The sequence below is a fragment of the Cajanus cajan genome, chromosome 5, assembly GCF_000230855.2.
Source record: "Cajanus cajan strain Asha chromosome 5, NIPB_CcT2T_4, whole genome shotgun sequence".
NCBI classification, from domain to species: domain Eukaryota; kingdom Viridiplantae; phylum Streptophyta; class Magnoliopsida; order Fabales; family Fabaceae; genus Cajanus; species Cajanus cajan.
The window spans coordinates 11,328,275-11,454,077 of NC_138521.1; the positions used below are offsets into that span (position 1 = coordinate 11,328,275).

Below are 125,803 nucleotides of genomic sequence, written 5' to 3' on the forward strand. Positions count from 1 at the left end.
GGCCGAATTTCACTAGGAAGAAATGCACCCTAAATGAAATGCCAAATGCAACCCTAGATGCTACTTGGTGGTCAAGTTTGGCATCTTTAAGGGTTTAGGTTGGCTACAACAAGGTGCATGATAAGTCCATGCATCCTTGGCCCTCCAATTGGGCCTAAGCCTACCTAACACCAAAAAAAATGACCAAACAACACCACTAAGTGTGCGTCACCTCCTTAATGGATGCACCCTAGCCCAATTAAAATCCTAAGCATCTAAATTACCCCAAAATACAAGGGCAAAATGGGAAATACAAAGAAATAAACCCTAGGACTAAAATACCCCAAAATACAAGGGTAAAAATGGAATAAAGCAATAAATTCTATACTACTCAAATTAGCCATAGTCATGAACCATGTGATGGGTCTCACATGAAGTGAAGTACCAAGGATGGTCCTCCATCAGGATGCCCTTTGGTGCAGAAGGTGACTTTGGCTGCCTTCATGCTTTCGGGAGAGGCTAGGGTCTGGTGGCAAGGTGCTTTGCAAAGAATGATGGCTGCAGGTACCCAAGTGAACTGGGAGAATTTCAAGCGGCTATTCTTGGAGAAATACTTTCCACGAGATGTGAGACATAGGAAATAGGTGGAATTCCTTGAGTTGAAGTAAGGAGAGGATGCTGTGGTTGAGTATGTGACTAAGTTTGAAGACCTGATTAGATTCTTCTCATGTATGATGGTGTGGGTAATGAAAAGGACAAGTGTGTGAAGTTTGTGAGTGGTCTTCGCCCTTAGATCAAACAAGTTTTCAATTACCAAGGGATCACTCAATATCATAAATTGGTAAACAAGTGTCGAGTCTATGATGAAGACAACCGTGCTAGAGTAAATCATTATAAGAGTGGAGGACCCATGAAGAATCATAATAAGTTTGGTTCATCTAGTAAGGGTAAACCTTATGCCAAGTCTATCGGGGATTCGAGTTCTAAAGTGAATAACCAAGGTTCTGTGCAACAAAAGAGTCAAGCTCCAATGACTAGCCAAACTTCTAGAGGGGGAGTGTGGGTTCCGTTCTACGCAACAACTACTTCAACTGTGGGAAGCCAGGTCATAGGGCAATTGAGTGTTGGATTCCAAGAGTAATAACATGTTTCAATTGTCAAGAGAAGCGACACAAAGCTAATGAATGTCCCAAGAACAAGAAAGGAACAACAGAGGTTGGAGGGAGCGCTAACAAACCTAGGGCGACAGGAAGGATGTTTGCCTTGAATGGTGCTGAAGCTACTCAATCCGAAGACTCAATCCAGGGTATGTGTTTCATCAATGGAACTCCTCTAATTATTTTTTATGACTCCAGTGCGACTCACTCTTTCATATCACATGCGTGCGTGTCCAAGTTAAAATTACCTGTTTCTTCCTTGTCTTTTGAATTAATAGTAGAGACACCAACTAGTTGTTCAGTTTCTACTTCTGATGTATGTTTAAAGTGTCCTTTGAGTATTGATGGTAGAAATTTCATGGTTAACTTAATTTTTTTTCCTCTAAGTCAGCTAGATGTTATTTTGGGAATGGACTGTTTAAAGTGTCCTTTTAAATTGTGCTATTAAATCTATTATTTTTGGCGAGCCTGTTGAAAAGGTGAGTAAGGACTATTTGACTGCCAACCAAGTTTAGGTATCTTTGCAAGAGGATGCCCAAGTGTACATGTTGTTAGCTTCTTTGAATTCTAAGAGTAATATTTTGGTGAATGAACTGCCTGTTGTGTGTGACTTTTCAGATGTCTTCTCTAATGATATGTCTAGCTTACCACTTACAAGAGAAGTAGAGTTTTCCATAAGGTTAGTACTAGGAACATGACCTATTTATATTGCACCTTATAGGATGTCACCCGTAGAGTTAGTGGAGCTTAAGAAACAAATAAAGGACTTGTTGGAGAAGGGGTTTGTGAGGCCTAGTGTATCACCTTAGGGAGCACCCGTACTCTTAGTTAAGAAGAAGGATGGTAGCATGAGATTGTGTGTAGATTATCGCCAATTGAATAAGGTAACCATTAAGAATAAGTATCCATTGCCTAGGATAGATGATCTTATGGATCAGTTGGTGGGTGCTTGTGTATTTAGTAAAATTGACCTTAGATTCGGGTACCATCAAATTAGAGTTAAGGGTTAGAATGTACCCAAGACAACATTTAGGACTCGATATGGACATTATGAGTATCTAGTAATGCCTTTTGGTGTGATGAAGGCTCCCACAATTTTTATGGATTACATGAACCAAATTTTTCATCCGTACTTGGATAAATTTATAGTTGTCTTCATAGATGACATACTAGTTTATTCCAAGACTAAAGAGGAACATAAGGAACACTTAAAGGTAGTACTTCAAACTCTTAGGGAGAGACAACTTTATGCCAAGTTGTCTAAGTGTGATTTTTGGCTAGATGAGTGAGTTTCTTAGGACATGTGATTTCCAGTGGGGGTATAGCAGTAGATCCATCTAAAGTTGAGGCGGTGCTTAAGTGGGAGGCACCCAAGTCAGTTAGTGAGGTTAGGAGCTTCCTTGGATTGGCTGGGTACTATAGAAGATTCATAGAGGGATTTTCTAAGCTAGCATTACCCTTGACAAATTTAACTAGGAAGGGAGTTGTGTTTGTGTGGGATAGTAAATGTGAGAATAGTTTCCAAGCCCTTAAGGAGAAGTTGACTAGTGCACCTGTTTTAGTGTTGCCTAACCTTAGTAAGACTTTTGTGGTTTATTGTGACACATCTAAGATGGGTTTGGGTGGAGTGTTAATGTAAGAAGGAAAGGTTGTATCTTATGCATCTAGACAATTGAAAATACATGAGAAGAATTACCCCACCCATGATCTTGAATTAGTAGTTGTGGTATTCACACTTAAGATTTGGAGACATTATTTGTATGGTTCAAAATTTGAGGTGTTTAGTGATCATACGAGTCTTAGGTATTTATTTGACCAAAAAGAATTAAATATGAGGCAGAAGAGATGGTTAGTGTTCCTTAAGGACTATGATATTGATCTTAGTTATCATCCAAGCAAAGTCAATGTGGTGGCTGATGCTTTAAGTAGGAAATCTTTGCATTTTTCTTCTCTTATGATTAGGGAGATGGACCTTTTGGCTCAATTTAGAGACTTGAGTTTGACTTGTGAGGTGACCCCTAGTAGTGTGAGATTAGGTATGACTCGAGTGACTAGTGATTTGTTAAGAGAAATTGGAAAAGCACAGTTAGTGACTAGTCATTTTTTGTGGAAAAGCATAGGTAGTGGTCTAGTTTCCTTGAATATGCCAGAATGCACCTACGATTTGAATCTCGGACTAAACCGCCACAAGAACTTGTTCTTGCACATGACACAGCAACATAACATAAACTTTGGGCACAAGAAATACACATTAAAAACTGTTGTTTTTTTTTTTAATTTCTTCACAAGTAATTATATCTACTTTTTTTTTTCTTTCAATATTTCTTGATTTTACTTCCTTTTATTTTATTTTAGCTAGTTATAAAATTAGTTTAGACATTTTATGGGACAACATTCTAATTTGTATGCATGTCACTAGTGAATTTGTTATATAAGATAACTTAGTCATTGTAATTTTATAGTTTATAATAAATAAATAAAAATTAAAAGGAATATTTATAAACAAAAACCAATATAAAAGTGTATATTATGATTGTGAGACCCTCGTTACAAAATTGTATGACAACACCTCATGTTTATCATGTTGTAAATCAGGAAATTAGCATTTCACCATATCAGCATTTTCCTATGTGTTTTAGAACTTATGTGACCCGTCCATAAAGTGATGGCATCCTTGCTTCCATTGAAGAAGAGATGATGAACAATGGCAAGGGATGCTTTGAACTCCTTGGATCAAGTCCTTCAAGGGCGTCATTGATGGAGGAAGGGGCGGAAATGGAAGTTGCGGGTGAGGTGTTTAATGAAATGATTGAGAGGTGCACTCTAGGTTTGACTCACTCCAAGGTAGTTGAAGGTCATTTCTAGGGTTTTTCTCTCAAGGTGGAGATAGGTAAGAAGGTTGCCGAAAATAGCCAAGGAGTCTAAGGAAAATATAAAGGCTCAAAGGCTCTCTCTATATTCAATTTCTAAAGTATTTACAAGGTTGCTAGCCTAGAGTATTTATAGATGGGAGGATGCATTTAGGGTTATATTTGAGAGTGTTTGGCTGAAAAATGCAAGCCAAATACACTTCAAATGAAACATAAATTAACCCTAGATGTTACTTGGTGACTAAGTATGGAATCTTTGAGTTTGGTTAAGCTACATCTAGGTACATGATAAGACCCTAAACTCTAACCAACTTATTATGTCTATTTTATATTCTTAAAAATGTTAGAGCAAAATACAATATGCAAGTGAATCTTGTAGATGAATAAGAGAAAATCTTGGATGCTTAGAAGGGGTTAATGCATCATCATCATGATAGTTTACAAGATTCGATGTTGAAAAATTATATTACTATTAACTAATTTTTTTAATTATACATTTGTCAAAAATAGTAACTAATTTTTTAGTTCGGAAATTTCATACAACTTAACAAAATTCGTTAACATTTATATAGTAATATTAACCATATAAATATATAATTACTTATAAATAATTGTTTAACATTTAATTTTTTATCATTTATTTAATACTTTCCTTGGGAAAAAAAATTAAGTAAGAATAATATAAAATAAAAAAAAATTATGTGATCCAAATGGCATTAGAATGGTAAAAATTGGATTAGGTTAGAATGTTATGTAAAATTCAAAGCGAATGAGTTAAGATTATATAGAAAGCAATTGTAGGTTATTTTTACCTATATTTTTCGAACAGAGAGAGATCTGAGAATCGAGAAGGTAAGGATGTCGCGAAGTCGATTATTATGGTTCACGTTCGGATTCGCATCCACATATGCCGTATTCTCCCAATCTCTTGTGAAGGACCTGTTGGTGGAGCGTATCGCTCTAACCTCTCACATCGATCACCACTTTCGCAATCTCGAAGCCAGACTCTCCCGCATCGAATCCTCTTCTTCTGATCCCTCTCCGGATAAAGGTACCACGCCTTGCCCTGGTCTCACGATTCTTGTTTTCTTTTCGCATTTTAGGGTTTCCAATTCCGATAATCGTATTTCGTGCTCCAAGCATTTTGCATCTTTAGCAGATTTTGCTTACTTAATCCTATAGCGTTTAGGCTCTGCATTTTCTTTAATTTGTTTTGCTTCCGGTGAAAAACTAGCGTATCTTTGTTTCACAGAATGCATCTAAGGTGTTAGTGGATACACTTGTCTAAAAGTATGTTTGGATATAATTTAAATAGGTCGTTGAGAGAATAAAAAGTATTTTTTGATCGAGAAGCTCTTATAACAGCTTAGAAAGATTTTTAAGAGCTTTTGGACTAGAAAATATTAATTATTTTTTAGAAACTCTCAAAAGTTTTTATGGGTCGTATCCAAACAGACTTAGAGAGCATGTATTAGAGAAGAAATAACAAGTTAAAATGAATTCAGTTTATTTCATAAATTAAACTCAACTTATGCACTCCAGCTTTTAGAAAAGTTAAATGAGATAACTTCTATTGAAGTTAAGGTTACAAGTTGATTTTAACTTGGAAGAAAAGTTCAATTCTCATGCCTTTTTATCTTCTTGTCTTATATGTATTTATGAAGAAATTTATTCAAACAGGTCTAGTACATGAACTTTGGGTACATTCTTTTAAATCCCACCAATCCTTTGTTTTTTGAACATTGAAGTGAACACTTGAACTTCTAACACTGCTAATCTAGAATCTAAATATTCAACACTTGAAAGATGTTAAAACTAGATTCTGTGCTTCAGAAAGGTGCATTTCTCTTTGGATAGATTTTTAGGTAAAACATTTGTAGGCGGAGAAAATAAGAAGATGAATTACATTTTATAAGCATTTGCGCCATAACTTTTGGAAAAGTTAAATGTAAAGATTTCTATGAAAGTTAAGGGCACAAGTTGGTTTTAGCTTATTGTTTTGTTCTCTTATAAATACTTATAGAGAAGTTTATCCAAATAAGACCTTGGTTGATTTTTGTTCTTTCCATCTACACTTGCCATATATTCTGCTAGTAATGTGAGTAGAGAGTGAGAATTTCCAGTTGCAATTATTTTTAATTCTTATTATGATTTTCATGATTGCTCTGATTTAATTTTGTGCATTGAAAAAACTTTTATTCCCTTTGGCAGGTTGAAGGCTAGATAACTTGTTCAGCTCCAGTGAAATGAGTTTTACTAGTTTCTAAGGGATTGATGCTTGATTCAAAATGTTAGTAGTGACAGTGACCATAATAACACAAATGCTGAGGCAACCATAAAATTCTTGCCTACTTTTATTGTTCCACTGGGAGATTAGCCATTTGTGAGGAAAAAATGAAAAGAATGGAGTAAAGTCATGTTATTAAATATTATACTTTAGTTATACAGCCTAGGAGTTTGAACTTTAAACTCTATTATTATTAGCAAATTTTGATGAAATTTGATCTGCCTACACTGAAAAATGAAAGGACCAAGATCCTCAAAAACTGCAGGATGGTGCATCTTTCATGAGATGGCTTATCTTTGTTACTTTAAACTTATAATTTTAATTATATTACAAAATAGAACATTTTTTGTGATTGAAATTTCTTGCAGTTCGTTTTAAACGGCAGAGATCCTAGATCCGATCGTGGACTTGGCTATTTTTAAATAAGGTTGAACAAACAGAATTGCAATGTGATGGATCAGCTAACACATGTTCTATATCTATGTGGCTATATGTGAATAAAGAACATATATTTTAAATGAGGGAAGAGACACTAGAATCAACATCACCGAAATTCACCAATGGGAGTTGTATTTGATGAAAGGAATTAGTCTCATAGATGTGAATAAAGGTTGGATCCCTAGAGGAAGAAGTGTCTACATTTAACACTCAATAAGGCTTAAATATAATTTTCATAATTTTTTATTTTTTATTTTTGGTCTTTATAATATTTTTTGTTGATGTTTCATCCATAATCTTTTATAATGTTTCTTTACTTAAAAAAAATATTAATTATATTTTACTTTACTATTGTTATGAAGGTAAATTAATTTTAATTTATTTAGGCAAAATTACAAAATGTATTTCCCCATAGTCAAACCTTAATTTGTGTTGTGTTCCTGTTTTCTATTCAAATTTGACACTACAAACTTTAAACCCCTTTATCCAAACTCCAATCCTTTAGATGAGGGATAATTTTTCATAATCTATGATCTTGTTAATGATATCAAGTTTGTCATCAATGACTATCATTTCTACGAGGTTGTCATCTTACTATAAAAGAGTTTGACCTCATATTTGGTTATTCTTCCATCGTGTAGGAACTCATGTGTCGTAAGAACATCTATTATTCTATTAGTGTCATTGTTAATGTCACTTCCTCCAAGGTTAAGAGTATATAAAGTTGTAAAAGTAAAATGCATTTTGAAATTATCTCAAAAAAATTAAAGTCAATTTACTTACGTGACATTTTTTAATAGGTCAGTTTTTAAATAGAAGTTTATGACTTGACCTATTTAAAGATTGATTTGATATGACATATTTAATACAAAAGTTAGGCTTAAATTCTTTTAAAAAAGTATTTACTTAAAAATGTTGAGTTTAAACTTATAAAAAAGTTTATTGTATCTAATAGGTTAATTTATATATCTATATAATATAAAAAAATAATAGGAGAGATCACTTACTTTAAGAGTAAATCTACTTAAACTTACTTAATTCAATAATTCATGTTCTACATCAAATTATAACAATCTAATTGTTGAATTAAATGTTTTGAATTTATAGATCAAGTTTGCAAATTTTAAAAAAATTAAAAATTATTTGATATTCTGTTTTATTAATTCAAATTAACGAATAATTATAAAAATATTTTATACATTGATTTGAATTAATGAATTTTAAAATTTTTAGAATTTGAGTTAATTTGATTTTAGATGAGGGATAATTTTTCATAATCTATAATCTTGTTAATGACATCAAGTTTGTCATCAATGACTATCATTTTTACGAGGTTGTCATCTTACTATAAAAGAGTTTGACCTTATGTTTGGTTATTCTTCCATCGTGTTGGAACTCATGTGTTGTATGAACATCCATTACTCTATTAGTGTCATTGTTAATGTCACTTCTTCCAAGGTTAAGAGTATATAAAGTTGTAAAAGTAAAATGCATTTTGAAATTATCTTAAAAAAATTAAAGTCAATTTACTTAGTAACATTTTCTAATAAGTCTGTTCTTAAATAGAAGTTTATGACTTGATCTATTTAAAGATTGATTTGATATGACATATTTAATACAAAAGTTAGGCTTAAATTTTTTTAAAAAAATATTTACTTAAAAATGTTGAGTTTAAACTTATAAAAAAGTTTATTGTATCTAATAGGTCAATTTGTATATCTATATAATTAAAAAAAATAATAGGAGAGATCACTTACTTCAAGAGTAAATTTACTTAAACTTATTTAATTCAATAACTCATGTTCTACATCAAATTATAACCATCTAATTGTTGAATTAAATGTTTTGAATGTATAGATCAAGTTTGCAAATTTTAAAAAAATTGAAAATTATTTGATATTCTGTTTTATTAATTCAAATTAACGAATAATTATAAAAATATTTTATACGTTGATTTGAATTAATGAAATTTGGTATCAAATAGCTTTCAAACTTTTTAAAAATATGTAAATTTGATCTATGTATTAAGAACTTTTAATTCAACGGTTAAATTGTTAAAATTTGATATAGATAATGAGTTATTGAATGAAGTAAGTATAGATAGACTTATTTTTAAATAAATAGATCATTCCTCTCCTCCCCCCCCCCCCCCCCCTCCCCCCTCCCCTTCTCTCTCTATCTTTCTCTCTCTATATATATATATTTTTTTTTACGAGGGATCTATTTACTTTAAAAGTATGTCTATTTAAATTTATTTTACTCAATAATTCATATTTTACATTAAATTTTAACAATCCAATCATTGAATTAAAAGTTCTTAATATATAGATTAAATCAGCAAATTTTAAAAAAATTAAAAATTATTTGATACTTCATTTTTATCAACACTTAATATTATATTTAATTTTTAAATAATTGTAATAAATAAAAATCGAATTAGATATGAAGTTAAAAGAATCCCGAAAAATCTTCTCCTCACAGAAAAGTCCCTAAAGTCACTCTTGGTAAGAAAATTATTTGTACTTTATATATAAGAGTTGATTTATCGATAATTTGTTTTAAAAATATAAATTTTTTATAAATAATTATGATAAATAAAAACTAAATTAAATAATAAATTAAAAAAATCTTAAAAATCATATTGTCATCACTAAAAACGTTCTTATGCGAGAGACGTTTGTGTTTAATTTAGAGGGATTGATTGTTGGCTTATTTAAACTTAAATTTATTAGCCTATTTGATATTGTTAATGCAAAATAGGCTTTTAATAAGATAATATGTTGGACCAAATTTTTAAAAATGTCAAGTTAGACCTATAAAAGAAGTTTAGGATAAATCATTGATCAGATTTAAACTTTAATTTTATAAAACAGATTTAATTTATATATGAGAAAGGTTCAAATGACACTAGTATAATTTTTATTAATTATTATACCATTTAATAACTATATTAAATGTAAATTCTTTTTACTTAATGGTTAAATTATAACTTCGTATATGTTGATAAATTTGGAGAAGCATTAAAAAAAACTTATCACAAATTTGATAAACTAAAAACTTAAATTTTTTTATATTATTGATCTGACTGCGCATTGATGAACTAAATTTTCTATTACATTGACACAATGATCAACACAATTACTATGTATATCATAGTCATTAATGAAAGGAACGCAGAGAATATTGAATTGTATTGTACATCATTAGCAACCAAAGTATAATTTCATTTTTTAAGAGATTAATCTTTCCATACTGGAATGATCCCCTGTGCTGCCAAACGTTTTTCAACCCAGAAGATTATGTGTTTTGCTGTAATCTTCTTTTCATCAATAAGAAATGGCTCGACAGTGCTTGCTCCTGCGTTATACGATGACAAAGAAAACCCCTTTGGACCTGTTCAAGGGAAACACACAAATGATGCTTACTTTTGTTTACAATTGCATATAACTCAATGTTAGTGTGGTATAGTTTCTCAAGAAAACGAAAAATGTACATACCAGTGACATTTCCTGTGGGAAAGAATGCCCAAAATGTATAGGGGTTGCCTTTCTTCAAAAATGAACCTTCCAACTGTGAGTCATTTCCAAATCAAATGTTATGAATTGTCCTATAATGCTTTATAAGATGAATAATTCAAAAAGGGTCATGCTAGTGGAGACTATGTTTTCTCCATGTATAAGGATCCAATTCCATCTTCACAAGAGTCAAATTAAGTTTTCTAAGCCTCACAAAAGTGGCTGAAATTTGAAGGACAGTAAAGGATGGAGAATATTGGAATCATTACAAAGACAATAGTATGAATGTGGCATATATGATATATCTACATTACTACTTACTAACCTTATTGTCCTTGAAAATGAGCTCAATATTGGAGAAATCTTCTTGGGCTTCAAATATTTCTTTGAGTGCAGGGATCACATCCTCTTCCATCATCTGGGGCAGAGGCTTAACTGGAGCTTTAGCAGGAGGTTTCTTTGCTGGTGCAGCTTTTGGAGCTTCTGTAGCTTCCTTTACCTCCTCCTTTGTTTCAGTAGTAGTAGCTAATCATGTTTCAATTAGACTAATCACAATTAGCCATATGCAAAATTGTTTTAAATAATCCAAACTCTTGGCAATTAAAACATTCTGTTATGCTAATGCAGAAACACACCTGCTGTGCTAGGAGATGATTCTTGAACAGCAGAGCAGGTGATTCTGTTTCTGCTGGCTGTTTTAAATTTACTTGCAATCTGCAACACAAGAAAAACAATTATTCAAAACAAACTTCACATCATTTGGTTACCTCAACCAAAAAAAACAAGAATTATTGCTGTAAATGAAATATCCCAGTGTTCAGTTTACATTAGAAGGATCTAATCCAACACTTACTAACAAGTGAACTTTGAAAGTGTTACTACATTTTTTTTCTTAGTAGGAATTACACCATCAACAACAAAGTTTAACCTAAGAACTTATGTATACTAAATCTTTTCATTACTAAACTGATCCTAATAATTCATGTAACTACTGGTTGGCTATTGAGTGAAAAGAGAAATACATAACATCGCAATAAAAAATTCTTAATGAATTGCTTAACATCGATAAATTATTTTAGTTGGAGCTGAATAATCAAAGGATAGATAAACATACCAAAGGTAGTATTGGTGATGATGATGAGGTGGGTATGGCAACATTCTGGGAGACATGCAAAGAAGAAGTTGATGGTAATGAACACAAACGAAAGGTAGAATCTCCAAGTGCTCCTCCCCTTAACAAAATTGCCATTTGCATTCTTCCACTCTTAGTGCTTTGATTGTGTTCTCTTATTTTTTTTTTTTTTCTATTTAGTCACCAACCATTTTTTTTTCTGTCACTGGTTTGTTAATGGTTTTAGTGAAAAATATGCGTGGGAGGAACAAAATGAAAGAACCCTCTGATCCACATGGTGCTTGAGATAATATGTACCACTGGTTTTGATGCCTTTTCTTCTATCTATCTATTTAAGAATAAATAAATAAATATACAATCTAGGAACACTAGAGTACAAAACAAGGAGTGACAGAAATAGTCACCACTAGTTCCGATGAATCTGTGAACGAGTTTCAACCGTACATAATAAAATTGCTAAGGACAAATCAAAGAGTTCAGCTGCTAGTTTTCTTAGTATTTATTTTCTCGTACACGCTTCTCCGATAAATTTCTCACCCCTTTCTGATGTTTTTTCGCTAAAAAAGGGTAAAATATAACGAGGAAAATCCTATAATGTATTTTCTTGGGTACACATGTTAACCTTACTTTCAACTTAGTTTAGGTCCTTTAGGATACTATTGTGGAGGAGAATCCTTCACGTAAATTTTAACCAGATTACAAAAATTAAATTAAAAAAAAAGTACAATTTAATGTTGAATATAACTTTGATAATAAAAATGAGGATATTAAAATGCTTCCTTCTTTGAGTTCAAGTTACATTTTTTTAATAAATTAAATATAACAATTTAGGTTATAATTATTTGTGAAATGCTTAGAATTAAATCATTTTTATTTAATAAATTTATAAATGAAAAATAATGAGGCAAAAAACGAAGGAAAGAGAAAATAAAAACTGCTTTTTTTTATTTATAGTGGGTCAAATTATTTTGATTATCATTCTTGTAAATGATTGTTACCAAAAGAGGCTGACATATCAAGTCGAGTCTTTTGCTCACAACGACTATAATTTAAGTTCGATTCTCAAATTTTCTTTTTGAAAGGTAATAAATTTACGCAGAAAGATACCAGTATAGATAGGATATTCAAGACGGGAAATATCTCTTGTAAACTGTATGAGCTAATATACACCTGAAAAGAGAAAAAAAAATAAAACATAGAACTAATAGATGTAATAGGTGTATGATGTGATAAATGTAAGAAATTGAGATAAATGCAGAACATTTAAGTATTTAAAATATTTGAGTATCAGAATATTATTACTCTCTCGGATTGCTATACTTTCCATATCAAAAGGAAAAAACCTTAAACAATTAACAATGCAGTCTACTAAGAATAAAATGCAACTATTGCACCGTTTTTCCATTTAATTACAGAAAGTAGTAAGCATAATGTAGCAAATCTGATTCACTAGGCTAGTTTCTCTTCGTCGTTCTAGTTCTCTTTTTGGTTGGAAAGTGGTTAAAAGGAAGACTTTTCTGCTTAAAGTTTTCAACCATGTTGTACACCTGCAGCAGTAAGATAACAAATTATGGTTTCAAAATAAAAAAGAAACTTCGAATTTTATCCTTAAATCCATAGAATCTAAAACTTTGGCATAATGAATTATCTTATAAACAGCATAAAATAAACAGAATGATTAAATGCTTTCTAACTTATAATGTTAAGACACTTAGTGCAAAATGCAATTTTAACGGATTCAATTTCAAATCAGAGGTCAGTCAATGTGGACACACAACAGTAGTCATTCATGTCAATTGTGTTTCACATGGCTATTTCAAAGCTTTTCAAGAGGGTAGAAATTTTGTTTGTTGTGAGGGTATGCTGCATGCCAGCCAAGTTGAACTCCTATAAAAGTCATCACACACTTGTCACGTATTTATAAATGTTTCAAGTGAGAAAAGGATTAACAGATTAAGTGAGGTTGCTAAGTGCAGAATACAACCTTTCTTACACTGCTCGTCAGTCCCATACTAGAAAGCGCATTACTGTAAACACACTTCCAAGTTGTAGTTTTATTGTCCGGGCTTTTGATCAAATCATCTACTCCTCCTTCTACAAGAAAAAATTAACATTAGTACAAAAAGGAGTAGCCTTAGTGTGTACAATGTGATCATTGTATTCATTTTCATGCACATTAATTAATCCACAGGCCATGCAGAACACTTTTTAAGTCTTCTTCAAACCACAGAATCTCACATACTAGACGAATTCATGATATTAAACTACAAAAATAGTTGCCGACTGAATAAAATTTCAGAAGCAGTAACTGTGTCACATTGACAATGAGCTGTATTATTTATGACTAACATAAATTATCACTAGGAAGAGTTAGAGAGAATCAATAAATAATAGCAGCATACTAGCATGTCCATTGTCATTCATTAAGATGCAAGGAACTTTTGGCTATACCCTGGTTGGTCATGGCCTTTTTAGCTAATTGTAGTTCAATAATGATAATATATTACAAATGCCCATAATAACCTACGTAAGTATATGTGATCTGAAGAAACCAAACAGACATAGAAAAAAAGGATTGCACCTTTCAATTGTAACACCAGCAATTCAACATACAACTTGAGGCGAATGTGGCTGAAAATATGAACAAAATCCCCAATATCTTCCCTCAAAACTATATTGCAAGTCTTTCTGATGTCAATTTTGAGATTCTTTTTCAAGAAGCAATCCATTGCTTCTCTTCTAGCTGTTGGAACTGTTTCTCCATCAAGTGAGACAGATGGAAACTCCCAGAGACCAGCAAGCAATCCTTCTTCAGGTCTTTTGACAAGAATAAATTTGCTGCTAGACTGGATTTTATCCAACAATCTTTCAGTTCCAATTAATTCAACCACACATACAGCGGAAAAATCACTTCTTTGTTTAACCTTCACACCCTTAACAGGATAATCTGTAACTGCTACAGTACTATCATTTTTAGCCATTGATAGTGCTTGACAAAATTCTGACGCTGGACAAGAGGAACAGCTCGGGTTCAAAGGGGTGCATACAGTTGCCCCAAGTTCCATGAGAGCCTGATTGAAGTCCCCAGGACGAACAGGATCAACCAACTGAGCAGCTAATTTCCTTAATCTCCATTCCAACCCACAACAGTAAAAAAAGTAAATGACAAGAAATACAAGCTTGATTATAAAATGAATAAATTGTGCCAACAAGAAATCAGTAAAATTATGTTTTACTAACAGCCTATATATGTACCTTAGGAGCAACCAATTTAAAAATACACCTCATATAGAGAGACACATCATGTCAGAGAAGAAACTAAAAGCTCCCACTCTTTTCAATTATTCATGTCATGCATGTGCCTCCCCATTACTTGTGCATAAGGCAAGAAAAAATTAGAAAGGCTTTTCTAATCAACATGATAGGCTCAAAGTGGTCTCTACTGCTATTTTCTTCAGTAGATGTGCTAATTTGACACTTAAAAAAACTACTTTTTTTCTTCCATTGTTTCTTATTCAGGTAACACATTTGATGAGAACTGAGATATCAAAATCATTATAATAATAATAATAATAATAAGGAAAAAAATGTTTTTCCAATTAATGATGAATAATTTGTTCTTGATGACATGAACTCACCAAAACCTCTTAACGGTTACCGAGTCTTTTGGATTTGCAGAAACAGCCCTCAGTCTAGCAATCACCCTTACAACATTTCCATCAACAACAGGTACAACCTGATAATTTAATGCATGAGCAATAGCCAATAGTTACAATTCTGGAACCAAAATTGCAGAAACTGCCCACCTCTTTGAATGCAATAGAAGCAATTGCTCCAGATGTGTAGTCTCCAATTCCAGGAATCTTTCGTAGCATAGAAGCCACATTAGGAATTTTGCCTCCTTCTGCAGCTATTTTCTTTGCCCCCTGACAATGGAAAGAACCTGGTCAAACTCAAACCTTCAGCATGTACTGGTAAAGCTTAATTATCTCTTACTGATCTGTCTTCGCTACTTTCTTTTTAAGTAGGACTTACATTCTCATTATATAACACAAGATTGAGGATTTTTTAACATTGATCAAACACAGAAACAAAGTTGATCAATAAGACATCGAAGATCTTGACATGAAGAAGAAGCTTCTAATACTCTATGTTTGGCAATATCCATTATATGAATTATTATGAGAATTTGATGCATGTATTATTTTCTCCGTGTTTTGCTCCTTTTACTAAGGAGGATGAAAAAAATAAAGTGAAGAAGGTTTAACACCATTATAACAATTTTAAAAACAATTTCCAACTAGTCATCAGGGAGACTTATAGAGGGTAGTAAAAGATAAACAACAGAAGATGAAAATAATGTTGTCACGATAGAACACCTCTAGAAGAAAACGAGCTCTTCGGTAGTAGCCCAAACCTGCCCACATCTCATTTACTTCCTGCACAAAATGGCAACAATCACATGGTGAGATACAATTAGTCTACAAATTACAACCACTGCTTTTAAACACATGCACACATAGAAAGCAAAGGAATCAAAAGAAATAATCTGCTATTGCTATCTATACTAGTCCAAGAACCTGTTTGGATACAAGCTTAGAAAAACTTTTGAGAATTTCTCTACTTTAAATAAAGAGTTTTTTCTAATAGAGAAACTCTTAGAAGTACTTCTAACTTATATCTAAACAAGCTCCAAAGCACACAGGGTTACAGAGATATTCCTATATGTCCTGGAAACTTCCGCGTGCTCAAACCCTAGTTTAGCCCATTCTACCTTCAAAGACCATCAACAACCTTGATTGCAAAACTGTAATCCAAAAATTCCCTTTCCTTCTTATGAAAACCCTGGCTCGGAGCAACGATAATTGAAACAAAGATCCATCATCTTGAAGCATTAATAACTTGTCATATTTTGTTTAAAAAACATTAATCAAACTTCACAAACTATCAACTAGGAAGTGAAACCATGGCATCAAATCATCAGCCCTAAAGTTCATGACTTGTTAACATCAAAGTATAAACAATATTTTTTAATTTTCATGACTCCCACAAAATAGCAACTTGACAGCAGATTCACAGAACAGTTGCAATGATGTCCACGGGTTTCTTAACTACCCATAAATTATACATTGAAAAAAAAAACATCTTTTACAAGAAACGTGAAAATGGGGAGTGGAAAAGGCAAAGGAAACCTCAAGAGAAGCTTGTGCAAGATGGTGAATGGTGGGCCATTTTTGCATCCAACGGTTGTAATAGGCAATAACAGTCTGAACCCTTGTTTGCTGAAGCATAACCTCGGAAACCCACACCCCATAAGCTCTTCTTTCAACTTCTTCTTCCTTTTCTTGTTCAAGGTGTTGTGTTCTCCAAGGTAGTTCCCTGCGGTTGAGATCGTACCAATCCAAAAGAGACACTCTCAGTTTGCGAGTCTCGTCTTTGGAGAAGGATAGTGCGTCTTCGATGTCTTCCACTGCTTCCGCCAATGGATGTGCCCTTTTGGCTTTGCTCACGCTCCTTTCCGTGTTCTCCTTTTGCTTTGACATGTTGGAAAACAGTGGTGATGGTGACGGTAAACTCAAAAACATGCGATGGTGTTGCAACTTAGCTCCATACAAGGTTGTTGTTGTCGTTCGTTAAGGAATGCGAATGCAGAGACCTCAAAATTTGAAGTAATGCCTTAGTCACAAACCCCCGCTGAATTTTATGTTCAAAGTGGGAAAACGAAATTTGTAATACGATTGATTAGGGTAGATGAAGGGTCTTTGCCTTAAGATAAACATGATATATGATTTTATTAATTTTTTTTATCCATCATAATTACAATTACATCACCAAAATTTTAACATAAGATTATTTGCGGTCTATTCCTTTGCGGATTTTTATTTTAAGAGAATAAATGTAATTTAGCCTACAATTTTATAATAAGAAGTAATTTGTTTCATAATGATGTCTTTATTTTGGTTTCTAGTTGTGTGAATTTATTATGATATTTTTCTTTAAATCGCAGTTTAAAATTTATGGTGTTAATTTTACAAAATAATAAGAAGTTATGGAATTTTTTTAAAATTCTTTTACAAAAATAGACTCCCTCAATACATTTCTCACAATAAACTTGTTTATTGTTGTGGGATTTTCCCTGCCAAAATTCGGTCACCCGGAATTTGATTTCTGTGCGAGATTTAACTTTTTTTGTTTTGTTTCATATTTTCTATTTTTAATATATAAATATATAAAAATTAAATATTAAAATGTGTAAAAATGTATTATAAAAAAATAGTTATGTATTTTCTTTATATTATTTGTATAAGTTAAATATTAGAAGATGAAAAATAATATTTTAATAAGATAAATATAAATGAAAAATAATATTATTGTGTTTATAAAACTTATATTTTTATGTAAATTTTTATAAGTTAGAAGATGAAAAATAATATTGTTATAAATTAAATAAAAATGAAAATAACTTTATGTTTATATAATTTATTTTGTAATAGAATTGATAAAATTTAATAAGTTAGTTAATATTAAATATATTTGTTTATATTAAATTTTAAAATTATTTTTAATTTAAAATGTGTACTAAATGAAAATAATTAAGGAATAGTAAAAATTTGTGAAGTTCCAATGACATTTATAAAATTAAACAATGACATTTATCAAACTTAAAACTCACTACAACAATCAATGGTGATGGGAACTAAATGCATGACTAATATTTAGACATGTCTTCCTAATGTGACCAAGGGTGTGATAATATGAACAATTTTTTATACAATTATGTTGTTCTTTAATGTCCATATCTTTTTTAATCATGTTGGACTTGGGCCGACCTTTAGAAGTTCTCTTCAATTTCATATTTGACCACAAAGTTTGGCCAGTGTAAGTTGGCCAATAATCGTTGTGTCTGAGCTCTCCGAACTGTTCTTTGTATACCTTTAAAATTTGTTGTAAGATATAAATGAGAGATATGTAACTTTCGAAGTTGTGACGTGCATGTAAGCATGAAGCAAGTACATCTGTACATGCGAGTAAGGAATCTGAACTTTCTGAAACTTGTCACAATCACACCACATCTCATCTAGTCTTACTGTAAATCTCCCAACGATTCGAACTTCTCTCAGATATTGCGTTTCTTCCACTAAAAATCTAGTGCTTGTTTTGTCAAAGGTGATGACTCTATGAGTGTTTGCCTTTGATTGTTCATTTTGAATAGTTTTAGTTGCAATCTCTGAGTAAACATGTCCAACATTAATTATTGCATCCACATCCCTGTCTTTCTCAATGAAGAACTTGTTGCAACGGGTATATGTCGCCATTACTATGGAACAAATTGGCAAGTTTCTTATTTTCTTCAAGACTGAATTAATAGACTCTGCTAGATTTGTTGTCATGTGTCCTCAACGTCATCCATTGTCCCATGTAGGCACCCGCCCCTGCCCCCGCAAATTTAAACCGCCCCCGATACCTGCTAGGGATAAAATCTAGGTCCCAATCCCCGCCCCCAGCGGGGTTTGGGTTTTCCCGCCCCGCCCTCGTCCCCGCTCCTATTTTTTTCTTCTTTTTTCTTTTAAATAAATATGAACAATTTAAAAAAATAAATAAAAGAAAAGTAAAATAATATAAATTTTTACATATAAATATTTATAATTTTGGTTTATATATTTATAAAAATAATTTTTTAATTATATTATTAAGCGGGGCGCACCCCGCCCCCGCCCCTGCCCCCAATTTTATGAATCGGGAAAAACTCGAACCCGAACCCAAACCCGATAAACACGGGTTTTCCCCATCCAAATCGGGGCAAGTTCGGGCGAGTACCCACGGGGTGGGTTAGATTGCCATGCCTAGTCCCATGCCATCGTCCATTTTTTTTCTTGGGATGTTGTCCAACCATTGTGTTGTTTCAACATTTTTATCTTTTACTATGTTGTAATAGTAAAAGAATTTAGGTTCAGTCATCCCATATGTTGCAAAAAATATTATAAATTAAATTATGAAAATTAAGTAAAATAGTTTTAAAAAATATTAATGATAATATAGACTACAGGAAAAAAAATTACCTATGTTGACAACATCCTTCTTGAGTGTCGCAGTTTTAATCGTCACATGAAGTTTTATGCAATGTGTCTAATGCAATAGACATGGACAGAAAACATTTATTTTTAACCACTTTCATTTCTGGTGTATACACTTCTAATAGCCTTGTGACAATCTGAAATGAGACACAATCCTTCTTGCGGTGCTACATACTTCTTTAAGTTTTTTAGGAAAAAGAATCATGCATCGCTTGTTTCACGTTCAACAATAGCAAACACAATGGGAATTATGTTGTTGCGTCCGTCTTGTGCAACTGCCACCAATAATGTCCCTTTGTATTTGTCGTATAAAATGTTCCATCCACTTGAATGATTGGTTTGCAGAAGGCAAAACCATCAATGCATGGCTTGAAGGTCCAAAATAACCTCTTGAAGAAAACACTCCCCTCGTCCAATAAGCCACCTTGGTATGCCAGTTGTGTATTTAATTTCCAGATGAAGCCCGAAACATAATTTGCATTGCTTGCAACATAGTTGGTAACTTGTGGTTTGACTCCTCCTAGTTTCCAAAGATGTTTTCAGTGGCATGTTGCTTTCCCAGCCATCCTTTTATGTAGTTGATTGTGTAACCCATCGTGGACTTGATGTGGGCTATGATGGTTGAGATAGATGTGGATGGATCAGCCTCAATAGTTTCACAAATGGTTTGAGAAATCATTCGTGATCCCAATTTATTATAATCTTGTGATATGAGTGGGGAAACACATGTGTGGAGGCCTTCAAACTTCATGATTTTCCAGTGTTGCTCTTTGGTGCGCAATATAGCACGACATCTCCAGTTATAGTCATGATGAACGCATTTTATGACAAGCCTAGTTGTACTTGACATCTTAACCTTGTAAGTGCAGTGATTCACAATGTGAAATCTATTTTATGGTGTCTTGCACTTGTTCTTTTGTTTGGAAGCATTGCCCAACAAAGAGTGTTCCAGGCGGATACACAACCATTTCATGATCAAGGACATGGCTAAATTCAAGATCATGTTCTTGGATTTGATTGGGGATGTCTAGAAAATGTGTAGGTGGGTTGTATATGGCTAATGGTTCTAGTGGTGGAATATTTGGAAGTGGGAGGGAGTCTTCTTCATCATCATCATGTTGGGAGAGGATTTAGTCTTCATCCTCGCTAAAAGGATCAAAGACATTTTTTGTTGGGAGACCAACAACAACATGTTCTTCAATGGTGTTTTGTACATCTGGCTGAGAGGGTATAATTTGTTCAAATGGTTGGGATGGTATTTCATTGAGGTCCATGAATGGACTAGTTAAAAGTTGTGTGTAGGACTGAATGTCGTATTCAGAGGGAATATCATACGAAGGACCAGAAGGGTTTGTGTTTTGGTAAGTTTGGTAAATTTGGTAAGGTGAAAGTTGTGGTGAATGCGATTCATTTGTAGCAAAGGTAGCATATAATTCAATACCTGATTGAAGTTTATTAGAATCATGAACATCGAAAAGTACCTCGACATCTTCGTCATCATTCAACACAAGTGTAGTTACTAACCCATGGGCCAAAGTCTAATAGAGTAGCAGAAATGTATGGTAGCCACCCTTTCATTATTGTGTCGATTTAGTTTTGTGTGGATGATTTTCTAGAGCCTTTTTAGAGTTATTCCTCTCTTTATACGAACTAATTTTGCTAATGGGGAGGTGAAGGTGACTCCTTCATTAGGACATTGGTTAATAGAACCATCTAAGTGAACAATGATATATAGATTGAAGAAGACATTTTTTGATTCAAGAAAGGGAATGAAGAACATGATTGAGGGGATGAGGTTAGAAGGGGATGAACGAAGGAACAAGCTTAGAAGGTGAATGAAGAAAATGAAGGGATGAGGAGCTATTTATAAATGGTAACATTGTATTCCCTTAACGACAAGTTGTGAACGGTCATGAACGGTTACATTGATAATGTTCATATTGCTAACGGAACCTTAATGGCTATAGTCACAATTGAATCTTAATGGCTTAGATGAGGGGCAAGACAATCATTACACAAGGTGTCATGAATGTTGTGTCTCAAACGTGTCAGGAATCACTGCTTTACACAGTGTTGTCATGAATGTTGTGTTTTAAACGTGTCAGGAACCACTGCTTTACGTAGTGGTGTCATGAATGTTATGTCTCAGACGTGTCAGGAATCACTTCTTTATACAATGGTGTCATGAATGTTGTGTCTCAGATGTGTCAAGAATCACTGCTTTACATAGTGGTGTCATCAATGCTTTACTAAGAGGGGTTAAGAATCCAATGCTAACCCTACATGTAACCCTAGCTAACCCTAACCCTAACCATGACCCTAACACTAACCATGCCCTAACCCTAACCCTAAACATGCCCTTGCACTAACACTAGCTCTTACCATAGCCATACCCTAACACCAAGTCATAACATCATTGGAAAAACTTAGTCTAAAAACTTAGTGAAAAAAATTAAAAAACCTATAAACTCTAACCAACGTAACACTTTGGGGATGATTTTATATAAGTTTTTAAATTTTATACTAAAACCAATTAATTCAATAGTATTCATATCAATGAATCCAATGGTACAAGTTCACAAGTCAAAAATATATATGTAACTCATAGAAAAACTAGTGAAAAAATTAAAATACCTATAAACCCTAACCGACGTAGCACTTTAGGGATGATATTTTATGTAAAATTTTTATTTTTTTTACTGAAATCAGCTTATTTTAATAATTTTCATTTCAATGAATCCAATGGTAAAAGTTTCACAAGTCAAAAATACATGTAAGTCATAGAAAAACTTAGTGAAAAAATTTAAAAACCTATAAACCCTAACCAACATAGCACTTTGGGGATGATATTTTATGTAAAAAAAATTAGTTTTTTACTGAAACCAACTTATTTCAATAGTTTTCATATTAATGAATCAAATGGTATCAGTTTCACAAGTCAAAAATATATGTAAGTCATAGAAAAATTTAGTGAAACATTAAAAAACATATAAACCCTAACTAACATAGCACTTTGGAGACGATATTTTTTTTAAAAAAGTAATTTTTTACTGAAACCAACTTATTTTAGTAGTATTCATATCAATGAATCCAATGTACAAGTTTCACAAGTCAAAAATATATGTAAGTCATAGAAAAACTTGGTGAAAAATAAAAAAAATTGACCCGTAAACCTTAACCAACGCAGCACTTTGACCCACCTCTTAGGTGCACGTTACGTGAGTAGGGCATTGATTCCTTGTGGGGCCCACCTCTATCAACAATAGTGACATCTCGGTCACACCTTCTTTGTAATTTTTTTCATCCAATGCTACCATAACTCATATCAACCAAATATCCTTCATTCTTCTTCGTTTCTCTCAAACTTTCAAAGTTCATTAAACTTCCAAACTTTCACGAAAAATGTTGTTGACAAAACAAAACGATCACAAGTCTACCTTCATTGGTAGAACGGTATGTTTTATACATAATATTTATTTACTTAAAATGTGAATCAATATCTACGTATATTTTTACTAAGTAATTTGTTCATAACTGCAGGAAATTGAGAACATCATTTCATCATTCTATCATTCAATGATAAAACCCAACCCAATAATTGTTCATATTCTTGAACAACTTGGTTTTGCTGGGGTGGCCAAACTAAGGCATATTAAGGTTGATCATGCACTGGTAAACACTTTAGTTAAGAGGTGGAGACTTAAAACTCACACCTTTCATTTTCCAACAGGGGAGTGCACCATAACCCTAGAGGATGTTGCACTTCAAACTGACCTAAGAATTGATGGACTCCTTGTCATTGCTCCAACAATGTTTGGTTTGGAGGACATGTGTGATACTTATCTCAACATTGTTCTAATGAAGGGAGAGTCACTTGTTGGCTCTATGGTGAAACTGAAGTCGCTTAGAGACAACATGTTGCCATTACCATAACAACCATCAAAGGAACAAGTTCACCCCCATGTTAGGGCATATGTATTAGGTTTGATTGGAGGTGTTTTGATGCCTGACAAAACAAGAAACACAATTCATCTTATGTATTTATCTTTACCAACTAACCTTATAAGAACTAGAAGATATAGTTAAGGGAGTGCTTGTTTAGCTATGTTGTACAGGAAAATGTGCAGGGTCACAAAAGTTGGGAGCAAAACAAAGGGTGGTTGCACATCACTTTTAATGTCTTGGGCATGGTATCTCATGCTATATATTGCGCCAATTTCTAGTAATCCACCAACATACCCTTTAGTGTGCAGATGGAGCGGGGGTAGAGTCCTAAACTTCCGGAATAAACCTCATAATGATGTTATGGGGTACAAAACCATGTTTGACCACATTCAAGCTAATCAGGTAAATGTTCATAACACAATTTTAAATTATTTATTGTTTTCTTTTGTTTTACATATTATCTTAATTAACAAAGTTATATGTATTTGTAGTTTTTATGGGCGCCATATCAAGACTTGCAACCCTCAATACCCATGTAAGCTTATAGAGATGTACAACTATGAACTTCATGTACCGTCATCCTTTGCTTTGCAATTGTTGAATGGCATCAAACAGATACAGTCAAATTATAGTTTAGACTCTTTCAAGAAGTCCCTTCTCCACCCAACAATTTGGATGATCTCCACGCAATTGACATGAGAGAAAAACAGGATGAAAACAGGATCACAAGACATGCACAATGGATAGATGCGTGGAACAACAAAGGTGAGCTGACATTAACGGATCATACAATGCAAGGCTCATTGTGTCACACACGAGAATACATGAAATGGTACATTGCCAATTCCATCCATTTCCTATCTATGCCACCACTACTACAAGATCCAAGGAGAAGCCATCAACAATTATGGACTACCACATCATTTGATATCGGTATGTCTTCTACACGATCATATCACGAGACTACATCATTTCCTCCACCAAACATCACGCCTAAAGCAAACATAATTGATAGAAGGCATTCGTTTGCAACTACTTCGAAGGACTTTTTTACAAACTTATTTGGAGTTGATTTTACAAGTCCATCTTCAACACAAAGTTACATGCAATCTTTTATTATCAACTGGATTTTGCAAATGAACCTAGTAGTTCCTCAAATGCTTTCCAACAAATGGCCCTTCAAAATGACCCAAATCCTCCACAACTTGATCTTGGATTCCAAGAGCAAGAACCACAACGAAAAAATCCATCACGTAATAGATATCGCCCTTGTTGTGAAGATGGCCACCATTACGGAGATAGTTAATTAATATATGTAAAACATTATGAAGCTTCCTTGCAAGTTATAATTATTCAATTCAAATTTTTCAAATAGCAAGTATCCATCTCATTCAAAAAAGTTCATTTCTGGAACATGTCTATATATACCTTAACATAGTTCATTAAGACATCAACTTAGACTTAATTAAATAAATATCTTCTCCTAAAAAAAATCTAAACATAATATTACCACATATTTAAATAAATCATAACTTATTAAAATTATAACTTATTATAAATTATAACTAATTATAACTTATTAAATTTATGCATTATTCAAATTATAACTTATTTTAAATATAAAATTTTCAAATTATAACATTTAAATTTTAACTTATTCAAATTTTAACTTATTAAATTTTTAAATTATTGAAATTATAACTTATTAAAATTATTATATTTACAAATTATTAAATTTATTAAAAATATAAATTATTAAAATATAATAGACATATATTTTTTATAATATATTTTTACACATTTTTAATATTTTATATATATATATATATTAAAAACAAAAAATATGGAGAAAAAAAAAAAGTAAAGTTCTGCACGGAATTCAAAACCTGAAAACCGAATTCCGACAGGGAAAATTCCACAACAATAAACGAGTCTATTGCGGAAAATATATTGGGTTCTATTTTTGTAAAAAAAAATTAAAATTTTTTTCATAACAGTAAAAATGTTGGAACTTAGCTCCATATAATGTTATTGTTGTCGTTCGTTAAGAAATGGGAATGCAGAGACCTAAAAATTTGAAATAATGCCTTTGTCACAAACCCCCAAACCCCCACTGAATTCTATGTTCAAAGTAGGAAAATGAAATTTGTAATACGATCTATTTCTATGAAAAGTGAGTGGACGTTTGATTAGGGTAAATTAAGAAAGGGTCTTTGACTTGAGATAAACATGAAATATGATTTTATTAATTTTTTTTATCCATCATAATTATAATTACACCACCAAAATTTTAACATAAGATTATTTGCAGTATATTCCATTGCGAATTTCTATTTTAAGAGAAAAAATATAATTTAGCCTACAATTTTATAATAAGAAGTAATTTGTTTCATAATGATGTCTTTATTTTGGTTTCTAGTTGTGTGAATTTATTATGATATTTTTCTTTAAATTACAGTTTAAAATTTATGGTGTTAATTTTACAAAATAGTAAGAAATACTAAAATCGTAAATTTTACAAAATTCATGAATTAAAATTATAAAATTAAAAATTAAAAGATCAAAGTTACGAATTAAATATTATAGGAGATAAAAAGTACAAGTTAATCTAGCTTTTTATATAAATAGTTAAATGACAATTTTGATTTGAAAAAAATTACTCAATTTTCCATTTATATTTGTTTATTATAATTATTTTGAAATTGTGTCAGCAAAATTATATCAGTTTCTAAAATTAAATATAATTATAAAAAGTTAAATTATCAAAAAAAAAATTGTTTGAATAGATTTTTTTTTTGCATTTCTTCTTGTTTTATATAAAAATAAAATATTTATTTATCTATATATTAAACACGAACATTTATCTTGTATGAAAGTATTTTTAGAAAATTTTCTTTTATGAAAGGGTTTTTATGAATTTTTTTAATTTCTTATTTAATTTAATTTTTATTTATTATAATTATTTATAAAATAAATTATCAATAAATAAAATTAATATTATACTATAATATAAATTATTTATCATAAATCTAAAATATAATTTATATATTTAAAAATATCTATTTATATAAATTTTAAATATAATTTATATATTAAAACATAATATTTATTTATATATATAATCTTTTATAAATTTTAGTTACTATTGGAAAAAACCTAAGTCTCACAATTAGAAATTAGACAATTAAATAGTATATAAGTAGAAAGCAACTCTCACCTTACAAACCAATTTTGTAGGATTGAATTAGGCTTAATTCATTACTCTAAGAGTTACATATAATAAATATTTAACGTTAACATTGCAAATGTTAAAATATAATTTATTACAATTGTTTAGAAATTATCTCATTTTCGCATAGAAGATGTAAAATATATATCGACGTTTTAGAAATAGAAATTTTTTTTGCACGGATTTCATTAAGATACGATTCCTATCATATATTTTTTTCTTTTACAAAAAGAAAGGTGAAAAAAGAACAATTATATCATCAGGATATTAGACTAAATTTTTAAGTAAGATTTCAAACTCAAATCTTATCTATAAAAACATATGATTAAAAAAAATAACAAATTAAATTTTTTAACAGAATTGAAGTCAATAAATACTTTATATGCTACATAGATAAGAAAAAATTAAGAAAAAAGACTAACAATACTTACGCTGATCATGATTTGTTATCTGCCTTACAAGTTACTACTGACTTCTCAAGAAGTCAAGATAACATTGCTTTTCACCCTTTAGGCTTTAGCTGCTTATACCTCAGATTAAGGAATAACTCAAATCAAATCGAGAGCTTGAAGTCTCGTGTTTCGACTATGGACAAAAGTGGGTGTTGGAATCAACCCAAATCTAATTGAATCATCACTTGTCTGCTGATTGAAAGGACAATTATTTTCATTTCATTTATCCCTAACCCTAACCCCTATGCGACTAACAATGGTCATAACTCCTTCAAAATAAGTATAGACCCTAGACTGTTGATGGACTTTGCTTCATCAACCTTATGAAGCACAACCCTAATAACGGGTAAACTAGGTGACCAACATTGGTAATCCATTCATAATTAACCCTTTTGAAAACTCTAAACTCCCGATCGATATGGCTTCATCGAGTCTAATGAAACACAACCCACTTCAAAAACAATACAAACAATGAAGATCGATGGTAGACCTTAAACGAGTTTTATGAAGCACAACAACAACAATATATAGGGAGTAGTTTCCAATCATACATTTGAAAGTGTTAGGGTCAACCAACCAAATTACATGAAAACAATAAGGTAATTTGAGTCAAAATCATCTCAACTGAGTTCAATTTAAATTACAGATGGTTATATCATTTATTCGCTTCAAGTGAACCACTAAAATATATACTTTGTTTTGCTTCTAAACCAGTGTAAGGTGCTTCATGTAATTAGAGTCTTCGCAGGACTTTAGAGAGTGTTATGCTATCAAAACTTTAGTAACGAAACCATTACTTGTTATAAGGAGTCATGCACATAATTATTACGAAGACTGAATACAGTATTATTATGACAAAAACTTTGACAACATGATAACAAGACAGCTGTAACAAAAAGCCAAATATGAAAGGGACATAATAAATAAAGACGACATCACTTATCCACTATAGTGAAAAAAATTTATACCGGTAACTAATCATATTTTCTAATAGTATTATGTTATTTGTTTATTTAATTAAATAAAAATAATATAAAATAATTTAAAAGATATAATTAGTTATCGATATAAAAAAGTTTACGATAACAAGTGCATTGATGGTTAACTCTATCATTCGAATCTAGCTTATGCCACAACCTTGACCTTGAGTTACTCAGTCTTCTTGAACGTTACCCCATACATAGCACCAAAGCCAATTAACCATCTTCTTCCACAGGGATACGTGGGAGCTTTCACCTTCACCTTCTCTTATCTCACGTCTGCTACATGCAGAAGTAGAACAACAACAACTCTCCTTTCAATTAAATTTCATCTATCGAACAAACATTGTCAGATTATAACTTCCATCAACACACACAAAAGTAATATATATAATGAAATTAGAAAAGAATTGATAATTTATTTTGGACGAAAAATGTTGCACTACGGTTGCATATATGTGTGCCCGTACCTCATACTGATTGTGGTCATCCTCGTTGAGGTAAGGAGGGGGAAGCTTATTGAGGTCCGGCAGAAAAGGTTGGTTGAGATCGGGCAGAGAGTTTCGTGGATTCCTCGGAACCCAACATCTGTTTGCATTTGCAGACTCAGAATCATTAGCAATTCCCATGTATGATATTTGTATATGGCAATTCAATAAGGAAAATCTTTTTGGATTCTGCATGCATTATCCAACTAATCATCTTATTTATAGCAAATTAACATTATTCAATATGACAAAGGATTGTATCAACTGTTTAGTGGAAGAAAAAGGATTGTATCAACTGTTTAGTGGAAGAAAAAGGGTTAGGGCATCATTACGACTTAGTTTACGCTTGGGTCCCACCCTCGAGTAGAAGAGAGTTCAGAAAAAGAAAAAGGGTTAGGGCCTTAATTTTCATCATTTAGGTTAAATTATATTCTTCTCTTTTTATTTTATTTTTTAGATATATTTTAATCATTTATTTTTTAAAATATTTATTTTAGTTCTTTGTCTCTTAAATTTAGGTCAGTTTAGTCATTTTAAATTTTTTTTAACTAATTCAAGACTAGAAATTTATCACATTCACTTATATGAAAGATATTAAATGCAATTAAATTTTAAATAAAAAATGTTAATATATGGTAAAAATTAAATTTTTCAAAAAATCTAATTTCATATTATTATTGTTTATGATATATATTTTTCATACAACTTTCATTATGTTTATAGTCTTTTTGGATTTTTAGATTTGAACATCAATTTCATTTCATAATTTTTATGAGGGAATCTAATATTATAAATTTCATGTCTTGAATTGGTCAAATTTGATTTAAAATCGTATTACAAAGTTGAAAGTGATCATTGTTTTAAAAAGATTAAATTGATCTAAATATAAAATATAAATGATCAAAATGAACATCATAATAGATAGATTTAAAATCGTATTACAAAGTTGAAAGTGATCATTGTTTTAAAAAGATTAAATTGATCTAAATATAAAATATAAATGATCAAAATGAACATCATAATAGATAAAGGACTAAAATGAATGTAAAAATAAAATAAATGATCAAAAGTATAATTTAGTTTATAGTATCATTTTTAATAGTTATTATCATACTATGTTTTTAACAAATTACGTGTCTCTGTCAAGAATAAAAACTAATTATGTGTTTATTTTTGTAACTGTATGTCATACCATATTATATTTTGAAAATTTGTATATATTTTTAAAATGAATATTATTTAAAGTTTAAAATAATAACCTTAGATTTTAAAAATATAAAAAAAAACAAAACAAAAGCATTTTATAAAAAGCAAAACTACAAATTACTACTTTTTAATATTTTTTTTACAAATTTTATAAAAATTAAAAAAAAAGTTTAATAAAAAAAATAGACGTGTGACACGTGGTCATTGCTGGTTCCAATTTTGTATATCCCTTTTGGGCTGTCCATGGCTAGACAAGTCGACGACAATAGAAACGCGTGTGTCCAATGAAGGGTGAATTTCCTAATTAAGATTACAATTGTTTCCGGACTAAGAATGGTTACCACAATAGCACCTCCCATACTATGTGAAAACTTCAATAACAAACATCGTTGGATTCTTCATGCATTCCAATTAACCATCTTATTCAATAGAAGCCACTTTCTCAAGTGAGTTTAAGGTTTATAGTTTAGTATTTAATTATGTGTGCTTAGAGTTTATCATCACATCATATGGATTTAAGATTTATTGTTTTCCATGGGAACAGATAGTGTAGGTGGGACACGAAATCAGAGAAAGTTTTGCACCTTTTATGTGTAATTTCTTAAGGGCAAATTGGTGCTGATTTGCCTTCAGACTTGTGGGTTTGAATAATGAGTACGAAACCCATACCCGACACATGAGACAAAATAGCCGAAAATTTTGACACTCGTCATGAGTACGTAATTTTCGTTTATATTCACCAAAATAAAAATGATATGGGCAACGTTGGTGGTACGTAAAAGTAACATAAATATGACGATTGAAAATTAGAATTCATGTCTCTCTTTTTTAATGTTATCATATCAAACATTAAATTTTTATATTTTTTAGTTATAATATATATGCAGTTATTGTATATAAAAATACTATGAGTTTTTTTTATTATAAATATTTAACATTATATTTCATTTATTTTGGTAGATATATTAAATTAATTTAGTTTAAAATTAATAATAATAACTTTATTTAATAAAATAAAGTTTTAAATATTTTTTAGTTATTCAAATATGATGTAAAAAAAAATATCTCTTAAATTTAAAATAATTTTTTAGTTCTTTAATTTGAAAAAAAAAATATTTTAGTTTATTTACTTAAATGCCAAATAAAACTCACATACTTCACCTGTCATACTAAATCTACCTATTATAGTGACCTTGTTAATTAAAACATCACATTAAATATAATTTATATAACATCCCAATTTTCATATATAAAATAAGTGATTTTAATAAAAATTATATTATAGACTTATTAATTAATTTAATTAATTGGATTATTAAATAAAATAAAATAAAAAAAAGATATGGATGGAGAGAAGATATTTGGGTTGGATTCTTGAGTCCAACCTCAAAGGTTTATTAAAAAAAAAAGGTTAAATTTTTCTCTCTTCATTCTAAATCCTACAAATGACATTATTGTTGTAAATACTATAATCATATCTACCATTATTTTAATGTCATTGTTATTATCATTGTTGTCATTGCCACGTTATGACATATTTTCATCAGATATGTTTTCTCACACACATACAAATAGATGAGTCAAAATTTATTGACACCTTTAATAAAATTTTATAGAATGCAAACTTAACCGATCTAATTGTTATGTTCAATTATATTACTAATTAGATTAAAGATACAAAGTTTCATATAATTCTAAAGTTATTTGACACTTCATCATATCATTTTATTTTAATATATAAAATAATATTTAAAATATAGATAAATATCAATTATCAAATAACATATATAAAATAATATAAATTATTTAATATTTAATATACATGATCATGAATGTAATATTATCAAATGCAATGATTAAATCATGCAATGATTAAATCGATTAAATTTATATTTTATAAAAAATTATTAAAATTAATATTTTATTAATTTAACATTATAATATTAATTATTCGTGACTATATATATTATTTTTCAATTAATGAAAATTTGATGATGAAAAATTGTGAATTATAAATAAATAATATATTTTATTTTTAATAGGTATAAATATATTTTTAATTTTTATAAAATGAGTACATTTTAATTTTTTTTTAAAAATTCATCATAGCTATAGGCAGGAATCCCCGTATAGTGGGAAGGACAGAATATATAATAAATAAATGGTGGAAAGTGACGTTTTCGAGTTCACCAATCAGAATCCCCCTGTCAGTTTTGAGTCTTTTGACCCAAAACCAAAATAAAATATAGTGACAAATGACAATGTAACAACAAATAATTATAATTATCACAAAAAATAACAAGTACAACAATAACACATCAACCAATCAAATATTAACATATATATCAAGAATATTGTTAAATAATAAAAATAATTTCTATTAAGATATCACTAATATATATTTTCATTATTGCATTTTTTATTACTTTATTTGTATAAATCATACGTTAGCATTTTTTTTTTAGCGTGTATCGATAACAATAATATTTTTTTTATACCATAAGTTGGGATAGTGAAAAGACACTCTCGAGACTATACAATATGTTGGACCTGTCAGTAAAAATTTAAATTAAAAAAGAGTTTAAATATGTTTTTAATTTTTAAAATTTAAGATAAATTTATTTTTTATTTCTCAAATTTAAATTTATTATTTTTAATTTTTGTAATTTTAAAAAATCTTATTTTAATCATTATATTCAAATTTTATTAAGAAATTTATTAAGCATTATTGCATAAAATCTATCTATTGGTGTCTCTATTAGTGAAAATATCACATTAAATTCGATTAATATTACATAATTGTCTTAATTAGTTACTTTCAAATATATTATTAGTGACCTAATGGACTAAAATAATATTTTTAAAAATTATAGGGATTAAAAATAACAATTTTAAATTTGAGGGACTAAAAATAAATTTATCTTAAATTTAAGGGACTAAAAATATATTTAAGCCTTAAATAAATTATTATACAAACTTTAACTACATGTAGATTCATTCCGTTATTTCACCCTTTGAGATGTCTCCAACGTATCGAGAAGATTAGTCACTGTTATCGGCAATGAATACTCCAGTGACGAACAAAAAAATATCATTCCATTATATTTACTCAATTAACTCTTTTGACATCATGGATTTTTCTTGGAAAAGATTACCACCAAATAAGCAAAGTGACATCATCGTAACAATAATATTTAAACTTAAAATTTAAAATATATTATCAAATCTCTGTTATTAAGTCACTTCTAAAGATTTTATCAATTTAATATATATATATATATATATATATATATATATATATATATATATATATATTTATTCTGAGTATAAGTCTATCTATACTTATTTCATTCAATAACTTATATTTTATATCAAATTTTAATCATCTAACCGTTAAATTTAAAGTTCTTAATATATAAATCAAGTTTACAAATTTTTTAAAAATTTAAAATTTATTTGATATTTTGTTTCATTAACTCAAATTAATATATAAAATATTTTGATGATTATCCATCAATTTAAATTAATGAAACAAACTGATTTTCAACTTTTTAAAAATTGAACAAACTTGATCTATACATTAAAAATTTTAAATTCAACGATTGAATCGTTAAATTTTAATGTAAAATATGAGTTATTGAATGAAATAAGTATAAATAGACTTACTTATAGAATAAACAAATCCCTCTTTATATATATATATATATATATATATATATATATATATATATATATATATATCAAAGTATATAATAGTTTATACAACAAAAACAGAAGAAAAAAAATATAATGCATAATGTAATTGAAAAAAATAATAAAATATTATTCATAATAAATCATCTATGTACATTTATCAAAGTTGTACAAGATAACACTAGTTTCAGCCCTCCCAACATTGTTTTTATTTTTAGATTGTTATTATTGACATTGATTTTTTTGTTTGAGAGAATTATAGACATTAATTAATTTATAAAATTTAATCAAAATATGTTAATAATATATTTTTATGTTTTTTTGTTGATTATAAATTATCATGTTTTTTTTAAATAGAAAAGATTACAAAGATGATTACAATAAAGATTGAACATAGGTTCCCATACTTTTCACTATCCAATTCCTCCCCACTCAACCACTAAACTAACCCTAGTGGTTATAAACTATCATGTTTGATAAAATATTAAACATTTGTAATAATAAATTAAAAATATAACAAATTTTAATTAGTTGATAACAAATTTTTAATACTAGTTATTTACTCTCAAAATTCATAGGATTTATAAATTAAATGTTTTTAATTATTTATAAAAAAAAATGTTTAACTATATTTCTAGTCTTTTAAATTTAAGATATTTATTTTTTTTCTTCTCAAATTTAAAATTCATGTTTTTAGTTCATGTAATTTTAAAAAACAAAATATTTTAGTGCCTGTTTATATTTTTTTTATTTCTCAAATATGAAACATGTGTTTTTAATTTTCAAAATATAAAATTAGTATTTTGATTTTTTAAATTTAAAGTTTATTATTTTAATCTTTGTATTTTAAAAATATTATTTTAATTTCTCATGATTACTAATCATATAATTGATGATGACATATTATAAGGTAGTTATATATTATTAATTGATTTAATATAAAATTTCATTGACAACAACATTAATAATAATATAATTGATAGTTTTGTAAATTAAGACAAGCTTTATAGTATAAATAATAACACAATTAATAATGACATATTAAAATAATTTTGTATTATTATTTGGACTAATATAATATTTTTATTGATAATGACTTTAAAAATAATTTTTATGCAATAAATTAATTAATAACATTTGTATAGAAATTAAAATGTTTTTTTTATATATTAGGACTAAAATTATATATTTTAAATTTGAAAGATTAAAAGGATAAATTTTAAATTTAAAAAATCAAAATAATTACTTATATATATATTTTAGAGAAAAAAACAAATTTTAAATTCTAAAGAAAAAAGAATATATACCTCAAAAATTTTGAAAGTCTTACAACATAATTAATCATATTAAAAAAAACTAGCATGTCATGATTTTTGTCATGTTCTTACCCAAACAGTAGTAAAAAAATATGTTATTTTTCTATTAATAGTGAGGCTGATATTTGTGTTGTGGTAAAGGAAGAGGCTTTTCTTGTGGAGTTGTGAGGAAGAGAGTGTGAGAGATCAGAAGAGAGAGATGGAGGTTGGATTCTTGGGTTTGGGTATAATGGGCAAGGCCATGTCAATCAATCTTCTACGCCATGGTTTCAAAGTCACTGTGTGGAACAGAACCCTCTCCAAGGTATATATATGCAACTCATTTTGTACTTCTTGTTTAACGGATGGAGCCACCCTCTTCTGCTATTTGGTGTCTGTTCTTCCATAATACTGGTTGCTTGTTGTGGTTAATATAATTTTGTGCATTTTTGTGTTATTTTAATTTGGGGCTCTATAGCATAGTTTCTTTTTCATGTGCCATTATCGTACATCAAGGAATGAATCCAGAAAGTTGTGTGCTGTGTCATTTTTGTTCCAGGTTTTTACCGGAAATTTATTTGTTTAGATTATATCAGGTAAGTGTAATAACAAAATTGTTCTACTGAACACTTTATGAGATGGATTGGCTCTCTAAAGTAATTAAGGGTAAAGTAAGTATTTTTAATCCATCATGAGAAAATTAACTGTTGATGTTATACATACACACACAAAGTCAACTGTTGATTTTCTTGTTAAGGACTGAGATTGCTTAATTTACTCACTCTAGAGGATTCAGATCCTCATCAGATATACCTTTTTTTAATTTTTTATTTTTTATTTTTAAGTTTAATGAGGAGATATATCTCCTTCCTACCGGGTTGGCTCTTACAGGTGTAAAGTAGTACTGGTACCTCCGTATTTGACTCTAAGTCCGAGCTCCTTGGTTAAGGAGCACAATTGCGAATCACTTGTATGAATGGTTTTTAGTTCTCGTAAGATATACCTTGTAGTCAGCATATTATAATTTTGTATTATTTCTATACTATAAAGCTCTCAAAATAAGCCTTATCTCACCAATTTTTAATTTGAATGCTCTTCCACTGGTCTAATGCACTGAACTGAACTTAAGAGAGTCCTAACTCATGTTTGTTGCAATCTCTAATTGTAGTGTAATGAACTCGTGGAACATGGTGCTTCAGTTGGAGAAACCCCAGCAGCTGTAGTCAAGAAATGCAAGTATACAATTGCAATGTTATCTGATCCTTCTGCTGCATTATCGGTCAGTGGCTGTGTATATTATTTTTGACATACAACCTCTTTTTTTGCCCTTATTTGAATACCATTTGTGGTGATTATCTAGGTTGTATTTGATAAAGATGGTGTTCTTGATCATATTAATGGGAAATGCTATATTGACATGTCCACAGTTGATGCTGATACATCTTCCAAGATATCCGAGGTTGGTATACCCAGCTTGGTGTTAAAAATGTATTTTTACTTCATTTAAAATTCATAACATTTTCTTGTCTGTTCGAGAATTATTTTACTTGTGATTTATGTAAAATCTTGTCAAGTCTGAAGGCCGAACTTTTCAAAAAATATTCTGTTATTGATCTCTGTTGTATATGAAAGAGAGGCTAGAATTGTTAATGTTGCATGACATTGTTTTCATATTACTTGGGGTATTTTCTGTGAAAATTTAAGCCATTTCTATTCTGTATTTTGTCTCATCCTCGAGCCCTCTTATCTTTAATTCATTTCATAGCTAAGACATGGTTCCCAAATCCTCCTCCTGTCTTTTCCCTAAATTTAAATAAGATTAATGTAAATGTTGTTTGAAATTTACATTGTGGGGACATCCTTTTTAATACCATGCATCACAAATTTTTATCTAATTATTAGTTTGTGATTATAGTCACTATTTGGAATTCAATCATTAAAAAAATTTATTTTATGGAAGTTAGGCGGGAAGTCTACAGAACTGGGGATTTCTTTTTGGGTGAGGAATACTTGATATGAAGTTAAACTTTCCTAATTGTGTAAATGTGAATGGGAATTCAATAAATTATACTATTTGAAGATTCTTGCTGTAGTGTGTTTGAATATTTGCAATTTTATACCCATATATATATGAGGAGAGATCAAATTATTCTATGAGTAATTCTTGGTAAAAATACTCCATTCAATAACTCATAGTGTATGTTGAATTTCAATGATCCAACATTAAATTAAAAGTTCTTAATGTATAAATAAAGTTTACAAATTTTTAACAAGTTTGAAAATCATATGGTATTTTGTTATATAGATTTAAATCAACGTATAAAATATTTTTATGATTCTCTGTCAATTTGAATTAATGAAATGAAATATCAAATAGTTTTCAATTTTTTTTAAAATTTTGTAGATTTGATCTATGTATTTAGAACTTTTAATTTAACAGTTAGATCGTTGAAATTTAACATATATCATGAATTATTGTATATGGTAATTTTACCAAGAGTTACTCTCGGAGTAATTTGATCCATTCTCTCTCTCTCTATATATTTATGTGTGTGTGCGCGCGCGTGCGCGCGTGTATGCTAGTTCTCTTTATCCATGTGAAGTTCACTGTAGCGTACTATCTTTGCTTGTTCATGCTATATGCATAACTGCATAAGCCAGAGCTTGGCATTGTACCTAATCAACCTTTCAAATGGAAATGAAAATGGATTATGGAAAGAAGTCCCTAGATAAGTTATCATTGACAGACTTAATATCTACAGGCAATCAAAGCAAAAGGTGGTTATTTCCTTGAAGCTCCTGTTTCGGGTAGCAAGAAGCCTGCAGAAGATGGCCAACTAATAATACTCGTTGCTGGGGACAAGGTATTTCGAAATGTTACTCAACAAATGTGGATAAAATTTTAGTCATCTTTCTTGCATGTTTTGTCTTTAATAATTTGAAGGACTTGAATTTTTCATTCACCTTTTCTCTCCTTTGTATAACATGCTTTCATGGCTGGAAATTTTCAGGGTATAGCATGCATAAGATACATTAGCATCCATTTTATGCCCTTTAGACCTTTCAATGCAAATAGTTGAGTTCCCAGAACAAAATACATTGATGTTCATTAAAGATATTTAAGCAGTATTTAGTGTTGTAAAATGCAATCTGATGACAAAAAATGTGAATGTAATATTTTTTGAATTATGGAAACATCAATTGCTTATTTTTATACAGACTAGCTACTGACAGCATCAAGAACTCTCAATTAGAAAGTTTGAAAATACTGTGTTGGTCCTGCCAGTCAATTTTAAAACACAAGCAAAAGTAATAATCATAAACTAACAATCCCAAAAGCTAAGTTGCAAAGGAAATTGTCATGAACCAGTTTTAAAATGCATTATTGCATAGGCTTTGATGCCGTGTCAAGAAACAATTCTCCCCAAAGCACAAATTTTTAAGTGAAGACATATGAATGGTTTATATTATGTCTCTCAACAGCAATGATAATCACATTATTTTAAACAAAAACATTCATTTAATATTTGTGCTTAATATTAGTATAACTGATGATTTGATACACTTGAATAAGCATCTATGATTCTATGTAGTTATGAAGAATGCATTACTATTGTGGTTGTGGTTGTTGGTTGAAGTTGGGTGTTTAGTTATGAGTTCAGGTTTGGTTGATATGATGTGTCACATGTGTAAAATATGAATATGAATTATGTACACTATTTCATTTTGTACGGATTTAATTAGATTTATTCCTTTATTCGGATTGATTGGTCACGCTGTATAAATAGTAATCCTTGTTCTACTTTTTAATTATTTAAAAACAATAATCACTTTTCTAGTTTTCATTCCAAGTAATGTGTATAAGTGCTCTCATTCAAATTCCTTATCATGAAATACTCCATCTTGAGGAGAATATAAAACTATAAATATGCTCTTTGTATCTTTCTGTATATTAAATTTATGATTGATTCTTTTATTATGTAGGCATTGTATGATGAAGTACTCCCAGCATTTGATGTACTGGGGAAGAAGTCTTTCTTTCTGGGTGAGGTTGGAAATGGTGCAAAAATGAAGCTTGTTGTTAACATGATAATGGGAAGGTAATCTTTTCCTCCCCCCTTTTCTTGGCTCTATCACTTTTTTATTTGGGAGTGGATAGGTTGATAGTCCGCAGCTTTAGTTCAGAGCATTTTATGAATCAGAAAGCAAAAAGAATTCGTCCAGATTGCAGTATTAGTAGTGATCCTTCTTTGGTTGCAAGCCAAATAGATTCCATGTCCATATTTTCTGTTTAGTTCTGTAAATTAGTTATTCTGTTACAGTATGATGAATGCTTTCTCCGAGGGACTCACACTAGCTGAAAGAAGTGGTTTGAGCCCTGGAACTCTTCTTGATGTGCTGGTAAGTGATTTTGACCACTAAGATTCTTATTGCTACGTTTTATTATTATTCTAAAGCCTAATTTGGGAAATTTTGTTTGCACTTTACAGGATCTCGGTGCCATGAGTAATGGCATGTTTAAATTGAAAGGACCTACAATGCTCAAAAACAGTTATCCCCCAGCTTTTCCACTGAAACACCAGCAGAAGGACATGAGATTAGCACTTGCCCTTGGAGATGAAAATGCTGTATCAATGCCCGTAGCAGCTGCAGCAAACGAGGTAAAGCTATTTTTCTCATATTTTCTTTCTGTGGTAAAAAAATTAGACCATCAGAAACTGCGTCTTTAGTTTACATGACTGCAATCCCAGTGAATAATAATAAAATTACTATAGTGGCTGCATCTAAATAAGTAACCCCACTTAAATGTCTTTTCCATGCTATCAAACTTACCTGCAGCTACATCGCAGTTTGTGAAGTAAGGTTGTGATAGTAATATTCTGATTGCCATGGAAGAACAAACCCCATGTAGTTTAAGGATCAAAACACTGCTCTTTCAAATTTGTTTCAAGTTTGGTTTTACTATCATGCATTCTTGTCAGTTGGCTTAGATCCTAACATTCCCATTTTAATAAACAAATCATAACATGCATCCTTTTGAGTTTGAAGTATATGTTCTAGACACAATTTGACTTCCGTACCTATGATAGCACTCACACATATAACAAGTAGAACCCTGGGGTGGGAGTAACCTATCCACCAAGTGAGCCTTTGATTGATTCACTAGAACATCAGAGTTGGCTTCCATTGTAAAAAATTCCAGACTTGTCAGACGCAGAAGCATTTTTCACCAGCTTAAATGGTTTTTATTTTACAAATAATAAAGAGTTAAAATTAATGGAAGATTAATTTTGTGTATACTTGAGCTGCCCTTGCTATATGGCAATTTGATATTCTGATAAACTATTCACATTGTTCTGATTGTGGTGTAATGATTCAGGTCATAAAAAGTACATCCGGAAATATATCAACTCTTTTTCTCTCTTTATTGATTGCATGTTACTTCAATGCTTCACATGCCTATGAAGTTTTACCAATGCTGATAAAAAAGTGATGGAACCCTTTTTGTCTCCTATTGCTTTTATGTTTAATGACTGTCATAGAGGTTTCATAAGGGAACTAAAGTTTGAACTATGTTTGTATTGTAGGCTTTCAAGAAAGCCAGAAGCATGGGGTTGGGAGACCTTGATTTTTCAGCAGTTCACGAGACTTTGAAAGCTCCTGATCATTCATCTTGACAGGATAACATTCCGTATTGATTAAATTACTCTCTGAGCAACAGCATGATGTGAACCATCTATTTATGAAGTAGTGTTTTGAGCATAGGTCATTTCTGTAGAATCATATTGAATTGAATGAACCTTTTAATTTTTGCCACCTTCATCCAAAAATGAAGTTATTATGTTAGAACACGGGTTTAGTGACATTAATGTTTTAGTTTATGCGAGTGGTTTGAATTAGGTTGCATGTGTATATTATGAAGCTTTTCCTGATTTTCATCTTTATTTCTGTTCTGGGGTGTCAGCCAATACTGGTGGGTATTAAACGTTCGCTTTGATTAGGCTTTCTTTATGTGCATTTGTACTAATAATTTGCTATAGTAGTATAGTACTCAACCCATAACTTATTTCACAACAAATTATTAATCAACATTCTCTCAAGCTGAGGCATATTATAATCATGCCTAATTTGTTACAAATATAATCTACTCTTTCTTGTACAGAAAGCCTGGTTAAAAATATTTACTATGACTGCTTTCCAGTCCATACCTGACTAGTAAAATTAGGTGGTTATTGAAGTTTCTACTCAACAATGTGACAATCATGTTCATTAATCTTTGTTCATTGATGAGAGAATAAGGTTAGATGCCATCTGAATAGTGGTTTGATTCTTTTAATAATATCACATTTGTGAATTTGAATTAGTGAAATGGAATATTAAATAGTTTTTTTTTAAGAATTTACAAACTTGATCTATGTATTACGAATTTTTAATTTAACAGTTTGATCGTTAAATTTTGATGTAGAATATAAGTTATTAAGTAGAGTAAGTCTAAGTAATATTACTCTTAGGGTAAGTGAATATATTCTCTTTATTTAAATATAAAAGTAAACTTAAAATACATTTTTAATTAATGTAAAATGAACAAGTTCTAATTTTAGTTCTTAAAAAAAATTCTGTTTTTCATCCTCTAAAACTTGGAATTATTAACTTGGTAGTCCTTATAAAATGAACAAATTTTAATTTTAGTCTCTATAAAATATTTTTCTTTAATTTTTAATATAAGATCTAAAATTATTATTTTTAGTCTTAATGATTATTTTAAGATAGATAAATAATATTTGTTTTAAAATTTTATAAACTTTTCTTTTAAGAATTTCACATGTTGACATGATTGATATATATATATATAGAGAAGAGTTCAAACGACACTGGTATAACTTTTACTAAGTATTACACCGCTCAATAACTTTATATTAAATGAATTTTATAAATCAAACCGTTAGATTGAAAGTACATATCACTTTATATGTTTCTATCAAATTTTGTAAGAATTGAACAACTTGAAGGTAATCAAAGTGTTCATATTTTAATATATTTTGAAATAAATATATTACGTCAATTTTGTTTTATAAGAATGAAGTATAAAATCATCTTGAAATAATATAAAATTTTGTATCTATGATCTAAGAGTAAAATTTTCAATCTAACAGTTAGATTTACAAAATTTACATTTAATATAATAATATTAAGCGGTGTAATACTTAATAAAAATTATGCCGGTATCGCTTGAACCCTCCTTTTATATATATATATATAGAGAGAGGAATCATATCAAGTGAGAAGGAATTTATTATGAGAGATGAGAGGGTTAAAATATAACCTTTAGATTAATTTTCTCTCACTTGATTAAACCTCAAATTTTCTCTCACTTGAGAGGGTTAAAATATAGTGTGTTTGGATGAGGAATTTTACAAATTCAAGGAATTTTAAATTCTTGGTATTTGAATTACTTTGATTTCAATTTCTCTTATTCTTAAAATATTTTGTTTGGATGAATCAATTCAAATTTCTTAAATTTTAAATTGTTAGGTTGAATATGATAATTTTATTTCATCACAGTAAAATTGATTTTAAAAATATATTTATATGTTGAGATTTTTAAATTAAATTTTATAAAAATAAATACTAATCCATTTTTAAATATTTATTAATTTTAAAAATTAATATTAGATAATATTTAATAATTTTAACAATTAATATTAAATAATGTTTAACAATTTTAAAAATATTTTTGAATATCTAACAATTAAAAAAATGAAGAGATAAGATAAAATATATAGGTAAAATAAGAAAAACAAATATGAGGAATTTCAAATTCTCCCATTTTTGGGAGAATTTGAAATTCTACTATTTTAAGGAATTTCACAAATGATTGGATTTCAAATTCTTTGTAAATTCCTCATCCAAACAAAGCATTTCACCTCAAAGAATTTGAAATTCTTCAAATAAATGAATTACCCCATATAAATTCCTCATCCAAACATACCATAAGGGTTATATTTTAATCCTCTCATCTCTCATAATAAATTCCCTCTCACTTGATATGCTCCCATATATATATATATATATATATAATACTTAGTAAAAGTTATTTCTCTTCGACTTTTCTTCTTTCAAATAACTTCAATTTTTACTCTATTTCTCATTCCACTTATCTTATTTTTCCTATTTCTTTTCTCTTTACCAAAGATAAGCATCATAATTCCTACATAAAAAACTTATCTTACCAATTAACTTGAAAATAATGAAGTGTAATTGACGGACATACCAATACACAAAAATGTAGAAATTTTCAGGTAAAGATAGATGAAAGCAATGTTGAATAAAAGAATTAATTACTCGTGATCTAACCGCAAAAAATTAAACAAATGTCAACTAAAATATTATTTTACAAATATGAAGTTAAGCAAATGAAGTTGTACCCTAGACGAATAATGGAGCTAGCCAGTAGAATTTAAAACAAACATAAGGACACGAGACAAAGATTTAATTCATTTGACTGACATTGGCATGTTAGTTTGAGATATCCTTGTCAATATTCATACATCAAAATACGGGTATTTTAAATAGACATTTCTTAAACTCATTTGCCGTTTAAATATCACTGGCTCTGTGACTTCACACTCTAATTTAACTTTTATTTTTTGGGCTACAAAAATTAATTATTCGTTCTTTCTAGTTTAAAAAATAACGATTGTACCTGTATCCGCTAGAAAGGCATAAAATTTCCAGGCGGATAGAGGAAATGGGTGCATATTACCTACCAAACAATCACAACCTGGGACCACATGTTAACAATGGCTGGTTTTATGTAAACGAGCATTTCTTGTGAAAATAAGCTAAAACATCGATCCAGGCTAACACGAAATTGACCAAAAAAAGGTTTACTCAACTCCAAAAAGTATCCAAAATTTTCGACCTAAAAATAAATAGCACAGGCCAATAAAATTTCAAGAAAATGGTTCTCTAAACGCAAAATAAGACAGCTTCTACTTGTGCCGTAATGGCAAGGCATCTGAAATGAAGCTTTACTCATCATCTTCATCTTCATCAGCGGCAGAGTTGAGAGCCTGAAGGCGTGCAATCAACTTGGTCTTCCTCTCCTCATAAGTAAGTTTCTTCAAGTTGTACCTGCATAAAGAAGCAGATACTATCAGGAACGTGTTCAAATGATCCAATCCCTAAAAACTAAGGTTAAGCCACCAAACAGAAAGTTTAAAAATATATTATATGGTCACACAAGATTGAAAGAAAAAAAAAGCAAATGAAACCAAGCCAGCTACAGGTTCAAACCAATTTGATGGAAATCAAATGACAAATTAGATACATGATTTACTCTATTCTAGAATCTAGCACTCAAGCTAAATTCAAAAACCAATTTTACCTTTTGTGTTCCTTCGGGGGCTGCTTCTCAGATTTCTTGATAGTGGGATCAGCTCGGATGGCAGCATGAACCTTCTTGTACAGTGCCTCAAGACCATCAGCTTCTAGTCCACGCTTGATATATTCACTGAAGTGTGACTGGTATTTCTCTGGTTCATCTTCCATCAACGTCTGCAGAAAACAAAGAACAGGTTGTCAGACAAATGACCGACAACTCCAAATATTGCATTAAACAATTCAACAGACAGGTACTAAATAAAATCTTCACTCATGCCTTCATATAGGAAGCAACATGTCCTCCAAAGAGATATTTGCGATGAACCTCAGGATCGAGCTCCTTCTTATCCTTATCAAAGCCAGCAAACCTCTTGTCACTGTGAGGAATATCCAAACCCCCATCCAGAGCTCCCTGAAAACCATCACAATTATTCAATCTCACCATTATTATAACAAAATCACACCAATTAGCATCGCAGTTTCATAATTTACCTTAAGGGCACCGAAGACACGATTGCCAGTTGTAGTCTTGATAAGACCAACATCAAGGAGAGCACGGAATGGCCTCCTGGTCTCAGCAGGTTCCACTGAAAAATCCTCTCCAGTAGCCTAATAAAAGGGAAACATCCAATTAACTTCAAAATACGACACAATGACACAGAATTGCACACAGCACAACAAAAAAGCATAGATACCTCAACATTTCCTTCATATTCCTCGTCCATTTCAAGCATTTTTAGGACTCTTCGGGCCAACAGGAGCCCAGTGCAGTAAGCTGGAGGCATTATAAGATATTCAAACAGGAGTGAAAAGATAAGCACACAAAATTTATTGAGAGATAGGTAGGAGAGGAAGGATTTCCTCATAAACAAAGCACCTGCAGCATAATTTGTAAGGCCTACTTCAAGACCATAATGTGGCAACTCATGTGCATATGCCGCAGCAAGAACGATATCACCGGCAATGCTAGCAGATACTATTTGGGCAATGATATCCTTGTTGGTCTAGTAACCAGGTTAAGATCACTCACAGATAAATTTCATAAAAATAACTTCAATCCTTGATTCAATGTGAACACATTTTAAGCACATAAATCCATCACTTGATGGAATAATTAACAGATCGATAACGAAAGGATACAAATCGAACAACAAAGCGGTATTTTGGAGTGTTGTATTTGTTCTTGTCCTGATTAATCAACCGAATTCTGGCTCGGTAATCGGTCTTTCCCTCTGCGTACAACAAAATCACCATTATAAACAAAGTAAGCAACATTAAACACCAGGACACGACGAATCAAAGTAAACAAATACAATTAATTACCTCTTCTTCTCTTGAACTTGACTTGATATCTCTTGAAGTAGGCTTTTGATTTCTGAGCCTTAACATACACCTTCAATACGCACCCAATAAAACGTTGATACAAATTACGTCAAAAAAAAAAAACTAAAAAGCATAGGAACAGCCACATAAAATGCAGAGATTTGATTAAAACAGATCCATTACGAGCTACCAAACACATAAAAACTCAACACATGGAAGTTAAAACAAGAAACAAAACCCCACCATAACTCAAAACCTTGACTTCCACTAAAATTACCCAGAAACCTTAACATTCACAAACACCATTCTTTGAAACCAGACAGAGCCTGAAAAACTATAAATGCAAAACATTGGAACGTAGACGAAACGGAACATAAAAAACCGAAATTCACACTCTACATATCAGGTAAACATGCTACGGAGGAGATAGAAGAAGGATCGGATACGCACCATTGCGGTGAAGCTCGATCTCTTCCCCCGAACGTGACGGAAAAAAGTGTGAGAATGAATTAGGGTTAGCAAGTGTTTTTTGCTTATAAGGTATTGTTTTGGGGGGGTCGGGTCAGAATGGGTTTAGGGTTTTACAGGCCCAATGGGTCTAGGGTTTGAGCCTATTAGCTTGGTTTTACTATTGGTTTATGATGGCTCATGATATATATACTTCCTTTTTTTTAAGTACACCTCCTTTATATATTTTTTTAATTATAAAATATTATAGTTCTTTTTTTAAAATCTTATATTTTTACATTTTTAATTTTTAATTTGTTACGTTCTTTTTCTTTTTCACATACATTTTTTTTTCTTTTTCAGTTTTCATATGCTACCAAAATAGGTAAGGTGAAAGAAAGATAAGGGAGTGCGTATAAAATTGAAAAAAGAGGTAAGATGTGTGAAAAAAAAAATATTAAATTAAATGTTATAGATATAAAATTAAAAAATTAAGAATATTTTAAAATTTAATTTTTTTTTAAAAGGAGGTGTACTTATAAAAAAAAGGAGGTGTATATATTATCAACCGTTCATGATATATACATCTCCTTTTTTCTATAAGTACACCTCTTTTTTAAAAAAATAATTAAATTTTTAAAAAAAAATTAATTTTTTTAATTTTTTAATTTTACACCCACAATATTTTATTTAGTACTTTTTTTTACACATCTTCCCTATTTTTTTTTTCTTCAATTTTTACATGTACTCCCTTACCTTTCCTTCACCCTACCTATTTTAGTAGCATATGAAAATTGAAAGAGAAAAAAAAGTATGTGAAAAAAAAAGAAAGTAGCAAATTAAAAGTTGAAGGTGCAAAATTAAAAAAATAAAATAAAAATGATAATATTTTATAATTTTTAAAAAGATAAAGGAGGTACACTTATAAAAAGGCTAATGATATATACACCTCCTTTATTTTTTAAATACACCTTCTTTATTTTTTTTTAAAATTATAAATATTGTAGTTTTTTTAAATTTTCTAATTTTATACCTTCAATTTTTAATTTGCTACTTTCTTCTTTTTTTTCACACACTTTTTTTTTCTCTTTTAGTTTTCACATGCTACCAAAATAGGTAGGGTGAAAAAAAGGTAAAGGAGGTGCATGTAAAAATTGAAGAAAAAAAAGGAAGATATGTGAAAAAAAGAATACTAAATTAAATATTGTAGATGTAAAATTAAAAAATTAAAAATTAAAAATATTTTAAAATTTTAATTATTTAAAAAAAAAAAGTGTACTTATAAAAAAAAATAAAAAAAGAGGTGTATAAATCATCAACCTTTACTATATTAAACCCCAGAACTAGCTGGTTTTAGCTATTCTCAATTTGGATGGCCAAATTTTCTATATTGGTTGTTATGCGTGATTTATTTATTTTTAATTATTAGTTGCATTAGTTTTTTACTAATGATACAATTATTTTAGAATTTAATTTGAAAAAAATATATAAATTAATAATGTAAAGACTTTTTATATTATAAACTAATAAAAAAAATTGATATGATAATTTATAGACTTTTTTAATAACTAACTCAAATAATATTAAGAATGATTTAATGATTAATTATATAAGATATTTTGCATACCATACATATTTATTAAATTCTATTTTATATAAGCTTAAATATCTTTTTATCTCTATAATTTTATAAATTTTATCTTTTAGTCTCTAAAATTAAAATTATATTTTATTTATTATATATCATTTTTGTTTCATTTATCTCTTATCATTTATTATTGTAAGAACTAAGAGGTAAAATTTATGAAATTATAAGAATTATATGAAAACAAAAACAGAATGTATAAAAACTAAAATAAAATATTTTTAATTACAAACATAAAATTCATGAAACTTTTGAGAATTAAAAAGATATTTAAATATTTATATACATTATCAATATGATTTTTATCACACGGACTTACAGTAGAAATTCACTCTTGTCACATCTTAATATGATACGGCTTAGTATACATTCTTATAGGATAACTGCAAAAAAAAAAAAAAAAAAAAAAAAAAAATACATTGAGAATGTATGTAAATTAAATTAAATTTTTAAATAAATTTGTTTGAGAATCTAATTTATCTAAAGACGCATCTTGATCTTAGTATAAAACACTGATATAATAAAACATTAATTTTCACTATAAATTGTCCGCACTTTATTAATTAAATAGAACACAAAATATAAAAGAAATCTGGATGTAGGCATCGTTTAGTAATTTTTTTTAAAGCTAAAAAATAATTATGTCAAAAGTTGTTTTGTGTTACATAAAATAAGACATTTTCCATTGTCTGAAACATTTTTACCAAGCCTCAATTTGAAAAGATAATCTTCACTGTTTAAAATTTTTTGCTTCATACATGAGTTGACCTCAACATAATTTCGATAGTTAAAAAAATATGTATATACAGTTGGTTTTTATTTTTTAGTTTAAATACATTAAAAAAAAAAACTAAACTCATAAAACCCTATTCGTATGGATAGTTGTAACCGAAGATACAAGATAACTTGGCAATGGCAAGAGGTGATCATTTGAAAACTGTTACTAATCTTTTCTTTATAATATAACTTTTTTCTGTAATTAAAAAACTTGAAGGGAATGTAAAGTGCATCATTCAAGGGTGGTGAATCATGCTACTGCCATGGTGGATGGAATCATGCCTATGCAAATAAATAAAAATCCAGTACGAGATGTAAATGCATAATGAATATATATGTGACATAACTACATCCTTAGCATCCAAATAATGTATAGCAAGAAAACCAGAGGTTCTAAAGTACTTTTATACAACTAAATATCTATGCAAACAACCGATTAAAGTTTAGTTGTATGCAGATTGTTCTCTTGAAAGAGAATATATGTAATGTTTGATAAATAAATTTCTATCAACTGAATTCCCAGTAAGGCTTTATACAAAGTATCTCTATTTCCTTTATGCAAACACTAGTTCTGTGAAACTTGAACAACTCTATGGCAACAGAAGTAAAGTGACCACAGCCATTCAGGTACAGAATGGAGAGATTTTTACACCCTTCCCTCAAAGCTTGCAAGCCATCATCACAGAGATTGCAGCATCGATTAACGTGCAGCAGTGTCTTCAAATTCTGACAGTATGACCCCACAGCTCTCCATCCAGGTAGCCTCACCTCATGACATAAGGCCAAGTTCCATTCTTCAAGTAGTGGACATCCCTTGGCAATTGCCACAACAGAAGTATCAGAAACAGTTCTACACAGCCTCATGTCAAGTATTTTGAGGCATGAGGCAAAGCCTATTCCAAATAAAGGATCTTTCAAAAGAGACAAACTCAAACAAGAAACATCTAGATACTCTATTCCTCCACCACTAACAATTCCCAATACCCCTTCTGGCTTTAGCTTACAAGACTCAGCCTCAACACAAGCTAGAGTTTTTGAACACCCTTCAAATCCAACACCACTTACGCCCTCACAGTTGGATATGTTAATTGCCTGAAGCTGCCGACACCAGTGTGTAAGAGCTTTCAACCCTTTGTCAGATATTTGTGAGCAGTTGGAGAAGTTGACATATTTCACAATTTTTATGAGGGAATCTAATATTATTGTTCCGGCCACGGGGTGTACTAGGGTTTTTTCCTAGGTCAAGCCTCACAGCCAGAGCATTCAAAAGTGTAATCTGCCCTCTCAACTCTAGGGTTTTGGGGTTTTATAGTACGTCGTTTATGGGCCTCTTGGGCCCCGAGGATCGAGGGATTTCCCTAACCGTTCTCATCACGATGACGCGGGATTAGCGGGAACAAGCGTAATCGGAATCCGACCAACTGGACCCATACTAGGGGACCAGCAGGATAAGTACTGAGTAGCTCCCTTGTAGGCAAAGGGAAACCGAGTCTAACGGGTCAACTCGGACTATTACCGACTAGGTCTGTACTGGATCCCCGGTCAGGTTAGATGCCGAGAAGGTGGTTTCACTTGCTTTATTTCCGAATGAGAAACTAGGTCGGAAGCCGACCTGGACAGTACACTAATCAGGTCCGTGCCGAAGGCCTATCAAGGTAAATACCGAGTAATCCCTTTCGCAGGCGGGTAGGTCTATTCCGAGCCTTCAATCGGGACAAGGCCGAGAAGGGGATCTTACTCGTCTTGTTGCCGAATGGACATCACACTTGCCTTCCAGCCCTGAGCCTGCGAGGCGAGAGGGCTTAGGGCCTGGCAATCTAGTCGGATAGTAGCCGAGTAATGGGTTATTGATCGTCCCATTACCCCGAAGGATTACTGAGTCGGAATCCGACCAGGACATCACACTTGCCTTCCAGCCTTGAGCCTGCGAGGCGAGAGGGCTTAGGGCCTGGCAATCTAGTCGGATAATAGCCGAATAATGGGTTGTTGATCGTCCCATTACCGCGAAGGATCACTGAGTCGGAACCCTACCTGGTCATTACACTACGAAAGGGGGTGTCTTCTCACCTGACTCGAGGAGGGACAGGCATTTATTACAAAGCGGCGTTGCAGGGGCGCGAATAATGACTCTGCCACGTGGCCAAACGTGCTGCTAAAGCTAATGGTGTGGGTCCCCCCTTTTGTCCCTTGGGTTTAAGGGTTGCCACATTCCACGCGCGTTGCATCCCTTCGGTTCCCCCCCCCCCCACGCGCGACCTTTGGCCTCTTATAAATAGGGGTGGTCTTTGTCATTCGTAACTCCTTTGCCATTCTCTCCATCTGTATTCTCTTTTCTCCGGCGAAGCTCTCTGCTCCGTTTTGCATTACGGTGGTTTGCGGTGGTGTTCTACGTTCCGGTGGCATTTGTTGTGTGAGAAAGAGTCATTTTTGTGTCTTTAGGTACGCCTATCTAAACCCCTTTGGCCTTTCTTGATTATAAAGGACCTTTAGTTCCCCCTTTAAGTTCAAGTTTGTTTATACCATGGAGGCCGTAAGTTATGGAGATATGTATAAGTGGGTTAAAGATGACGTGCTTCGTCGCACTTCTCTGATGAATTCATGGGCTGTGATGGATAGTTTTTGTAGGGAACACATGGTGTGTATCGAGGGTGATAATGCGCTTATTTGCGAGCCTTGTGTGGATAGGGAACCTGTGTGTGTTAGGGGTGGTAATGTTGGGGATTTTACATTTTGCTATGCGACTCTGATTTCGAAACTTAAAGTTAGGTGGCCACTTTCCGATTTCCAAAAGGGGGTCTTGAGCGCTTTGAATGTGGCTCCTACTCAATTACATCCTAATAGCTGGGCATTTATTCGAGCTTTTGAAATTTTGTGTGGGGGTATCGGTATAATCCCGACCGTAAGGAAATTTTTTTATTTTTTCGAAAGCCGTATCAATAAACGCAGTAGTTGGGTGTCCATCCATGGGGTATCAGGTCGGGGAATGTTGACCTTTTTCCAGTCGTCCTATAAGGACTTCAAGAAATCCTATTTCCGAGTGCGTTGTAGTCCAGGCCACGAGGACTTACTCAAAGGGTATCCCTTGTATTGGAACGAGAAAACGAACCCCTGTGGTGGGTTAAGTCCCGAGGAGGTTCCCGAGGAGGATCAAGTGGACGTGAGGAAACTCGAGGAATTAAAAACAGTTTTCAACACCGCTAAACTCTTAGATTTAGAAAATAGGCCCTACGAATTGAAAGTATATATAGGTAATTGGTTCCTAACCGATCACCCTCTGTGCCTTATCAATTTATTCATGATGCTTTATTTGTGGTTCTAATATAATGTTTACTCGAATGTCGCGCAGATAGGATGGCGAGCATGAGTAATCGGGAATTGGCCAAGCTCTGGAAGCAGCAGAAAGCATCTCAGACTGCTGTGATAGGCGAATCGGTGACCGAGAAGGGTGTCGAGACCGACAATCTTGTTGCTGTAGCGAGGGGAGTTGGTGAATCCTCCCACAAGCGTCGGCGCGAGGGTGAGAAAGCCATCTCCATGGTGAACTTGGAAACGGTTTTAGTCAACGAGGTTGAGAAGGGGGATACCGAGGTCCAATCCGTTGAACGGACCGTTAGTGCTTGCCTGGGCGAAAATTGGGATCCAGTGGACCATGGCCCCGATCCAATCGGCGCTGCTTCGTTTTGGGATGAGAAGTTCAATCAATCTACCCACATTCGCGCGACCGACTTGCTCGACGGCGATAAAAGGGACTTGGAGAAGATGAGCTCTTTCTCCATTGCTAAGGGGATTGAGTCATTGACTAATCGCCTCTCTGCTCTTGCGCTCGTCAACGACGACAAGATTCGCGGGTTGGTGCGGGAAACCAAACTTCAAGGGAAAAAGATTTCGTCTCTTGAGGAGAGCTTAGCCAAGAGCAAGGCCGATTTGAAGTGGCTAGCTAATGAGCGAGATAACTTGCTCGAAAGGCGACGTGGCTTTGATGAGGAGAGGAAGATTTGGGCTTCCGAGAAGGCTGCCCTTGAGAAAGAGTTGGTGGAGGCCCGACTTTCTCGTGACAAGAGCGCCGATGCAGCCCAAATCTTCGAGGATCAACTGTCCTTGGTGAAGCTGGAGGTGGAGCAGTTGCAAAGTGATATTCATGCCGCGAAAATGGACTCACTGAAAAAGTTTACTGAAGGTTTCGATGCTGCCACCACCCAAGTGAGGTTTCTTCATGCCGATGTCGACCTTGGGGGGCTTGGGTATTTCAAGGAGATTATCAATGGAGAGCTCGTCGACCCCCCAGAGGATGATTAACGTCTATCTTGTCTTCTTGCTTTTGTTTTTTGCATTACCTTTTGGACATGTTTAGCTTTGTTGTTTGTTCTCAATCTTCCGGCTTTGCAAGAATATATTGACTCGTTGACTCCGCTGTCTTAAAAAGTTAGCGTTTTTGTTTCTAAGCTTGGCTTGCGTGTTGTCGTGCAAATACCGAATATCAAAATAACAAACAATCTAATCATTTGAGTACTAAAAAATTTTTCTAGTTAAAATTGGACATCCCTGAATCTACTCGTCCAAATACCGAGAAAAACAAATAATTTTTCCTAGTAAAAATGGGATATCAATCCATCTACTCGTCCAAATACCGAGTAAAAAGTATTAATAAGTTTTCCAAGTTGAAAGCGAACATCAATGAATCTACTCGTCCAAATACCGAGTGGAAAGCACCAATAAGTTTTCCAAGTTGAAAACGAACATCAATGAATCTACTCGTCCAAATACCGAGTGAAAAGCATTAATAATTTTTCTAAGTTAAAATTGAACATCCCTGAATCTACTCGTCCAAATACCGAGAAAAACAAATAATTTTTCCTAGTTAAAATGGGATATCAATCCATCTACTCATCCAAATACTGAGTGAAAAGCATTAATAAGTTTTCCAAGTTGAAAACGAACATCAATGAATCTACTCGTCCAAATACCGAGTGGAAAGCACCAATAAGTTTTCCAAGTTGAAAACGAACATCAATGAATCTACTCGTCCAAATATCGAGTGAAAAGCATTAATAATTTTTCTAAGTTAAAATTGAACATCAATGAATCTACTCGTCCAAATACCGAGTGGAAAGCACCAATAAGTTTTCCAAGTTGAAAACGAACATCAATGAATCTACTCGTCCAAATACCGAGTGAAAAGCATTAATAATTTTTCTAAGTTAAAATTGAACAATGAATCTACTCGTCCAAATACCGAGTAGAAAGCACCAATAATTTTTCCAAGTTGAAATTGGATATCAATTCATCTACTCGTCCAAATGCCGACCAGGAGATGGTAAAATGTGAAAGCTGACCACGAAGTCAGTCAAAATCCGGTTTACTGCGTGGATGATAAATTTTTCTAAGTTAAAACGCGACTTGAACACAAAGTCGGTCAAAAACCGATTTAAGCAATGAACAAGAAAAAAGGAATTTTTCTAAGTTAATCAGGAATTTTGAAACCTCAAGTCGTCCAAATTCGGACTAGGAAAATGATGAAGAGTGCTTAAAAAGTTGATCTCCCATATAATCGTCTGAGTGTCGACTCGGTAAAATACCGAAAATGTTGCTAAATTCGAAGTGAACATCACATCATCTAGTCGTCCCAGTGCCGTCTAGTCGCCCCAGTGTCGGCCTCCAGTACTGGCTAGGGAAATATATATTTTTTTTTAAATAAGTCATCCAGTCGTGCAAGTACCGACTATGTAAATGCCGAAAATTTTTGCTAAATTTGAGATAATGCGGACCTTGTTTACAGGCCTCTTGGAGCTGAAGTTATGGTAATTTGAACCTACAATTAAGCATTGATTCGTTGTTGTCACTGATTCATTGAACTACTCGTCCCGTGTCAGATTCCGTCTCGGTAGAAATCCGACCTGAGGACTTAATCGGTCCAAAACCTGTTTATAGATACACGGTCGGCTAAAACCCGACTTGAGACTATCAACTGTCCAGTCAGCCAAATTTATCTTTGAGTTATATATACTCGCCCCGTCGGACTGTTGCCGACAATCACGAGTTTCATCATCAATCGAGTTATTTATACTCGCCCAGTCGGACTGTTGCCGACAATCACGAGTTTCATCATCAATCGAGTTATTTATACTCGCCCAGTCGGACTGTTGCCGACAATCACGAGTTTCATCATCAATCGAGTTATTTATACTCGCCCAGTCGGACTGTTGCCGACAATCACGAGTTTCATCATCAATCGAGTTATTTATACTCGCCCAGTCGGACTGTTGCCGACAATCACGAGTTTCATCATCAATCGAGTTATTTATACTCGCCCAGTCGGACTGTTGCCGACAATCACGAGTTTCATCATCAATCGAGTTATTTATACTCGCCCAGTCGGACTGTTGCCGACAATCACGAGTTTCATCAATGTAGAGAGAAAAATGTTATGGTAGAAAAACAATCAGACGACATCTATTAGAATTGAAAGGGGTGGTGCCTCGTTAAAAACCTTCTCAGCAAAAACTCCTCATATTTTTACGGGGAAAAATAATGAGTTAGGAAAAGAGTGCACCTAATACAAAAGGGGAAAAGAGTCTAACTATAATAGAAGCGCAGGTTTGTAGCATTCCACGTTCTCGGTATCATGCCTCCATCCAATGTTCTAAGTCGGTAAGCCCCTTTGCCGATTACATCATCAATCTTGTAAGGGCCAACCCATTTAGGCGATAGTTTGTTCTTCATCTGTGTAAGTTGAGCACGCCTCAAAACTAGGTCTCCTACAATAAAATCTCTTGGGTTTACCTTTGTATTGTATTTGAAGGCTGCTCTTCTCTGGGCTGCTACTTGATTTATTCTCGCTCTCTCTCTTGCTTCCGCGATCAAGTGTAAATCAACTCGTCTTCCTTGGTCGGATTCCTCTTCAGAAAAAGCTATAGCGCGTACTGAAGGCTCTGTAATTTCAATCGGGATCATGGCGTCGGTTCCATATACCAGATTGAAAGGGGTATCTTGAGTCGTCGAATGAACAGTCGTGTGGTACGACCATAGCACTCGGGGAAGCTCCTCCACCCATGAAGCACCCGATTCTTGCACACGCTTCTTCAAGCCCGAGAGAATTACCTTGTTGGCCGACTCGGCCTGGCCGTTAGACTGTGGGTGTTCAACAGAGGTGAATGCCATTCGGATTCCGACCTCTTTACAAAAATCACGAACTCTCGCACTTGCAAATTGTGTCCCGTTATCAGAAACGAGCATTTGTGGGACTCCATACCTACACACCACGTTTTTCCAAAGGAAAGCTCTAACCTTTTCTGCTGAGATAGTTGCAACTGGTTCCGCTTCGATCCATTTGCTGAAGTAGTCGACTGCCACTATCAAGAATTTCAGCTGCCTTACGGCGGTCGGAAATGGACCGAGAATATCAATTCCCCACTTGTGGAAGGGGCAGGGGGACAATATCGAATGTAGTCGTTCTGCTGGAGAATGGAGCAAGACTGCGTGTCTCTGACATCCGTCACACCTTTGGACCCAATTGACGCAGTCGTTCCTCAAGGATGGCCAAAAGTACCCTGCTCGGGCAACTTTGTACACCAAAGCTCGACCTCCGATATGACTTCCACACATTCCACCATGTATTTCATCCATCACTTTCCGCGCCTGCGGTATGGTCAAACACCTCAGGAGAGGGGAACTAAAGCCCCTTCGGTACAGCCTCTCGTTGATGACAACGAACCTGGCCGACTCTCTTTGCACTAGCGATGCCTCCTTTTTGTCTTCCGGTAGCTCCCCCCGTGTCAGATATGCAATGTATGGTTCCATCCACGAATTGAGTTCTTCCTGAGTGAACAGGACATTTCCTTGCGCCTCATTTATACTCGGCTGTGCCAGCGTTTCTTGGATGACTGACCGAGTAGATCCGGGTTTCTTTGTGCTTGCAAGCTTGGAGAGCAAGTCAGCCCGGGAATTTTGTTCTCGTGGTACGTGGTTAAGTGTGAACTCTCGGAAACCTTCCGATAAGAGCTTAACCTTCTCTAGGTACTTAGCCAGTTGAGGGTCCTTTGCTTGAAAAGTGTCGGCTACCTGTCCCGTGATCAATTGGGAGTCACTTCGTGCTGCTAAACTTGTCGCCCCCATTTCCTTCGCCAAGGCCATACCGGCTAATAACGCTTCATACTCGGCCTGATTATTGCTTGCCCGAAACTCAAATCGCAATGATTGTTCTAACAAGATTCCTCCCGGTCCTTCCAAGACAATTCCCGCCCCGCTTCCTCCTAGGTTTGAGGCTCCATCTACCGACAATATCCACTGTGTGTCTTCATCTCGGTCCTCCCCCGCCGGTGAAGTTAGTTCCATCACAAAATCAGCTAGCGTTTGAGCTTTTATCGCTCCTTTCGGTTCATACTTGATAGAATGCTCTGACAGCTCCACAAACCACTTCATCATTCTCCTTGCCAGGTCGAGCTTTTGCAGTACTTGCCTGATAGGGTGATCTGTTCGGACTACCACTTCGTAACTCTGGAAGTAATGCCTCAGCTTCCTTGCCGTGGTCAGTATTGCCAGGGCTAATTTCTCAATCTTTTGGTAACGAACCTCCGCGCCTTGCAGTACCCTACTAACAAAATAAACAGGAAATTGAGAGCTGCCTCTTTCTTGCACTAGGACCGCGCTGATGGCGTTATCGGATGCCGACAAATACATCAGTAAAGGTAGATCAGTTTGCGGCTTGGAGAGTATTGGTGGCGAGGTGAGAGACTACTTGAGTTCTCCGAACGCTTTTTCACATTCATCTGTCCATGCAAAACGATCGTTCTTCCTCAAACACTGGAACAAAGGAAGCGACTTTTCTGCCACCTTGGAAAGGAAACGAGAGAGGGAAGCCATCCTTCCTGTCAACTGCTGGACTTCTTTCACCGTCCTCGGACTTCTCATATTGATAATCGCGACGCACTTCTCGGGATTTGCCTCAATACCACGATGGGTCAGCAGGAAACCGAGGAATTTTCCCGCTTGGACGCCGAAGGAACTTCGCGGGATTCAACTTGAGTTGATAATGCGCCAAAGTGTCGAAGCACTCTTGTAAGTCGGCGGAATGCCGAGAGAAGCTGCCCGACTTTACCACCATATCGTCTACGTATGCCTCGATGTTCCTTCCAAGCTACTTAGCCAGTTCTTTGTCCATAAGCCGCTGGTACGTCGCTCCCGCGTTCTCCAAACCAAATGGCATGACCCTGTAACAACATATAGCCTAATCGGCTATGAAAGCCGTTTTGTCCTCATTAGCAGGATGCATTCTGATTTGGTTGTAACCTGAATAAGCGTCCATGAAGCTTAACAACTCGTACCCCGAGGCGTTGTCGACCAAGCAATCTATGTTGGGAAGTGAATACGAGTCTTTCGGGCAAGCTTTGTTTAGGTCGGTGAAGTCTGTACACATCCTCCAACTTCCATTACTCTTCTGTACCATTACCACATTTGCGAGCCACGTCGGGTATTGGATTTCCCGAATGTGACCAGCTGCCATCAACTTCTTCGTCTCCTCAACTATAGCCTTCCTTTTGTCTTCGCCAAACTTTCGCCTTTTCTGGATCACAGGCTTCGCCTTGGGGTCGACCATGAGATGATGACATAGGAAGTCAGGGTCAATGCCTGGCATGTCCCCGACACTCCATGCGAAAGCTGATATGTTGTTCTTCAGCACCGTCACTAGACCTTCCTCGTCTTCCTTGCTCAGAGATACACCAATCTTGACGGTTTTCCCCTCGGCCAAGGTAACTTCTTTTACGTCCTCAGCTGGGGCTGGTCGGGTATCAAAGTGACTTATTCTCGGATCTAACTCGATAGACTGAACACCCCGATCAACCTGTGTCACATATAGGTGTCGCCTCGCCCTCAGACTGTCTTCGTAACATTTCCTCGCCACGTCTTGATCGACACAGATGACGCCCACCTTTCCACTGGGTAAAGGGTACTTCAGCTTTAAGTGAGGTGTGGAGACGACCGCTCCCAACTTATTTAGTGTCAGTCGGCCCACTAGTATGCTATAGGATGATTGGGCGTTCACCACTAGGTATCGGACAGTGATAGTCTTCAAGTTCTCTCCATGGCCAAAAGTTGTCTCCAAGTCGGCATATCCTCTAGTTGTTACCTGATCACCTGCAAAACCAACTAATGTACCTGCGTACGGCATAAGGCGATCAGTCGGAATTTTCATACCAACAAAAGCTTCCCAAAAAAGTATGTCTGTCGAGCTACCCTGGTCCACCAGTACACGTTTCACATTGTAACCCATGACAACCGCCGAGACGACTATCGGGTCATCCTCGTGTGGGGACACGCCCTCGAAGTCGGCATCCGAGAACGTGATATCAGACCGGGTAGGTCTCGTCCACTCCGCAACCGAGAACACTGACCGAGAGTATCTCTTCCGGGACGCCAAAGTCGGCCCCCCTCCTGCAAATCCCCCTGCTATAGTGTTGAAATCTCCATGGATAGCCTGCTGGTGCGCCTCCACAGATTTTTGCGGGGGGTCTCTCGGTGGAGACCTCCCTTCGCGCCTTCTTCTCCCGGTGTCTTCTCCTTCCTGCCTACGTCGCCTGTCGGACGAGCTCTCATCCTGCTTTCCTGCAATAAACTCTTTCAATCGACCCTCCTTGATAAGGCGCTCGATCTGCCTCCCGAGAACGAAACAATTCTCCGTCTTGTGCCCATGAGTCCGATGGAACTCACACCAATTGGTTTTGTGAGGTCCCAACTGGCGGTCTGTTGCCTCTGGGAACTCGAATAATGACGCACTGTTAACGTCATGTAGAATGTGTCGCCTGGAAAAATTAAGTGGTGTATACTTCTCCTCCTCCTTGCTACGCGGCCACTCACCCCTTGACCGACCAGCACGATCAGCCTGTCGGTAGTTACTCTCCTTCGGGTTGTATTGGTCGCGTCGCTTACTCCAATCCGACCGCGGCCGGAGATATTTGTTGCCCTCCTTATTGCTACCCGATGCTTCTCGGTTCTCCGCTGCCCTTTTAATAATCTGGTTCTCCTCCGTCTTGATATGACTCAATGCGAAAGCCCGGACTTCCGACATCGTCTGACAATTTGCTTTTTCAAGCGCGATATCGAAAGCCCCGGACCTTAAACCCTTCTGGAACGCGATCACCGCCATCCGTTCATCCAAAGACGCTATCCTCAAGGCGACCTCATTAAACCTTTGCATAAAGTCTTTTAGGGACTCCTCGCGTTGTTGCTTGAGGTCGAACAAGTCTGATGTGATCGGCGGCTTCCTCTTGTTAGCGGCGAATTGCGCCATGAAAAGCCGACTGAAGACATCGAAGTCGGTGATCGATCGATCAGGAAGACCGCTAAACCAATCAAGCGCCGCCTTTTTGAGCGTGCCCATGAACAATTTGCAACGGACCTCCATGCTCCCACCACAGATCAACATTTGGGCTCGAAAATCCGTCAAGTGTTGGCCGGGGTCCTGTGTTCCGTCAAAAGGTTCGACTTGTGGGATTCGATGATCCCTAGGGATGATCTCAGCTTCTATGGCTTCCGAGAATGGCCGAAAGTCTCTCGGGACCTCCAGCATGACATCCTCCTCCACAATCCTAGTATTAGCCGCTATTCTGGCTTGCATCTCATCCGCCCTCCTCCTAATCTCCTCATTCTCGCGTTGAATGACTTCTTCTCTCTCCCGGGAGCGCGCATTCTCCTCTCTTAGGCCATTGATCATGGCCATCATCTCTTCCATGGTAGGAGGTTGTGAATTGTTGTTATTGCCGCCTCTCGCCATGATAGGGTGTGGGTTTTTGTATTTCTCGGGGCGTAAGGAAAAGTTTCACCGTAGCCCCACGGTGGGCGCCAAAATGTTCCGGCCACGGGGTGCACTAGGGTTTTTTCCTAGGTCAAGCCTCACAGCCAGAGCATTCAAAAGTGTAATCTGCTCTCTCAACTCTAGGGTTTTTGGGTTTTATAGTACGTCGTTTATGGGCCTCTTGGGCCCCGAGGATCGAGGGATTTCCCTAACCGTTCTCATCACGATGACGCGGGATTAGCGGGAACAAGCGTAATCAGAATCCGACCAACTGGACCCATACTAGGGGACCAGCAGGATAAGTGCTGAGTAGCTCCCTTGTAGGCAAAGGGAAACCGAGTCTAACGGGTCAACTCGGACTATTACCGACTAGGTCTGTACTGGATCCCCGGTCAGGTTAGATGCCGAGAAGGTGGTTTCACTTGCTTTATTTTCGAATGAGAAACTAAGTCGGAAGCCGACCTGGACAGTACACTAATCAGGTCCGTGCCGAAGGCCTATCAAGGTAAATATCGAGTAATCCCTTTTGCAGGCGGGTAGGTCTATTCCGAGCCTTCAATCGGGACAAGGCCGAGAAGGGGATCTTACTTGTCTTGTTGCCGAATGGACATCACAATTATAAATTTTATGTTTTGAATCAGTTAAATTTGATTTAAAATGATATTAAAAAAATTAAAAATGATTATTATTTTAAAAATATCATATCCAAATACAAAATATAAATTATCAATGGCATCATCTATATTATGTTGCTATTGCATTGTCTATTATGTTGCCTTTCCGAAGAGTGTGTGTGGGGGTAACGAATCGGTGGAACTGATTGGAGTTTATGGGAAAATAACGTGTTGGGTCCATTATGCAACTTTCTAAAATTTTACTATCAGTGATCTAATCTAACAAGTCAATGTGATCTTTCTCACGATCGAAAAGCAAAAGCATATGTGATATTTAATAAATGTGATCATTAACTAAAGATGAAAACTAAAGTCAACTTCATCCTTTTATTACACATCATCTTTTTAATTAAATAATAGACTAAGCAAACTCACTTAAAAAATGGATGGAAGGATCCAATTTCAACATTCAATAAAATTTAGGGAGTATAATTGCTGAATCAGAAATACAGGAACTAAAATTGCACAAATATAAAACTAAGGGGACTAAAATACATTTAAATCTATTTTAAATAAACAAATATTATGTTAAAATGCATGATACAAGAAGAGAACTAAAATACATTTTAAGTCTATTTTAAATAAGCAAACATTATGTAGGAATACATGATGCAAGAAGAGAAAAAAGATAAAAATAAAATAAGTTAAAATTTAATATATTGAGAATATGAATGTTATACAAAAGGATTACATCATACTTTACTTTAATATAGGTAACAAAACTAATAACTCTGTTACTTAATTCCTATACAATTTCATCTCAAATACATTATGTTACTAGTGTAAAAACTTTTGAACTACATAATAAGTAAAATTAACTTATTTTTTTTAATCCATACCTTCTTTAATTTTAGTTATTTCTTTTGTATATTGACTCAAAACAAAACTAGTATAAACATATTTAAGATGCATAATGTGTAGTATTTTTAATTTAATTTAATAATTTATTATAGATTAGGTTGGTTCGAGTTTATTAAATATCAAATCCCTTAATTTGCTATGCAATCTAATTATAATTGGTTAATGAAAAATTACTCGACCCAATGACCTATACCAACCCACAAAAATGTAATTAGGTTGGTTTGGGTAGGACAAATTTGCATGTGAATTATTATCCGCTTACACCCCTAACTTTTAGAAAAACTTTCTTATAAAGAAAGATTTTTTACAAATGTTATCACTTACATATATTTGATTATCTAAATTTCTTATCTTTTTGATTTTTTTTTATTTTTTTTTTGTTTTCAAATTAAATTTTAATTATTTTTATAAGAAATTATAGAATGATTAAAAATAACTATTGTATTACAATATAAATTATTTATTCTAAACTTGAAATAAAATTTATATACTCAAAAAAATTATTTATTATGAGCATTTTAGTAATAATAATAAATTTTATATATTTAATCATTTTAATTATAAACTAGTATTTTAGTGTGTGTAATGCACATTTTAAATATCTATTTTATATAATTAAAATTTAAAATAAATGATGTATATAAACAAATATTATGTTTGAATATAAAAATTATATTTAAATTTAAATAAAATATTTTAAAAATATAAATTATATTTTAAATTTATGATAACTAATTTATATTGTAATATAATTATTTTTATTTATTGATAATTTATTTTAAAATATTTAAATTTAATTCATAAATAATTATGATAAATAAAAGTCTAATTGGATATGAAGTTAAATGAATACTTCCTTTTTTTTTATTAAAAAAAAGGGTAAATGTGTGGTAACATCACTATGTGAGAGGGGATCCTAATTAGTAATATCTCGCCTCACAACAATCATATGTTACATATCATAAGAATTATTATTAAAAAAAGCAAAATACAAGAATAAGTGGGGACCAAACCAAAACCCACAACAAAGAAACAACACAAAAAAGAAAAGGAAAAACAATCACATATACGAACTACAATAAATATAGCTAACACATATTACAAACTAAGTAATTCAGCCATCAGAATGCTCTACGCTTGCACAACAACCTCAATCACCACAAGTCACGAAAATTTGGAAGATGCAGCTGCCCTTGATCTTGTTCTAGACATGGACAATGATAATTTTTTTGACTTTTGAATCATAATCTTTTGTAAATCCTTATTTGTTTTCTTCCAATCATATCCACTAACAGCTAGCACTTCAAAATCTTGCTGAATGGAAGGAGGAAAACTGGATAGCTCCTGTTGAATTTGATAATAGTCAACAAACTCTTTCAGAATTTGATCTGAGGCAGTATCTCTGCCTGAAAAAATCGAACTTGCACCCAAAGATTGTCTAACCAAAGGTGGATCAATGTTATTTTATTCCTCCTCCAAGTCTAAATTAGCTTTAGCAATAGCAACAAAGTCCCAACGTGTATGAAGTAAAATGAAACCTAAATACACACTCAGATAAAATAGACATTCATATTTTATATAGAAGTTGATTTTAATCATATAAAACAAACATTTATTTTGTACATTACACAAGTTATATTACTAATATATATTAAATCATTAATACATTTATTATCAAAATCACCGATTCATTTATCTCCATGAATTTTAATCTACTCTTAAATGAGAGAATTTATGTGATGTGAAAGTTATTTTAAATTACAAAACTAGCCTTCATCACCAATTAAAAGTGTTTGTAAAATATAAAGGATAATCATGTAATTTAATTTATAATATGAACTAAACTATTTTATTTAATCATATATAAGCCAATTAAAACTTTTATCTCCCCTTTATTTCTCTTCGAATTTTCTTCTTTCAAATAACTTCAATTTTTACTCTATTTCTCATTCCACTTATCTTATTTTTCCTATTTCTTTTCTCTTTACCAAAGATAAGCATCAAAATTCCTACATAAAAAACTTATCTTGATTACTAAGCTTATACCTATTTTTTGTCTCGACCAGAAAACAAAAGCCGTAAACAAATATACACCAATTAACTTGAAAATAATGGAGTGTAATTGACGGACATACCAATACACAAAAGTGTAGATATTTTCAACTAAAATATTATTTTACAAATATGAAGTTAAGCAAATGAAGTTGTACACTAGACGAATAATGGAGCTAGCCAGTAGAATTTCAAACTAACATAAAAATATTCATACATAAAAATACGTATTTTAAATAGACATTTATTAAACTCATTTACCGTTTAATTATCACTGACGCTGTGACTTCAGACACTAGTTTAACTTTTATTTTTTGGGCTACAAAAATTAATTATTCGTTCTTTCTAGTTTAAAAATAACGATTGTACCTGTATCCGCTAGAAAGGCATAAAATTTCCATGCCGATAGAGGCAATGGGTGCATATTACCTACCAAACAATCACAACCTGGAGCCACATGTTAACAATGGCTGGTTTTATGTAAACGAGCATTTCTTGTGAACCATATAAATAAGCTAAAACATCGATCCAGGCTAACACGAAATTGACCAAAAAAAAGGTTTACTCAACTCCAAAAAGTATCCAAAATTTTCGACCTAGAAATAAATAGCACAGGCAAATAAATTTTCAAGAAAATGGTTCTCTAAACGCAAAATAAGACAGTTTCTACTTGTGCCGTAATGGCACGGCATCTGAAATGAAGTTTTACTCATCATCTTCATCTTCATCAGCGGCAGAGTTGAGCATCTGAAATGAAGTTTTACTCATCATCTTCATCTTCATCAGCGGCAGAGTTGAGAGCCTGAAGGCGTGCAATCAACTTGGTCTTCCTCTCCTCATAAGTAAGTTTCTTCAAGTTGTACCTGCAGAAAGAAGCAGATACTATCAGGAACATGTTCAGATGATCCAATCCCTAAAAACTAAGGTTAAGCCACCAAACAGAAAGTTTAAAAAATATATTATATGGTCACATACAAGATAAAAAAAAAAAAAAAAAGCGAATGAAACAAACCCAGCTACAGGTTCAAACCAATTTGATGGAAATCAAATGACAAATTAGATACATGATTTACTCTATTCTAGAATCTAGCACTCAAGCTAAATTCAAAAACCAATTTTACCTTTTGTGTTCCTTCGGGGGCTGCTTCTCAGATTTCTTGATAGTGGGATCAGCTCGGATGGCAGCATGAACCTTCTTGTACAGTGCCTCAAGACCATCAGCTTCTAGTCCACGCTTGATATATTCACTGAAGTGTGACTGGTATTTCTCTGGTTCATCTTCCATCAACGTCTGCAGAAAACAAAGAACAGGTTGTCAGACAAATGACTGAAAACTCCAAATATTGCATTAAACAATTCAACAGATTGGTACTAAATAAAATCTTCACTCATGCCTTCATATAGGAAGCAACATGTCCTCCAAAGATATATTTGCGATGAACCTCAGGATCGAGCTCCTTCTTATCCTTATCAAAGCCAGCAAACCTCTTGTCACTGTGAGGAATATCCAAACCCCCATCCAGAGCTCCCTGAAAACCATCACAATTATTCAATCTCACCATTATTATAACAAAATCACACCAATTAGCATCGCAGTTTAATAAATTACCTTAAGGGCACCGAAGACACGATTGCCAGTTGTAGTCTTGATAAGACCAACATCAAGGAGAGCACGGAATGGCCTCCTGGTCTCAGCAGGTTCCACTGAAAAATCCTCTCCAGTAGCCTAATAAAAGGGAAACATCCAATTAACTTCAAAATACGACACAATGACACAGAATCGCACACAGCACAACAAAAAAGCATAGATACCTCAACATTTCCTTCATACTCCTCGTCCATTTCAAGCATTTTTAGGACTCTTCGGGCCAACAGGAGCCCAGTGCAGTAAGCTGGACGCATTATAAGATGTTCAAACAGGAGTGAAAAGATAAGCACACAAAATTTATTGAGAGATAGGTAGGAGAGGAAGGATTTCCTCATAAACAAAGTACCTGCAGCATAATTTGTAAGGCCTACTTCAAGACCATAATGTGGCAACTCATGTGCATATGCCGCAGCAAGAACGATATCACCAGCAATGCTAGCAGATACTATTTGGGCAATGATATCCTTGTTGGTCTAGTAACCAGGTTAAGATCAACACTCACAGATAAATTTCATAAAAATAACTTCAATCCTTGATTCAATGTGAGCACATTCTAAGCACATAAATCCATCACTTCATGGAATAATTAACAGATCGATAAGGAAAGGATACAAATCGAACAACAAAGCGGTATTTTGGAGTGTTGTATTTGTTCTTGTCCTGATTAATCAACCGAATTCTGGCTCGGTAATCGGTCTTTCCCTCTGCGTACAACAAAATCACCATTATAAACAAAGTAAGCAACATTAAACACCAGGACACGACGAATCAAAGTAAACAAATACAATTAATTACCTCTTCTTCTCTTGAACTTGACTTGATATCTCTTGAAGTAGGCTTTTGATTTCTGAGCCTTAACATACACCTTCAATACGCACCCAATAAAACGTTGATACAAATTACGTCAAAAAAAAAAAAACTAAAAAGCATAGGAACAGCCACATAAAATGCAGAGATTTGATTAAAACAGATCCATTACGAGCTACCAAACACATAAAAACTCAACACATGGAAGTTAAAACAAGAAACAAAACCCCACCATAACTCAAAACCTTGACTTCCACTAAAATTACCCAGAAACCTTAACACTCACAAACACCATTCTTTGAAACTAGACAGAGCCGGAAAAACTATAAATGCTAAACATTGGAACCTAGATGAAACGAAATATAAAAAACCGAAATTCACACTCTGCATATCAGGTAAACATGCTACGGAGAAGATAGAAGAAGAATCGGATACGCACCATTGCTGTGATGCTCGATCTCTTCCCCCCGAACGTGACGGAAAAGAGTGAGAACGAATTAGGGTTAGCAAGTGTTTTTTGCTTACAAGGTATTGTTTTGGGTGGGTCGGGTCAGAATGGGTTTAGGGTTTTACAGGCCAATGGGTTTAGGGTTTCGGCCTATTAGCTTGGTTTTACTATTAAACCTCCAGAAATAGCAGGTTTTAGCTATTCTTAATTTCGATGGCCAAATTTTCCATATTGGTTGTTAATGTTATGCGTGATTTATTTATTTTTAATTATTAGTTGCATTTTTTTTATTGATGTCACAATTATTTTAAAATTTAATTTGAAAAAAAAAATATAAATTAATAATGTAAAGACTGTTTATACTATAAATTAATAAAAAAAATTGTTATGATAATTTATAGACTTTTTTAATAACTAACTTAAATAATATTAAGAATGATTTAATAATTAATTATATATGATATTTTGTATGCCATACATATTTATTAAATTCTATTTAATATAAGCTTAAATATCTTTTTATCTCTATAATTTTATAAATTTTATCTTTTAGTCTCTAAAATTAAAATTATATTTTAGTCTATTATATATCATTTTTGTTTCATTTGTCTCTTATCATTTATTATTGTAAGAACTAAGAGGTAAAATTTATGAAATTATAAGAACTATAAGAAAACAAAAACAAAATGTATAAAAACTAAAATAAAATATTTTTAATTACAAACATAAAATTCATGAAACTTTTGAGGATTAAAAAGGTATTTAAATATTTATATACATTATCAATATGATTTTTATCTCACGGATGTAGGCATCGTTTAGTAATTTTTTTTAAATTTAAAAAATAATTATGTCAAAAGTTGTTTTGTGTTACATAAAATAAGACATTTTCCATTGTCTGAAACATTTTTACCAAGCCTCAATTTGAAAAGATAATCTTCACTCTTTAAAATTTTTTTGCTTCATAAATGTGTTGACCTCAACGTAATTTCGATAGTTAAAAAAATATGTATATACAGTTGGTTTTTATTTTTTAGTTTAAATACATTAAAAAAATAAAAAACTAAATTCATAAAACCCTATTCGTATGGATAGTTGTAACCGAAGTTACAAGATAACTTGGCAATGGCAAGAGGTGATCATTTGAGGATCAAAATCTTCTGTCTCCAACTTCTGTTCCCAAATCCTGTCCCTCCAATCACAAAATGCCATCACATCATTATTTTTAATTTTGATTTTGATTTTTAAAAAGTGTAACTGTTACAGTTTTTTTTCTTCTTCTTTAATTCCCGCACTGTTCTTCGTCTTATTCCCTCCTCTTTTATGGTCAACAATTTTTTATGCAGCCACTGAAAAGTAATCATGGCGCAGCGAGTTAACATGTAAAATCTAGGATTCCCTTGTAGCGGTGGAAACCTTACCAAATGTGTGAAGAAGGCGAGGCGAGTAAAAAACAATCAACAAGTGTGAAAAACCGTAACAGTTACACTTTTTAAAAATCAAAATCAAAATTAAAAATAATAATGTGATGGCGTTTTGTGATTGGAGGGACAGGGTTTAGGGACAGGAGTTGGAGAGAGAAGATTTTGATCCATCATTTGAAAACTGTGTTACTTATCTTTTCTTTATAATATGACTTTTTCCTGTAATTAAAAAACTTGAAGGGAATGTAAAGTGCATCATTCAAGGGTGAATACTGCCATGGTGGATGTAATCATGCCGATGCAAATAAATAAAAATCCAGTACGAGATGTAAATGCATAATGAATATATATGTGACATAATTACATCCTTAGCATCCAAATAATGTATAACAAGAAAACCAGAGGTTCTAAAGTACTTTTATACAACTAAATATCTATGCAAACAACCGATTAAAGTTTAGTTGTATGCAGATTGTTCTCTTGAAAGAGAATATATGTAATGTTTGATAAATAAATTTCTATCAACTGAATTCCCAGTAAGGCTTTATACAAAGAATCTTTATTTCCTTTATGCAAACACTAGTTCTGTGAAACTTGAACAACTCTATGGCAACAGAAGTCAAGCGACCACAGCCATTCAGGTACAGAATGGAGAGATTTTTACACCCTTCCCTCAAAGCTTGCAAGCCATCATCACAGAGATTGCGGCATCGATTAACGTGCAGTGTCTTCAAATTCTGACAGTATGACCCCACAGCTCTCCATCCAGGTAGCCTCACCTCATGACATAAGGCCAAGTTCCATTCTTCAAGTAGTGGACATCCCTTGGCAATTGCCACAACAGAAGTATCAGAAACAGTTCTACACAGCCTCATGTCAAGGATTTTGAGGCATGAGGCAAAGCCTATTCCAAATAAAGGATCTTTCAAAAGAGACAAACTCAAACAAGAAACATCTAGATACTGTATTCCTCCACCACTAACAATTCCCAATACCCCTTCTGGCTTTAGCTTACAAGACTCAGCCTCAACATAAGCTAGAGTTTTTGAACACCCTTCAAATCCAACACCACTTATGCCCTCACAGTTTGATATCTTAATTGCCTGAAGCTGCCGACACCAGTGTGTAAGAGCTTTCAACCCTTTGTCAGATATTTGTGAGCAGTTGGAGAGGTTGACATATTTCATAGATAAGCAAGCACTGGCTAAAGTTTCTAATCCTTTATCAGTAATACCGAGGCACCGATGGAGACTAATTGACATCAAGGAGGGACAACCAGAAGCAACCAGCGAAAGGCCATAATCAGTGACATTAGAACAACAGTCCATATTAAGTTTTTGCAGATATGAACCATAGATTAGCAAACGCGTCAATCCTGAATCATGCAAGTCTGTGCAATTAGATAGGGATAAAGATTCTAAATGTTGAAATCGCCGCAGCAACCTATGGAGTTGGAATGTGTGAATGTCAAAACCCTTGCTTGATAAGGATGAAGGGTGTAATATAAAACTTGAACACTCAAATTGCAGGGACCGACGATTGAAATCTTGAACATGGAGCCATCGCCGGCAGGTCAAGCCAAATGAATTGCGATCTATGCGACTATCTAAACCATGGAAAATAACAGCAAGGCAATCATCTGGGAGGTGCATGATGGAGGTACCTTCATTTTTAGAAAGATCTCCCATATCAACCTTATCAAGACTCTTCTGAAGAAGGCTGTAATGAGTGAATCTTTATTGCGTATTTCCTCTGAGAGCTAGATGAAGTAGGATACTCAAATCCACAAAGAGCATGTGATTCTCCACCATAACCATAACCAATATGAACCCCACATTTACGGCAAAGCAGTTTAGTCTTTGATCGATTAAACAATGAGACAGGAAAACAACCTATTTCGTCAATCCGCGTAAATCGGCTGAGATCAATTGAAGCAAAAATGATTGATCCTTTCTTAACTGACTTTTGATATTTAGATGCAGAGTCAGAAGTGATTCTATTTGATGATGTCAAGTTTAGAGGGTATCCACAAGAGCCACAACTGCAGTCAATGCCAAAATTTCAAAACACAGATAATACATATTATAGCATAAAATATCCAAAAATTGTCAGGCATTTTACAAAAATAATCATGAAAGAACACTGCTCATGTGAGGAAACTTCAGCATGCTGAGTTATTCTCTATACAAAATAGATTGTAATCAATACATTTTCGTTCAATTCATTCTATAAAATTTCAGTCTTGCAGAACCAATCAACCAAATGTATATTATTCCATCAAAAGAAAACGTGGGCAAAACATTATCATACAATACTAAGTGGAAGGTCATCTTGTCTTCAAAACCAACACATTATATCATCTCCAACTAGCTGTTGGTGATGAGGTTGTCTATTTCTAGCATCAAACTAATTACATAATTTCCTATGACCCTCCTACAATAAAGAACATATCTATCTAATGCTTTATGAATAACCAAAATGATTCCTTCCCATGAAATTGAACAGTGTAAGGTGTCTCTTGTTATTCTTTTCAAGCTTTCCATTCTATATACAAAACATTTTTTTTTGCATCTCCAATTAAGACATGCTGTGTATAAAGCATTAAAGTTGAAAGATCAAACCATCAGTATTTTTTAGAAAAATCATTCAGTTATTGACGTCATACATTCTAACGAGGTACCAGTTTGCTAATGTGACATGCACTAGTCCCAATTACTGAAAACAAGTAAAAAGGAACCAATGCAGAATGTCTACAGTACACCTATAATACACTTTCCAATTCATTATAAGTTTCTGTTAAGATCCAATTGCAAGGTATGGGACTCGAGTCCCACATCGTAAGTATGAGATTTTACGATGGGGTTTATAAAGCCTTGGGCTTTCCAAATACAATTGCTAGCTTTTGTAGTGAGGTTCTCCCAATGTTCTTATCAATTAGTATCAAAGTCTTCCACCATATCTCCCAACTGCAAACGAGCAGTGTGGGTGGTAACGTTAGCATTACAGTGCTTGCCCAGGACTAGCCAAAGGGCACGGGGCTAGCAAACAGCCAACTGGCATGGACCCCAGAGTTACAAAGTTTGGTGGGATGGATATTAGGATTCAATTGTAAGGAGTATTGAGTCCTATATCATAAGCATGAGATTCTAATGTGTGGTTTATAAGGCTTTGGCTTTGGTCTATCCAACTACAATAACTCTTTTGTGGTGTGGTTCTGGGTTCTTATCGGTTTTCCTTTATAATTATCATATCTTTGTCATTGTTCATAATTTTCTATTTCTTCATTGTGCATGGCACAATTTTTTTTCTACCAAAACTAAAGTCATTAACCCTTAAAACTATTTCCCCCCTTACATCAATAAAATTGATACTCTCTATTTATACAAATTTGTCCACTCTTTGCATTCTGAAACTCAGTCTTTTTCATACCAAGAATAAATTCTTCAAACCGTAAGTTACAAGATTTTGATTGTCAAAACTCCAGATTCATAACATGAAATAGGGATTAGAAAAGCAAACATACACACAAGAATCATAAACACCAAAGAAAAGATAAACAAATAAACTTCATATCCCCAACTACGCATAGACAGACAAGACTAAAGCAGTAATCATTCACCAGACAGTTAGAAATACACAGCAACCGTGTTGTAGAAAACATAACCTAAACCAAACCTCACTATTATCACGTGCCAAATCACAAAGCCATGATAATAAAAACATGTCCCCATATGAACCACTTGACAAGCCAACAACTCGAAATTCAGATAAAACATTCGCGTTTGTCGACAACAGATCACAAAATCTAACACAGGAATTACAAAATTACACTGATCAAGTAAATTTTTTACAAAATTTAACGTCAACCAACACACAGTGAGCATATGCACAAACATGACATTCACATATACAAAAAATTACACAATCAGGCAACAGGAAACAACGAAATAGCTGACAATAATCAAAACCTGAAAAAAAAAATAACAAATTTCGGACACCACCATACACAACACAACACTAGCAGAGAAGAATAAATGATCAAGTGGGCATGAATTGGCCGTGGAAAATAAAGAAGTAAAAAGAGAATTACCAATAAGAGACGTCAGCTTGTGACATCGTGATGATCAACAACAAGAATTGTCATGACAGAGATCCTTCATTCTCTGATTTGCAGAATGGAAAAGTATTTGCACACGTTTCCTTGAATTCAACTACCTTCACTCGTGAAAGTTTTATCTGTACCCTCTTTTGCTCTCTCTCAAGTTTGAATACATCTGCATTGCTTGTTTAGTAAGTCCACCTTTTGTGTCCAAAATAAATAAAGGTTGTTGTAGCATTTAAAACATAAAAAAATAAAATAAAAATGGGCGGTGATTCTACGGGATTGACTTGAACCTCCATAAACAAACAAATCCACCTCTTTATTTCAAGAATAAGGCGACACGTTAACTGTGATTACGAATGAATAAGGTAGTTATATATTTTTATTTCTATCTATAAATTTAAAAATTAATTCTTAATTTTTAAACACGAATTAATCATTATTTATCAATTTTACTACATTACATAGATTATATTTATAGAAATTTTTTTTAAACAATATAGAAAAATATATTTAGCGACTTCTCTTTAATAAAAGAGTTTTTAGTGATTATTTTATCTTTTATCTATTTTATAATTTATTTATCATATTATTTATAAATTATATTTTTTTATAAGCAAAAAATTAAATTAAGAAAAGTACAAGGGGTATTCCAACTCGTTACAAAATATAAAGTTACCTAAACAAAATCTAATATAGCACATATAAAAAATAATCACTAAATTATAATGTCTATCATCATTACAAAGTGAGGATAAAAAATTGTCATCTAATAATCGAAAAATATCATCAATCCCAAATTGTAGGTAAAAAAAAACTAGATATAAAATTAACACCATGGTGTGTACAGAATCAGAAAGTATCATAATTTCAAAAGTTAAGACAAATACTAGGAGGAGAAAACCAGACTGAGAATGGGTAAGAAAATGACTTATCTTTTGCTTTAATCCAATTCTAGTTACGTAGCTTGATTAATTCCACTAAATCGGTAATTGTCACCACCTTATCTTTAAAAATGACATCGTTTCTAATGAGCCACAAAGATTAAATTATGATAATAAATCTGATTTCCATTGAAATAGACTCCTATGCTAAGACCAAACACACTCAAAACCTCCATCCCTCCAAAGCACCATGTTTGTGACCGATACATCTTTGTTAGAAGTTATAGAGAATAATCTACTATATCGATTAAAAAGAGGTTCATGGTCACTCCAACCATCCTTCCAAAAAAAAGGTATTTTAACCATCCCCCACCACCTTGGTACACCTAGAAGATAACCAATTAAATGATGCATATGGAGTAGAATCAATGGTCCACACATCAACTCACCACTTTAAACTTTGTACTTTATCACCAACTTCCTGAAAACAACCATCCCTATAAATAGAAATGACAACCCTATGCCAAAACCTACTCTTTTCAACTAATAGTCGCCATCTCCACTTTCCTAGGAGAGTAAGGTTAAATGCTCTAAGGTCTAGAATTCCCAAACCACCATGTTCCTTTCCCCTACACATCTCCTGCCAAGCCACCCAAGCAGTTTTCCTATGATTTTCATCCCCTCCCCAAAGAAAGAGTTTAAATAAAGATTCAAGTTTGGAAATGGTTCCTTGAAGAGCCTTGAAGAAGGAAAGATAGTATATTGGAATGAATTTAAGGACTGATTTCAAGAGAACACTATGCCCACCAAAGGACAAAGTTGAAGACTTCCATCTTGAGTTTGAAGAGGTTTGACTGTAAAAGAATACTTAGTTATTGAATCTTGGGGAAACTTTGTATTCAAAGAATATTTTGGTATTTGTTTGAAAAGACAAGTCAAAGAACACTTAGGTTAAGTCATAAGTGACTTGTGAAAGAATACTTGTATCTTCACAAAAGATACTAGAACTTAATTGGGTTGATAAGAACTGGACGTAGTCTCAAAGGTTGAGACAAACCAATACAAAAATATTATGTGTTATTCTTACTTTAACTTTTTGTTTGCACTCATAAGGTCTTGATACTGCTTCACTATTTCAAAAAGTGTTAAGTTTTTTATTGACACCATTCAACATTCTTTCTAGTATTTTTCTTTACTCCATAGATATTAATGGTAATGATGGTGATTTGGAGATTCACAGTGATTATCTCTTAGTTTGAAAGAGAAGAAAAGGTAATTGCAAAAGTAGTTATTGCTTTTGATTTGGTGGGGCCTAAATCAAGTCAACAAAACAAGAAAAGTGGCATCATTGCTAAGGAATAAAAGTTCGTTAACATGAAGATTATTAGGTCGTGAAATCTAGTAAAGCTTGATTTGGCTATTAATGGTAACAATGCTGATTTGGAGATTCACGGCGATTGTCTTATAGTTCAAAAGACAAAAAAAAAATAATTGGATGACAATTATTGCGACTAATATGGTGGGGCCTAAATCAAGTCAACAAAAAGAAATGACATTATTGTTAAGGAATAAAAGTTTGTTAACATGAAAAATGTTAGCTTGTGAAATCCGGTAAAGCTTAATTTGGATATTAATGATAATAGTGGTGATTTAGAGATTGATGGTTATTGTCTTATAGTCCAAAAGACAAAAAAAAAAGAACAAAAGATAATCGAATGACAATTATTGCATTTAATATGGTGGGGCATCAAGTCTACAAAAAAAAATGACATTATTGTTAAGGAATCAAATGTTATTAATGTTAATCATGATGGTCAATATCAAACACACGACAACAAATGAATTCACATGGTAAACCCTAACATGCACCATGCAAGTCCCCATGTTAATCTATCCTTGGCCCCACCTTCTCATGCTAAATGTAGTATTGTTATTGGTAAGCCTCGACAAAAGAATTCACAAAAGGAAATTGATGTTTCTTTACTCGTAAAAATTGAAAATGTAGGGCAAGTTAGAGTTAAATCAGTGTCTCACAAGGATGAAAGAATCACGCTCTTGAAGAATTAAGGCCTACCCAAAGAGGTTATAGACAATAATGTGAATACAATAGGATCCTCTTAGGAGGTTGACCTTGGTCCTCGATAAAGGTTACCATTATTTTTTTTATGGCACTTATGGATGACACAAATTTTAGCATGTTATCTTCGAATATTAAAGGCATTATGAATGCTCATGGTTGAAGATATCCAAATAACATTATTAGGAAACATCAATGAATGGTTGTTTATTTGTATGAACCTCATTACAAGTTTACTTGAGCTTAGAAATTCTAGAATAAACTTGAACGTGAGAATTCACTAGTGCAAAAATTGGATTTAAAATCAGAGTTTTAAGATCGATTACAAGGTAACTGATCTTAAAAGTGACGCGGTGACAATTTTGTAAAATAATATGAACACTTTTAAGATCGGTTATTTTATGACCGATTTTAAAAGTGCTTGTAGTATACAAAATCGGTTCTTAAATAACCGATTTTAAAAGTATCGTCAGAAACCTTTTATATTTCCCTACATTCTCATTCTCTTTAATCTTTTCCTTCATTCCTTTTTTTACTCTCTCACGCTCTCATTTTCTAAAGTCTCCAATAACGTAAATTTCGTTTTTGTTTTTGTCTTCTCATGCTCTTCTTGTGTCTCTTTTCATTTTCTCATGCTCTTCTCTTGTCTCTATTTTCGTTGTAGGTTCATTTTGTGCAAATTTTGAATCTGGAACGGCCCGTTCTGCAAGGAGAACAACCCGTTCTCTAGGGAGAACAGCCCGTACTGAAAGGAGAACGGGCCGTTCTAATGTCGTTCTTCAAGCAGTCTTTTTAACAACCTGGAACGGCTCGTTCTAGTTTTGGAACGACCCAATTTTTTTTCAGTACCATGACTTTTAAGATCGGTTGTAACCGATCTTAAAAGTTAACTTTTAAAATTGGTTATTTAACCGATTTTAAAAGTCCAACTTTTAAAATCGGTTACGAAACCGATTTTAAAAGTTGAAAATAATCGATTTTAAAAGCCTTTTTTCCACTAGTGATTGTTTTATCTAATAGGCAGATGAACACACAAAAGTATTTGGATTCTTGGTCCAATTAACTAAGATTTTCAATTTTGTCTTGGTAACCTAAAGTATTTATGCTTGTCTGAATCATACTCAAAACCCTATTTAGGTCTATTTGAAATTACTTTGTACAAGCATTTCTACTCCCCAAATGATGTGCGATGATTTCAATGAGATTACTCTCTTTTCTAAGGTAAGAGATGCAAATTTCTATGCATCTAAAGCTAATGTCTTAATGGTTGTCAATGTCATTGATGTTTTCAAAATGTTTGAATTTGAATGGAAGGAATACTTTGTTCCACATAATAAGTGGATGTATTAACATTGCTAAGAAACTATATAGAACTTTGGTATATTTTTATTAGAGAAGAATTTTTCTAAGAACTTATGCTATAAATAATTTTATACTATATTTGGTAAAAAGGAAAGAAATTATTGTCCACTAGAGTTCACACATATAGGTGGATGGACACACAAGGTATTTGGATTCTTACTCCAATTAAGTAAGATTTTAAACTTTATCTTGATAAGCTAAAGTATCTATGCTTGTCTAAATCACACTTAATACATGTTTCCACATTAGTTAAATATTGTCTACTTTGGGCCTAAACTTCCATGATTTTGCTTTTGATCATCCAACGACCTCTTACCAATGGAGGCTTTATATATATATATATATATATATATATATATATATATATATATATAAACCCATGCTCATCTTCTTATTCAAACAATATGGGACTTTGATTGTATCCCAACAATGATCTCCTTAAATAAAAGACCGTGTTTTAACCCCCTTGTAGGGAAAGCTAGTTCACGAGTCTAATGGTGGTCCATAAAGCTTAATCAAGATTTAAGTACTTGCACCACTACTCCATCATTAATTCACGATAGCGAGACACACTTCCTAATCCTCCATGTTACTAGGAAGACTCTCCTTCATATGTCTCCACATTAGTAATATATTGTCCACTTTGAGCCTAAACCCTCATAGTTTCACTTTTAATCATCAGTTAAAGGCTTCTTTTCAATAAAGACCTTGTGTGTATATAAATTCATGTTCATCTTTTTGTTCAAACAATGTGAGTACCCCAACAATCCTCCCCATAAACAATAGACCATAGTTTAACTCCCCTTGCAGCGGAAGCCATTAGTTCACAAGTATATTCGATGGTGGTCTATAGAGCTCAATCATGCTCTATGTACTTGTACCGTCGTCCCATCATTAACTCACAATAGTGGGACAAGCTTTCTAACCTTCTCCATGTTACGAAGAAGACTCCTCAACACATGGATCTATTGTTAAAAAGATTTTCAATACAAGGAATTCAAATCTATTACCCTGATCCACATGTTAACTCTATCATACTCGTTGAGTTAGTCATCTAATTGAAACTATTGATTCTGATATCACTTGTTGTACTTCAAGGGCCCCACACACATGTTTTCACATTAGTAGATATTGTCCACTTTGAACTTAAACTTTCATGATTTTATTTTTGATCATCATCTAAAAGTCCTCTTATCAGAGTCATTGTGTATATATAAACACATGTTCGTTCTCTTATTCAATTAATGTAGGACTTTAATTTTATCCCAACAAAAATGAGGGGAGAAGAAAAGAAGAGAAGTGTAAGAAAATAAATAAGTAAAAGAAAAATATAGTGAAATTTTTTTTATAGATAATTTTTTAAATTAATAAATAATTTTTTATTGTTTTAAAATATTTGTTTACTATTGTTATGGTGATACTCATCTTTATTTCAAAGATGTTCGTGTTAATAGCTCGCGAGAATTTGCTATACAATTGTGACTTTCAAATACTTTTCATTTGCTGTTTTTAAATGTTGGGAGCTATTATAGTCATGTTGTGTGTGACACTTGGACATGGTTCACTTTCAAAATTTGTGACCATTTAGCTTCATTATCTTGTATGTAGCTAGCAAATAACTCTCCTTGGTCCTTGCGATCTTTTTGTACTAGACTTTCGTTGGGTTTGGATGTTTCACATACTTGAAAAAATAAAGCTGCTCATTTGACTTATTTTACATTATTATTTCCTCATTTTCCTGGAATGAGTTATGTGTAAGAAGGAATTTAGCAAATCATTGCAAGACTTATTCTTTCCAAATGGAACATGTTCTTCATTGCCTTTGTCAGTGCTTCATAACTTGAAATCGTCTCGTTCTCTTAGTTGTGTTTTTTATTTTTATGTTTAGATGTTTTGGATTAGTTGAAACATAACTTGAAATCACATTAGAGTTTCCTATTTTTAGATACTATTTGGTGGTTTGGTATTGGGGCAATAACCATATCATTGATAATGAAATTTGATCTATTAATATAGTTATTTGTTCAAATATTTGAGATTGTGTTTGCTATCTTAATTTTCTAGAAATTATATGTATACTCCCTATTCTTTTATTCCTACACAAACTCTCTTAATTATTTAAAAAAATATTACACTGTGTCCTTATAGTGTATAATCTCATGAAACATTATGTATTAGTGTAATTTATTCATAATTAATAATTAAAAATTTATTAAAAGAGTTACGGTCTCTGATAATTTTTACGCACTGGGGTGAATATTCAAATTCCAATTGAGGACCTGAAATCACAACTTTAGGAGCCCACTGGACAGGCTAAGAGGATGGTTTCAACATTTGGGCCCAGTCAGGCCCAAAACCGTACTCGTCATTCACGTCCCTCAACAATGGCTGACGATAGAGAAAGACTCTGCAAAACCCTAAATCGAGTTCAGTTCCTCACTCTTCGTCTCTGATGGCAACATCCATGCTGAAAGCTCCACTCAATGTGTTCCACAGACACCACAGTCACCTCGCTTTCTTCTCCAATGGCGCCAGTGCGAAGAACACTGTCCCTATCTCGCAGAAGAGGAGATCGCGTTTGTTTCCCGTAGTATCAATGGCAGCCACACTGGTTCAAAATTTTCTCCAGAAATCCACGCCTTCGAACCATCACACTGGTGTTCCAATAATGGTGATTTACCATGACGCTTCTTTTTTTATCGATGAGTCGAAATTATTAGTATTTGTGACATGTTGATTTGTTGCCCTGAACGCTAGTTGTGGAACGCAATGCAATTAGCTTACATGCGTTTAGCTTTAATTTGTTTAGGTTAATGCGTGTACTGGGAAAATGGGAAAGGCTGTGATTAATGCGGCGGAAGCTGCTGGAGTGCATGTTGTTCCTGTGTCATTTGGGTGTGAAGAGGAGTCTGGAAAGACTCTTCAGATCGGTGAAAAGGAGTTTCTTGTGCATGGTCCTTCTGACAGGGAGAGTGTTCTTGCATCTGTCCTTGATAAATATCCAAATTTGATTGTTGTGGACTACACAGTACCTTCTGCAGTCAATGGTGTGTATTTTGAAGCATGTTTTCGTAGGGTAAATAGTATATGGATTAATGGTGTAAAGAGTTTTTTACACTGTTATGTAATAACAAACTGTCTTATATAGTAAGTTTGGCTTCTATAATAATTATCTTAAAAGTTGTATCGCAATGATTTCTGATGGGTTGAAAGTGTAAAGTTTTTTGCATTGAATGTGCACTAAATTAAACTCGTTTTACTATCATTAGAGTGAAGCTAAAACCTAAGCTCCATCTTTTTCATTATGTATATTATGAAATCTCACTAGTGGCAAAGGAAAGGAAAAATCTTCATGTTTCAAACTCGTATATCTTTTATGGTTTCGCAGTTTCACTGTGATTTATCTTAAAATGAAGCTCTTTATATTATTTTGGTTAACAACTCTTTACATCTTTTTTAGGTGTACAATGGTGGCAATGAGGACAAACTTAAGTCATCATGTATCTACCCCAATTCCCCCACCTTTAGGACGACTCTAGTGATTTACAACTCTTTACATTTCAAAGATAGGAATTGAGGATGTTGTATATAAATGCATAGAATATGTAGGCTGTACATGTCTTTCTCATTGACTAGTGTACATTATGAATCTGCAATTCCAGACACAATTGAGGACAAACTTATCCGGACTTTTGTGATAGATACAATTGGACTTTTGGGTTTATGACTTCTCATCTAGGATTAGGAGTGTTTTATGAGGACTGTAATAGGATTGGATCTATTTATGAATTCATGTCAATGTGCAGGCAATGCAGAGTTATACAGTAAGGTTGGGGTGCCCTTCGTGATGGGGACCACAGGAGGAGATAGGGACTTGTTGCATAAAACTGTTGAAGACTCGAAGATTTATGCTGTGATATCACCACAAATGGGAAAGCAGGTATGTCATAATATATAAGAGAACCTTGATCAAAATTTCATGCCTTTTACAGTCTTGTATTTTGTCACCCTTATATTTTGCTATGTTTTACTTTCCTTTTAGGTTGTTGCTTTTCTTGCAGCTATGGAAATCATGGCAGAACAATTTCCTGGAGCCTTCTCTGGTTATTCTTTACAGGTATATCCTAGTACATCCCTTTAATTGTCTCTGCTTAGCCTAATGTCAAAATAAAAATACTACTATTATTTTGTGTGGGGAGGGGGACTGGCCGACAGAGTCACCCTTTTTCCTCATGCATCTCTTTCTATTCTGTTCCTACTGAAACTAAAACTAAAATCACTGAAAGAGGTTCAAATAGTCAGGTTCAGGTTGTACAAATAAAATGTCAATAGCTTTAAATTGTGTGAAACTTGAACTGATTGTGTGCAAGTAAATCAGTTGCTTAAATCGCTAATTTAGTTGGATTGGCAATGCTTGTTCGATAAAATACTCTCCTGCTGTTTGCAATTGGAAAGAGAGTCACAGCAATGCTGATGTTAATATCATACTTGTTGCAAAGCCAAAAGTATTACAGCAGATTTTTCTCTTAACACAAGATAGTATATCATATCCTATGTTGCTACTAGTTTGGAGATATTCTTAAGGGATCTTGTTTTGGGATATTCTTAAGGGATCCTTTTTTGGTATATATTCTTTAGTGATCTTGTTTTGAAGAGCAAGCTATATAAATGTTCAATAAAAAATGTTAGCTTACATGTATGATGTATCTAATCCTAAAGTAATGCAGTTTTGTTTCTTAAACTCTTAATGTTAATGCTTCTTTTCTTTTAATTAAGCTTTTTTTGATGTTATATTAAAATCTGATGTATTTGTTCAAGATTGTAGGTATTGGAGTCCCATCAAGCAAGCAAAGTTGATGCATCTGGAACTGCAAAGGCTGTAATTTCTTGCTTCAACAAACTGGGAGTGTCTTTCGATATGGATCAGGTATGTTAGATCACATCTCAGGGTTCATTATGGTTGAGCACAGTATGCTCTTGACTGTTGCTAAACTCCTTGGTTGCTGAACCCCGTGCATCTGTGTGGTCTCTGAATTTTATTAGATGAACATATTAGTATCACTATCAACTGTGTTTTTCATATTCGGTGATCTCACAATTTTACTGAGATGATTTATTGGTTCATAAGTTTTGTTCATATTAAGGTCTAACACACATAACTTAATGTGACCGCCAAGTTGCCATTCTGTTCTTTGCACATATTACACTATTGTGCCTTCTTACCAGAAGTATGGATTCTTACTGGGTTTTTTTCCCCTTCTTTTCAATGAATTTCTTTAGATAAAATTGATCAGGGATCCCAGGCAACAACTTGAAATGGTTGGAGTCCCAGAGGAGCATTTGTCTGGTCATGCATTTCATATGTATCATTTGACATCCCCAGATGACACGTAAGAATTATCATTTTCTTTTATGTTTGGACATGTTTCTCCTTGTCACTAACTATTTATCTTTCTTAAATTCTGTTCTTTAAATTTTTTTTTTTTGCAGAGTTACATTTGAATTTCAACATAATGTTTGTGGTAGATCAATATATGCGGAGGGCACTGTTGATGCTGTATTATTTCTTGCTAAGAAGGTGCTTATACTTCCTTTTAATTTGCCTGTCATATCATCTGATTATCCATCTTAATTGATGATTACGGGTGGCCTTCTTTTTTAAAATATATAATTATAACTACAAGGGATTTGTTCAACACCCTGAATTGGATGTTTCATTGTTCAATCTCGGTATAAATTTGTTTCAACAAGTAATGCATTACTGAGATCATACGATAGCTCTTAGCCCACGGAATTTTTTTTAACCACATCACTAGTGCTTTGCTTTGGAAGCTTTATAAGTTTTTGATAATTACCACATTATCAACGGATGGCATTCTACCATGCTGTTCTGTTCTATGAGAAATGTACTATTCTAACCATTCACTGTATACAATCTCTGATTGGGAACTTGCTTGATGTATGCAGATTGAAGAAAAGGACCACAAGAGAGTGTATAATATGATTGATGTCTTGCGAGAGGGTAATATGCGATGAAATTTTCTTTGCAATCTGGATGCAGTTTTTGAGAACCAAGTAATTTTCATCTTCTGTCCTTTCTCTGTTAAGTTGAGGAAAGTGTAGTGTATGTATTATGATGAATTGACTAGTTATGTAAGCACTGTTTTTGGGGATCAATTTTGACATTTTTATTTAGTTTAATGAAACCTGTGTTATCACCTCACAAGCGCTTTTCTTTTATCATAATTTTTGTTTAACTTGTATCGTTATGGTTATTTCGTGATAATTTTTCATCTTCAATCATGCGCCTACTTTGCCTAAATGATTAAAACTCATGTTTATTTGAATTTCAGATTGTAAGAAACTAAAAATAAGATGATGTCAATGGAATTGATTAAGAAAATTGACGTAGAAAAGCGAATTTACCAAGTAGACCATTTCTAACCCCGAAGGATTTGATAATAAATCAGATTACAAGTTTAATTTTATTTATTTGTGAGCCTCAGCCAAGAAATAATAATAATATAATGAAAGTTTAGTAGCCAGAGCGTATCAAAGCATCATCTACCTTCAACTTATTGAATTTAGTGTCCAAGTTTTCAACCCCACCACCATTCCCAATCTCATTCCGTAGAGAGCGGTGAAAAAAAAATAAACAAAGTCCTAAGCATAAGGCCACCAAACAAATAAAATATGAGAAATCTAGAACGTCGCACGACGGCTTTTCGGAATCATTCGACGTCATTAACAGTGGCCACTCGTAATATTAAATACTATTTAGATAGCCACACGTAATATGTAACCACCAACAAGCAAACCTCATCTATGCGAAGTGTGTATTTATTGGTATATTTGTTTAAACTTTTTTCTCTAAAATAGTGTCTTTCTATTTAATAAAATAGGTAACTTTTTTCTTTTAAATAATCAGCTTTTAATTATTTTTAATAAAAAAACTCTTATTTTTTTAAGTAATTATTTTTATAAAAAAAACACTCTTATATCTCATAATTAAATTATTCAAAATTTAAATAATAATTTTAAGTATAAAATAAACTTTCATAACTTATACTAATACTATGATTATTTAAAAATAAAAAGTCATTTATCTTTTAATAATCACAACTTTTGTTTTACAACTCTTAATTATTTGTCAATATATTTACAATTTCTCAATATATTATTTGTATACGATCTTCTCTAATAACTGTAATTTTCCACAATACATGTGTTATAAAGTTCATTCTCTTATCTTTATATTTTATTTTTTATTTAAAAAAACACGTAAATTCACAAAAATCCATCAAATTTAGATAAAAATATTTTAAAAACCATTTCAGTAAATATTTATCAATTATACAAAATAAATTCTATGTTTAAGTATGTTAATGAAAATAATTTTAAAATAATCTATTTCATTTGAATAATTTAAAATAATCATTTTAAAATAAAATTAAAAATAATGAAATTTATAACAAGTAATTTTGTACAGTACTTAATTGTATAAATAATTTATTAGCTTTTAATCATAACCGAAAAAATCTTTAATTACTATATACATGTATAGCACTAGATTTTTTAATTATTGAGACTAATCTCTAAAATTAATTCAATCCAAATGCGCACCTAAGACTATATTTGATATAATTGTAAAATTTAAATTATTTTAATAATCAATTACGCAAAACATTTTTGTTCGAGTTTACTAAAAAGTACTTATAAGATATTTAGTTTTATTTACATAATAAAAAGCACTTGTACATAATAAATCAGGTTTAAGAGGAAAAAAATACTGGTGGAAAAATAATCATAAATTTTAATTTTCTTTTGCATGAAAATAACTAATTTTTTTTAAAAAAAATTTCTTTTTCAAATGTCAAATTGTCTCTAACATTAAGCATACCACTTATTTTTCAAAGTTAAAAAAAAATCTGGGGAAATTTTTTTTCCCAAGCATGTCAAGTAGTAACAAACAAATGTAATTATGTAAAAGGTAACCCACAGCTACAACACGAGGAATTGCTTGCAAAAGCTGAAAAGCACCAACAAAAAACCAGAATACCTTAACTAAGATAGCATTAGAAAGTTCACACCAATATGGTTAATACACAACCAATTAATTATACAGCGGTTGTCAATCCTCTCTTAAAGTCTAAACTAAATCCCTAATACTCTCTTCAATTTACAAACTTTTAAAGTCGTCATCCATTTCTGTGAAATCTAATAGAATACAGAGTTTATGTCCTAAAAAACTGACATGCAAAGAATTAGTTCTGGTCTATATAGATGGATTTAGATTGTAAAACTCAGCTGATCCACCCCTCTGAAAACTGTTAGCACCAAGTTGTAATTTTGGGCTTGTAATATGCCAAAATTACATAATCAGCAGTGCAATTACTGGTTTCAACCTGCTGCTACGGCATCAGCCCTAGGATTTGTATCCAGTAGTTGATGCAGCTTTGCACCAGAATTTGGTTTGTTCTCACAGAAATCATTTTCATTCTCTGCAGTTCTATCATTAGAACTGGAATTGTTAACTCTTGATAGCAAGTTCTCTGTACTTACAGGCGTAGACCTCTTGTTGTCAATGCTGGTCAAAATCATCTCTTCCCTTGGTCCCAGTTGAGTGTTTCTCACTTTTTCCTGAGTCAAAAATCAATTAAGTACTCAATAAATCACAGAATACCTAAGAAATTTCACAGTATAAAGGAATATTTTGGGAGCAGTACCCTCAATCCAGAATTTTCCATCCTCAGCTGCTCAGAACTTTCTGTCAATTGAGTTATTTCTAACTTCAGTGTCACATTCTCAGCAGTTAACATCTCAACTTTTCGTGCCAGTTCTTCAGCCTCAGCCTAGACACAGGAAATATGAATATACTAGTCATTAACTTTACTCTTGTCAGAACAACCTTTTTCCTTTTAGTTTTTTTATTTACTTTTTGAGGGCTACATGCACATATCACCTTAGAATAAGCATAGGATAAATAACCAAATTATGTATTTTATCATACACACTGGAAGTTTTGCATGTCAACAACAGAATAATTTATACCTGTTTCCTCAGTCTGGACCTTCTAGCAGATTCACGGTTAGATTGTTTCCTCCTCTCACGTTTCAGCTCACGCTCGTTCTAACGAAATCAAACATGTGCATGGGAATTAATTTATCATCAGTAAAAGATGGAGGGTACTGCATGATTATTGTAATGTATTTCACAAGCATCTCTACTGTACTAGGGACATGATCTGAAACAATAGAATGAAGCATTATCTGACTATACCTGTAGCCAAGCTTCAGAAGGCACAACTGTACAGGGTTGTGGGCCAGTTGGGGCATTTCCCTTAGAATGAACAGTCGAAGGGTTTCTAAGCTCCAGTGCTGTGGTCATACCTGAAGAAACTACAGGTGCAACAAATTTTCCTGCAACACTAGCCGGGGTAGCTGTTATAATCTTTTTGGAAGATGCAGTCTCTTTGGAAACTGGCCCATCTTGTATCTCAGTTTTCCGTTCTCCATCTGCTTGTACAGTTTGATAATATATATAACCATCAAAACATGTATTATGTTGACAACCTAACTTATAAAATTAATAGCTTAATATACTTGAATATCACACTCTGGATGCAATTATGACATTTTCTTGATGATTACAAACAAAGGACACCAAAAGCTTGACTGTGTGAAGTGTGAAAACCAGGTAAAAGCCCATCCAAGTATCACATTTGTCAAACTAATCAGAAAGTTAAAACTTCGGTAATTTCACTATATATTGTGCATAAGTAAAACATATAAAGACCATAGTATCATACTCAATGATTTAGTTGACATCATTGCACAGTGATGACACCAAAAGTATAATTGAGATTCAAGGCAACTCTATTGTTAATCAAGATGCAACAGTGATTAAGAGTCATACTGGTGGTTGGTGTTCCCTCTCGGCTTCTTTTCCCTTTAGTTTGATTAGCCTGAGCATAAAATTAGCAAATAACAAAATTTAATGATCAATTTGTCAGATCATTTTAAATAAAGTGCACTGTTAGTGCACACAGACAGGAAAATCATGTTAATGGTGAAAAAGTTCTCACCCCTGCAGTGTTGCCATCACTTCCATCACTGGAACCCTCAGTATCCACACTGTTCATATCACCATAAAAGTATTCAGTTATTCATATCAACCTAATAGAATACCTCACGGATCAATCTTCTACATGGGGGATGAGAGCAGAGTTCATTCTGGTAATAATCATATAGAAAGAAAATGGATCAACAAACCTTTGTGACAGCCTGTTTTCAGCTCCACGCTCAGCACTCTCAGCATTGCCATTGCCAATTGACATTGCAAGCCCATCAAATCCTTTCAATTTCTTCATTAAACCCTGATCAGTATTTCCAGATAATTTGGTTGGTGATTCTATGCTTGAAGGAGTCCCGGCCTACATTATTTCACCAAGTCAAATCCATCAAAATTGATACTATTCGGGGTATCAATCAGAAGATTAGGAACTAAAACATTTAAGAGAAAATCAAAACTTACAGCAGGTGAAGATGGAACTCCTTGACCATGTGGATGTGGCCCCTATATTTTACCAATATAATTCATGAGTACATGGGAAATTTTCCAATCACAGAGGTTTGTTACATTAAGAAGATCAAAGAATCAAGAGGTTAATAACAGCAGAAAAGCACCCACATATGAATAACTTCAAAAATACCAAGGGAAAATAGGAATCACCTCCCAATATATTCTAACCTTTTAAAGTCCAGATTTATTTAGAAATTAAAGTACACTTACAAGTTATAATCAACCAATTCATGGACCAAAAAAATAATGAACATAAAATTATTACAAATACAAACACACAGAGTAGACTTACAATAGCAACTGTAGGGTGAGTATAAACACCTCCATGCGAATAAAATGCTGCATAAGGTGGCCCATAAGGTGGCATCATAGCCTGGAAGAAACAATAAATTGGCAAATTATCATCCCTTCCATCTAGGATGTATACTAGGAACATCTAAAAAAGCACAGAAATGATAATGGTAAAACAAATAAATGTTTCTTTGGGGCACTACCTGTGGCGGTCCCCACATGTATGGGTGTGGAGCATGACCAGAAGCCACAGCTGAGTTGAAGTATGGTGGCATGTTGACTCTTGGCCCATAATACTAATATACAGCAAAAATGGTTGGCAATTAGCAAGAGGGAACAAAATAATAGGTTTCATCAGATCATCAATTTAAGAATAGGTAAAAATGGAAACAAATGGACTTAGTGGTGGTTGACTAAGTGAGAATTGTATTGTTTAAACTTTAAACTACCACAATGTCTATTTTTGGGGGGGATAAAACTTAAACTATTAATATTTTTAAAGAAGTTATTATATTAAAGTAAATTTAGATAAAACAAAAACTACGACATGAAGACTTAAATCATTAAGGTACAAAGGAGATGAAGAAAAGAGGTAGGTAACCTGCATGGCAGCCCAATCAGGATACACATGAATGTTAGGCTGGTTGGTCTGATTGGTCTGATCCTGTTAACCAGGTAAGAAATAACAGTATTTAGGCACAGACTTTATAAAAGGTCTCCTCACACATGCATAAACTTTTCTCAGCTTACAGTTGTAGCAGGTGAAGAAGGACTTCCAGTCTTAACAGATTTCCCTTCCTCACTGTTTCCCATGAGGTAAGCACCAAAAGTAAAGCGCCGAGTCAAATACGTCCCAGCAAATTATTCAACTGCATTCAAAGAAGCTACGTTGTTAGCAAGAAAATGTTGCAAAAAAAAGAAAGGAAGAGCATTTCCAACGTTTCAATATTACTACTTTGTAAACAAAACATTAACATCGGATGCAGGAATGAAATACAGCATTAAATCAAAGGTGTGAGAGAGGTTATAGGCTTCTAGTAACAGTATAATAACAGTGAGAATTTGGTTTACTCCGTTAATGACTAGTTGGCATTCAGACAACATATATTACAAAACTTAACCTCGGCAATTTAACATTAAGATGGTGTAAGCTACTATAGAGATAGTCAGATAGCAGCATACAAAATATTACACTTCTGTTGCAAAAAAGGCCATAAACAAAACGAATCCTCGATCAATGACAGAATGGTAGAGGGTCAACTATGTCTTTTTCTACCCCATAACGGATAGAAAGCGATGAACACAAACTAACAATGCATAACATAACAAATCAAACCCAACAGGACAATCCGAGAACATAATGACAAAAAAGCCCCTCAAATAAAAAATTCTTTTCCACTCTCATGATGGCAGGAGATGACTATTGAGACTCCAAAATTTGCTACCTGAACCTCCAAAATTCACAATTTACAGGTTTTACCCCTGATCCAAAATACCCCCTTCTCTCCCCCTTATTATTTTTTTCAGCTATTTCATATGGGAAAACTATATTTACAAACAAACAAAAAACAAATTAGCATAAAAACAAAAGCAATCAAAGCACAAAAAAAACGCAAAATTCAAAGACTTTAACACATACAACACGAGATCCAGGGCACTCCCAACTCCAATCCCCTTGTTCCATTAGCTAAGATATAGAACCAAAACACCCAATTAAAAAAAAAAACTATTTTTTTTTTTATAAAAAAAAATCGTTGTTTCAACAATCCAAAAACTCAAACTGAACAAGATAACATCTTCCTCCGTTCATAAATTTCAACGACGGTTTCCCCTGACCATAAAACTTCAAAATTATACGAACCCAAAACCAAAATAAAATCTTTCCGCAGTAGAGTCAAGAAAGCACCGAAATTCGACGTACCTGAGAGATTGAGACAGCGAACTCTCGTGGTTAAGAAAAAACCTTGACGAAAATCGTGAATTGAAAACAAAAAAAAGGAAGAACAATTGGTCGTGGAGGGTTGGAAGTATCCTGAAATTGAGGTGTGGAAAAGCAATTGGGCTTGTTGTGGTGTGTTCTCTCTCTCTCTCTACTTTCTCTCTCTTAAAAAACGAGGGAAAGAGGTTTGGTTGGGTTTGAGAGAGAGAAGGGGGCGGTGAAAAAGAAGGAGGAGGAGAGAGAGAGGTCCACGTCACCATACACGTGTTGTATGTAGGAGGTGGCGTATGCCTACGCCCTATATACGGTGGGTTGGGCGAGTGTGGTGGTTGTTGAGCTGGCCATTAATTTATTTCAACTTCATCGCCACCGTACACGTGCTCATCTCTCAGGGGGTCCACCTTAATTTACCCCTCTTCTCTCCTTACGTGCTCTTTCGCTTTTTATATTATTTTAATTAATCCAAACATATTTACTAATAATATTAATGTAAAATATTTATTCCCATCAAATGACTAATCTCTATCAAAATTGTAAATCGTAAGTATTTTTTTTCTTCTTAATATAATTTATTATATATGAAATTATAATTCAAATTGATTAAATAATGTAAATTGATATCACTCGTCTTAACAGTATATTATTATTATTATTATTGGTGTTTATAAATATCTTTGTTTTAAGATATATTATTTATATGTCAAAATTTCTCTTTCGTCCATTTTGTATTTAATTGATTAGATTTGGTGTCAATATTGTTAAAAATTTAATTTGATTTTTTAAATGATGGAATGTTAATGATATTAATTTATATTACATGTGGCAAAAAATAAATGATACATATTTCCACATGTGCAAGAGAGTAATAACAATAATTTAAATAAGATGAAAATGAGATTATATGGTTCTTAAAAATTAAGAGACTTAAGTTAAATCTTTTTAATAAGATAATTAAGTGTCAAAGAAAGTAAAATTATATATTAATTTTTAAAAAAAGATAATTTTAATTGTTCTAACGGTTAAATTATATAATTATATATATATATATATATATATATATATATATTAAATTTTATATAATTTTTTTTAGATATATTATCTAACCACATATATATATATATATATATATATATATATATATTTAAAATCATATTATATGATAAAATAAAGTGGCGAAATAAATTACTAAATAATTTTTTATTTTATAAAATTTGATATATATATATATATATATATATATATAAAATCATATATGTAATAATGTATAATTTAAAAGTTTAATTGTCTAAATTTCATACTTAAAAAAAGTCACTAAATATGTAATTTTACTAATATTCATCTTTGATATCAAGTTTTCAACCTATTATGAGTTTTTTAATAATAAAAAGTCTAAAAATAAACTAATTAAATAAAAAGACAAGGAAAAACAATATTTTTAATTAAGTTGTTCTCCTATTAAAATTTGATAAAACAATAATACATGTATAAACATCGCATTATTGATAATGGGTTCTAAGGTAAAAGTGTAATTATGATTGCAAATGGTAACAAAATGTTTGAAATGAAAATATATGAAACTAAATTTAATGAGTTCATTAGAATCCACGAATAGCTGTTTGATCTTTCACTCTTCTGACGCGGCACGTTGAGAAATTCTAATGTAATTTATAGAGTTTTTTGGTTATTGCAGATTTTTTTTTTTTCAAATTACAACATACTTTGTGGATATTTCTAGGGTTATTAAAACAAGTTACTTGGTTGACCCACCATAACTTGGTCAATAGGTGAACTAATTTAATCTAACTTATATTTTAATGAATTTACAAAAAAAATGAGTATAAACGATTCACTATAATTTGGTGGGTTAAACAAATTAACTCACTTAATTTTAATTTTTTTTTTAAAAACCTGTTTTTTTTTTCAAAGGTTCAACTCAGCTCTCCATTCCAATGATTCAACACTTTGGTCCACCCGTGAGCATATATGGAACAGTGGCAATGGGAGAGCTTGTGCATGGAAAAAGGGTGGTCATGCAAGGGCAGTGCGTAGTACGAGAGGGGCTGTGTGTGGGATGATGGTAGTGCATGGTGGTGGTCGCATGATGACGATCACGTGGTCGTGATTGTGTGGTGACGGTCACATGGAAATGGTCGCACAATGGTTATGTGTGTGGAAGGGTTAATGGCAGTGACAATGCACGTGGTGTGGAACGTGCTTGCAGAAGGGTCTGTGGCGGTGGTGATGCATGTGGACGTCGTTGGCGAAGACGATGAGTGACAACAGAGATAACCCTAACCTAAGTCCCTTAATGTGGAAACGCCTTTAACTTAAGTGAATGAAGTAAATGAAGAGAATCAATTTGCCCCTCCCTGACCCTTGTGGGTTAGGCTCACTGGCTGTGGATTTTAATTTTTTTTTTATGTTAGTCGGCTTAGCCTCTATTTTTTGTTTGTGTTAATGGGTTGGTGAGCCAATCTAGCTCACTATGAGTTCAACTCGAATGAGCTGAGTTCATAGTAAGTCAGGCTGAATTTCTAACAGTACTAAAATTTACAAATTTTGTTTAGTCCAACCTGATTTGAACCCATGGTGGATTGGATTGACTCATAGGTTGTGACTCATTTTGAATACTCTAGATATTTCATTTTTGAAACTTAACATTTTTAACATTAATTGTAGTAGTGTTCACCACATTTATATTTATAGTTAAGGTAAATTTTAGGATGAAAAGTTGTTTTCTTTAATGGAGTGAAAAAAAAACAACAAAATCAAGAACAAGATTACACACATAAGTAATGCACTCCTCTAGCATCAACTAAGAGCTAGCAAAGAAGCTCATAAGGTGGGGAATCCAACTCTTACAATGCAATGTCGGAGTTTTGGCCCAATTTAGCCAACAAGTTAGTGCACCTATTCCTTTCTTTAAGTGTATGTTGAAGCTTGATACTCCATGATTTCTAAAGAAACTCCTTGATATTCTCGATAATAACAACAAACTTGTGGAAGGGTTTTTCAAGTTTTGTCGTTAAGGACAAACCATAGGTAGAATCGGTGCAACATAATACTTATGTGAATCATTTCTCCCATGCTAACATGAAGCCCTCAACAAAGCTAATAATTCAATTTTGGTATTATAAACGACTCCAATATCACCAAAAAAGCATGTAATCCAATCTACCTCCCTCATCTTGGAAAAGCCCTCCTATACCAACTGGCTCTGGCTGTTCGACAAAGCTGCCACCAATGTGAAAAGAAACATAGTTGAGAGTTATTTTCGAGCATACCATGCTTTTTTCGCCATATCGAGTCCCAAATAAAGAGGAGAGCAGGATGTACACACTCTGCGTATGCGAGAAAAAAAGAAAGACACTAGAAGGGGATTGAATAGTATTTATCAAAAGCTCACACTTTTTCAAATCAATGAAGTAGTATGAAACGAATAGATATGGAGACGAAAAGCTAATCAAAAGAACATAAAGTGTTTTATATTGGTTCATCTCAACCATTGAGATTGCATTTAGTTTTTGGTCAAACTTGATCAAGTTCCATTATCTTTGCAAAGATACAAGTATTATTTCACAAACCACTTTTGGCTCAACCTAAATATTGTTTGATTTGTCTCTTCAATCAACTACCCAAGTATTCTTAAATGAAAAGTCTCTCCAAACTTCAAACACCCAAATATTCTTTTTTAGTTGGGCCTCTTTAGGCTCAAAACACGAGTATTCTTTAACAAACTAGCTTCTTCAGACTCAAAGCAATAACATAAAATTAAAGCTGAGTAAACTAACAATGTTGTTTCGTCTTACTATTCAGATGTGATACAACCAATTAATTCCAAAGCCTTTTTAAAGGAAGAATGGATATGATTTTTACAAAAATGTGTTATCTATGTCTTTTTGGATTTCAAACTTCCTTTTATAAGGCTTTAATGAAGATGACCATTGCAAATTCTTGAACATTTCTCACAAGCTTGCTTCATTTGTCTTCAGTTTTTCATTCTTTGTGGAGAGAAGTATCTGTTGATGCATTAGTTGCTTGCATTAAATGTGTTTCACCAAATTGTCACTTATTATTTAATCATAGAAGCTACTTATCACCCTTTAGATGCCAAACAAATGGGGTCATACGTGTGTCAATTCAAAACAATTTTTTTTAGGATTTTTGTGATTCATAAGATTTGCTAAATCATGTCCTTCTTTTCTTTTGCCATTACAAGTATCGAGGAAGTTATTTTGCTTCAATATATTAAAGAATAATACACACAAAGATTGATTTTTAGTTATCAAATATCATAAATAATATTAATTCAAAGTAAATGTCTTATTGATGAAGTATTTTGTCTAATAGACACTTATGTTAAGATAATGAATCGTCTTAATGCATTCGTCTTATATAGAGCATTCATATTATTGAATGGTTTAAAAAAATTTCTCTAAAAATGCTTATATTTATCATTAAAACTTATAGCTAAGAGATTTAAGATTGTCTTTTGACTTAACAATCTCTCCATTTTTAATGTTGATAAATGCATTTTTGAAAAGAAAAAGTCTTTTTTTATAGATGAAAGATTGCTTTTGAAAACTCACATATGATATATTCCTTATTGAAAGACTTATTGATGGAGGATCATCCATAGGAAGCTCACACTTGAAAGCCATTTTAAATAGGTCCATGGTTAGGAGGCTTGAGAAGGCTTTTAGAGAGAAGGTGATTCTTAGACCTATGCTTTATATGAGTATTGAGTATGTTTTCTCTACTTAGTCTCATAGTCACTGGCATATACTTTGTATAGTTTAAGTTCTTTCCTTGTACACAGTAGATACATATATAGCCTTATTTTTGCCTTTGTATATTTTAGGCACTTTTATCTTTCTTCATAGGAACTAGATGGGTATTAAAAAATAATCTAAATGAACAAGATAAAGTTGTAAAGAATAAGGCTAGATTGGTAGCTCAAGACTACAATCAGTAAGAAGGTATTGATTTCACTAAAACCTTCACTTGTATTACTAGGCTTAAAGCTATTAGGGTCATGTTAGCTTTTACAACTCACAAAAACATAAAGCTTTTCAAATGGATGTAAAGAGTGTCTTTTAAAATGGAATAATTAAGGAGGAAGTGTATGTCAAACAACCTTCGGGTTTTAAAAATCCTAATTTTAGAGAACACATTTTCAAACTTAAAAAGACTCTTTATGGTATGAAATAAGCCCCTAGAGCTTGGTATGATATACCAAGTAACATTTTACTTAGCAATGATTTTGTGAGAGGTAAAGTTGACACAAATCTCTTTAGAAAAAAGTCTGGAACAAATTTCATTGTAGTTCAAATATATGTGGAAAATATAACTTTTGGTGCTACTAATGGATTTCTTTGTAAGGACTTTTCCAAGTTAATGCAAAAAAAAAAAAAAAATTAAGATAAGCATGATGGGCAAGTTGAAGTTCTTAATAGAACTTCAAATCAAGTAGATAGACGAAGGCATTTTCATTCATCAAGAGAAATATACTATAGAACTTCTTCAGAAGTTTGGAATGAATGACTGCAAGCCAATGTCAACACCCATGCATTTGTCTATAAGTCTGTCAAAATATGAATAAGGTAAACTAGTAGATCAGATGATCGTATGATTGAATCTCTACTCTACCCGACTACAAGCATTTGTCTGTGTGTTAGATTTCAATCTGATCCCAAAGAGTCACATTTAAAAGTTGTTAAATGAATATTCAGATATCTTGCAAGTTCTACTAACCTCGTCTGTTATATGAAAGAAATAATAATTTCAGGTTAGAAGAATTTTGTGATGTTGACTATGTTGTAGATAGGATTGAAAGAAAGAGTACAAGTAGAGCTATCAAATCTTGGGAAGCTGCCTTATCTTTTGGGTAAGAAAAAAACAAAACTCCATAACTTTTTCAATTGCATAGGGAGAGTATATCCCAGCAGCTGTATGTTGCTAACAACTGTTATGGGTCAAGTATCAACTAGAAGACTATTCTAGTCTTGAAAATAATATACCTATATTTTATGATAACATCAATGCCATTAATTTGTGATGTAAAACCTTTGGAGATACTAGATTAATGTAGCTTCTCCTTCAAGCTTCTTGGATGGATCTTTAGCTTCTTGAACTCCTTCAAACTCCTTTAATGGCTTCCAATGATGATAGAAGCCAATTCTAACACATAAGAGAAGGTAGGATCTCCCTTAGGTGACACCACACTCTTGAAGAATGATAAGTCTCTTCAAATTTTGACCACACTTAAGAGGATAAGAGAAAAGGAAGAAATTTCAAAGAGAGAAACAAGCTTTGAGAGAAAGGATTAAAGAGAAAATTTCATCCAATTCAATAAAAGCTTAATTTGGCCAATACAAGAGAAAAACAATGTATAGAATTTGGTTGGCTTATGCTACAAATTATACTAACCATGGTTAAGTGTAACCATGATCAACTATCTTGTACTTAAGCTAACCAACCCTAGTTAAGTATCTAGAAACTTATGGAGTAAGCTAAACTAATCCTAGTTTAGAAATAACCTAGGTTAGCTTAAGTTAACTCTAACTACCTAACCTAATCATTACAACTACCAAACTAATGATTACTTATAACAAGTTGTTGAGATGTCACTATCAAAAGCCATATAACTTATTTAACAACTTGGATGGTTAGATTAATTAGGTTTAGACGTATAAGCCACTTGCATGAGCAAGTGAATGTCCAAACCTATGGGCCATGAAAAGATTTGGGTCATCCAAGTCCAAAGAAGTCCATCATGACTTTAGCTAGTTACACCTTCCCTAAACTACTAATTACATCCTTAAAGAAAAATTATACAAGGAAAAAAATTCTTATACTACTTGACCCAAAATAAAAGGTAAAAAATAACCTATACACAATATACATAATAAAAGACTAAGCAACTGGGAGAACATATACTCTATGTTCATGATGCACAACCTCTCTAGTAGCTTCCTCTAGCCATAGACCTTGTCAAAGGTCCTATGGTCTTCAAGGATGGTTCTCCATCAATTTGTCTAAAAAGGTGTTTTCCTTTTAATTCTTTACTTTCTTAGACCAATTTCAGTTAATCACATTTAGATTACAATTCAATTTAAGATACATAATATCAAATTTATTACACAAGGGAACAAATTCTTGTAATCCAAATTGATTTTAATAATTCCTTTTTTCACTTATTACCAAACTGCATACACAATACTCAGAATTTGAATCAACAATTGATAACATCTTGAAATTATTTTTACCAATTTTAAGAAGAATTATATCAAGATATGAAGGTTAAGAGAGAATTTGCACATTAATCTATACTGCTTCAGCCATACAAGGGCCTATATCCAATTTTTGACTTAGCACCCTACTAAACCAAGTCATTCCACTATAATATTATTTACAAACACCATGTACAAGAAATATTATACTTAGAACATAAAGCACACAATCTTGATTTCACAAGATTTCACAAACACATAATTATTGCACCCCACAAGAATCCACTTAAGAAAAACCTATCCCAAGATTTCTTTTAACTCTTTTGAGACACCTTATCTCAAAAAGTCTTATACTCAGTAGTAAAAACAAAGTCTAAATATCATAAACAATACACCTGATATGTAGAATGATCTTTCACATAGATTAGCTCAACAATCTTTCAAGTTCTTTCAAGAACACATATTTCTTGGTTCAATCTTGCTCTTGTAGTTTTTCTATAAAGATTGATTTGATCTTCTCTAAAAAATGTTTTCAGATTACAACCATGTTTTTCTTTTCTTTTCTTTTCTTGATCTCTCTAATGATCTTTCTTGCTTTATTTTGATCATATCATTTCATTATTATTTAGTTTTTCAAAAAGAGTTATATTTATAGAGCAAACAAAATTTCAGCATTAAAACCTCATAACAACAGTAATCTATTACCATAACAGGTAATCTATTACCAGTCTTTGAAGAAACTAAAATCAGATTGATTCAAGAATTAAGGTAATCGATTACAAATCTTGGTAATTGATTATCCTATGTTTCAAAAACCATAACACTCAATTTTGCACAGAGGTAATCAATTACTAATATGGGTAATCGATTAACCCAATGCCTTTTTAATTTATTTCACTTGTTTTCACTCAAAAGTCATCATGGTAATCTATTACTTCAATTAGTAATCGATTATCACAAAGAGGACTTCGAATTTCACTTCAAAGCTAAGTTTCATTAATCTATTACCTAAAATGGTAATCTATTACCTAAAATGGTAATCTATTACCTGACTTAATATTGAATTCTTTTAAATGAATCAAGTTTTATTTAATGTCAAAATACTTTGTAATTTATTACCAACACTTGATAATCTATTACATCATGTTTTCATATGAAATGAGAAACATTGAGTTTATGTTTACTAAAATAAGATAAGTTTTTGAAATTAACCAATCATAACAAGAAAACACATTCAAGCCTAAGTCCTATTAAACAGCCAATACAATATCCTTTTCACATAAGCCAAAAATATAAAATGAAGCAAACTTAAACAAAACTAAATATGGTTACATCAAAACTAAAACTTCATCTTCACAAAGATCTTCAAGAGGGCTTCAAACTCAATAAGATGAGTTCATTTTCAAGAAAGTAATGTGTGGAGTAGTGGGAATGATATAGACACATCACATCAAAACCTATCTCCTATCTCCTTAGTCTACCAAACCATGACTACTCAAACCCAGTCTCCTACTACCCAACAAAATATAACCATTTTCTCTTCACTCTTTCACTTCCTCTAAAGAACCTTTGATACTTAATTGTTCATCTTTTCCCCCAAGTTTCTCTCTACAAACACAAACCTTACTTTCCTAAATCAAAAATAGCACTCAAAGTTGCTCCATCTAGCTACAAGGTACCCATGGAAGAGTACCCAAAATGTACATTCTTGCTTGGTAAGACCATTGCTATTTAGAAGATGCAAGATGAAGGCTACCTTGTGAAGACATACCTCAACCAAGTTAGGTGGACCTCATTTGTTGAGCTGAAGTGCAATTAGCACCATGATCCTATGCCAACTTTTTGGGTATTTGCCATCCAAGAGCCATAGTCCATCTCCGAATAAGTGGACCAAACAACAATTCACATCAATCCCCTGACCATTACAACAGTCTCAAGTTATAAGGAGGAATGAGAAGTCTACAAGGGTGACTAGGAGGCAATCATCACCCAAGACACAATAGATGCACTCATCTACTCCAATGGTCCACAACCATCAAAGAGAAATGCATTGAAGAAATTCCTTTTCTAGGCCAACCTTACTCCACTTTGTAGGATGTTCCACAATTTGCTTTTCAACACCTTCTTAACAAGGTCGGGCTCAAGAGATCATGTATTTGATGTGGATCAATTCTACTTGTACTACCTTGTGTTGGGAAGCAAGATCAATATACTTGGGTTAATCTACAATCACTTGAAGGCAGCCTCTCGTAACGTGATCAGGAGAGGAGCAAAAGAGCACCAATACTCTTTGGGATGCTCTTTTCAAAGATCATCCAACCTGCAAGGATTAACATTTTATCTTTCTCTATCAGTCCTAATGTAGGAAAAATCTCGATGACCACTTTGTGAAAAATAGGTATAGGTCATCTTCGTTCTTTCGTGAAAAGCCACCTTTCGGCTATTAAGAAAGTTCTAGTAGAAGTGGAGCCACCTATCAAGAAACTCACTTTAAGTGCCCAACAAACTATTAAGTCAGACGAAGCAATTCCTGGCAAGATTTTGAATATGACAAATATAATACATATTATTATTACTAACCTGTGAAGAAGTGTTTCAGATATGTATAAGAACAGGTAAAACTAAAGCATGAAGCATGGTCAAGCAAAACAAGATCAGACAAATTAAGTCAAATGATAAAATGATCATGAATTGTGCATTAGACAACAAAGAAATGTCAAGAGCAACACAAAGCGCAACATAAGAAATTAGAAACAAGAGCAAAACTAGACCAAGACAAAGCTGGCTCAACATCAAATAAACATCAGATGAAGATCGCTGATAAGTGTAGACACCCAATTTCATCCAGGGGCATACAAACAAGGAAATGGACTTCCATTATCGAAGGAAAGAAGCTCCTGAAGCATGGAAATGACAGGACATGACATCTAAAAGCCTAAAGCCCAAATAAGTTGGTTTTAGTAGTCCAGAACGGGCTGTTCCAAAACTGGAACGGGCCGTTCCAAGTCCCTAAAAAAGGCTAAAAATCTAAGTCTGGAACAGGCCGTTCCAAGTTTCAAAAATGGCCTAAAAGATTGGTTTGGAACGGCCCTTTCCAACATAGGCATTTATGTGTTAAACTCAACTCTGGAACGGGTCGTTCTGGTTTTAGAACGGGCCGTTCCAGGAAGCAAAATTAACACATAACGTACAGATCCAGAACGGGCCGTTCTGAATATGGAACGGGCCGTTCTAGCAACTTTTTGATGTCTATAAATAGCATATTCGGGCACAGTTCTCAAGGCCACAAAATTTCGTCCAAGACTCCTTAGAGCTCAAAATTTGTCTTTCTTTCTCTCCTATTGTATTTCTTGAGTTTTGTGAGGCTTATTGTAGTGTGCAAGGTTGCCACAAAGCACCTAAAAATCTCCATATTTAAAGATTCAATAGAGCTCGTTCAAGAGGTATTTCAGTCATTCTTCTTCTTTCCTTTTATTTCTTATCTTTTATAAACATTGTTATAATAAAAGCAATCATGTAGAAATTTTAGGGTTAATTGTATAATTTAAATTTCAAGCATGTAAATAGTCATCAATAAAAGGAGATTAAATATTTATATTATTATTGTTTATAATGCTAACTTCATCATAGGGTACCGATTAAGGGCATTGTAGGGGTGCTTAATATCTTCCCTACACGTAACTGACTCCCGAACCCAATTCTGATTATCAAGGCCATTATTGAACCTTTAAAAACCTTTTCTTTTTCCATTGTTTTGAGTAAAACATTGGTGGCGACTCCATGAACCTATTTTTAAAAACCATTAATTAACGATTAGTCTGGCGTCTGAGCATTCCTTAATTGATGAGATTTTTAAAAGGATGTCTAAACCATAGGTCGCAAGATCGAAAATTTTCGAGTTGCGACAATAAGCTACACAAAGGTCAACAAAAACAAACATCAGTTGTTGGACAACACTAGATGAAGAAATATTTTAGACAGAATAAGAGGCATCCACTCTCTCGACCAATCAGACGGGATGAAAAAAGTCAAAGTCTAACTCTTAGACGGAGACTCAAATTTCCAGACGCAAACGAAGCATGATGAAAAGTGTCTGAAGTCCACTAGTCACAACAAAGAAGATCATATATTTTCTCCATTCATAAGAAAAACACACAGAGTTATCAAATATATGAAAAAAAAAGAAGAAATATTGAAGAGCGCGAATTCACAAGTCAAAGTTGCATGTGTCAGGGGAAGTACACCTACTTTTCAGAGAAAGGCAACGCCTTCGCAGCTACAATGATGGGAAAAGGACAAATATACCTAGGTAATAATTAAAGTCAGAAATAAAAAGAGAAAAAATTACACAGAGGACTTCACGTAACATAGCTTCAGAAAGCAAATCATTTAATGCAATATCAAACGCATTAAATGAAAAAGATCTGTGTAGCCATGAACAAACGTTTCTCTACACCAACGGGAAACTCCTTCTCAACGGACATATTCAAATTCAAACAATGGGCAGATTCATCACAAGGCTATAAATATCAAGACCTGAGAAGAAAAGAGAAGAAGAGAAGCAACAAGCAATTAGAAAAAGCAAGCGTCAAAAAACAATCACACATCTCTTATTGTTCATATTTGAATATCTATGTAAAGCTAAGAAAGTTTATCTTAGTGAGTGTAGAAACTACGCTATCCTCTCTGCGAGAATGACATACACACTCTAAACATATTCTTATAAAACTAAGGTTGAATACCTTTGTGAGTGTAGAAATCATTCTATACTCTCTATGAGAGTTACATACACACTCAAAACATCTATCGTCTGTGAAGCCTGAAGAGGCTAGCAAAAGAATACTTGTAGAACCAGAAGTGATTTAAGAATACTAGCGTCAGCAAGTGAAGTTGACGAACCAGGAGTAGTTGAGAATACTCGGGCAACCAGAAATGGTTTAAGAATACTAGCGTCAGCAAGTGAGGTTGACAAACTAGAAGTGGTTAAGAATACTTGTAATCAGTTGTGATTAGTGGAACCCTTCATTATTATCTAATTTAGAAATGCAGTTTTACTTATATTGATTTATCACACTGAAAACTTCGTTTACTACTACTCATTCTCTAAAGTGTATTTAGATAAATTTATATTTGTTGGACTTAAGAAACCATTTTCGAACAGATGATATATCTTCAGACGTAAAGCTTCTTTTAACCAATCTTGCACTTTCCTTACGCACCTAAAATATTATTTTCTGATGGAAAGAAGCACTTTTACAAAAACATTTTTAAAATCCTTCGTTCATACACATTCAACCCCCCTTCTGTGTGTTTTTCACTAAGCTTCAATTGGTATCAGAGCTTTCCCCCTAGGGTTGAGCTTCTAACACTGTAGGAAACGAAGGGCAGGTGGTAAATCGCCCACCTCTTTTTAGAGGAACCAACTATGACTACTGGAGACAAAGAATGATTGCATTCTTTGATGCATGTCACATAGACATGTGGGAGGTTGTAGAACTAGGGGACTACATTCCACACGATGATGTTGGCATGGAGATACCCAAGGGATGTTGGAATGAAAGTCAAAAACAAAGATTTATGCTAAACTCCAAAGCCAGAAATGCACTCATGTGTGCTCTAACCAAGAAAGAATACACAAAAGAACACAACTTCAGGAGTGTTAAAAAAATGTGGGATACCCTAGCCATAACCTATGAGGGATCCCTGAAGGTAAAGCGCAACAAGCTAAGCTTGTTGGTCCGTAAGTATGAACTCTTCGAGATGGAAGAGAACGAATCTATCCAAACTATGTTTGGAAGATTTCAAACTATTATTAATGAACTTTCTTTTCTAGGTAGAACTTATGATAATTTTGATCATGTTGACAAATTTCTTCAAAGTCTACCTAGGAAGTGGAGACCCCAAGTCACGACCCTGTGAGCATCTAATGTGACACCCTTACTACCCCAACACATATATAATATAATTTAATTAAGAAGAATAAACTTTCAAAGGGTTCGTAAAAGGGTTCACATAAAACTTCAAAACTGTTCTTTCTTCAATATAAGAAAATGACTGAAAAATAAAACTTGAAAAGTAAAATTTTAGAATTTACAATTTTAAAATCATTTATTACAATACCAAATCCACATAAATATTCTGTCCTAGAAATCTTCTGCCCCGATGTCACACTATCAGAGCATTCCCATAATTTAACTATTGGCATTCTAGATGCCACTCGTAGCCGGATCTTCTTCACCTAAAATATCCACAGTTTATACAGTGAGAATAGAAAATATCTATATGCAAAGTTCATACAAACACATCACAATATAATCTCATCATAATTCATTATTTAATAATATATATATATATATATATATATATCAATCATTCATCATCTTCACATCTCAATTCACATTTAACATATCTCATTTCACATAATCCATACCAATTATACAATTTACAACATCATTTCCATATTCATAATTCATGTCAATCTTACAATTAACAATATCATTTCCACATCCATAATTCACACCAATCTTACAATTAACAATATGCCAAGACCTCGCCACATCTGACACAAGTGATACGGGTTAATTTCCTCACTCAACCCACACCATACCAGGGTTCATATCATCCCTGATCATCTAGGAGTACGCTCGTCCCTGAAGCATCACCTACCTAGGGTTCGTATCATCCCTGATCATTCAGGAGTACGCTCATCCCTGAAGCATCACCTACCCAGGGTTCGTATCATCCCTGATCATTCAGGAGTACGCTCGTCCCTGAAGCATCACCTACCCAGGGTTCGTATCATCCTTGATCATTCAGGAGTACGCTCGTCCCTGAAGCATGAATGTGAGGAACCACAATCACATTACAATCCATACAATCTCTTGCAATTAACCCTATGCCAAGGCTGCCATAATCGACATAAGTGGTGTGTGTTAACTGTCTTACTCATCCCACACCATACTAGGGTCACGCCCTCCCTGTAGCACCACTTACCCAGGGGTCGTGTCATCCCTAGTCACTAGTGTGAGGAAACACATCACAATCACAACCTTAATCATGTCCATACAACATCTCATCTCATATCACGATTTCATATCACATACACAATTTCATATCACATACTCAACAGATAAGTCTAATAAAATAAGGGTTTACACATCCTCACGCAATTCACCATGAATACTCATTATAACAATAATATAAAACTCAGTTAATTCCCCAGTTTAATACAATATTAAATCAATAGAATTATCAATTTAATATAACATTCATAAATGTAATAATAATCAATAAAATTAGCAATTTAATATAATTTTAATACAAACGATAAAATCTCCAATTATTCCAAAATCCAACTCACAGGCACTTTTCTACAATTTTGTTCTCCTTCTTAGATCATCATTCTTACAAATTAAATATGTATTTCTAATCCTCAACACATACAGAATCTACTAGGATAATCAACTTCTCAAACAGAAATATTCTAATTTTCCCAAAACCTAGCTTACAGGCACTTTTCTACAATTTCGCTCTCTCTCCTAGAGCATCATTTTTACAAATAAATCATATATTCATAATCCTAAATTCATATAGAATCACTTAAAACCAAGAATTCTCCAAACAGAAATAATTATAAAATTAGGGTTCTTCCTCTACTCAATTCCCTCATGTAACTCTACATATAAATAATTCCTTTTTCCCCCGTACCTGGATAAATAGGAACTCGGGCAGAACCTCCTCCTCTTTTTCCTTAAACAAGGATCGGAACTAAAACTAGAGTAGAACCTCATCCTCTGAGTTCCTCTTGGTCTTCAGAGAGAAGAAGAGGAACGAAAGAGAGAACAGAAGAGAAGAGAGAGTGAGAATGAGAGGTGTGTAGAAATGAGAGGATTTGAGGCCTATTTATAGGATTTCAGGCTCACCTACCGGAACGGCCTGTTCCAAAAGTGGAACGCCCGTTCTGGACCCTTCAAATCTACGCAAATTTTTGAACTGGAACGGCCCGTTCCAAAACCAGAACGGCCCGTTCCGAATCCCAGCAGAACGGCCCGTTCTCCCTCCGGAACGGCCCGTGCTCCAAACCGGAACGACCCGTTCTGAAAACCTGAACGGCCCGTTCTCCCTCCAGAACGTCCCGTTCTGCTTCTCAAATTTTGGGCCTTTAACTTATTCCAGAACGGCCCGTTTCACTTTTGAAACGGCCCGTTCTGGGCAACGAATTGGGCCTACGGCCCATTGAAAATAGGGCTGTTACATCTAAGGATCTTGAAAAGCTCTCACTGGAAGAACTCATAGGACTACTCTAAGTCCATGAGATGGAGCTACAACAAGATGAAGTAGTAAGAAAACAAAAGTCCATTGCACTAAGTGTGCAAAAGACGAAACCTACATCATCATTCTCAAAAGCCTTAAAAGTAGAAGAAGCGTCTGATGAAAGCTACGACGAAGAGACGTGTGACTCAGATGATGAGATATCCTTCTTGTCTAGAAAAATATATTCCATGATGAAGAAAAAGGGAGGATCACGCTAGAGAAAATACAACAGAACTCCAAGAGAAAAGGCACGACCATTGTGCTATGAATGGAAGAAACCAGGACATTACAAAACAGAATGTCCAAAATTAGAAAAAGAAAAGGAGAAAGAAAAGAAGAAGTCAACTCCCCTCAAGAAGAAGAAGGCCATGATGGGCACCTAGGAAGACCTAGACACAATATTATCTGAAGATGATGAACAAGCGAACATATGTCTCATGGCAAGCACAAACTCATCATTTGAATCTGACGATGAAGAGGTTAGTGAATCTGATTTCAAAGATCTTCAACATGCATATAATCAGCTTCTAATTGATTCAGCTAAGATCTCTACAACATATAAAGAACAGAAGAAAAGAATTTCAGAATTACTTGAAGAGAATCTTTTACTCAAAAATGAAAATGCAAAATTATCAAAAGAATAAAAAAAAAAGGTCTTGAAGAAACAAAACTGCTAAACAAAGAAATTGAATCACTAAAATCTGATTTATCAAAGTTTACTCTAGGAACTAAGAACTTTGAAAATCTATTGAAATATTCTAAGAGTAAAAATGATAAGTCTGGATTAGGATATGTTGATTATGAATAAGAAAATAAATCAAGTACATATGCATATCCTACTTATGGGAAGCATAGGCATCTGACGCCCAAGTGCATCCAGATGCACAAGAAGGGGTATTCCAAAACCTCAAACGCTAACATTTATGGACCCAAATCCATTTGGGTACCAAAGACTAAAATAATACATGTTGTAGATCTATTCAACAAGAAAAAAAAAGTGTCCAATCATGGTACCTGGACAGTGACTGCTCGCGACACATGACAGGCAGAAAGTCTATGTTCCTAGACCTCAGGTCCAAGAAAGGAGGCCTAGTCATATTTGGTGGGGACAGAAAGGACAAATCATGGGGATATGTAAAATAGGTATAAATTCCTCTATCACCATTGATAACGTCCTATATGTTAGAGGATTAACACATAATCTGCTGAGCATAAGTCAATTATGTGACAATGGTTACGAAGTTTCCTTCAACAAAAATAAATGTATTATTAGTCAAATTGATTCATCCATATTGTTTACAGCTAACAGATGCAATAACTTGTACAAAATAATGCTTAATGAACTAGAAAATCAAAATGTTGATTGTCTAGTATCTTATGAAAACTAGTGATTGTGGCACAGGAAGCTTGGTCATGCAAGCTTGAGATAAATCTCAAAGCTGAAAAAGCATAACCTCGTAAGAGGTCTACCAAGTCTTGTGTATCAATCGAATAGCTTATGCAAAGCATGTCAAAATGGGAAACAAATTAAAAGTTCATTCAAAAGTAAAAATCATGTTTCCACCTCAAGACCTCTTGAATTGCTCCACATGGATCTATTCGATCCCACCAGGACTGCATCTGTAAGTGGTAAAAGATATGGACTAGTCATTATTAATGACTATACTAGATGGACATGGGTATTGTTCATAACCCACAAGGATGAGTCATTCAAGGTATTCCATGTATTCTGTAAAAGGGTTCAAAACGAAAAAGGAATATCAATTACGTCTATAAGAAATGATCATGGGGGAGAATTTGAAAACGAACAATTTCAAGATTTTTGTGAATAAAATGGAATCAAATACAAATTTTCAACTCCTAGAACTCCATAGCAAAATGGAGTTATAGAAAGAAAGAATCGGTCTTTACCAGAAATGGCAAGAACTTTATTAAATGATTTTTCAACTCCCAAACACTTTTGGGCAGAAGAAGTTAACACTTCCTACTATATACAAAACATAATATATCTTAGACCTATCTTGAAGAAAACTTCCCATGAATTGTGGAAGGGACGAGCACTCAACATATCATACTTTCATCCATTCGTATGCAAATGCTTCTTTTTAAATACTAAGGATAACTTAGGCAAATTTGACTCAAAAATTGATGAGGATATCCTACTTGGATACTCTAAAATGTCAAGAGCCTATAGAGTCTTCAAAAACAAAACCAAAACTGTTGAAGAAGCCATTCATGTTAAGTTTGACTAAAACTGTGAAGTACTTGAAGCTTCAGTCTATTGAAGAAGCCAAGTAGTAGGCCTTCACAAACATTGCTCTTACTACTATGGGGTCGAACAGTTAGAAACGACCATCAATCTATCTATTTTGGAGTACAAAACTGATGATATTCTGACACTAATTCAATAGGCACACTAAGTTGTTTCTAGGGGGAGCTTAAATTTGAAGGTTCTACTCAGGTTAGTAAAGCTGACGTTGAAGCCCCGAGTTTGAACTTTCCTGGTTCATCTCGCATCCTTGTGGCACCACAATTTCCAATCTTGGTGGAACTTATGCAAGTAGTTTTTGATGCCAACATATCAATAAAGGTAACCCTTAATGTGGAACCTCTCAAAATCGATTATTTCATGGTGGAACCAGACCAAAGAGACCTAAAGGACTTCTCCTTTGCATTACCTCCCTTTGATCTAGTTAAGTTTGAAGATGAGAGCACAAACTCTAAGGAAGTATGAGAAATGGCGCGCTTCATGAATGAAGAAGTCATCAGATGATGAATGGACCCTATCTATAACTCCAATAGACATTCCTTTTTTTTACAATTTTCACGAGTATGGGGGACTAAATCTCAATAGTGAACCAGGCATTGTCATTTTCCCCATCATTGAGGTGCAACCTATAAGAAAGAAGATTAACTTGGATTGCCCTCCTTGGCTAGATGGTTAGACTTTGCGGATTGTCAAGCAATAATAAAGTGAAATACATATTTTGAACTCTAGAGCTGCTATTGAATTGGGTACATAAGGCACTTCTCAAAACCTTCCTTTTAAACTTGGAGAACTATACAGACTATGGATGATTCAACCCACCATAAAGTTCTACACGCAAGAATATGCCCAGGCCTGCACTTCACTTTGTCTACAAAAGCAAAGAGAAGCTGCCTCAACATGAGCTTACCAAATGCCATGATTGTTATGCACGTCATCATACATCCCAACCTCTTTATCCTACTAGTGAAAAGCCTGAACAACTCCCTCCAGCCTTGAACTGATGCTTCATCATCTATCCTCTTCTTCCACGGTTGAGCATATGCCATCCAACATTATTTCTATGAGATAACACATATACAAATATTATTCCCCTTTTAATGTTACTTTTCATATCCATTTGCCTAGGAATATCATATTTCTATACAGAAAAATGTTTAGGTTATTAGGCTCTTCAGGATCCTTTGCATCATCTGCTTTTTCACTACTCTCAACTCCACCATTCCCTCTACTTACAATTGAAGAGGATCGCGACAAGGTAATTATTTATTCGTAATGTCAGGTTATTTATTCATAATGACAGAAAAATACATTTCGTACTTACACTATATTAAAAGAATTTTTTTATAAATAATTATTGTATTTTAAAATAAAATAAAATGAAATGAAAAATTACTTATAAAAAAGGTAATTTTAAGAAATTATCGAATAAAGTGATTCATATAAAAATGAAAATAAAAAATAATTATCATAAGAAATATCTCCTTATATAATGATAAAAATTTAAAAGGTTTGAGTTTAGTGTCAAAAGTTCATCATGAACTGAAAATGATATTCAAATTATAAGAATGTAGCAAGCAGTTATTTATAATTCCTTTGCAAAAGGAATGGGATTTTTTATTTAGATTTTATTTTATAAAACATTTAGATTTTACTTTTTGTATATTATTAGTGTAAACAAACTATATTATCAATTATTTTGAAATTATATTAGGATTTCTAAAAAATAAAATAAATATTAGGAATAAATTTTAAAGCTTTTATTATAAAATTAATAATTTTATTATCTATTTTATATTATGAATATGTATATTTATCCTAGAATGAAAACGTTTTTAAAAAGTTAAAGTATATTTATGGATATTATCTAAATAAAATACAAATGGATATAGAGAAGATATTGATAATTTTAAAAAGAAAATAACATCAACTTCGTTTTCTAAAGATTAAAATGATATTTTTTTAACTAATGAATTAAAAGAAAAATATTTTTAAGGATAAATGTACTGGGAATAGGCCGAATACCCCCTCAGGCCAACAAATGGGTCGAGTACCCCCTTAGGTCGAGTATCCCCCTTAGGCCGAGTACCCATCAGGCCAATGAATAGGCCGAGTACCTCCCTTAGGCTGAGTACCCCCCTCAGGCCGAGTACCCATCAGGCCAATGAATAGGCCGAACACCCCTTCGGTCAATGAACAGGCCAAACACCCTTTCGGCCAAGGAAAAGGCCTATTCTTACCAGAGATCGGTTGTAGGGGACGATCTGCTGGGCAAGATTGGTGAGCCTCCTTTGCTGGGTACGCTGTTGTTCCAAAGTGGGGGTGGTACCTGCAAAAGAGACTCTGATGCTAAAGTTAGTGTTTGTGGATGTATGGGTCTCGTATAAGTAATGCACGTGCCTTAGTGTGAATTAGGGTTTATCTGGGCCTTGGGCTTGAGATCGATTATGACCTGTTCAGGTAGTGGGCCTTTGTCTTGGCCGATGTCATGCGGTGCATATCTGATGTCAATCTTCGCTGTGATGCCGAGCTTGAGCTTGGCTTAGCAGTACAGATAGTACACTAGTCCCCCAAGCTTCGAAGACCATGGGTCGAGGAGTTAATATCGAGCTCGATGAAGGGTCATGACTCTTCACGTAAGCTCCTCTATCGTGACGCCATGTGTCATGAGTGTCACCTCGTTCCCCAAAACGCGTGGGCGGCGTGTTAATGGGAGGTGACGGTTACGTAATGATGGGGCGCACTCGTCATAATGGGCTCCATTAATGTGTTGTCAGTTTTGTATTCTCCTTCCACGTGTCACCTCCATTTCAATTTTGCAAACCCCTTTTTCCCTCTCTCCTTCGCGCCTTCTCTCCTTCACTTTACTCTTTCCTTTCTTGGCTTCTTGTGCATGCCGATGCTTCCTCTGCACTTTTCCTTTCATCATCTCCGTTTGACTCCGTTGTCGCTGTTTTCGGCAACCCGGTCACCGTTAAGGTCCCTGTCTAAGGAGGAGTACCAGGTACTTCTCTTCTATTGTCTTCTCTCCCGTTCTTTCTCTCTACCGGTCCCTTTCTTCTTTCTTCTTCGTCTTTCCCCTTTTTCGAGTCTTTTCCACTCTCGATGGCTGGTGAGAGTAGTGCCACACCTTCTGCGCCGGCCAAAGGCAAGGGCAAGGCGCGCAACAAGACGGTGGCCGACGAGACGGCCGCCACTGAAAAGAAGAGGGGTGGGAATAACCCTAAATATTCTCACCCCGCCTTACCGTCACGGGCTACGAATGGGTCAGGGGGGACGTCGGAGAGTTCCATAGTGTCTTCAAATCATTTCTTGATGTCAATGCAATGTGGAAATCGCATAGGATATGTCAAACGTCCATTTCCAAGCTCATCCTGGTTGAGCCTTGCCAACCCAGTGAGCGTGTGTATATGGGGGGTACCCCAAATACCCTTTTTTTCTACATGTATCAATGTTTCTTTAGGGATTTAGGCGTATGTATGCCCTTCACACAGTTTGAGTGTGACTTTTTGAATTTCATCAACGCGGCTCCCTGCCAGCTGCACCCCAATAGTTGGGGTTTTTTGAGGGCTTTTCAAGTCTTGTGCTCGGCCCAGGGGATAGGGTTGTCACTGCCCGTGTTTCTCCATTTTTACCAACTTAAGTTGGGTGACCCTCCCCTGGGCTGGGTGTCTTTGAACGGGAGTAAAGCTGGGGGATTGTTCTCGCTTTACTCCAAGTCGTATAAGGGCTTCAAACAGGAGTTCTTCCGAGTTCGGCCTAAGGAGGCCAACTCGCTAGTTGAGGAGGTTTTTCACTTTGGTGGGTTGCCGAGGTTCCCTCTTTTCTAGCAGCAAAATCTGATCAAATTCAATGGGTCAAGCGGTCTCCAGCTATCAGAGTCGGATACTACTGCCATTACCAATCTAGCAGCGCTCTCTCGTCCATTGGATTGCAAGCTCATCTTGTCGCTTGCTGACTTGGCAGACAAGGAGAGGGTTTTAGAGAGTGAGTATTTCATCCCCTTAGTTGTTAGATTCTTTGTCTTTTTTCCTTCTGCTTATGTGTTTGGGTTTTGTGCTTGTAGGTATAATGGGGAGAAGCAAGTGGCACGAGTTGAAAGCCCGCTACAACGTGGAGGAGCTCGAGGTTCCCGAGGTCGGTGAAGAGGAGGTCCCTCACGTTGACACTCGTAGGAAAAGAAAGAGGGGAGAGAGGTCGGGGAGACCTCAGCTCCTCGTGACGCTGAAGAGGTGACCTCGAAGGCTGCCGATGCCGACCCTGTCGACCTAACTAGGAGTCCTTCGCCTAAGGGGTCGTCTAGAGTGGCCGTGGAAGAGGTCGCTCGTGAGACGCAGGTTTGTGCCTTTCTTCTTCTCATGGTTTTTCTTCCATATTGTGTGATTTTCTTTTTTGGTAACTTAGGGAATTTTTCATGTTTTGTGTAGGCGAGGCCTGTGCCAACTACCGCCGAGGCTTAGGTGGAGCTGAACTCAAAAGCGCCAAGGCCGAATGTCTCAGCTACTGCACAGGCGGCTCCTACTTCAACTCCCGCCGAGGCCCGTAGAGAGCGGTCGAGCTCCGGGACTTCGACGCCAACTGCTGCGGCTGCTGTGCCGCCTCCTCCTCCACTGGGGGCTCCAAAGGGGAAATTCATCGCGCAGCGCTTTGATGTTAGTCGCCCCCTAACGAGGTTGGACCATGTGAGCATGTCATCGAATGTGGACTCGATGTGGAGTTCGAAGGTGACCGCCTAGACCTTCTACCCGAGAGGTTCACTCTGCTCGGCTGACAAGGCGATGATTGAGAAGGTCGGGCCAGTGAAGGGTCTAGACTCTGCGGAGGTCTTCCTGCAGAGGTCGATCACCATTGTGGACCATTGGAAATACAAGTGGTCGAAGCTGCAGGGGGAGCTCGAGAGTGCTAGAAGCCGAGTTCAGCCTCTAGAAGAGGAGAATCGATCCTTGGGGGCCGCTGTGAGCGAGGCTAAGAGGAAAAATGAGGCCGAGCTGCAAGCCACGAGGAGGGATCTTGCGAGGACTCAGAAGTCTTTGGAGATTTCTCTGAAGGCTAATGAAGTTTATGCTGCCCAAGTGGGCAATCTGCATGAGGTCACCAATTCTGCTTGAGGCTGGGCGCACTCTCTGGAGGACGAGGTCTCAGCGTTGAGGGCTGAGCTGGCGGAGGCAGTTGAGAGACGTCTCTGTGATGAGGTGCTTCTGGCCAGCAAGGAGGAGGAGCCTAGTGCCTTGAAGGCTGACCTTGATAAGATGGCCGTGGCGAATGCAGGCCTAGAGAGGAAGCTCGTCGAGACTGAGCGAGCTGTTTTGGTGGAGCACAAGAGGGGTTTCATCAAGACGACCCGTCAGGCGAGGTTGCTTGCACCAGGGATCGACCTCTCTGCTATGCATATGGAGAAAGAGGTTCGAGGTGGGCAGCTAGTGAAGGAAGACGATCTCCCTGATAGCTCGAGCGAGAATACCACTGTCTAGGCTTGTTGTCGTGTAATGACTTAGTTTATTTTTCTTGCTTTTTGAACTCATGTTTTGTGTTGATGAACTTGTTATGTATATAATTTGCTTTTCTCATTTGCGGTTCTTGTCTTGCTCTTTTGATGATTCTCGTTTTGATAAGGTTCAAATTTGACCTTCGACTTTAGTCTAGGAATCGAATCTGGAATTTTGGGCTTAGTCGTGACCTGCTTTTTGAGGTTCGAAACTTATCCTGTATTTTGCGCTTTGAGGCTCAAACTTGGCCTGTGAAGGTTCAATCTTGACCTTTATTTTTTATTTTGATTGTGTCAAGGTTCAAACTCGACCTTGGCTTTGAATGACATAATTTGCGCCGAGGTTCGAATTCGACCTTGGCTTATAACATGATATAATTCGCACCGAGGTTCGAACTCGACCTTGGCTTAGCGTAATATAATTCGTACCAAGGTTCGAATTCGACCTTGGCTTAACATGATATAATTCGTACCGAGGTTCAAACTCGACCTTAGCTTAGCGTAATATAATTCGTACCAAGGTTCGAATTCGACCTTGGCTTAACATAGTGTAATTCGTGCCCAGGTTCGGATTCGACCTTGGCTTAACATGATATAATTCTTGCGGTGTAAAATTAAGGAGATATAAGTGAAAATGAGTCGTTTTATTAATATTGAGGGTATGCCTCGTTAAAAATCCTTTTAGCCAAAACTCATTTTTCTGTTTTTTGGGACAAAATACTGAGTCGGGAAAAGAGTGGGTAACCCATTTGTACATTTCAACTGAAGTAAAACTTGAGATGCATGGCATTCCAAGTTCGTGGGATGATTTTTTCGTTGAGCTCTTCTAGTCGGTATGCCCTATTTTCGAGGTCTTCTGTGACTTGAAATGGGCCATCCCAGTTAGGCGCGAGCTTCCCTTCTGATGAGTCTCTTCGTGCTTCGCCTAGTAGTCGCCATACCAGGTCGCCGATCCGGAAAGAGCGAGGTCGGACTCGCGTGTTGTACCTTCTAGAAGCTATAAGTTTGCAGGCTTCTTCATGGATCCAGGCTTCCTCTCTAAGCTCGTCAATCAGGTCAAGGTTGACTGCCGTTTCTTGAGCATTTTGCTCATTGTCGAAGGTATGACGTCGATGAGACGTCTCTCCGACCTCCACTAGGATTATGGCGTTGGCTCCGTAGGACAGCCTGTAAGGCGTTTCCTATGTTGTTGATTGGCGGGTACAGTGGTACGCCTAGAGAATTTTGGGGAGCTTGTCGACCCCTTGTCCTTTGGCGCTTCCTAGTCGCTTCTTGAGCTCTCAGAGTATTACTTTGTTTACGGCTTTGGCTTGGCCATTGGTTTGGGGGTGCTTCACCGAGGTCGGGAGGTGCTTGATTCTGAGTTCTCGGAGGAAGTCCTCGAAGCTATGCGCGATGAACTGTTTGTCGTTATCGGTGAAGAGGGAATGTGGGATGCCAAACCTGCAAATGATGCTCTTCCAGGTGAATTTATGCACATTCTTGGCAGTAATCTTTGCAAGTGGGCATGCCTCGATCTACTTGGTGAAGTAGTCGATTGCCACTAAGAGGAATTTGAGTTGGCCCTTCGCGGGGGGAAATGGTCGGAGGATGTCCATTCCTCACTGGGTGAAAGGCCACGATGACGTCATCTGGTGGAGGACTTCAGGTGGTTGCCGATGTGCATTGCCGAACTGCTGACATTCCTTGCACCTTTGTACATAAGCTTGGTAATCCGACTTTAGTGTGGGCCATTAGTACCCAACCCAAAGTACCTTGGTCGCCATCGAGCGGGCCCCAGAGTGCATCCCATAGATCCCTCGGTGGATCTCTTCGACGACATAGGTGGCCTGGGATTCTGTTAGGCATTTCAGCAAAGGAGTGGAGATGCCACATTTGAACAGCTTATATGTACCCTCCTATAAGTAGTTCCATATTCCTGCAGTCATCCATCCTTGGTCACCATTTTCATTGGCGTTGATGACTTTGTCGTCTAGGCTGGGTGAGTTTAAAGTCTCCTGGATGATGGTCCGATGTTGCCCGGGGCGCTTCGTACTGGCAAGCTTGGACAGGAGGTCAGCTCTGGCATTCTGTTCTCGGGGCACATGGTGTATAGAGAACTCGTCGAAGGATGAGATCCTTTGGGATGCGGCGTGGAAATACCTCTGCAACAGGGTGTCTTTGGTTTGGTATGTTCCTCTAAGTTGCTCTACCATGAGTTTTGAGTCGCTGTTACAACTCGATCGTTGTGCTCCGAGGTCGCGTGCCAACCTCAATCCTGCAAGTAACGCTTTGTACTCTGCTTGATTGTTGGTGACTTTGAAGCCGAACTTAAGAGATTGCTCTACGGTAACTTTATTTGGGCCCTCCAAAATGATACATGCACCACCATCTTTAGAATTGGAGGATCCATCAACGTGTAAAGTCCATACCTGTTTTTCCTCAACCGAGGTCGGGGTGAGTTCAGCCACGAAATATGCTAGGCACTGAGTTTTCAAGGGGCCTTGGCTTTCATATTGGATGCCGAACTCGGATAGCTCCACTGACCATGCTATCATACGCCCGGCGAGTTCTGGCTTTCTTAGGATCTGCTTAATTGGGTAGTCGGTTTTGACGACCACCTGGTGACTTTGGAAGTAAGGTCGGAGACGCTGAGCTGTAGTGACGAGCTGGCATTGTCTTGGCCGATGTCATGCGGTGCATATCCGATGATCTTCGTTGTGATGCCGAGCTTGAGCTCAGCTTAGCGGTACAGATAGTACAAGGCCAAATACTCCTTCGGCCAATGAACATGCCGAATACCCCCTCGGCCAATGAACATACCAAATGAGTATTCAGCTGTAACGAATTTCCATGAGAAAAAGGAAAACAGGTATTAATTACATTAAACACATCCACGCCAACTATAATCAGTGTGCAAAACCTCGTGCACTAGCCCAATAATCCAGAAAGCCCATCAGGCCCAAGAACGTCACTATAAATATGGTATTGATGGGACTAATGGGACAGGTATGAATATTTAATACAACAGCCTTTATTACTCTGTACCGAATACTTACTAGAGCGTCGGAGTGCCTTTGCAGGTACCCTCCCCACCATTCGGAGACAAGACTTAGCTTGCATTTGGAACTCAGAAGACTAATCAAGAAGGAGGAGAAGAGGAGTGTTCTTAGCAGGAACACTTAGCTTGTATTTAGAACTCAGAAGACTAATCAAGAAAGAGGAGAAGAGGAGTGTTCTTAGCAGGAACAATAAGATATTGTAAAAAAAAATCTTAAAAACATTAATTTTTAAGAAAAATAGCTAAATATATTCTTGTTGAAAAATAAAATTTAACGATTTGAAATAATTATTCTAATTTAATATATATATATATATATATATATATATGTGTGTGTATCAAATTAAATTTTTAAATAAAAATGATTTTTATACAAGTAGATGAAAGTTATTCATTGTTAAAGGTAGGAGTTACAATTTTTTTTATTTAAAAGAACACTATTATCAAAGAAAAATAGTTAAAAGTATTATTGAATTTTAATTTAAAAATTCTTTATATTCAGATAATCATTCTAATTAATATATATATATATATAGTTAATATTTTTTAATTTTATAATTTTATACAACTTTTTAATTAAATTTCATATTATTTTTAATTACTTCGTTTTTAACTTTTTAAATTGTCCTTTTATAAAGACCTTTGGCAACATAAAGTGACTTTTCACCACAAATGTCATCAACAAGGTTATCAATTTATGCTCAAAACTACATCACTGTATATAAGAGCATAACTGAAGAACATACACAATTATATATTCATTTTTTTAAAAAAAAAAAAGCTTAGTTTTTTTTTATTTTTAAAAAAGGTAAAAATATTAAGTGAACAAAATTTAAGAATAGGTGGAAAAATTATATTTAAAATTGTCTAGAAAAAGAATTAAAAAAAAATAAAAAATTAATTTTGTGTGGTAAAGTGAAGTTACAAGGTAAAAAGGAGTGGTGTGGCAGGCACCACTCGCTTTCCGACGCGGAGAGCACTCCATGTTTGATGCTATTGCAGCTGCAGCTTTTATTTTATCTCTCACGCACCAAATTTATTATTTCACCTTCCATTTCTCAAATCTTATCATCCTTTATCTCCTCACGTGTCCTGCATCCCACTTCTTTATATTTATAATAATACTTTACTTTAAACTAATTTCAAAACATACGAGTTTTGTTGGTTTTTTTTTAATTATTTTTAACAATGTACCATCCTAGATTCATGGCTTGTTTACTTAAAGAATGATTATTTTCAATTTTTTTAACTTAATTTTTATGCAGTATTGTACTTAAAGTTGAAGGATTGTTGATTGTCTTAAGTCGATGACTAATATTTTGAATTGAATATCGATTTAATCCATAAATAATTTACATTTTTTTAGCTTATGAACTTAGTCCATAAAACTACGAGATCAATTAAACTAGACTAAAAAAAATATATACTATAATAAATAATTTTATAAAGGTATAAAATAAATAAATTAAAATAATAAAATAGATCCGATTTAATAGGATCAAAAATATAATTTTACTACTATATAAATATTGAGATTTAGTTGAGAAAAGTTAGGTTTTTTTTATTGTTAATCTTAGGGGGGTGTATTGGATTAGGATTTTAAAGGACTTTTTTAGTTAAAAAAAATCCTGCGAATTTTAAAAGACTTTGTAGGATTTTCATGACTTTTAAGATTTTGTAGGATTCTACAAGACTTAAAATCAGGATTTTAATGGATTCTGCAAGACTTTTAAATCAGGATTTTAATGGATTTTGTGGGATTTTGTAGAATTTTCGTGGATTTTTGACATTTAATAAGATTTTAAAAATAATTTCATACATTCAAATTTAAAAAGAGTCAAATACAAAAATAATAAAAAAAATAATGTCTAAATAAATAATAATAATAATAATTCTTCATAATATCTTATACTCTTAAATAGCATTCACCTACATATTCATAGCTATACTAGTCCTCCAAACATTAGCGTCTTTTCGCTGTTGCTCCTGGGTTTGAATAATAGGTTTAAAAGTATGATCTTCATTAACTAGTAACGTTGAAGATGAAGGTTCATCCACCACTTCAATTGGAAATTCATCGGAATGACATTCTTTACGTAAAAAGTTATGTAGTGTTGCACATACTAACACAAGTTCTACTTGTGTCTTAAATAAAAATGGAGTTGCTGACTTAAAAATTGTGAACCTTGATTTAAAAATACCAAATATTTTATCAATCACATTTCTTAAAGACGCATGACGAAGATTGAACAATTCTTTCTCATTTTCAGGATCATTACCCTGACCTGCAAAATTTTGTAGATGATATCTTATACCTCGAAATGGAGCTGAAAATTGGCGTCGATTAGGAAATCTACAATCCACCAAAAAAATATTTACCTAATTACATATGCAATATATATAATATTAGTATAATAATAATAATTATTATATATAATTATTATTATTATTTAAAGAATAAGCATTTAGATATATAGAATATATATATATATATATATATATATATATATTATTTTAGTTATATATTATATGATAATCTTTAACGATATTTATAAATGTAAATTATTCTAACAAATATTTTAACAATATTTCCTTTTTTAAAAAATAAGTTAATGAAGACAGATCCTAAACCCTAAAAAATTAGATATTGCAATGTCATATGTTAATTTTCTTTTTTTAAAATATAAAAAAGTCCTAATTTCACAATATAAAAATAAAAAGAAAAATTCATAGTAAAAAAAATAAAATAATTGTTGAGTCGTAAAAGGAGGGGGATAAGAGTAACAAACTTAAGGAAGGAGAGAAATCGCAGTTTTTATGCTGAGATGGTTCTTCCCCCAACTAAAATCCATTTTTATCTCATTCTACTCACAGAAACCCTAACAAATTCATCTTATATATATATATATATATATATATATATATATATATATATTGTAGAGATTATGATATCAATTTCATCTTTCACCTTTTTCTTTTCTTGACGTGTGTTATAAAAAAAATTATCACTTAAAAGTTGAAATTTTAAGCATTTTTTTGTGTTATATAAAGGAACAAATTCAACTATATAGAATAAAATAAAGCAAGTCAAATAAAGAAAACTAACAGAAAAATAGAGCTAATCAATGACACTATCATTTACATATCGGAGTTTCACAAAATAGGGGAATGGGATGAGAATAATACTATAATATTATATATGAGCAATGAACAATAGTACAATATTATTAGCAGAGAAAAAATGGAGAAGACAGAAGCATAGAAAAAAAAAAGATGAAAAATTCACTTGAAAATTCTTGAAAAGTCACTTCAAACAATCCTTCAAAATTCGATGGGTTTGGATGGGATTGTTTTATGAATTTGGTATTTATAGATAACACTAGAAAGTCCTTCAAAATCCCTCTCACACAACAATTCTTTAAAATCCTTATATTTTTGAATACCAATGGATTATTTTTAAGTTGTAAAAAATCTCAAATGAATACCAATGGATTTTAATGGACTCTTTAAAAAATCTTGAAAATTCAGATTGAATACCACTGGATTATTTTTAAGTGACATAAAATCCTGATTGAATACCAATGAATTTTTTTACTCAAAAAAAGTCTTTTAAAGTCCTACGAAATCCTAAACCAATACACCCCCTTACTCTTATGTTTTAAACAAAACTATTCTAATCTCTATATATCGAAACAAAACATAATAATTTAAATTAGGGCTAGACATGACTGATATAAGATTAAAACTAATCATTATTGATGTTTGATAAAAATTTTAGTATTGTGTTTGATAGTGACTAATGAGAAATGAAATAGAAAAAAAAAGTGTTAATGCTAAAATAAAGTGAAAAGAAAATAACTGAAAATATAATTAAATAAATGTTATTTGATTTAAAGAATATGATAAAAAAAATTAAATTATTTATTTTAACCATAATAAAATTGATAGATATCTTTCATATATACATATAATTTATATCCAAATTTATCTCTTAACTCCTCTTCCATAAATTTTATTCTTTTATGTAAATTTCCCATCATAAATTACCTGCACCTTTTAGTTAATCACCTATAAAAATATGTAATTATTTAATTGCAATTAAAGCAAAATAATTTTTTCTTCACATATCATTTCATGAATTTTTTTACACATTTTTATTTTTATTTTTTTAGATAAATACGTAGAAACATGTAACGTATTTTCTTCTTCTAATAATAAATAAAGTTTATCATTATATTATTTTACTGTTGTTTTTCTTAAGAATTGATTATGAGACAGATGCGTGAGGGGATAGTCCAAAAAATAAAGGAAAATAAAACACAACATAATCTATTACTTACAATCAAATTACACTTTAAAATATCAAAAATCGTTTACGTTTGATTCGTGGTTTGTGTTTTTGATCAAACGATTGAGAATAAAAGAATGATAATAAGCGACGCCGCAGCGTATCTTTCCCTGCCAGCGAGGAATTCGTGGCGCAAAAGGTGAAGAATATTATTGTCAAATATCTAAACCTTTATACCATTGACCAAGCCACGCCGGCGTGTTTTCAAACAATCATTTTCAAAATTATCTTTGCCAAGAAAATATTTGAGTAAAAGAAAAAGACAAGAGGAAAATAAAAATGGGGAAAAAAATAAGGATATGTTTGGCAAGAAGGAAAAAAAATAGACGATAGAGGAATTATAAAAATAAGAATAAAATAGAATGAAATTTTAGATTATTTGATTTGAGAAAATTAGAAAGAAGAGATAAGAAAAAAAATATTGAAATTGTTGTTTAATTTGAACGGAAAAGAATTATAAAAATAAATAAATTCCGTTTTTTCCTTTTTGGATAACTTAGTAGCAATACGTGATGACACCTTTTTTAGTCGATTACTTGCAAAGTTTAGTTGATTAAAAATGTGTAAATTGAATGTTATGATGATGCAATTGATTATAGGAATTTCAATAGAATAATATTTTCATTTTATACTCTTCATTGTTTATCAATTTCCACCCACATTTTTTTATTTTTATTATTGTTATTTTTTACGTGTTATACAAAATATGCGCAATTTAGTTTTTCGTCACATATTTTTTACTAGTCTCCCTCTTTTTCCTTAATTTCTACAATACTAAATGATCCTTAAGAGAGATAGAAAAGAGAAAAGAAATAAAGTAAATAAGTATATTTTATTTTGTCCTTAAAATATAACTCATTGGATAATTGTTTCAAAATAGTTGGTTCAATCGATTATTTACAAATTTCAATTGATTAAAATGTATAAGAAAACATATAAAAAAGATTCAACCGATTACTTGATAGTTTCAATCAATTAAAATGACAAATCATGGATCAAATGTCATAATAACTTTTATTTTCAATTAATTCAAATAGAAAATAATCGATCATGTTCAATTAATTACCTAGAATTTTTAATCATAATAATGATCATGAATACATGATTATATGCTTCAATCAATTATAATCATAATAATTCAATGAGCATGAATACACAATTCTAAACTTTAATCGGTTAATTATCAAAATTAATCAATTAAAATCATAAATTTAATTAGTTATCGTCTATATTAATTAGTCTTTAAAAAAGCACTCCTATAGCTCGAGATATGTAGATGACATTTTTAATTTTCTAAAAGCAAATTGGAGAAAACTTGAAGGTGTATGTAGATAACATGATTGTCAAGTTCAATAGTTTAGTTGAGCACATGAATGATCTCGTCAAGGTGTTCTTCAGGTAAGAAAATATAATATGTGTCTAAACCCTAAAAGGTTTGTATTATTTGAACTAGGTGGAAGGGAGTTTTTGGGCTTCATGTTGACTGCAAGGGGCATCAAGGCCAATCTAGATAAATGTCAAGTAGTTATTGGCATGAAGAGCTCAACCAATATGAAGGAAGTCCATTGACTAATAGGGAGACTCACCTCTCTCTCTCTCACACATACACATTTTTGCCTTTCTTGGCCAAGAAGGTAAAGTCAGTGTTCATTTTGTTGAAAAAGAACAAAACATTTGAATGGACACAAGAATGTGAAGTCACTTTACAGGAGTTGAAAGACACCTTGTCGACCCTTCTTATCTTAGCAAAACCCGATCGAGAACTGATAATCCCCCAGTATCTATCTATATTTGGTGAGTCCATCAACGTAATAATTGCTTAAGAAAAAGAAAAGGGACAAACCTCAATTTACTACATTAGTCAAGTACTACAAGGGGTTGAACAAAGGTACAAAAAGGTGGAAATTTTGGCACTAGCTTTGAAAACTAGGACAAGAAGGTTGAGACCATACTTTTTGAGCCACCAAGTGATAGTTAAAAATGACCACCTTGTTGTCAATATCCTAAGAAAACTAGAGCTTTCCAAAAGGATGATTGCTTAGTCAATGGAGTTGTTAGAGTTCGACTTGATCTACCAATCGAGAGGTCCCATACAAGCATAATGGTTAGCCAATTTTATCAACAAGATGACCACAAAAGCCTTAGAATGGTAATACAAGGACTTTGTATGTTGATGGCTCATAAAATAGGAAAGGTAGTGGAGCTAGCGTTATTTTGGGAGGACCAAGAGGCTTACTTATCGAACAATCACTTTAGTTCAATTTCTAAACCTTCAACAATTAGGTGGAGTATGAAGCTCTCATAGTAGGAATAAAATTAGCATTTGAGATGGGAGCTAAACTCTTGTTGCATAAAAGTTATTCCCAATTAGTGGTCGAACAGTTAAAGGGAAAGTAACAAATAAAAAAATGCCTAATTGTTAAGGTACTACCATGTGGTTAATCAATAGAGAGGAAGCTTCTTGAACTTCTAGGTTGAACATATAGCTCAAGAGGAGAATGTAAGAGTCAACATCCTCTTGAAGTTAGCAAGTAATTGGTGACCTAACCAACACAAGACCATAGTGTAACAAAATTTAAAGAAGCCCAACATATCGTTTGGAGGGTGCATACAAATTGGAGGGGAGTCGAGCTAGAAGACCCCAATTGAAAATTACTTGAAAAGTGACATTGTACCCAAGGACACGATGGTTGCAAAAAAACCCTAGGCTTTAAGTAGCAAAATTTTGTATCATTGGGATGAACTCTATAAAAGAGGATTCTCGATACCGCTACTTAAATGTATAACTAAAGCACAAGCCAAATATGTCATGGAGAAGTTGGACTAAGGAGTATGTGGCATGCATACTAGAGGAAGATTTACGGTAGCTCAAATACTTAGGGTTGTATACTACTGGCTAACAATTCAACAAGACTCAGTCGAGTATGTCAAGAAATGTATCCCTTACCAACAACATGGGAACCTAATACACGCTACCCTCGAGTCTATCCACGGTATAGTATACCCAAGGTCATTTTTCTTGTGGGGTATAAACATCTTAGGTCTTTTTCTCCTTGCTAAGGCTTAATGCAAATTTTTGTTGGTAACAGTTGACTACTTCACTAAGTGGATCAAGGAGGAACCTCTTGCTCAGATCACAGAGAAAAATGTACAGCACTTCATCTAGAAGAACATTGTTTGCTAATACTAGAAGACCTTGGCCAACTAAAAGCTCTTGACTAAGCAAAAATAAAACCTAGGTATAAAATCTTGGTACGCAAAGACCTTGGCCAAGTAAAAGCTTTGGACCAAGTAAAAATAAAAACCAAGGGTAAAACCTTGGTGCAAAAAGACCTTGGCCGAGTAAAAGCTCTCGATTAAGTGAAAATAAAAACTCAAGTATAAAATACTGGTACAAGAAAACTTTGACAGAGTAAAATCTCTCAACCAAGTAAAAATAAAAATCCAAATATAGAATCTAGATACAAGAAAACCTTGGTCGAGTAAAAGTTTTTGACCAAGTAAAATAAAACTCACGTATAAAATCTTGGTACGAGAAACCTTGGTCGAGCAAAAGTCCTAGGCCAAGTAAATTAAAAACTCAAGTATAAAATCTTTGAATAAGGAAACCTTGATCAAGTTAAAGTTCTCAGCCAAGTAAAATAAAAACTCAAGTGTAAAACCTTGGTGTGTGATATGCTTGACTAACACTAACAATAATACTAATAAGGTAATAAAGGTACATATATGAACCAAGATGTAAATCTCATTAATCGCAAAGTTCAAAGATTACACTAGAATGACAAGAAAAGACAAGTAAATGGGCACTATCGGCCCCTTCCAACAACCTAGTTGATCGCCTCATGAACCACCTTAGTCGATTCCTCCTCTACAACCTCCACTTAAACCTCTTTGTCATTCTCCACTTTAGTGTTCGGCGGGTTAGCAATAGCTTTCGACCTATAACCATATGGTAAGTCAGCCACATCTATGATCTCCCTTGGTAGACATCCTTATTTATATCATATATAGAAATGTCCTCCAAGTTGTAAAAATGTGTAGCCTATTAGGTGGCCTTGTTGAAGTCGATCACATGTTGCTTGTAAATATGAAGCTCTGCCTCCTTCTTGGCCACCTCGACAACTTCTTTCAATGTCTTCTCCTCATCCCAATATTTAGTCATCTTCAGTAGATGAATTTTCAGACCTTTCTTCTCAACGACTAGTTTGTTGTTAGCCTCTTCAAGACGCTGAAGATGATCTTGGGCTTAGGTATTCTGATTATGAAGGCCACCTACCTTACTTCACAACTTGGAAACCTCTTGAGCCAATAATTTGTTCATCTTTAGAGTCAATTGGCAAATCACCATGTTCTCCTCTAGGTCACACTTCAACTTGTTGATGTCATCAGGGTTAACACCAACTTTGCACAACTCAACTCTAAGGTATTGAGCTATGACTCATGATCGAGCCTTGAGGTTGTAGAAGGTGGTTAGAGAAACTTTGAGACTTATTTTCTAGAGGACTTCTTGATTGGCTAAGGAAACAGGGGTGAGATCCATGACAAAAAAAGGGGTCAAAGCCTTTATCAAAAAATGTTTCAATATCCTTGGCCAAGGTGGTCATTTTTGCCCCTTGAAAAAACTTCATTGGGCCTTGACTTTTTGGTGTGTTGAGAACCCTATGGTCTTTTTTCCTTATGTCTCTTTTTCTCCTTGCAAGGAGTCAAGGTCACATTGGCAACAATAATGGTCACCCTAGAGGTGATATTGATTTGGACTTGGAGAGATTTTTGGAAGAAGTGGTGGCAAGGTTCTTAACAACGGAGTTTTTGGGTCCTCTAGGATTGAAACCTTGAGCAGTAGTAGCCTTCAAACTCTTCCAATCAAAACTAAACCTTTGCTCTAAAAAAAGGAAAAACATAAGTAAGCAAAAAAATAATTAACTTGAACATGTGCATAACTATGGACGACAACACTATGCTCCACTCTTTCTCGAGATTTTGGCATTGCATAGATTTTCAAAATCCCCTTTGTTTTTAGAGGAAGAGACAATTCTTTAATTATCAACAATTTGGCCTAATCCTAGGGACTCATTGTATCTGAATGCCATATGTTATATCTGCACAACACGTAAGTCCAATAAAAAAAACTTAGGAGAAAAATTCTCACGATCTACAGGAATTGGGTCCATAAAAAAAAAAGATGCCCCTTCATAAATGAAAATACCTTGAAAAACTCATCTTTAATGTTCTTGAAGGAGGCAATGTCGGGTTTGAATAAAACCCAATGGGCATGGCTGATATGTATAATTAGTCATACATATTATCGTGTCAAATTTTGTAAAAATGCAAATGGATGGGGGGAGTAGGCTCCATGTATAAAGACTTGTAAACAAATTAGAATGTTTGCAACAACGCCAAGATGTTTGGGTGAAGTAGGGTGGGAGTTACATATAAAATTGACAACATGCCAACATGAAGTCATCAAAGGGTAGTCAGACACTTTGTATTGTCATCTGTTTCTCGACACACCGTTTCCCACTCTAAAGGCCTTTGGGCCTGCATGTACTATTTCTTCCTTAACTACACAATGTTGGTACTTTGCAGAAAGTCAGTGAGTAATGACTCATCCATATATTTCAAGGAATATAAGAAAACTTTATCTAAAACTCAATTGGAGTACTCCTCTATGTCCATCACCAACCCAAAATTTGGGTTTGGAGCCACTAGTAAGTCTGAATTATCCTTAGGAGAAACTACTCCACTCGGACCAACCGCCTTATTCTCAGCTTGAACAACTTTAGTGGCTTGGTTATTTGAATAGTCAACCTAAAAAGGTTCATCCTAACAAGAGTTATTAAGGCACTAGGGGTGGTAAGAGTAGA

General features: G+C 33.7%; 11 protein-coding genes and 1 non-coding gene across 15 annotated transcripts; 2 read left to right on the plus strand and 10 right to left on the minus strand.

Annotated features, from left to right (window-relative positions):
* Positions 1-9,823: 9,823 nt before the first annotated feature.
* Positions 9,824-11,628, minus strand: LOC109808956 (DUF2996 family protein). Its single transcript, XM_020372157.3, has 5 exons — positions 11,361-11,628; positions 10,882-10,960; positions 10,572-10,771; positions 10,229-10,301; positions 9,824-10,124 (listed from the first exon to the last, which is right to left on the minus strand). The coding sequence occupies exons 1-5, from the start codon at positions 11,499-11,501 to the stop codon at positions 9,970-9,972; spliced, it is 648 nt and encodes a 215-aa protein (XP_020227746.1). The 5' UTR covers positions 11,502-11,628; the 3' UTR covers positions 9,824-9,969.
* Positions 11,529-17,128, minus strand: LOC109808354 (HhH-GPD base excision DNA repair family protein). 4 transcript variants are annotated; one of them, XM_020371324.3, is made up of 7 exons: positions 16,571-17,125; positions 15,758-15,817; positions 15,185-15,304; positions 15,017-15,114; positions 13,960-14,501; positions 13,363-13,469; positions 11,529-12,925 (listed from the first exon to the last, which is right to left on the minus strand). In XM_020371324.3, the coding sequence occupies exons 1-7, from the start codon at positions 16,961-16,963 to the stop codon at positions 12,833-12,835; spliced, it is 1,413 nt and encodes a 470-aa protein (XP_020226913.1). In that variant the 5' UTR covers positions 16,964-17,125; the 3' UTR covers positions 11,529-12,832. The 4 variants fall into 4 exon arrangements, with proteins under 4 accessions (XP_020226913.1, XP_020226912.1, XP_082931057.1 ...); XM_020371323.3 differs by having other exon boundaries at positions 13,363-13,472; positions 16,571-17,123; XM_083074931.1 differs by lacking the exon at positions 11,529-12,925 and adding an exon at positions 12,941-13,265 and having other exon boundaries at positions 16,571-17,128.
* Positions 17,129-34,880: 17,752 nt separating this feature from the next.
* LOC109808326 (glyoxylate/succinic semialdehyde reductase 1) lies at positions 34,881-40,654 on the plus strand. The gene is made up of 8 exons (XM_020371276.3): positions 34,881-35,066; positions 35,910-36,020; positions 36,102-36,200; positions 37,504-37,605; positions 38,726-38,841; positions 39,064-39,142; positions 39,232-39,402; positions 40,330-40,654. Exons 1-8 carry the CDS (start codon positions 34,962-34,964, stop codon positions 40,417-40,419), a joined length of 873 nt encoding a protein of 290 aa, XP_020226865.1. The 5' UTR covers positions 34,881-34,961; the 3' UTR covers positions 40,420-40,654.
* Positions 40,655-43,536: 2,882 nt separating this feature from the next.
* LOC145949194 (large ribosomal subunit protein uL18) lies at positions 43,537-46,050 on the minus strand. The gene is made up of 9 exons (XM_083074932.1): positions 45,899-46,050; positions 45,449-45,518; positions 45,266-45,357; positions 45,003-45,129; positions 44,821-44,900; positions 44,618-44,734; positions 44,403-44,537; positions 44,130-44,299; positions 43,537-43,876 (listed from the first exon to the last, which is right to left on the minus strand). Exons 1-9 carry the CDS (start codon positions 45,899-45,901, stop codon positions 43,774-43,776), a joined length of 897 nt encoding a protein of 298 aa, XP_082931058.1. The 5' UTR covers positions 45,902-46,050; the 3' UTR covers positions 43,537-43,773.
* A 2,590-nt stretch (positions 46,051-48,640) lies between these two features.
* Positions 48,641-50,720, minus strand: LOC109808137 (F-box/LRR-repeat protein 12-like). Its single transcript, XM_083074240.1, has 2 exons — positions 50,574-50,720; positions 48,641-49,553 (listed from the first exon to the last, which is right to left on the minus strand). The coding sequence occupies exons 1-2, from the start codon at positions 50,718-50,720 to the stop codon at positions 48,825-48,827; spliced, it is 876 nt and encodes a 291-aa protein (XP_082930366.1). The 3' UTR covers positions 48,641-48,824.
* Positions 50,721-57,540: 6,820 nt separating this feature from the next.
* On the minus strand, positions 57,541-60,084 carry LOC109800481 (uncharacterized). Its single transcript, XM_083074242.1, has one exon. The coding sequence runs from the start codon at positions 60,082-60,084 to the stop codon at positions 57,541-57,543; it is 2,544 nt and encodes an 847-aa protein (XP_082930368.1).
* A 4,152-nt stretch (positions 60,085-64,236) lies between these two features.
* On the minus strand, positions 64,237-66,739 carry LOC109809000 (large ribosomal subunit protein uL18). Its single transcript, XM_020372208.3, has 9 exons — positions 66,587-66,739; positions 66,136-66,205; positions 65,953-66,044; positions 65,687-65,813; positions 65,505-65,584; positions 65,302-65,418; positions 65,087-65,221; positions 64,814-64,983; positions 64,237-64,555 (listed from the first exon to the last, which is right to left on the minus strand). Exons 1-9 carry the CDS (start codon positions 66,587-66,589, stop codon positions 64,453-64,455), a joined length of 897 nt encoding a protein of 298 aa, XP_020227797.2. The 5' UTR covers positions 66,590-66,739; the 3' UTR covers positions 64,237-64,452.
* Positions 66,740-68,294: 1,555 nt separating this feature from the next.
* LOC109807351 (RNI-like superfamily protein) lies at positions 68,295-72,853 on the minus strand. Its single transcript, XM_083074138.1, has one exon. It carries the CDS (start codon positions 69,705-69,707, stop codon positions 68,541-68,543), a length of 1,167 nt encoding a protein of 388 aa, XP_082930264.1. The 5' UTR covers positions 69,708-72,853; the 3' UTR covers positions 68,295-68,540.
* On the minus strand, positions 69,718-71,079 carry LOC109807350 (uncharacterized protein At4g08330, chloroplastic). The gene is made up of 2 exons (XR_014433786.1): positions 71,024-71,079; positions 69,718-70,060 (listed from the first exon to the last, which is right to left on the minus strand). It is a non-coding gene; the product is annotated as an uncharacterized protein At4g08330, chloroplastic (transcript).
* Positions 72,854-78,830: 5,977 nt separating the features above from the next.
* LOC109807480 (4-hydroxy-tetrahydrodipicolinate reductase 2, chloroplastic) lies at positions 78,831-82,670 on the plus strand. Its single transcript, XM_020370009.2, has 8 exons — positions 78,831-79,115; positions 79,254-79,491; positions 80,251-80,384; positions 80,487-80,561; positions 81,270-81,371; positions 81,725-81,834; positions 81,935-82,022; positions 82,412-82,670. The coding sequence occupies exons 1-8, from the start codon at positions 78,897-78,899 to the stop codon at positions 82,478-82,480; spliced, it is 1,035 nt and encodes a 344-aa protein (XP_020225598.2). The 5' UTR covers positions 78,831-78,896; the 3' UTR covers positions 82,481-82,670.
* A 1,821-nt stretch (positions 82,671-84,491) lies between these two features.
* Positions 84,492-89,468, minus strand: LOC109809326 (common plant regulatory factor 1). Its single transcript, XM_020372596.3, has 13 exons — positions 89,238-89,468; positions 88,067-88,185; positions 87,918-87,980; positions 87,520-87,612; positions 87,318-87,398; positions 86,978-87,019; positions 86,716-86,876; positions 86,529-86,577; positions 86,360-86,408; positions 85,724-85,959; positions 85,496-85,573; positions 85,171-85,296; positions 84,492-85,084 (listed from the first exon to the last, which is right to left on the minus strand). The coding sequence occupies exons 2-13, from the start codon at positions 88,127-88,129 to the stop codon at positions 84,845-84,847; spliced, it is 1,281 nt and encodes a 426-aa protein (XP_020228185.1). The 5' UTR covers positions 88,130-88,185; positions 89,238-89,468; the 3' UTR covers positions 84,492-84,844.
* A 24,981-nt stretch (positions 89,469-114,449) lies between these two features.
* Positions 114,450-115,088, minus strand: LOC145957835 (uncharacterized). Its single transcript, XM_083074243.1, has one exon. The coding sequence runs from the start codon at positions 115,086-115,088 to the stop codon at positions 114,450-114,452; it is 639 nt and encodes a 212-aa protein (XP_082930369.1).
* Positions 115,089-125,803: the final 10,715 nt, after the last annotated feature.

What these genes read in the sequence shown, in the direction of transcription:
- LOC109800481 (XM_083074242.1), bottom strand. Translation starts at nt 60,084, where the DNA reads ATGGCGAGAGGCGGCAATAACAACAATTCACAACCTCCTACCATGGAA.
- LOC109808137 (XM_083074240.1), bottom strand. Translation starts at nt 50,720, where the DNA reads ATGCCACCGGAACGTAGAACACCACCGCAAACCACCGTAATGCAAAAC. An exon ending in CTATTTATAAGAGGCCAAAG is followed by an intron (nt 49,554 to 50,573) that starts GTCGCGCGTGGG and finishes GGCTTGACCTAG; the next exon opens with GAAAAAACCCTAGTACACCC.
- LOC109807480 (XM_020370009.2), top strand. Translation starts at nt 78,897, where the DNA reads ATGGCAACATCCATGCTGAAAGCTCCACTCAATGTGTTCCACAGACAC. An exon ending in AGTACCTTCTGCAGTCAATG is followed by an intron (nt 79,492 to 80,250) that starts GTGTGTATTTTG and finishes GTCAATGTGCAG; the next exon opens with GCAATGCAGAGTTATACAGT. An exon ending in TGTCTTTCGATATGGATCAG is followed by an intron (nt 81,372 to 81,724) that starts GTATGTTAGATC and finishes GAATTTCTTTAG; the next exon opens with ATAAAATTGATCAGGGATCC.
- LOC109808326 (XM_020371276.3), top strand. Translation starts at nt 34,962, where the DNA reads ATGGAGGTTGGATTCTTGGGTTTGGGTATAATGGGCAAGGCCATGTCA. An exon ending in GGAACAGAACCCTCTCCAAG is followed by an intron (nt 35,067 to 35,909) that starts GTATATATATGC and finishes CTCTAATTGTAG; the next exon opens with TGTAATGAACTCGTGGAACA. An exon ending in CATCTTCCAAGATATCCGAG is followed by an intron (nt 36,201 to 37,503) that starts GTTGGTATACCC and finishes TAATATCTACAG; the next exon opens with GCAATCAAAGCAAAAGGTGG.
- LOC109808354 (XM_020371323.3), bottom strand. Translation starts at nt 16,963, where the DNA reads ATGTTTTTGAGTTTACCGTCACCATCACCACTGTTTTCCAACATGTCA. An exon ending in CTTCTATTGCATTCAAAGAG is followed by an intron (nt 15,115 to 15,184) that starts GTGGGCAGTTTC and finishes TTAAATTATCAG; the next exon opens with GTTGTACCTGTTGTTGATGG. An exon ending in GCTGGTGTTACAATTGAAAG is followed by an intron (nt 13,473 to 13,959) that starts GTGCAATCCTTT and finishes TTTTTCTTGTAG; the next exon opens with AAGGAGGAGTAGATGATTTG.
- LOC109809000 (XM_020372208.3), bottom strand. An exon ending in CAAGTTCAAGAGAAGAAGAG is followed by an intron (nt 66,045 to 66,135) that starts GTAATTAATTGT and finishes TGTTGTACGCAG; the next exon opens with AGGGAAAGACCGATTACCGA. An exon ending in GTGTCTTCGGTGCCCTTAAG is followed by an intron (nt 65,222 to 65,301) that starts GTAATTTATTAA and finishes GATGGTTTTCAG; the next exon opens with GGAGCTCTGGATGGGGGTTT.
- LOC109807351 (XM_083074138.1), bottom strand. Translation starts at nt 69,707, where the DNA reads ATGGGAGATCTTTCTAAAAATGAAGGTACCTCCATCATGCACCTCCCA.
- LOC145949194 (XM_083074932.1), bottom strand. An exon ending in AATATGAAGGAAATGTTGAG is followed by an intron (nt 44,735 to 44,820) that starts GTATCTATGCTT and finishes CCCTTTTATTAG; the next exon opens with GCTACTGGAGAGGATTTTTC. An exon ending in GTGTCTTCGGTGCCCTTAAG is followed by an intron (nt 44,538 to 44,617) that starts GTAAATTATGAA and finishes GATGGTTTTCAG; the next exon opens with GGAGCTCTGGATGGGGGTTT.
- LOC145957835 (XM_083074243.1), bottom strand. Translation starts at nt 115,088, where the DNA reads ATGATAGCATGGTCAGTGGAGCTATCCGAGTTCGGCATCCAATATGAA.
- LOC109808956 (XM_020372157.3), bottom strand. Translation starts at nt 11,501, where the DNA reads ATGCAAATGGCAATTTTGTTAAGGGGAGGAGCACTTGGAGATTCTACC. An exon ending in CATCACCAATACTACCTTTG is followed by an intron (nt 10,961 to 11,360) that starts GTATGTTTATCT and finishes CTTGTGTTGCAG; the next exon opens with ATTGCAAGTAAATTTAAAAC. An exon ending in TCCCACAGGAAATGTCACTG is followed by an intron (nt 10,125 to 10,228) that starts GTATGTACATTT and finishes TCCCTTGAACAG; the next exon opens with GTCCAAAGGGGTTTTCTTTG.
- LOC109809326 (XM_020372596.3), bottom strand. Translation starts at nt 88,129, where the DNA reads ATGGGAAACAGTGAGGAAGGGAAATCTGTTAAGACTGGAAGTCCTTCT. An exon ending in CTTCTTCACCTGCTACAACT is followed by an intron (nt 87,981 to 88,066) that starts GTAAGCTGAGAA and finishes CCTGGTTAACAG; the next exon opens with GATCAGACCAATCAGACCAA. An exon ending in GAGTTCCATCTTCACCTGCT is followed by an intron (nt 86,877 to 86,977) that starts GTAAGTTTTGAT and finishes GAAATAATGTAG; the next exon opens with GCCGGGACTCCTTCAAGCAT.